General features: G+C 39.4%; 3 protein-coding genes across 3 annotated transcripts; 2 read left to right on the top strand and 1 right to left on the bottom strand.

Moving 5' to 3' along the window:
* Positions 1 to 5,056: 5,056 nt before the first annotated feature.
* vwa10.1 (von Willebrand factor A domain containing 10, tandem duplicate 1) lies at positions 5,057 to 24,113 on the top strand. The gene is given in 15 exon segments (XM_056235279.1): positions 5,057 to 5,293; positions 6,078 to 6,362; positions 6,912 to 7,005; positions 7,191 to 7,319; positions 15,858 to 16,044; positions 16,295 to 16,464; positions 16,938 to 17,047; positions 19,255 to 19,371; positions 19,463 to 19,657; positions 19,852 to 19,984; positions 20,736 to 20,888; positions 21,202 to 21,297; positions 23,045 to 23,310; positions 23,475 to 23,564; positions 23,566 to 24,113. Coding segments are annotated over 15 exon segments (2,505 nt in total). The 5' UTR covers positions 5,057 to 5,095; the 3' UTR covers positions 23,848 to 24,113.
* A 3,233-nt stretch (positions 24,114 to 27,346) lies between these two features.
* Positions 27,347 to 62,597, top strand: vwa10.2 (von Willebrand factor A domain containing 10, tandem duplicate 2). Its single transcript, XM_056235278.1, has 15 exons — positions 27,347 to 27,721; positions 50,989 to 51,282; positions 52,155 to 52,248; positions 52,338 to 52,466; positions 52,594 to 52,780; positions 54,321 to 54,490; positions 55,108 to 55,220; positions 55,523 to 55,639; positions 55,761 to 55,970; positions 56,367 to 56,499; positions 56,613 to 56,768; positions 56,993 to 57,079; positions 61,188 to 61,459; positions 61,592 to 61,885; positions 62,097 to 62,597. Exons 1-15 carry the CDS (start codon positions 27,365 to 27,367, stop codon positions 62,529 to 62,531), a joined length of 3,048 nt encoding a protein of 1,015 aa, XP_056091253.1. The 5' UTR covers positions 27,347 to 27,364; the 3' UTR covers positions 62,532 to 62,597.
* A 15,660-nt stretch (positions 62,598 to 78,257) lies between these two features.
* Positions 78,258 to 101,928, bottom strand: maml3 (mastermind-like transcriptional coactivator 3). Its single transcript, XM_056235290.1, has 4 exons — positions 101,710 to 101,928; positions 81,739 to 81,993; positions 81,463 to 81,538; positions 78,258 to 79,634 (listed from the first exon to the last, which is right to left on the bottom strand). The coding sequence occupies exons 1-4, from the start codon at positions 101,926 to 101,928 to the stop codon at positions 78,655 to 78,657; spliced, it is 1,530 nt and encodes a 509-aa protein (XP_056091265.1). The 3' UTR covers positions 78,258 to 78,654.
* Between the last annotated feature and the right edge of the window lie 18,528 nt (positions 101,929 to 120,456).

Genomic DNA, 120,456 nt, shown 5'->3' with positions numbered 1-120,456 from the left:
TACCAAACGAAAAATGTAGAAAAGAACAATCTTCGGCGTCAATACGCTCTAATTAAACTACACTAACTAAATAACAAAACTTACAAAGTGGGCACTCTCCTAAACTACTGTGTCTAACATAATCCAAAACCTCCTAAGTGCAAAATGTATGTCACGCGACCTACTAACCTGCTCTCTTCCCAGCTTTACACACTCCGTGTAAACTGATCAGGCTGAAGTTGAACAGTATACTCAAAACACTATGCAACAATTAAACAGAACTCGAATGTTAGACACACAGACAAATCATTGACAGCAAGTCAAACAAGCGCAACAAACAAAAGTGAGCAAACAGCTGTCGACATGGAAGTGATCACGGGCATTTGAATGAAGTGGTGAGATATGATTGGATGAGGTGAACCGAAACGTCATCATCCTTCATTAAGATTGACAGGTGGTAGATTGATTCAACGAAGACCTGAAACACACACACCACAACAACACCACCAAACTACACACATCTCCATATTGCAACACTTTGAATAAAAGTGCTACACACCACCACAACAACAACAACAACACCACCAAACTACACACATCTCCATATTGCAACACTTTGAACAAAAGTGCTGCAGGACCGTAACACAGTCCTAACCCTAACTCTAACATTATCCCTCAACTGATTGGTTGTTTGAGATATTGTTCTACAAACAACACGGACCAGATCCTTCTTAAGACCATCAGGGTGTGGGGGAATGAAGTCTGTCTTCATTCCAGCCCAAACCGTTTTCGTTTGCAAAAGGCTTGACCTTTAACAAAGCAGACCTGATTAAGCATGGGTTACTTTCTGTTTTGCTTCCATTCTCATTCATACCTCTTTATTATTTAGGGGTTTCTGTAAAATATAATAAACAGTCCAAGTTTATTATTATTTTAATTTTTTATATGGTACCTATGGGTTATTTCCTTTTTAATTATGGTTAAAATGGAAACAGGTTGTCTTCATTGTGGTTGGTCATTTATACAATCACCTTTCACTTATCTGCCTGGCTTTACAAGATTTCTATTGCAGATTGACGTTGACGTCACATGTAAAAGGATATAAATATACAGACAGAACCTGAAAATACGTTCTTCTCAAGAAAAATCTACTACAAGGTAAAGAAAATATTCTTCTTTTTTTTTTTTTTTTTGTGTAATAATTTTTGAGGACATTGCTGGTTGTGTATACAAGGTATAGTTTGACTAAAAGTCGAGTCCCACTGGTGCGTTAATGCAGTTTCAGTGGCAACGGTTCCGTATGGCATACCACCTACCGCAACACAATATCTGCCCAACCACCCGTCATTCACGCAATATACACAGGAACGTAATGACTGTAAATACTATGCAACCTATACAAATAACCTTCAAGTTTTATAGTTTTATAGTAGCCTATAAAATGCCCTGGGAAGTCAAACTAACTTTACTTAACATTTTCTGTATTGAAATAGTTTATTACTGTCCTACTTCCTACCTTCTTTTTCTGAATTCCTAATTGTTTATTTCCTACAGTTCATCAGACTCTTTATGATTTCCCATCTCTTGGAATATCTGATGGCCAGTTTTTTCCTTGTCATCATTAGAATATATTTTACTCATGGCTCTTGATTCTACCTTGTTGCCCTTATGAAAATGTAGCATTCTTGTAACAATAAAGCAATAATTACAGGTTAAACCATGGCTATTCAGTACCCTGTTTAGGCAAATGTTTACTTTTTTTCTTTCTTTTTTTAAAATTAATCTATAGCATTTGTTATGAAAAATAACAGCCTAGAAACTACAGATTTTGCTAAATAAATATAGTGGAAAATCTATTCCCATAACAGATTATCTATTATAAATTCTACAACAAGTTAATCAAACTTATAAGCTAGTTATTTATAGCTTTGACTCCACCGGTTTCACAGACAAGGCTTAATTAAGATAATCCCAGACTAAAATGCATGTTTGAGCTGTTTTACCTGAAAGCAACTTGCACTGACATATCTTAAAAATATGTCAGCGCCAAGGCCGGACTTACCATTGGGCTTGACTGGGCTGCAGCCCATGGGCCCCGCCCAGTAGGGGGCCCCCTCCCTTACCCGTTTTCGTTCGTTTGTTTTGTTCAGAGCGAGGGCCCAAAGTAGTGAGTGACTTGAGCGCTTGAAAACAAATCCAATATACTATAGTGCGCGCGCACGCGCCAAACGCGTCTTTCCGCACTCACGGAGTAGAAAGGCTAGTTTGAAAGACGGAGGGGAGCACGGAATAAAATACCCGGACCTTAGCTTCGAGGCTATAATCAAACGGCGCAACCTGATATTTATCACAAAGAATAACACGCGTGTTGATCTGCATCTGCTCCATTGCGGTCGGCTACTTTAAACAGCTTCAATTGGGCTTTTAGTCCAAAAGAGCGAGCATTTAGAAAAATCTTGATACATTCTTATATGTTCACGTCTCGTTGCTTTAAAGAGAACGATAATTTCTATTTATTTTTTCCACAAAATGATATTTTGAGCGCTCTCTCCACTGCCATCACAATATAGGAATATGTCATCAAAATGATACAAAAAAAAACATTTAGGCCTAACGAGTTCCCGTTTAATGTATTTAAAACACGAGCCTATATGATATGTGAGTTATCACACCAGCAAGAGCGCTGATTTTCCGAACATCTGCACAATCGCAAATGTGACATCAGTCCAATCAAAGAAAACAGAACAAACAGCAGAACCGCTGCGCCTCCGAGTAACACGTGTTTTGTTCCTCAAAAAATCTTCATTTTTGACAGAATCAGACAAGTAAATGATTCAATTAGGCTACCCATTCATACATACAGTCGTTTGCTAGGTTAAACGAATTAGGATTTTTGAACGAATCGGTTGAATAAAGGATCCAACTCCCTCATTAAGATGGAGACTTGCCGCCACCTACTGGCGGTGTTAGTTTGATAGTTAAAATGGTTTCATAGTTAATTTTTCTCAATCATTTCATATTTCTACATTTTTTTTTTTTTTACATTTAAAACATTAATCTCTTAACATAATTTATGCAATTATAACTTGCTGTGTAAATCCATACATGCCATGTCTAATCAGCCTGTGTCAATCCAAAAATGGATTTTATTGATACCGACTTCCTTTTATTTGGTCATAATAAGCCATACACCGTGTCTTTGCATTCTGATTGAATTTTTTTGACCAAAATTAAGAATCTGACAGATAGCTATGACAATGAATACAAAAAAAATCTCAACCTAGAGACCACATCCTGCATTATATTGTATTATAATGACTATTTAAAATTACCCTACCACTAAACTTTGACTATAGGCATGTTGCATATTAATTGTTCTAGGAACCTCAAAGCATATTTAAATTTTTGTGTAATTTGTGCTACTCCATAATGATGTTTGTAGCGTATAGGGCCCAAACATAAACTCAAGCCCCGGGCCCCCAGCCTCCTAAGTCCTGCCCTGGTCAGCGCCATTGTTTTGTCTCAAGATGCAGACCAGTACAGTTTTCTTTCCTAAGGCATGTTTATAAAAGCTATATTAAATGTCCTAATTGAACTAAGGTCTAATCCTGGCTTAATGTAAGCCCTGTCTGTTAAACCAGGCCTAAATGTCAAAGCTAAAATTTATTTATGCTGCTATTTTGCATTGTGAATAGAATAAAGAGGGCAATGATGTGATGTTACAGTTTTATTCAGAAATGTGTATGCTATATGAAGACATATAATTGGCAAAAGCATGGGGATATTTATAATTAGATATACACTGGCAAAAGCATGGGGATATTTATAATTAGACATACACTGTTGTGATTAATTTCTTAATCGCTTACTCAGTAAGCTGCCTATACGTTTTCGGACGCAGCCTTGAAATGGGTGTGTCATGAGATTCAACTGATGTGGTGTTTTGAAGGGGCCACTTTTACTTTCAATCTTTAATGTCTTCAAGAGGCAATTTTTTGCGTATAGGCAGAAGTGCACAGAATCGAACACCACGAACACCATCCAGAAGCAGTTGCACTGTTGTAGCACAGGTGTTTAATGCTAATTTAGAGGGTGTTGTTATAGAGCGGGTGCATGAAATCAAATTCCTTGGAGTTATTATAGATGATAGAATTACTTGGAACTCTCATATTAAATATGCAATCACTAAAATATCAAGAAGCATTTCTGTAATTGCAAAAGTAAAGCATATTTTAAATATTAAAGCTTTGCACACTTTATATTGTTCCTTGATCTTGCCCTATTTATATTATTGTTCTGTGATATGGGGTAGCACTTATAAATGCACATTAAGACCGATAGTAATGTTGCAAAAAAGAGTTATCCGATTAATCCATAAAGTTGGGTTTTTGGACCACACAAGCTCATTATTTTTAAAATCAAAGACCATGAAGTTTTATGACATTGTTGAGTTCCAATCAGTACAGATGCTATACAAAGCAAGGCACAAATTGTTACCAAGCCAAATACAAAGAAGGTTCCAAGAACGTACTGGTTGTTATGAATTACGTGATGAATTAAACTTTAGGACGCAGAAACATAGTACGACTGAAAAGTTTTAGCCTTACAGTTAATGGGGTACAATTGTGGAATAATTTGGAGATAGTAATGAGACGAAGTCCAAACATCAATCTTTTTAAATACAAATACAAACAAAAGATTTTTGATAGAGAAGAAGAAATGACTTGTCATTAGGGGTACTTCTACCATGATCAGATACTTTGTTGTCTCTTTGTTGTTGTATTGTTGCTTTTGCACTATGTTCCCTTGAAATATTGTGAAATGAAAATTTTTCTTGTATAAAATTTTGAGGGTGGGCGCTTATAAGCTCCTTTGCTTCGGCTCACTCCTTTTGAGCAGAATGGTTACTGCTCAAATAAAAAATAAATAAAAAAATATATATATATCTTGATTGAAGATGACTTATCTGGAGGACTTATTCTACATTATTTCACTCACCAGAGATATTGTTAAAGAGTCAGGAAGTAAAAAAAGTTTGCATAAAAATGTATAATATTTGGAAGAAATTGTTGAATTCCCATCATGAATTTTCCCACAGTTGTGATTGTGAACAGCCATGGTTTCACTGGTTGTAGTGGCTGTATTTCTCCTCCAGGGGGCTCTCTTTCAGCCCCCTCAGGCTGCAGCATTCAAAGTCCTTCCTGCTGATGGATCCCTCACACATCATCAAATCACTGAGGCAGCTTTCCTCCGCAAGATGGCAGAAGTGTGCCGTGACGTAGCCGCTGCCCGGGGGCGGGAATTTACACTACCTGTAAGAAGAAAATATGAGTGGTTAAATATGAAAATATGAGTACCAGTGGTTTTAATCGCTGAAATATTTTATAGAATATCGTAGGTTGTTTTTTAATGTACAACTGGACTTATCTTTGTATGAATATTTAACATTTTTCTGAATTTGTCTATTTGTATTCATTCATGGATATCCATTGTGATCGCATGTTTCTTTACACAAAGTGTGGCACAAGTCTATTTTAAAAAAAAATCTACACCAAATCACAAATGTTATTGAGTCTGGAACATTTCTGTAACCTCATCACACTTTAATGTCATAGAACCAAAGTAAAAATTTAATGCACGCACATCTATTTTTAAAACAGAAAGACAAGATGGTGTTTTAATAAAATGTTAATGAAATAAAATTAAAATTATGAAAAATTAATTAAATAAATAAATCCAAAGAAAACAAACAAACAAACAAAAAAAACGCATTTACAGGTAACTAACAGATAGTCATACAAAGAGAAACAAGTCCAGTTGTAAGCAGTTAACTGATGACCTGATAATCATCATGATATTCAGTGACGATGAAGTTTAACACTTTAATCTTGTAATCCTCTTCTGTGCAAGATCAGATTTATTCATTAAATATTTTTTTCTTATCATAAATATTTACTATACAATATACATAGGCTAATTTTAGTTTAAATTACTTAAACATCCAAGTTGATTGTAGCCTATACTTAAAAATTTAAGGTAGCAACTTTTTTTTTTTTACAGTGTGGGTCTAATCTAATATTTTTCCACCTCACCTCCAGATCAACAACAAATTGACAGCAACTGACGTCCAGAGAGCCTGCTCAAATTCATATTCCTCATTATTAAAAATATCCACTTTCAGTCTGGCAATTTCTCAGACTTCCATTAGCAATATAGCTGTGGATAGAAAGCAGTTCAGCACTGCTCATCATTTTGATAATGAAGATTTCAAAAATGGACGGGACCTCATCACTCAGGGCATTGCTGCAGTGAAAGTCAGCATGAAAAAGGGCAGATATTTGTCTGCCCGCTCCAGTCTGGGGGCTGCATGTCATACTTTACAGGTATGCTAGTCCATAGAAATCCAAAATAGAGTCTTTTCAAATCCAAATCAAGGTTTGACAGATCATAATTTTATCTGTGCTTTTCTAAAAGTGAGGTGGTCAATTAGGGTCCGATTCTCATTATTAACTAGTTGCTTATTAGCATGCATATTACTAGGATATTGCCTGTTTATTAGTACTTGTAAAGCACATATTAATGCCGTATTCTGCAAGACCATATTCTACATCCCTAATCCTACCCAATACCTAAACTTAACAACTACATTGCTAACTATTAATAAGCAGTAATTAAGAGTTTATTGAGGCAATAGTCGTAGTTAATAGTTAATAGTGAGAATTGGACCATAATCTAAAGCGACCAAAAACAAAATATGTACAACAAAACTGCTCACTAGTATTAGTGTGTTTGAGGAATTTGAAGGAAACTTTTGTTTGAAAAAATATTTGGTTAGAACAGTACTTTGTTCTCTGGTTTATATAATAAGCTAAAATAGGATTACATTGAGTATATAAATTTGCAATTTGCAAATGAATGCGTTTTGTGTGCAGGATTTCTATAGCCACAGTAACTGGGTGGAACTGGGAAGCACTGCTCCTTTCAGCCCCCTGATCAGACCTGAACTTCCTCTCATCAATCTAGCAGGTACTGTACTGTATAGTTGTTCCTGAAGTAGTTTCTTGGTATTCAACTCAAAATTAATTCCCCAATCAGTTGTATCATATGACCTTTACATTTGTCCACTCATGTCAAGTAACCAGTTTTTTTTATATGTATATATATATTGGTTCATTCCCCACACACACTTATGTTTCTGGGTGGATGTCTAGGTCCTAATACAAAAACATGCAAAAGCTGTGTTGGAAAAGACTGCAGTGACAACATTCTCCAAGAGGTTTTGCAGCAGAAGATCTTAACTTCAGGATATTTCAGGATTTTACTCTCAACCAAACCTGGAGGTAGGGAAGCTTAACATCTCAAACATTAGCATAGGTTTAAGTGCTTATTAGTCTTTTTAGACCAAAGTCAGACAGTTCCACACCTAGAACATGTATTACTTGAGCTGAATCTTCTGGGATAGGATGAAGCTGTATTGTAACACCGAAGTGATCAAAAGCACTGTTTGTATGATCAGTGTTGGGCAGTAACGCGTTACTAGTAACGCGTTACTGTAACGCAGTTACTTTTGACAGTAACTAATACTGTAACGCATTACTTTTTAAATAAAGTAACTCCGTTATCGTTACCATATGGTGCGTTGTCCGTTACTTTTTTAAATTAATTAGTTGCTGGAGCGGCTGAGAAGTGTGCGCTGTTACACAGTACGAGATCACTGAAGAGACTGCTAGCATTATACAGAGCGAGAGGACACATAAACTCACTGGCTGAGTTGTTTACGTTAACACGTGAGGCCGCGCGAGCACGGAGATTACAAGCTGCACGGAGAGCGCTGAGCACTTCAGATGCGCATTTAAAACACAGACAGCGAAACGGTATGAATACAGAACACTAAAGTACACATTGCCATATCATTATAAAGTAATATTTTGTCTAGATGCTGCATCAACAGAGAAAGAACAGAAGCTTGCCGTCGAGTCTGAGAGGAATAACATTAGTAACGGCTAACTTACCTCAAGCGATTAAAGCAATGTGACCAAAACACACGCAGACCTGACCCAGATGTTTTATGTCGCAATTGTTACCATCTATTTGCATTAGTTTATATCCAGCTGGTCACTGTTATGCATTCATTAGCCGGCGAAGTTGTATTTTTAAAGCTGACGTGATTGCAATGCTTACATTGATATGTTCATGCAGCGACATCAAGTTTCCTAATCAAGTGTTCTAAAATTTAAGCAAATAAAGTGAAAGACTATACATGTAATATATAGGTCTACATTTATGTAATTTTAATGCTCTGGCCTTTGCAGATATTTAAATATGGCCATCTTCTATAAGCTTGAATCATATAAAATGGTAACACTTTACAATGAGATTACAATTTTAGCATTAAATATGGTTAATAAATGTTGTAGAAGTATCATTCATTGTTAGTTTTTTAATTTCAACATTTACTTAATACATTTGAAATTGAGTTTAAATTGTTATTGTATCTGTTATTACCTTAGTTAATTAGCCTACTATGAACTAACAAGAATGATCAAGGTACAATTGTATTGCTCAAATATTCATTCATGCAGTAAAAACGTATTACTGTCAGCTGCATGAACATATCAATGTTGAGAAAGCAAACACATCACTAGCTTTACACATGCTTGTTTTGTTATTTATTTCAGAAATCCTTGTGATATATTCAGTTTGTGCTGGTCTGACTTAAATAAAATAGTGTTTAAAAATTACTTTCTGTTTAAGTCAGTTTTGTGTTTGTATAGACCATAACGTATAAAAGGGCATTAATGGGAACATTAAAGAACTTTCTTTAAAAAAGTAACTAAAAAGTTACTTTTCACAGTAACGCATTACTTTTTGGTGCAAGTAATCAACAAAGTAATTGAGTTACTTTTTGAATGAAGTAACTAGTAACTGTAACTAGTTACTATTTCTTAGTAACTAGCACAACACTGTGTATGATCTACTACATCTCTGTAAGAATTTTTTGTGTGTGGAAATTTTGAAAAGGTACTGGTCATTTTCTGGTCATTATCCGGTCATTATCCATTCAGTTTACAGACATTTCATTTAAACATAAAACACAAAGCAATGCATAATTCAAAATATGGGTAAAACACCTGTGAAAAATCAATACAGTAAATGTATTCATATTAACACATTGTAACATGCACGTTCTGTTTTAGTATGGTTTTCACTGTTTTTCCGGTTCTTGGTTTGCCTGTTCTTTGTGCCCTAATTAGTTCCTGATTTAATTCACCCATTCTTACTTGTTTTAATTACTCTCCCTGTGCATTTAAACCCTAAGTTATGTCTGTTCATTGTCCGGTATCATCATGTCACACACACAGAAGGGAACAGACAGCTGGTAAGTATAAAACAGTCTTTATTAAGCAGAGTGGTGAAGCAGTAGCAGGAACCAGGCAATGGAGAGTGAATGGTGACTGAACGATGCAGATGGTGACTTGGCTGGATGGTGACTGAAGTGGGTTTCCGTGCAGGTGATGAAGGCGAGCGAAGATAGGGGAACTGGATCTTAACAACGGGTTGAAGACAGACGGGAGACAGGATATGGATGACGATCTCAGGTGAGTGTTCAGGTAAGGAATCTGTTTGTCATAGTAACATCGACGAGACCAGACCCAGAGTGAAGGGAGAACGGGGCATATAAGGGTGTGCTGATGAGGGAGTGCAGGTGCAGCGAGTCAGTACTCAGGTAATAGGCTTCATGCCGAGCGTCACGTGACCAAACCGGAAAACGGGTCTCATTGCATCCACTTGTCAGAGAAAGTGTTAACGGCCGTAAGAACTACCTACGATATCTATGGATTTTTAAGGTAATCAGCTAACCTACTAAGTTCACTTTGTTATTGGTGTTTTATGCTATTTAAATATCTAAACGTTAGTGTGAAGAAGAAAAATTCAAAAACTTTTAAATATCAATCTGCACATGCGAGGGACATTGGTTATGCTCATTTTTTCTTGGTCCTTTTAAGTTATCTTGAGTAAAATCGAAAAAAATGTCATGAAGCACATACAAAATGTAACCATTCAATGTAACCTCACCTGTATCATGCCTCCTACCTAATTAATCCTCATTTAATGACTCACACTTTGATGTACATCACCTTCTCTGAGAATGCAATGTGGATTTGTTATATCTATTTGAGCATGAATGAACAGTCTAAGCACGCTGGGGACAAAGACCATAAATCAACTAAGAGCCACTTTCCCTCTCAGACATGTCACCTTTCTTATTGGTCAGTCAACCCTTAGGGGTTGGATCTTTCTCAGGCTTTATTAGAGACAGTCCACAGTGACCTCCCTCTCTTAGTTTTTTCATCCAGCCGCAACACTGTTTCTGGTGATACTGGGGAACCCCCTCCCCCTCTACGGGGGCCCCAGGGCCCAGCAGCTTGATCCAACCAGATATGGGCTCATGCAGGAGAGAGAAGACTCTCTCACAAAGAACCAAGGACAATCTCAGGAGTTTTGGAACAACGACTCCAACCAACAACGACTCCAATCACCCACTCTTCCGACTTCCTCACTTCTTCTGGGTGCTCGACGTGGCCTCAACAGGGCCCCAGGCCTTGACCAAACCAGCCATGTGCTCCTGGAGAAAGAGAACTCTCAACCAACTTCCACTTGACACTGCCGGAACCATCAACGACTTCAATTTTTCAACAACTTCAAGAATTGTTCCCACTACAAATGCAAGTATTCAATTCAATGAAATGTAAAAATGAAATTCTGATGGTTCTTCTCATAGTCCCTCTTCCGGTTTCCAATTTCATCCTATCACTCACCTATTTATGTATATATGTTTGTTTAGTTTATTTATGTTTATGATTTAGTTAATAAAACTTTTGCACAATATGTAGTTGGTTCTGATTTGCTTGCAATACGAAGTCCCTTTACGGTTTTTGATCTTGTTACGTGCTCAAAGCGCTGTACATGCTAAGAAATAATTATTTTTCTGTGGCCATGGAAGGTACCTTTTTCTTAGAATAAATGTGAAATTTAATTAAATCAAAGAGTCCGTTGGACTAACTGATTAATTGATTGTAATATTAATTCAGCCACATCAAGTTAATCCAATTAACTGACCCAAATATTCATAATTAATTATAACAAGTTATTATTGATTATTAATATTCAAAATATTCAAATTTTCAAAATTCATTACAGTCTCAACAATTGACTACCTTCATTACGCCATTTGGGCGCTACTCTTTTAAGAGACTTCCATTTGGGATTTCCAGTGCTCCAGAGCTGTTTCAAATGAGAATGTTTCAGATTTTGGAGGGACTGGATGGAGTAACATGCCACATGGATGACATCCTCATATATGGAAGATCTCCAGAGGAACATGACATCAGACTCGACGCAGCATTAAAGAGGGTGCAGAAAGCTGGCCTGACGCTTAACAGAAAGAAGTGTGAATTTGCAAAGACTGAAGTCAAGTTCCTAGGCCACACAAGCTGTCCTCAGCTGGATTACAGCCCGACCCAGAGAAACTGACTGCGGTTCAAAATATGCGTGAGCCTAACAATGTGTCTGAGGTACGCAGCTTTCTTGGAATGATGAACCATTTGGGGAAGTTCATTCCAGACCTGGCCGAGAAAACAAACCCTTTGCGAGACCTCCTCTCACAAAGAAGTCTGTGGTCCTGGGACACTCCACAGCAGGAGTCATTCGCATTGCTGAAAAAAGAGCTAACCACGATGCCAACTTTAGCACTCTTTGATCCAAGCAAGGAAACTAAAGTCGCAGTAGATGCATCGTCCTTTGGTCTGGGAGGAGTGATTTTTCAAAAGTCCAGTGATGCATGGAAACCCATTGCATACGCGTCTAGAGCATTAACTCCAACTGAGCAGAGATATGCTCAGATAGAGAAGGAGACTCTAGCTCTTGTTTGGGCATGCAAGCGTTTCAGCTGCTATCTCATTGGGAAGCATTTCTTTCTCGAGACAGACCATAAGCCACTTTTGAGCTTACTGAGCACAAAACATCTGGATGACTTACCACCAAGGCTGCAAAGTTCAGAATGAGACTTATGAGATATTCCTACGAGATCAGCCATGTTCCAGGGAAACAGTTCACAACTCCAGACACACTGTCAAGAATGCCCAGTATGAGCACTTACCTGCCTCAAAGAGCCGCCTAGACAACATTCGACAGGAGTTAAAGAAAGACCCTGTATGCAGCCAAGTAATGTGGTTCCATGAGCATGGATGGCTGAGAACTGTGCAGGCTAGTGACAAACTCAGACCTTACTGGCTGGAAAGAGACATGATTTCCATCCTCGAAGGACTGCTTCTACATGGGACAAGGTTGATAATCCCTGCTCACTCCAAAGTTCAGTTCTCCTTCAGATTCATCAGGCACACCAAGGAATAGAAAAATGTCGTCAAAGGGCAAGACAGTCTGTGTGGTGGCCCGGTCTGAGTTCACAATTGCAAACTATGGTGCAACAATGTGATGAGTGTAGAAAGGCTTCCATGACAGTTGTAGAACCGCTACAACCTACAGACTTTCCACCATATCCATGGCAGAGAGCAGCTACAGACCTGTTTGAACTAAAGGGACAAAAGTACCTTTTAACTGTTGATTACTATTCAAGAGATGTCGATGTAATCAAATTGGCATCAACTTCTTCGGCAACCATAATAGAACATCTTAAAGCAGTGTTTGCACGGAAATGGGGTGCCTGAGATGCCAATATCTGACAATGGGCCACAGTATAGCAGCGCTGATTTCCGGGAGTTTTCGAGGGAATATGACTTTAAGCACATAACAAGCAGCCCACGGTATCCACAAGGGAATGGTGAAGCCGAACGAGCGGTGCAAACTGTCAAAAAACTCCTGGGGAAAACATCAGATCCGTTCAAAACCTTGCTTGCATACCGCTCTACACCACTAGCAAACGGCTATAGTCCAGCGGAATTGTCAATGGGCAGAAGACTGAGAACAGGCTTACCAACTCTGCCGTCTCTTCTCACACCTAAACTTCCAGATGTAGACAAACTGAAACAGTTTGAATCCAGCTTACGTGCTCGAACAAGAAATTCGTACAATAAGAGACATACAGCAAGATCTTTGTCACCACTGAAGCCTGGACAGACTGTTTGGATTAAGGACCAAGCCGTCACTGCGAAAGTGATCCGACAGCAGGCCCCAAGGTCGTTTGTTTTGAAAACCTCACATGAAAATATTCGACGCAACAGACGGGTGTTGGTGAGACTCCACCACCCTGAAAAAGAAAAAGAACAAACAGTTGATTTGCCAGACTTTTGTGAGGATGATCATGTACCTGACTGTCAAGCAGCAACAGTTCCTCAACCAGCTCCAAGTCCGCAGCCTGCCATACCTACCCGACTGGGGACATACACAAGGTTGGGATGTTTGTCTGTTCCACCAAGACGAATGAACCTTTAGTTCATGGCCGGTGACCACAGAGGCAGAATAATCCTCTCACTGTGCCAGGAGTGCTCAGGTAGTCCACCCTGACCTCCTTAAAAAAAAGGTTATAAAAAGGGGGGTGACCACAATGTTATTGTAATAAAATTGAGGAAAAGTATTGTAAAGGGAAAGAAAGCAAGACAAAATGTTTTATAATAAATAATTAAATAATTTTCTTTCATGTGATAATAGAAGTATGGCATAGTATTGGTTTAAATGGTTAGAGTATGTTTATTATGCCAGAACAGTAACATTCTTGGATTCGCCAAATTCATTGTTTGGGGAAGGGGAGATGTAGTGATATCAGATGGGTGAGATCGCAACTGAGTTTGCAGGGGGTTTGTACTCTGTGAGTGTTCAATAAAGTTCAGTTATGTACCTGCTAGGCTGTGTGATTGCTGTCTCGGCTGATTAACTAACACAACAAAATGTACCCACCCGCCATCCAACTACTCTACCTGGAGCAGAAAGACCATTCACTGGAGGACCATACAAGGGACTTTTTAGATCTGGCGTGCCTAACTCGCTATCCGGTCCAAGGCACCCCTTCCAGGGAAAGGTCCCAGAGAGGATTTTGCCGCATTTGTGGAGTGGGTGCTGGTTACCAATGGATCAGCATTCACAGTGAGCCCAAGCCTGCCACAATGCATGAACCAGTAAAGAGGACTGAGCCAACCATTCCCCCGGAGCCCGAGCCCCACCGCAGAGTCTGACCAGGTGCGTGAGCTGACAACACCGTGCATCGGTGTGGTACTACTTGTGGAGTTTGAGGGCATGGAGGAAAGCCCCGCCCACACTCCCGCCACTGAGGTTATTTTGAAATGGAAGAGGATGTATTCCTAGTTCTCCCGTCCCTACTGGTTCTTCCTAGTACGAAGTCTGTGTCTATGCTAGTTCCTCCCAGCTTGAAGTTTTCTGTGCCCCCGCTGTTTCCGCTCTGCTCTAAGTCTCCAGCCTCCCTCTCCCGCCTGCTTTTTAAAAGTCTTCCAGTCCCTCAACCCGGCCTCCGCTGGTCCCCGTCAACTCCTCAGTTCCTCCATTGTTAACTCCAAGATCAGTATTCACAGGATCTTCCGGTCATCAGCTCCGCCTTGGAAAGAGGATCCCCTGACTCTGCCTCCAGCCATCGAGTCCATCGCTCCATCATCGGCTTGTCGACCTTTCGGCTCGACCCTTGGTTTCTCCCTCCCTCGGCTCCACCTGGGACCATCATCCTTATGGCTGCACTGGGGTCCCTCAGGCTCAACCTTGGTCCGATGTCACTCTGCATGCGTCACGGACTTACAGGCCTTCAGCTACGCATCGTCCCTCCACCCCTTTGGCTCTGTCGGGCTCCACCGTCCCTCGAGCTCTGCCTTGATCCTCAGTAACACTGGCTCTGCCTCAGTCCTCTGGCACCCTGGCTCCCTCTCAGACATTCGGCGCTGCGGCTCCACCTCGGTCTCCAGAGCCATCTATTTTGCTTGGGCTTATTGTCTCTTCAGCTCCACCTACCTGAATCTCCACCGGCTTCGTCTCTGTCAGTCGCCCCCCCCTGGTGTCGTCAGCCAAGTATTCACGATGGCTCCTCCCTCCCTCGCCTCCGCCGTTGTCGATTGTCCTGACGGTGCTCTAGGGTTCTCGTCTGGCTACTTCTGCTTCTGGCTCCTTCCTCCGTTATCACCACCTTGGTCTCTCCCTCTGTCATCTATTCCGGTGTCCTGCCCTTCTTCAGCCCCTCATCCTCCTCCAAAGCACCCTCCCTCCCTCTTCAGTTGGACTTGTTATGGCTCGGGGACTAATGTAACGTGTATGTCCTGTTTTAGTCTCATTTTCACTGTGTCTGGTTTGCCTGTGTTCTTTGTGCCCTAATGAGTTACTGATTTAATTCACCTGTTGTATTTATTTTAATTACCCTCCCTTTGTATTTAAACCCTGAGTTCTGTCTGTTCATTGTCCGGTATCGTTTATGTTTTGTGTTTATTATTAGCTCCTGGATGCGATCTCCTAAGTGTTCCATTGTTGGTTTAATAAAGAATAAATTTTGTTTTTCTACTTCTTCGTCGTGTGCATCATTACAGCCACCATGACACACTTGACTTTGTGCCCTGTTTTTACAGACTATTTTTCATACTTGTCTGGCTTGAGTAAATGTTTTTACTTTTTACATTTTCACAGGTTTTCATTTTAGTATATGCACTGTCAAGGTACTTCAAGAATGGTAAAGATAAAAAGGGGTAACTGTATGCAGTCACCATTAATGGGGTTTAGGAGACATCAGGTCCCATCAAGTTCCTTAAATGAACTCCATCAATTACTGTCTGAGCTTTATTGCAGAGTTCAAGATGCTTTGAATTTAAAGACCAAAATGCTGTACACTCAGAAACACTGGTTATATAAAAGTGAATTTAACTCTCTCTCAGGCAAGTGTAGCCATGGCGGCCTTTTTGATAGCACCAGTTATAGAGACCCCACCGGAGGTATCAACAAGGATGACATCAGCTCAAGTCACGGCTTCCTTCATAAGCGTGCCGCTGAAATGGCCATCAATGCTACTATTGAACTGCTGGAAGACATCCGAGTAGCAACAGGCAATGTAACCTTTCTTCGGTATGAGACTATTGACTTATGGTACTTTAGTAGCATAAAAGGAAGAAATAGTTTGTGCTACAATAGTACAATAGTTACAATAGTACAAAAGTGGTTCATATTTATGCACTGTAGTCCACATTTTCTGAAGCTATACAATAGTTTTATGAGGAACAGGTGGAAAATTACATCACTGTGAACTGATGATCCACACATTAGGTCAACATTGGGCAAATTCTTGCATTTCATCTGCTCTCTCTCTCTCTCTCAGACTGATGGGCCTGAGTCAGACCTCAGTTCTGGCTTTTGTGTTTGACACCACGGGCAGTATGTCTAATTACATCGCAGAGGCCAAGACAGTGACCTTCAGTATCATAGACAGCAGGAGAGGAACATCAGAGGAACCTTCAGAATATATTCTAGTCCCATTTAATGACCAGGGTAACTACTATACACTTACGTCAAAGAAATCGTTAGGTACAATGTACTTATTGTATTCGTTTTTGGTGCTATTGAGGTGTGATACGGGTAAGGTTAAGAACAGGTTTGGTGGTATGGGTAGGTATAGGGCTGGATAAAGGTGTAAGAGAAGGGTCAACAGTGTAATTATAGATGTAGATATATAAATTAATTACATCTGTAATTGCAATGTAAATACACGTATGTACACAATAAGTGCATTGTTAAAGACACTTAATATAAAGTGTGTAAAGATACCAGCTTCTACTTGCTTAACTTGTTTATCTGATAGTCCTACTGTATATACACATTGGATTCAGAAAGTATTCAGACCCTTCTTTTTTTCACATTTTGTGTTGCAGTCTTATGCTAAAATGCAGTCACAGTTTGTTTAAAATGTCCTGTGCATTTTGTTATTGTGGTGCCCTGTAGTGAGGTGTTTGTGTTTTTCACAGGTTTTGGACCTCTGATGAAAACTGAAAATGCAGATACATTTAAAGAGCGAATCAATTCCCTTTCAGCATCTGATGGTTCAAATCCAGGGATGTGCCTTTCAGGACTGCTGGTGTGTGTGTGTGTGTTCAATGTCTTTTGGACAGTAGTGTAAACCTTCATTCATCCTGAGAAAAGTTCACTATGAAACCAGTACACTCAAACAAGTACAATATTTGTTTGAACATATAAGATGTTATGAAAATTTAGATTTAGAGGAAATAATTGTTTTATGCTTTGAGATCCACAATAAGTTAAGTTATTAACGTAATTTCGGGAGGAAATCTAATCTTCTAATTAATACCAAGGTATAAAAACCAGCCTCTTACCACTTCTCGTCGTTAGTTCTTTCGGCATCCCTCCTCCCCTCCTCCTCCTTTTGTACCTTATTTTACCTGTGTAATAGGGGGCAATTGGAGCTCGAGTAGAATATCCTCTCTGAGACCTCTATAGCAGACAGCAACCCACATCCGTTTACCACTTACGCTAAGATTATATGGGCACTGTGCCGGGGCGCATAGCTATCGTCACGGCAGCGATATGCTGCCTATTCCAGTACACAAAGACTGAGTGCAAATGTGACCTGTATGTGTTTGTCTAGCACATTAATGTCTTCTGTTAATAATTATACTGTTACAAATCTGCTGTTAATCTAGCCTTTCACTACAAAATCTCATATATCCCGTAGCTTTTGTGTGCACACTTTTAACAGCTAATACTGCGGTGATTTATATGCTATAGCTAACGTTACTTCTATCAATACATATCTTGCAGTTTTAAAGAAAATAATGTCATTTACGTTACAGTCATAATCAGTTACAATAATCACGCAACACATGTTTTCAGTATGTATCCGTTTATTTAGTTTAAGAGAAACATAGCTTTGACATACCATCTTTGTCGTACTGACGTCTCCGGTGTGTTTGTGTAAAGGAAAATTTGCCGCGATTGTGGGGTTTAAACATAGACAGTATAAGAAATGGACAGAGCCATCTCATTGGAACTCAGTTGAGACAGTTGAAGCCCATTTTTAGCGATTTTTGAGCACTTCCGTTCCTGACGCGCAGACTCAAACCGACTCAAACTAAGCTTGATGACGTGAGCAACCTGTCTGACAGACGTTAATCTTCTAGTAGCTGTGCGTGAAAATTGCCAGCGTTAATCTTGCAGAGACGGGGAACTTGAGCAAAGAGTTCTTTGGCGTGAGTGAGCAGGAGTAAGTATTCCGTTGCTTTTATGGACTCATTATCTATGGGCTTCTTCCTTGACGGGGCGTCCCCCCGATTGCCTGCGAGCTTCTCCTCCTGTCTGTACGGTAATTTCTGTACAGCGCGACAGAGAGTCGAGTGGTTATGACGCAATCGTTAGCCTATTTTTACTAAAACTGTTTCTACGGGGCCATAATGTAACATAGAAGGTAATGGAGCCCTTTATACATTGTCGTGTTTCTTTAGAAATAAATAATGGACAAATGGAGTCTTTAAACGCCTCAGATGTAAAGTTATTCGCTGTCAAAGTGACGCCAAAATGAATGGGAGTCAATGGAAATGCTAACGCAAGTGAAGTTCTGCTACAACATGGCGGCACCCGGCCGGCTTCAACTTCCGGTCGATGGATTACCCCCTTGGGTTTAAATGACGCTATGACTTCCGGGTCAATAGCAAATGACCCGGAGTTTGAGTTATTTATTTGTAGCTGTAGAATATGACTTGTTGCTTGTCAATTGTTAGCTGAAAATGTAGAAATAATATTCTGTAATTTTCTAGTTTCATAGAAGTAGTATTTTAGCTGTTTTTAAGCATTTATGTCTTTGTCAACTGAGCCACCCCTGCACCATAATTATGTGTTGGTATGTTCCAATTCCAGGGGTGACCTCAGGACTATAAAGTTTAGTGTTGTCATTCTGTCGGAAGGAGCGTGAGTGAGAGGACATAAGTCTGTCTTTGCTTTAACTATGGTGACTTGTGTTAAGGTCAATTTTCAAACAACATTTGATTGTTGTTGTTTTTTACTCTCATGTCAATTTACTTTATTTACTAAATAGTGTTTTTTTTCTTTGTTTTTTTTGTTTGTTAATTTTTTATTGCCTTTCATTGGCCTTAACTGGGAAAAATAAAAAATATCCCACCTGAACCAACTCATCCAACCTCTGAGTGCTTTCATCTGCTCACGACAATTCAGTCACGTCTACCCTTAACAGGCACACAAACTCTTGAAAGCCTTATATTCAGTCATTATAATGCTAAAAGTTCTTGTCTTTTCTGTTTCATGGATCTATAGTTGACACTGACACAAGCTCATCCATCATCAGACATTTTTGTTTTCACTGATGCTTCAGTAAAGGACACAGAATTAAAAAGCGCAGTTGAGGCCATGATACAAATCACCAAGTCAACAGTGAGTGCCTGCAGAACTGCTTGATTTGTTTCTTCAGTTGGGATCAGTTATGTTACAGATGTCTTAATACTTGTTTGTTCCTTTACTTTAGGTCACTTTCCTGCTGACAAACTCCATCTCGTCGCGTAGTCAGCAGAATGTCTCGCTATCAAGATTATTGTCTCAGTCAGACATACAGCTGTACAGAGACCTGGCCCATATTTCTGGTGGACAGACCATAGAGGTCACAAACTCTACACTGTCTCAGGCCACTGCAGTCATTACGGATGTAATCGCCGCTGGCCTGGTATGTTTCAACAACAAGACCACTTTATTAACGATACTTCTATCATTATTATATAGACATGCATTTTATAATGTAAGTGTATTTTGCTTTATACCACCAATCATATCCTAATCTGAATGCTTTTATTTGTGCTGTGCTGTTCTTGGGGGTAACTCTTTAAATCTCAAATGCAGTAAAACATGTTTTTCTTGAAGGTGACTGTTCTTTACATAGAGAGAAGTCCAGCCATTTCAGAAAACTTTTCTTTTGTGTTGGATCCATCTCTGTCCAATGTGACTGTGTATGTCACCGGAGACTCTCCAGTCTTTACCCTCTACAGCCCAACAGGTGAGCCTGTGCATCTATGAACAGAATGCTCATCTACAGAAGCCTATGTGCTTAATCAATCAGTTTCATAATTCTCGTATCATTTACTCACCTTCATGCTGTCCCAGATGTGTGACTTTCCTTCTTCAGATAAACACAAAGAAAGAGTTTTTAAAAAATAGGCCATCTCTATGATTCCATATAATGAAGTTGACGCTTCAAAAACTACACAAAACACAACGATAATTTACAGCCGGATTTGATGAATTAATGTCTGAAGCTAAATGAGGTGTAGGTAGGGAAAAAAAAGTAATATTTTGTGTTTCCGCATCACTTCTCACGTGAGCTTCATGCTGATGGTGAACTTCACGATGCTCTCATAAACCCATGTATAACCATTGGCCGGAATGAATAGTTTAGTTTAAAAAGTTAAAAATATTTGTATTTTTCTTATACACACACCTATCGTTTCGCTTCAGAAGACATTGATTCATCAATTGTGATCGTATGGAATACTGCCATGTTTGCTTTGTGTGGTTTTTGAAGCATCAACTTGAGGGACCCATCCAATTGCTTTTTATGTGATCACAGAGATGGATTATTTTTCTAAAAATCTTTGTTTGTGTTTATCTTAGGGTTTTTATCTTAGGGTGAGTATGATAAGAGAATTTACATTTTTGGGTGGAGTATCCCCATTGCATGGGCTTTGACATTAGGATTATGTGATAATTATTATGCAATTAACATCTGATTTCATGAATACCACTTTCAGGTGTGTCTCAGTCAGGTTCAGTGGCAAATGGTCCTCTGGGTAGCAGCTTGACTATAGGGAATCTAAAGAGATTAAAAATCCGCTCTGACAACCAGACAGGGGAATGGAAGATTAGAATCAGCTCCACAAGTTCCTACACCCTGAAAGTCATCGGTAAAGTTTTCATTTATGCGTATGACTTGCTTTTAAGGTATCAAATGTTGTTTATTTTTTTACTCCTGCAATTCAACTTAAAATAGCTTTAGCAATAAGTAGTTCTAGAAAAGCTTCATTAAAAAGTTGTACTGGACATAGATTATTCACCATAAATTTTCTAGTATTGATTTCCTGCCATGTACATTTAAAATACTAATTAAGCTCATAATATGTCAATTATCACAGAAAACATCCTTATTCTGTCCGTCAAAGCAAAAAATAAAAGCATATGCCTGTGCATAATTCAGAATTCCTTTAATTGTGAATACAGGTCAGAGTTCTGTGGACGTCCTCGTTTACTTTGTGGAGATAATTGAGGGAGGTCATGGAGACTCATGGGCACAGAGTTTCACCCGGCCTTTTATTGGTATAACATCATATATCATCCATCCATAAATCAATTGCCCCCTGTAGGGTCTTGGAAGTATATGCATCATAATGGATTGGAAATTGTCACACAAAATAATTTTGCTTTAAGGTGCGGTCATATTTACCACTGCTCAGGGAAATTTTCCAGGCGAAATACAGTGATTTCAATTGGAATCTGTGCAATCTGGAATTTTGTGTGAGGGCGAAACATGTACTCATGCAGATTTTGCATTGCGTTAAGTTTTCACTTGAATTCACCAAGTTTGGTTTTAAGGTGATTTTTGTGTGAGCTTACATCAGAGATGGGCAACTTCGGTCTGTCCTGCAGTTTAGTTCCTATAATCAAACACACCTGAACCAGCTAATCAATATCTTCAGGATTACTAGAAAACTACAGGCAGGTGAGGTTTTTTTTTTTATATCAGGGTTGGAGCTAAACTCTGTGGGACAGTGGCCCAACAGTGCCGATGTTACGAATTGATTCCACCGGAGGCAAGATGTAGCGAACTCAAATGCAACTTTAATAATTTAAACATAAGATCAAACATAAAACGAAGGCTAGAAACTTGAAACTAAAACGACAGGAAACATTCACTGGTAACATACAATACTAGACAAAAGCCCTATTCGCACGGGATTAGTTTTATCTGGGGACCTCGTGTGATTTAGAAATTACCCCACCACATCTGAATTTCGTGTGGCACATTCGCACGGGATAACCCGAAGCCTGTGATTTTACTCAAATTTACTGACTTATCTCCCGGATATGACGTCAATGAGATGTTCTGATGATTGGAAATTTATTTTCGTTATCTCTAGCTGTATGATATATTATGACATAAACAGAATAAAGTTCCTTACCGCATGCTGCTGTACATGTACATCTCCATCTAATCATTCTTTTTGTTTTTGCTCTTCTGGTGATTTTCAGCTTTCTTTTTCTGCAAATTGTGTAGTTGTGTATAGCGATATGACCCAGCACCCAAAATACTATTAAAACACTCCAACACAGACTCCATTCTTCGCGAAAGGTGGATAAAAAGACGCACATGAAACAAAAACCTTGAAAAAATGATATACGATCCCGCAAAATCACAAAGATGCCGATTCGCACGGGACTAATATTATCACAGGACCTCGGTGTTCAGCGATATATAGTAGGTCATTTGCGGGGGAATTTTTACTTTACAAATTACAGACATGGCCGATTCACACGGGATTAAGATCTCAGACAACCTCCGCAATTATTACAAATGACTAGAGGTCACCAGGTAATACTTATCCCGTGCGAATAGACACAGGGCAAACAAGAGGGCTTAAATACACTGACTAATTACAAGACAAGGAACACCTGTGAACAATGATCAGACAATTAACAAATGACAAGACACATGGCAGGACCACATGACAAACAGGGAATCACATGACAGACAAGAACAAGGAACAAGAGACAAAACCCACACCGTGACAGCCGATGTTGCCCATCTCTGGCTTAAGCTACATCATGACACTATTGACAAGTCAAGTCACCTTTATTTATATAGCGCTTTTTACAATACAGATTGTATCAAAGCAGCTTCACAGTGATAACATGAAAATAATACAACAAAGTTTGTTTCTGCTTTGACAGTGGGCAATCATAAATTTGTGACCACACCTTAAGTTTGAAAATTATTTTTCTTGGTTCTCACAAAACATACATCCATCCTATGTCTTATACTTGTGTTTCTGTAATTGTTGATCAGGTCGGAAAGCTACTTTGTTTGTCTCTGTGACCGGAGGAGATTCAGTCACAGTGACTGACGTGCTTCTAGTTGAAGCTTCAGGATCTGATGTTGTTAATGGAACCATCAAAGCAGTGGGAGCGACAGACTTCCTGGTGAACGTAGACAGAATCCCAGAGGGGGCATTTGTGGTCCAACTTAAAGGGCTGTTGAATAACTCCTTGTCGACTAGTCGATTCCAGAGACAGTCACCCACCCAATATAAAGGATCTAGAATAACCATCACGGTAAGAAATATCTATGAAAAAATGTTGGATACACAAACACAAATTGCTGTAATTTACAACAATTATTAAACAATAATGCACTTAAATTTACATCACAGGTTGGTAAAAAAAAAATCACTGTATGAGACAAAAAACATACATTAACCATATCTGTTCCTCCACAGGCCCAATCGCAGAACATTGCACAGCCTGGAGTCCCATTCAGTCTCAACTTCACAGTGACCTCTAACACTACAGGCGGCAACTACACTATCCAAAGCCCGGTCTGACCTGGGCTTCAGCGTGTCTTTTCCCCGCTATCTGATCCTTGTGGCAGGAGGAAGTGCTCAGGGAAGCGTCACACTGACTGCATTCTCCGATACCGAGTCCGGGACAGATTTCACACTCACTATTGAGGCAGAAGCTCCGGGCTCCACCGACCTCAATTATGCCATTCTGCATCTCACTGTCTCCACAGCAAATGCTATTTTCAGTGGATTTTACTCACTTTCCATGTGTCTTTCTTTCTCCTGTTTTTTTGTATCCCATTTTGTATGATTCTAAATTGTATTTAGCACAGCATGTAACATTGTATGTTGCCGCCTTTACTTGTCTTGAATTGTCAGGTTTAAAAGAGTCTTTGTAAATATTTAATAATTAAGGTTAAGATTTACTATTGAAATTTCACTCTCACTTTCTGTAGTAAGTGAACAGGTGTGTTTGAGACTTGATTTGTGGGTAAGCTGTGGTTTCAACAGTAATGTAGACTCTATTCTTGATCTTTTTTTAGAAGTTTATTAAAGATAAAGTTCATATCAGGGGGAGTAGTATTGTCCAAGCTCATGGCATTGTATTGGTTTTCCTTTTTGCATTTGCGTCCACTCTCATTCAGCTTCTCCTTTGGCTCAGGGACTTCACTGAACTCCTGTCACATGAGTGATTATCAGTTATAACACATTTTGGGAGGAAACTCAGAAGTGAGACCAGGATAGGTTGTATCTTCAGCAAGATTCTTTATTGAGAACACGAGCTGTTGCTGCAGTCATCAAGTCTAACTATGGAAGCTATACACTGTAGTTTTATACACATTTTAAGGGGCAGTCCTTACAAATGAAGACAAAGCACTTGGGTGATGACCTTAAACAAAGCATGTGTGACCAGAGCGGTACTTTCTGTATAAGTAGATCCAGATGACAACGACTACGCCACCCTGGGATTTGTACCCAAGGAAACCCAAGAAAAACAACACAGGTTCGGTGGTAATGAAAAGACAGAGACGTGTTGTCCAATTTTAACAAAGAAATAATTTTATTCAAAAGGAAAAAAAAATAGATGAATCAAACCAGAATAATCATAATCAAATACTCACTAGCCATGCAGTTTATTACAATAATAACATAAAAAACTCACAAGGCTAAAAATAACATTTCTCTAGACATTCGTATTGCGATGGTCAAATCAAGCCAAAAACCAACTTCACAAAACTCAAGAAATGTTGTACCTCCCCCCTCAGAAAAACTCATCTAATTAATATAAAATAATAACTAAATCATAGATACTCAAATCCATGGATCAACGAACAATAACGAGAACAGGACTGGCAGGAAGCTCTTGCTAAATATTTGCTTAACTGAATCATTCATCTGATGTTATCATCTTTACCTGCATTTCATCGCACAGGAATTCATTCTTGACTGAAATGTCAGCATGTTGTGAAGCGTGACAAGACGGAAGCGCGTTGAGAAACTTACATGAAAAATAGTTTTTTTGTGTTTCCGCATCACTTCTCACGTGAGCTTCATGCTGATGTAGAACTTCATGATGCTCTCATAAACCCATGTATAACCATTGGCCGGAATGAATAGTTTAGTTTAAAAAGTTTAAAATATTTGTATTTTTCTTATACACACCTATTGTTTCGCTTCAGAATAGGCCTACATTGATTCATCAGTTGTGATCGTATGGGATACTGCCATGTTTGCTTTGTGTGGTTTTTGTGTTTAAATGTTTTTATTTGGTATTTCAGCAGAAGATCATTTGTAACTACACTTTTTTTTATACGTGGTTTTTGAAGCATCAACTTGAGGGACCCATCCAATTGCTTTTTATGTGATCACAGAAATGCATTTTTTTTTTTCTAAAAATCTTTGTTTGTGTTTATCTTAGGGTGTTTATCTTAGGGTGAGTATGATAAGAGAATTTACATTTTTGGGTGGAGTATCCATTAAAGGCTGCATTGCATGGGCTTAAGGATTATGTGATAATTATTATGCAATTAACATCTGATTTAATGAATACCACTTTCAGACTTGTCTCAGTCACATTCAGTGGCAAATTGTCCTCTGGGTAGCATCTTGACTATAGGGAATCTAAAAGAGATTAAAAATCAGTAATTAGTTCTACAAAAGCTTCAGTAAAAAGTTGTACTGGACATAGATTATTCACCATAGATTTTCTGGTAATTTCCTGCCATGTACATATAAAATACTAATTAAGCTCATATCCTGTTAATTATCACAGAAAATAATCTTTATTCTGTTTGTCAAAGCAAAATAAACACATATACCTGTGCATAATTCAGAATTCCTTTAATTGTGAATACAGGTCAGAGTTCTGTGGACGTCCTCGTTTACTTTGTGGAAATAATTGAGGGAGGTCATGGAGACTCATGGGCACAGAGTTTCACCCGGCCTTTTATTGGTATCACTTTAATTTATTTAACTTTTAATTTTAATGGATTGGAAAATTCCACACAAAATAATTTTGCTTTAAAGGATTAGTTCAATTTAAAAGGAAAATGAACCCATGATTTACTCACCCTCAAGCCAGGTGTATATGACTTTCTTCTCTCAGACGAATACAATCAGAGTTAGCCACATCAAAAAATATCCTGGCTCTTCAAAGTTTTATAATGGCAGTGGATTGCAACCAACAGATTGAAGCTCAAAAATGTGCATCCATCAATCATAAACAAACTTGACACGGCTCCGGGGGATTAATAAAGGCCTTCTGAAGCATAGCGATGAGTTCGTGTAAGAAAAATATTCATATTTAACACGTTACAAAGTAAAATCCTTGCTAAGCGCTAAATTAAAGCGCAACGTATGACGTCGGAAGTAGTGTAGGACATCATGGCGTAGCGTAAACATCAGCAGTACGTTGCAATATAGCATAAATTGAGCTTTACACTTAAGTGGAATCCGTATGTTCGTTTGGCCGGAAGCTAGTTATTCTACTTTATAAAGTTTTAAATATGAATATTTTTCTTACACAAACACATCGTTTTGCCTCACACGTCCTTTATTAACCCCCCGGAGCCGTGTGAAGTTCGTTTATGATTGATGGATGCACTTTTTTGAGCTTCAATCTGTTGGTTGCAATCCACTGCCATTATAAAACTCGGAAGTGCCAGGATATTTGTTAATATAACTCCGATTGTATTCTTCTGAAAGAAGAAAGTCATATACACCTAGGATGGCTTGAGGGGAGTAAATCATGGGCTAATTTTCATTTATAAGTGAACTACTCCTTTAAGGTCTGGTCACATTTACCATTGCTCATGGAAATTAAATTTCACAGGAAACATTTCAATTGGAATCTGTGGAATCTGTTGTGAATCATGATGTTCTTAAATTATGTGTATGATTGTGATCTTTAAAGTTCTGGGAAAGTTTAAAGCATTCCAATCAGAGCAATGAATCAGGCAGATTCATTTAAAACTAAATGTTCACGTTTAATAATTTAAATGATTAAATTTAATAAATAAAATCAGGTTTTATTTTGTAACCTGTCCTTAGCATTGTTATAGGCCATTAATAATTGTCAAGGTAACAGAGGCAAGGTAAGATTGGATTTCAAAAAGGCACAATCAACAATGGTTGTTAACAAGGAAGTAAATCTCATTTGCAATCCCTTACGTGTGTCACATTGTATGTGTGACGCTGACATTATTCACGTAAAGGTGTATAAATACACTGACAGATGCTGTGCATAAGTTACAGTACACACAAAATCTGCGAAAAGGTAATTCTCCATTTTTACTTTTTAATTCACAATTTTTCTCTAATTTAATAATATGTTGTATTTTATGAGGAAATTTCCAAGCTTAGAAATTTCCATATTTAAGCTAATCTATCTTGTAATGTTTAGTGAAATTTCATCAAGATTTTCTTCACTGCATGGTGAGAGAAGACTGAATTGTCCCACAGCACCATTTATTGTGGACAGGACAGCCATGGTTTCACTGGTTGTGGTGGCTGTATTTCTTCTCTGTGGGACCCTGTTTCAACCCCCCCAGGCGGCAGCATTCAAACCTCTTTTTCAGGATGGCTCCATCACGCATCGAGAAATCACTCAGATGGCCATCCTCCGCAAGACAGCAGAAGTGTGCCGTGACATAGCCACTGCCCAGGGACGAGACTTTACACTGGCTGTAAGAAAAGAACACGAGAGTCAGTGAACCAACTGAATTGTTCCTAGAACCAGGAACATATTAGCATTTTATAGTCACACAAACTATTAATGAGTAAAAAAGGCTCTGTGATTATTAACATTCCTTGAAGAGACGTTTTATATTTTGATTTACAACATAATCATACCTCAAATGTGAATTTTGAAACTTTTATAACTTTTTTAAGTTTTTTAAGTTCTCAAGTTATGCTACACTGACTTGAAACCTGAATAGACAACTGAAAAACAGAGGTAATTTGAGTTATGTTTTTAATAATAATAATAAATATAGCTGCGAGCAGCGATTACGGGCCCAAGCCGGTGGCACCGCAACCCCGGTGCCTTTAGTTACCTAAAGGCACCGGGGTGGCGGTACCACCGGCTTTGGCCCTTCATCGCTGCTCGCAGCTATATTTATTTATATATATATATAAAGCCGGTGGCACCGCCACCCTGGTGCCTTTAGGGTTATTGTGCACGACGTGCAAAAACGTAACCCTGCTTTGACTGTCGAAAAGAAGTGTGCTGTAGAGCTTGTATCAGTGTGGGCTCTGCAAAAGTGTGCATTGAGGGCACATGTCAACCACAAAGTATGCGAGAGCAACCTTCTGAAAGGTCAGGTCTACATCCAGGTCTACATCTGCCGTGTGTTTACATCATAGTAGTGAAGTTTGAAGCAATCAGGTGATTTCAAAGCTTTTTGAAAGTGACAGACTTCCTGCTGCCAGTTGGTGGCGCTATAACCAGGGTGGCGGTGCCGCCGGCTTTGGCCCTTTCACGCTGCTCGCAGCTATATTTATATATATATATACACACACACACACACATATATATATATATATATATATATATACATAAATATATATATATTGTTTTTTTAAGAGACAAGACAGAATATTACTTGCCTGATCTGATTAGAAAAATAGTGTTTGTGTGTGTGTGTGTGTGTGTGTGGCGTAATTGAACAATGTAGACATAAAGACATACTCCGTCCTTTTGTTCATACAGGACATTATTCAAACTGCAAAGTGTTTACTTATATTTGTGTACACTCGCAATAAAACACAACATTGTGCTTTTGTCAAACTATAAACTCTTGTCAAACTGTAAACTACAACTGTCACCCAACCAAAATCTCTTACACACACACACACACACACACACACACACACAGTTTAAAAGCAAAAAATATCAAACAATCCTATTTAAAAACAGTCTGTGGGAGCCATCTTTTGGACATTCATCATATCGCATTGGTTTTCATTTCTTGTCATCAAACAGAGCCCTAATCTGTTTATTTTTTCAGTTACACATTCTACATTGATTAAAAAAGAAAAATCAAAGGTGTTTTTATTTTATACAGAAATAAATAATCTATCATTCAGATGAGAATAAAGTTAGTGTTAGTTCAAATTTTAAGGAAAACAAATATATGATCTGAAATATAGCACATTCATGTAAAATTCATTTAGGTTCGATTACCAAACATACAATCTTAATGTAATTTAAAGCAAACAATACATTTAAAATATATGGGTTGTATGACTATTTTTTAATATAAAAAGATATATATCCAAAAAGACAAGGTCTAAAGTTTAACAAGGGTTAAACTCTTATCACTGTAACAGACACAATCACACACACAATCACACACACACACACAAGTCAAATCACTTACATTTTAGATGCAATATTGACTTTTTTTCTGTTTCAGCAGCGAAAATAGTTAAACAAAGATCACAGCAGAACCATCGCGCATCTCACAGCAACGCGTTCTCATTACTGAATGATTCAGCATTTTGAACGAATCGGTTGACTCAAAGATTCAATGACCAATCAATCCATAAACATCTATCTCATAAGTGTTTACTTATATTTGTGAACAATCGCAATAAAACACAACATTGTGCTTTTGTCAAACTGTAAACTACAACTGTCACCCAACCAAAATCTCTTTTTTATTTTATACAGAAATAAATAATCTATCATTCAGATGAGAATAAAGTTAGTGTTAGGTCAAATTTTAAGGAAAACTCTGAAATATAGCACATTCATTTAAAATTCATTCAGGTTCAATTACCAAACATACAAATCTTAATGTAATTTAAAGCAAACAATACATTTAAAATATATGGGTTGTATGCCTATTTTTTTTTATATAAAAAGATATATATCCAAAAAGTAACAGACACAATCATACACACACACACACACACACACACACACACACACACACACAGACACACACACAAGTCAAATCACTTACATTTTATATGCAATATTGACTTTTTTCTGTTTCAGCAGTGAAACTAGTTAAACAAAGATCACAGCAGAACCATCGAGCATCTCACAGCAACGTGTTTTCTCATTACTGAATGATTCAGCATTTTGAACGAATCGGTTGACTCAAAGATTCAATGACCAATCCATAATCTGTCTCATTCATGAATGACTCAGCCGTTCGAACGAATCGTTCGAACAAATGAATCAATGACTCGCTCATTAAGACGGTCGCCTGGCGACACCTAATGACGGCTTAGTGATATGTTTAAAAGTATCATTCTTTCAAACGATTGTTAATTAACTCATATTTGAAACATAAGCTATATATATATATATATACACACATATATACACACAAAAATAAAATAAAAACACATTTGAAGCGTGTTTGCTTACTAAATTGTGAGCAGAACGAAAGTTGCAGCAAATATCAGCAACAGGAGTCAAATTTCATTAATCACGAGAGTGAAGAGCTGACTGAAAAGATGATGACGGAATAGGCTATTTTATGTAAAAGCGCCTATTTAAGCGAATCTATCATTGTACTCTTTTGTTGTTGTGTTTTCCGTGAAAAATAATAGACTATTGAACTCACAATTCAAGCAATTGGCCCCCGATATTGCACTAATTTTAAAGTGACACTAAAAAGTATGCGGCTGCAGTGGCATTCATTACGGTGCGCGTCCATGGCGACGAGCGAGCAAAACAGAGCGAACGTTTTTTCATTTCTACTTCCATAGAAATTCATTCGAGCGCACTGTGAGCGCCACCACTATAAATGTCCTTACTTTACTTTCACTTTTAACTTAGCGATATAAAAGCCCCCGGTGTTACACGTCAAATAACCGGTGAGAAAAAATTCTCGGAGTCACATAGCAGCTACCTATATTTAAATACAACAGGCCTACCTGATTTTGAACACAAGAGGGCAGTATAGCCCTATGTATTTGATATATTTATTTTTTAACTGAATAGTGCATCCTGGCTGTTTTTAAACTTGTACATTATTCTTAAATTGAAAACAAGAATAAAATGGGTTTAGTTCTGATATTTGTATAATTTTATCTAGAAATAAATGGTGTATAATTAAATTTTTAGAAGATATGAGGCTTTTAGTGTTTATTTTTTTTTTACATGACTTTAATCCCTCGCCATAGCAAAACAATTAGAGATATTCAATAGATATTCACAATTATGCTTCTTTAATGTATTTTCATCATGTTGAAAAAGTTTGGTGGGAATAAAATAAACCACTTAAGAGGAGTGGGTAAAAATGTAGAGCCTGGTTTTGCAAAACATCCACATTAAGACCAAAATAGCCCACTTCCTGTTGGGCTGGCTTAAAGTTGTTTGGCCCGATGAGATCTATATGTGTACAGAGTTTCATAATATTACATGCAAGTGTGTTTGATTTATGGACCAAATTTTCTGACCAAGTTAATTTAATTAATAAACTAATTATATAAAACTATTTTCAATGCACTACAATTCAACTGGTTATATGCCTTTACTTATTAATACAACTTATGTAAAAAATACAAGGCGTAAGACATTTTTTTTTCTTTTTTAATGCAGGCCAAACCACACAGCAGTCAAATGGTTAATCTAGCCCCCCTCCCCCTCCCCACACTCACAGACACACACACACACACATAGACGTAGGCTCAGAGAGAGAGAGACATAAAATGACAATTTTCAAACCAAAATATCTGACTTCCTGTTGGTTGGAGCTATTGAGTGTAAATTAGAAAGTTGTCTAGCTGGAGGAGAACAATACACATACCGATTTTTATTACTGTAGATAAAATCAATCCCCCCACTTTTGACAAAAGGTGGCGCTACTGAGCCCCTCACCACGCCCGTTTCTGAAACTCTGCACATGTCTACTGTCTAATAAATGTGATGTGTCTGTCGGGTTTCATGCAATTTCAAGTATGTTAAGAGTCTCAAAAGCATCAACAAAGAATAATAAAGTTTGATGCGTTGCCACGGCAACAGTATCTAAGATATCAATAATCCTTTCTCAGGTCTACATCTGCCGTGTGTCTACATTATACACATAAAGTTTGAAGCAAATTGGGTAAAAATAAGAGGGTGATTTCAAAGCCTTTAGGAAGTGACACACTTCCTGCTGCCAGTTGGTGGCGCTATAACTTTGACTCACAATAGTCACATCCATGTGATCGGACTCTTACAGCGAACACACTGCTGAAGTTTCATCAAGATCAGTTAATGTATGCAGAAGTTATAACACACTTCCTGTTTCCTTTATTCGCCATAAATTCGTTTCCTCGCCACGGCCAAACCGTTCGAGATATCAAAAATCCCCTGGCAACTTTTCATCCTCAATGTCTTGACTTCATGCTGACCGAGTTTCGTGGCGATTGGTTGAATTCTCTAGGAGGAGTATATCGAATTCCAGGGGCATACGCTTCCAAACAAACCATAATAGCCGACTTCCTGTTGGGCTGGGGTAAAAAGTAAAAGTACAAAGGATATATGAATCGATGAGATCTATATGTGTACCGAGTTTCATATTATTACATTCAAGCGTGTTTGATTTATGGACCAAGTTTTCGGACCCCATTCCAGGGGGCGCTGTCGAGCCCCCCTGCCACGCCCAGGTACCAGCTTCAGCCCGGCCCTGATGGCCGCGGGTTCTGACCCGTGTGCAAAGTTTCAAGAGTTTTTGAGCATGTTAAGGGCCCCAAAAGTGCGCTGAGAGTCTCAAAAGTATCCAAAAAGAATATTAAAGTTTGATGCGTTGTCACGGCAACAGCATCTAAGATATCAACAATCCTTTCACAGGTCTACATCTGGCGTGTGTTTACATTATACAGATGAAGTTTGAAGCAAATCGGGTAAAAATAAGAAGGTGATTTCAAAGCATTTTGAAATTGACACACTTCCTGCTGCCAGTTGGTGGCGCTATAACTTTGACTCATAATAGTCACATCCATGTGATCGGGCTCTTACAGCGAACACACTGCTGAAGTTTCATTAAGATCAGTTAATGTATGCTGAAGTTATAACACACTTCCTGTTTCACGTTTCTCGCCATAAATTCGTTTCCTCGCCACGGCCAAACCGTTCGAGATATCAAAAATCCCCTGGCAATTTTTCATCCTCAATGTCTTGACTTCATGCTGACCGAGTTTCGTGGCATTTCTTTGAATTCTCTAGGAGAAGTACTTTAAATTCCATTGCATGCGTTTTACAAACAACCCTAAATAGCCGACTTCCTGTTGGGCTGGGGTAAAAAGTAAGAGCATGAAGTATATATGAACCGATGAGATCTATGTGTACCGAGTTTCATATTATTACATGCAAGCGTGTTTGATTTATGGACCAAGTTTTCGGACCCCGTTCCAGGGGGCGCTGTCGAGCCCCCCTGCCACGCCCGGGTACCATCTTCAGCCCGGCCCTGATGGCCGCGGGTTCTGACCCGTGTGCAAAGTTTCAAGAGTTTTTGAGCATGTTAAGGGCCCCAAAAGTGCGCTAAGAATCTCAAAAGTATCCAAAAAGAATATTAAAGTTTGATGCGTTGTCACGGCAACAGCATCTAAGATATCAACAATCCTTTCACAGGTCTACATCTGGCTTGTGTCTACATTATACACATCAAGTTTGAAGCAAATAGGGTAAAGCGTGTTGGATATATGGACCAAATTGTCTGACCCGTTCAAGGGGGCGCTGTCGAGCCCCCCTGCCACGCCCGGGTACCAGCTTCAGCCTGGCCCTGATGGCCGCGGGTTTTGTCCCGTGTGCAAAGTTTCAAGAGTTTTCGAGCACGTTAAGAACCCCAAAAGTGCCCGAAAGCATAAAAAAGCATGAAAAAGCTTAAAAAAAGGAATATTAATGTTTGATGCATTGCCATGGCAACAGTATCTAAGATATCAATAATCCTTTCACAGGTCTACATCTGGCGTGTGTCTACATTATGCACATGAAGTTTGAAGCAAATCGGGTAAAAATAAGAGGGTGATTTAAAAGCATTTTGAAAGTGACACACTTCCTGCTGCCAGTTGGTGGCGCTATAACTTTGACTCACAATAGTCACATCCATGTGATCGGGCTCTTACAACGAACACACTGCTGAAGTTTCATCAAGATTAGTTAATGTATGCAGTAGTTATAACACACTTCCTGTTTCACGTTTCTCGCCATAATTTCGTTTACTCGCCACGGCCAAACCGTTCGAGATATCAAAAATCCCCTGGCAATTTTTCATCCTCAGTGTCTTGACTTCATGCTGACCGAGTTTCGTGCCGTGTGTTTGAATTCTCTAGGAGGAGTATTTCACATTCCATTGCATGTGTTTTCCAAACAACCCTTAATAGCCGACTTCCTGTTGGGCTGGGGTAAAAAGTAAGAGCATGAAGTATATATGAACCGATGAGATCTACATGTGTACCGAGTTTCATATTATTACATGCAAGCGTGTTTGATTTATGGACCAAGTGTTCAAACCCCGTTCCAGGGGGCGCTGTCGAGCCCCCCTGCCACGCCCGGGTACCAGCTTCAGCCCGGCCCTGATGGCCGCGGGTTCTGAGATGTGTGCAAAGTTTCAAGAGTTTTCGAGCACGTTAAGGCCCCCAAAAGTGCCCAAAAGGTAGTAAAATAATAATAAATATAGCTGCGAGCAGCGATTACGGGCCCAAGCCGGTGGCACCGCAACCCCGGCGCCTTTAGTTACCTAAAGGCACCGGGGTGGCGGCACCACCGGCTTTGGCCCTTCATCGCTGCTCGCAGCTATATTTATTTATATATATATATATATATATATATATATATATATATATATATATATAAAGCCGGTGGCACCGCCACCCTGGTGCCTTTAGGGTTATTGTGCACGACGTGCAAAAACGTAACCCTGCTTTGACTGTCGAAAAGAAGTGTGCTGTAGAGCTTGTATCAGTGTGGGCTCTGCAAAAGTGTGCATTGAGGGCACATGTCAACCACAAAGTATGCGAGAGCAGCCTTCTGAAAGGTCAGGTCTACATCCAGGTCTACATCTGCCGTGTGTTTACATCATAGTAGTGAAGTTTGAAGCAATCAGGTGATTTCAAAGCTTTTTGAAAGTGACAGACTTCCTGCTGCCAGTTGGTGGCGCTATAACCGGGGTGGCGGTGCCGCCGGCTTTGGCCCTTTCACGCTGCTCGCAGCTATATTTATATATATATATACACACACACACACACATATATATATATATATATATATATTAGTGCTGGGCAAGTTAACGCGTTATTATCGCGTTAACGCATTTATTAATTAATGCCGACAATTTTTTTATCGCGCGTTAACGCAGAGGTTTTTTTTTTTTTTTTTTTTTTGAAAGTCCGTTGCTCACTGCCTCTGAATACACATAGGCCTACAGTCAAACCATGATCACAGGAGGGGTGGGATGTTGGTCAGCCAGCAAATAACCTACCCAAACAAGCAGTGGAGAGGCTTTGGCAGGTTCTCTCAGGTGAACAGAAAGGGAGACAGCGCTCCACGAGTGAATGACAGGCGCTCTATGGATAGTAACCATGGCACCGGCTTCTGTGCGCTACGCAGCTGTAGCCTTTTTAACTTAAATTAAAATTATACATAACTTTACCTGATAGGCCTGCGTTTAGTTTAGCGGGGATGCTCTGCCATGTGAATTCCCTCCTGTTGATGTCCTGATAACTATTTAGATTCTGGAAACTCACAAACAGCGAGCCGAGGATCAGTCTCTCTTCCAATGATTTGTGCTGCGCGTCGTGTACAAAAAAGTTAGACAATTCAACTTCGGCAACGCGCGGGCGCGTGCGTGAGGCGAGCATGACTGCAACAGTTTCACAGGAACGCACCCGCTTGTCGCTGCACCTGTGCTCGACCACTTCACCTCACTCTAGGCTGATTTATACTTCTGCGTCGGACTTACGCCGGAGCCTCTACGCTATAGACAACGCGTTGGTTTTCATTTATATATCTGCGTCGTTGTCCGCGTTGACGCGCAATTACACATGAGGGAGAGTGTGAAACCCGGGGAGCGGTTCTAGCAATCACAGCGCTTGCGGTACGTGTAGAATTGACGTTACATTTTTGGAGAGATGCACGTCAGGGTACGCGCGCTACACAGCTACGGCGTGAGTTCGATGCAGAAGTATAAATTGGGCTTTACCTCTGTTTAATGTAATCTTACGTGGGAAACCATGGCATGCCATGACCAAACCTAAGCTGCTATCAGAGAAGTAACGTTGGTCGACTTATATCTAGTGATCATGACCCTTTGACTACATAGACTGTTTCTGCTGCTCCCTGATACAAGATACCTGTTCAGAAAAAAAGAAAAAAAAGAAAACTGGACTCGTTTTAACAAGCTAGATAAAAGGTAATGCCCTGGCAGTGGCAAATAGCTTTGTTTAAATATTTGATTTGATTACATTAATGTTTAAGTTGAGATTTACAAGAAATATTTTATTGATACTGTGTAAAGGGAATACTGCTGGTATAAAAGCACCTTATTTGTTTAAAGTTTTTGCAAACCACATGTTATTGCACTTTTGTAGCAGTACATTTAAATCAAAAGTGCGCAATACACTACTAGAATTCATTATTCAATTTTGCGCGTAACAATGCGATTAATCGCGATTAATCGCAAGAAAATCATGCGATTAATCGCGATTAAATTTTTTAATCGTTGCCCAGCACTAATATATATATATACATAAATATATATATATTGTTTTTTTAAGAGACAAGACAGAATATTACTTGCCTGATCTGATTAGAAAAATAGTGTTTGTGTGTGTGTGTGTGTGTGTGGCGTAATTGAACAATGTAGACATAAAGACATACTCCGTCCTTTTGTTCATACAGGACATTATTCAAACTGCAAAGTGTTTACTTATATTTGTGTACACTCGCAATAAAACACAACATTGTGCTTTTGTCAAACTATAAACTCTTGTCAAACTGTAAACTACAACTGTCACCCAACCAAAATCTCTTACACACACACACACACACACACACACACACAGTTTAAAAGCAAAAAATATCAAACAATCCTATTTAAAAACAGTCTGTGGGAGCCATCTTTTGGACATTCATCATATCGCATTGGTTTTCATTTCTTGTCATCAAACAGAGCCCTAATCTGTTTATTTTTTCAGTTACACATTCTACATTGATTAAAAAAGAAAAATCAAAGGTGTTTTTATTTTATACAGAAATAAATAATCTATCATTCAGATGAGAATAAAGTTAGTGTTAGTTCAAATTTTAAGGAAAACAAATATATGATCTGAAATATAGCACATTCATGTAAAATTCATTTAGGTTCGATTACCAAACATACAATCTTAATGTAATTTAAAGCAAACAATACATTTAAAATATATGGGTTGTATGACTATTTTTTAATATAAAAAGATATATATCCAAAAAGACAAGGTCTAAAGTTTAACAAGGGTTAAACTCTTATCAATGTAACAGACACAATCACAGACACAATCACACACACACACACAAGTCAAATCACTTACATTTTAGATGCAATATTGACTTTTTTTCTGTTTCAGCAGCGAAAATAGTTAAACAAAGATCACAGCAGAACCATCGCGCATCTCACAGCAACGCGTTCTCATTACTGAATGATTCAGCATTTTGAACGAATCGGTTGACTCAAAGATTCAATGACCAATCAATCCATAAACATCTATCTCATAAGTGTTTACTTATATTTGTGAACAATCGCAATAAAACACAACATTGTGCTTTTGTCAAACTGTAAACTACAACTGTCACCCAACCAAAATCTCTTTTTTATTTTATACAGAAATAAATAATCTATCATTCAGATGAGAATAAAGTTAGTGTTAGGTCAAATTTTAAGGAAAACTCTGAAATATAGCACATTCATTTAAAATTCATTCAGGTTCAATTACCAAACATACAAATCTTAATGTAATTTAAAGCAAACAATACATTTAAAATATATGGGTTGTATGCCCATTTTTTTTTTATATAAAAAGATATATATCCAAAAAGTAACAGACACAATCATACACACACACACACACACACACACACACACACACACACACACACACACACACACACACACACACACACACACACACACACACACACACACAGACACACACACAAGTCAAATCACTTACATTTTATATGCAATATTGACTTTTTTCTGTTTCAGCAGTGAAACTAGTTAAACAAAGATCACAGCAGAACCATCGAGCATCTCACAGCAACGTGTTTTCTCATTACTGAATGATTCAGCATTTTGAACGAATCGGTTGACTCAAAGATTCAATGACCAATCCATAATCTGTCTCATTCATGAATGACTCAGCCGTTCGAACGAATCGTTCGAACAAATGAATCAATGACTCGCTCATTAAGACGGTCGCCTGGCGACACCTAATGACGGCTTAGTGATATGTTTAAAAGTATCATTCTTTCAAACGATTGTTAATTAACTCATATTTGAAACATAAGCTATATATATATATATACACACATATATACACACAAAAATAAAATAAAAACACATTTGAAGCGTGTTTGCTTACTAAATTGTGAGCAGAACGAAAGTTGCAGCAAATATCAGCAACAGGAGTCAAATTTCATTAATCACGAGAGTGAAGAGCTGACTGAAAAGATGATGACGGAATAGGCTATTTTATGTAAAAGCGCCTATTTAAGCGAATCTATCATTGTACTCTTTTGTTGTTGTGTTTTCCGTGAAAAATAATAGACTATTGAACTCACAATTCAAGCAATTGGCCCCCGATATTGCACTAATTTTAAAGTGACACTAAAAAGTATGCGGCTGCAGTGGCATTCATTACGGTGCGCGTCCATGGCGACGAGCGAGCAAAACAGAGCGAACGTTTTTTCATTTCTACTTCCATAGAAATTCATTCGAGCGCACTGTGAGCGCCACCACTATAAATGTCCTTACTATACTTTCACTTTTAACTTAGCGATATAAAAGCCCCCGGTGTTACATGTCAAATAACCGGTGAGAAAAAATTCTCAGAGTCACATAGCAGCTACCTATATTTAAATACAACAGGCCTACCTGATTTTGAACACAAGAGGGCAGTATAGCCCTATGTATTATTTGATATATTTATTTTTTAACTGAATAGTGCATCCTGGCTGTTTTTAAACTTGTACATTATTCTTAAATTGAAAACAAGAATAAAATGGGTTTAGTTCTGATATTTGTATAATTTTATCTAGAAATAAATGGTGTATAATTAAATTTTTAGAAGATATGAGGCTTTTAGTGTTTATTTTTTTTTACATGACTTTAATCCCTCGCCATAGCAAAACAATTAGAGATATTCAATAGATATTCACAATTATGCTTCTTTAATGTATTTTCATCATGTTGAAAAAGTTTGGTGGGAATAAAATAAACCACTTAAGAGGAGTGGGTAAAAATGTAGAGCCTGGTTTTGCAAAACATCCACATTAAGACCAAAATAGCCCACTTCCTGTTGGGCTGGCTTAAAGTTGTTTGGCCCGATGAGATCTATATGTGTACAGAGTTTCATAATATTACATGCAAGTGTGTTTGATTTATGGACCAAATTTTCTGACCAAGTTAATTTAATTAATAAACTAATTATATAAAACTATTTTCAATGCACTACAATTCAACTGGTTATATGCCTTTACTTATTAATACAACTTATTTAAAAAATACAAGGCGTAAGACATTTTTTTTTCTTTTTTAATGCAGGCCAAACCACACAGCAGTCAAATGGTTAATCTAGCCCCCCTCCCCCTCCCCACACTCACAGACACACACACACACACACATAGACGTAGGCTCAGAGAGAGAGAGACATAAAATGACAATTTTCAAACCAAAATATCTGACTTCCTGTTGGTTGGAGCTATTGAGTGTAAATTAGAAAGTTGTCTGGCTGGAGGAGAACAATACACATACCGATTTTTATTACTGTAGATAAAATCAATCCCCCCACTTTTGACAAAAGGTGGCGCTACTGAGCCCCTCACCACGCCCGTTTCTGAAACTCTGCACATGTCTACTGTCTAATAAATGTGATGTGTCTGTCGGGTTTCATGCAATTTCAAGTATGTTAAGAGTCTCAAAAGCATCAACAAAGAATAATAAAGTTTGATGCGTTGCCACGGCAACAGTATCTAAGATATCAATAATCCTTTCTCAGGTCTACATCTGCCGTGTGTCTACATTATACACATAAAGTTTGAAGCAAATTGGGTAAAAATAAGAGGGTGATTTCAAAGCCTTTAGGAAGTGACACACTTCCTGCTGCCAGTTGGTGGCGCTATAACTTTGACTCACAATAGTCACATCCATGTGATCGGACTCTTACAGCGAACACACTGCTGAAGTTTCATCAAGATCAGTTAATGTATGCAGAAGTTATAACACACTTCCTGTTTCCTTTATTCGCCATAAATTCGTTTCCTGGCCACGGCCAAACCGTTCGAGATATCAAAAATCCCCTGGCAACTTTTCATCCTCAATGTCTTGACTTCATGCTGACCGAGTTTCGTGGCGATTGGTTGAATTCTCTAGGAGGAGTATATCGAATTCCAGGGGCATACGCTTCCAAACAAACCATAATAGCCGACTTCCTGTTGGGCTGGGGTAAAAAGTAAAAGTACAAAGGATATATGAATCGATGAGATCTATATGTGTACCGAGCTTCATATTATTACATTCAAGCGTGTTTGATTTATGGACCAAGTTTTCGGACCCTGTTCCAGGGGGCGCTGTCGAGCCCCCCTGCCACGCCCGGGTACCAGCTTCAGCCCGGCCCTGATGGCCGCGGGTTCTGACCCGTGTGCAAAGTTTCAAGAGTTTTTGAGCATGTTAAGGGCCCCAAAAGTGCGCTGAGAGTCTCAAAAGTATCCAAAAAGAATATTAAAGTTTGATGCGTTGTCACGGCAACAGCATCTAAGATATCAACAATCCTTTCACAGGTCTACATCTGGCGTGTGTCTACATTATACACATCAAGTTTGAAGCAAATCGGGTAAAGCCTGTTTGATTTATGGACCAAGTTTTCGGACCCCGTTCCAGGGGGCGCTGTCGAGCCCCCCTGCCACGCCCGGGTACCAGCTTCAGCCCGGCCCTGATGGCCGCGGTTTCTGACCCGTGTGCAAAGTTTCAAGAGTTTTTGAGCATGTTAAGGGCCCCAAAAGTGCGCTAAGAATCTCAAAAGTATCCAAAAAGAATATTAAAGTTTGATGCGTTGTCACGGCAACAGCATCTAAGATATCAACAATCCTTTCACAGGTCTACATCTGGCTTGTGTCTACATTATACACATCAAGTTTGAAGCAAATAGGGTAAAGCGTGTTGGATATATGGACCAAATTGTCTGACCCGTTCAAGGGGGCGCTGTCGAGCCCCCCTGCCACGCCCGGGTACCAGCTTCAGCCTGGCCCTGATGTCCGCGGGTTTTGTCCCGTGTGCAAAGTTTCAAGAGTTTTCGAGCACGTTAAGAACCCCAAAAGTGCCCGAAAGCATAAAAAAGCATGAAAAAGCTTAAAAAAAGGAATATTAATGTTTGATGCATTGCCATGGCAACAGTATCTAAGATATCAATAATCCTTTCACAGGTCTACATCTGGCGTGTGTCTACATTATGCACATGAAGTTTGAAGCAAATCGGGTAAAAATAAGAGGGTGATTTAAAAGCATTTTGAAAGTGACACACTTCCTGCTGCCAGTTGGTGGCGCTATAACTTTGACTCACAATAGTCACATCCATGTGATCGGGCTCTTACAACGAACACACTGCTGAAGTTTCATCAAGATTAGTTAATGTATGCAGTAGTTATAACACACTTCCTGTTTCACGTTTCTCGCCATAATTTCGTTTACTCGCCACGGCCAAACCGTTCGAGATATCAAAAATCCCCTGGCAATTTTTCATCCTCAGTGTCTTGACTTCATGCTGACCGAGTTTCGTGCCGTGTGTTTGAATTCTCTAGGAGGAGTATTTCACATTCCATTGCATGTGTTTTCCAAACAACCCTTAATAGCCGACTTCCTGTTGGGCTGGGGTAAAAAGTAAGAGCATGAAGTATATATGAACCGATGAGATCTATATGTGTACTGAGTTTCATATTATTACATGCAAGCGTGTTTGATTTATGGACCAAGTGTTCAAACCACGTTCCAGGGGGCGCTGTCGAGCCCCCCTGCCACGCCCGGGTACCAGCTTCAGCCCGGCCCTGATGGCCGCGGGTTCTGAGATGTGTGCAAAGTTTCAAGAGTTTTCGAGCACGTTAAGGCCCCCAAAAGTGCCCAAAAGGTAGTAAAATAATAATAATAATAATAATAATAATAATAATAAATATAGCTGCGAGCAGCGATTACGGGCCCAAGCCGGTGGCACCGCAACCCCGGTGCCTTTAGTTACCTAAAGGCACCAGGGTGGCGGTGCCGCCGGCTTGGGCCCTTCATCGCTGCTCGCAGCTATATTTATATATTTATATATTTATATATATATATATATATATATAAAGCCGGTGGCACCGCCACCCTGGTGCCTTTAGGGTTATTGTGCACGACGTGACACAAAATATCTGCTTGCTATCTGCCGAACGGCTCTGGTAGTTTCGCTTCAGCACTGATGATGTTGTAGAAATAGTGCGCTCTGGTTGGTCTGGATTATTCGGGATTTTTTATTTTATACAGAAATAAATTCTTTATAATTCAGATGAGAATAAAGTTAGTGTTGATTAAAATGAAGGAAAACAAATATATTGATCTGAAATATAGCACATTAATTTAAAATTTATTTAGGTTCAATTACCAAACATACAATCTTAATTTAATTTAAAGCAAACAATACATTTAAAATATATGGGTTGTATGCACATTTTTTTAAATAAAAAAAATATATATCCAAAAAGACAAGGCCTTAAAGGGTTAAACTCTTGTCACTGTAACAGACACATCTCTCTCTCTCTCACACACACACACACACGTCAAGTCACTTACATTTTTAGATGCAATATTGAATAAGCAGAAAAATCGGATTTTCTGCTCTGAAAATATAAATAAGCAAAAAAATTGAATAAGCACTTTGAATATTCTAAACAGAATAAGCATTAGTCGCTAATGAATAAGTACTAGTACTTAATGGAATAGATACTAGTATCTAAAAAATAAGTACTAGTAGCATGAAAATAGAGACTAGTAGGTTAAAATGATTAAATGTTAAAACGGCTTGCCATATTGGCTCAGAGAGAGAGAAAGAGAAAATGACCTTTTAGATACTAGTACCTATTAATAGATACTAGTATTTATTCAATAAATACTAGTACTAAGTCATTAGATACTAGTACCTATTAAATAGATACCAGTACTTATTCATTAGCTACTAATACGTATTCAAAAGAATATCTAAAGAATAAGCACTAGTATCTAAAGAATAGGCACTAGTACTAAAGAATAAGCACTAGTCGCTAATGAATAAGTACCAGTACTTAATGGAATAGATACTAGTATCTAAAAATAAGTACTAGTAGCATGAAAATAGAGACTAGTAGGTTAAAATGATTAAATGTTAAAGCGGCTTGCCATATTGGCTCAGAGAGAGAGAGAGAGAAAATGACCCTATTCAAACCACAATATCTGACTTTCTGAGGGTCGGAGCTAATTACTTTAAATTAGAAAGTTGTTTGGCTTGAGGAGAAGAATATACACGCTGAGTTTTGTAACTGTAGATAAAACTAACCCCCCCACTTTTGTCAAAAGCATTTAGAAAGTGACACACTTCCTGCTGCCAGTTGGTGGCGCTATAACTTTGACTCACAATAGTCACATCCATGTGATCGGCCTCTTACAGCGAACATACTGTTGAAGTTTCATCAAGATCAGTTAATGTATGCAGAAGTTATAACACACTTCCTGTTTCCATTATTCGCCATAAATTTGTTTCCTCGCCACGGCCAAACCGTTCGAGATATGAAAAATCCCCTGGCAATTTTTCATCCTCAATGTCTTGACATCATGCTGACCGAGTTTCCTTGCGATTGGTTGAATTCTCTAGGAGGAGTATATCGAATTCCAGGGGCATACGCTTCCAAACAAACCATAATAGCCGACTTCCTGTTGGGCTGGGGTAAAAAGTAAAAGTACAAAGGATATATGAACCGATGAGATCTATATGTGTACCGAGTTTCATATTATTACATGGAAGCGTGTTTGATTTATGGACCAAGTTTTCGGACCCCGTTCCAGGGGGCGCTGTCGAGCCCCCCTGCCACGCCCGGGTACCAGCTTCAGCCCGGCCCTGATGGCCGCGGGTTCTGACCAGTGTGCAAAGTTTCAAGAGTTTTCGTGCACGTTAAGAGCCCCAAAAGTGCCCGAATAGTCGATAAAATAATAATAATAATAATAAATATATATATATATATATAAATAAATATAGCTGCGAGCAGCGATTACGGGCCCAAGCCGGTGGCACCGCAACCCCGGTGCCTTTAGTTACCTAAAGGCACCGGGGTGGCGGTACCACCGGCTTTGGCCCTTCATCGCTGCTCGCAGCTATATTTATTTATATATATATATATATATATAATATATATATATATATATATATATATATATATATATAAAGCCGGTGGCACCGCCACCCTGGTGCCTTTAGGGTTATTGTGCACGACGTGCAAAAACGTAACCCTGCTTTGACTGTCGAAAAGAAGTGTGGTGTAGAGCTTGTATCAGTGTGGGCTCTGCAAAAGTGTGCATTGAGGGCACATGTCAACCACAAAGTATGCGAGAGCAACCTTCTGAAAGGTCAGGTCTACATCCAGGTCTACATCTGCCGTGTGTTTACATCATTGTAGTGAAGTTTGAAGCAATCAGGTGATTTCAAAGCTTTTTGAAAGTGACAGACTTCCTGCTGCCAGTTGGTGGCGCTATAACCGGGGTGGCGGTGCCGCCGGCTTTGGCCCTTTCACGCTGCTCGCAGCTATATTTATATATATATATACACACACACACACACACATATATATATATATATATATATATATATATATATATATATATATATATACATAAATATATATATATATTGTTTTTTTAAGAGACAAGACAGAATATTACTTGCCTGATCTGATTAGAAAAATAGTGTTTGTGTGTGTGTGTGTGTGTGTGTGTGTGGCGTAATTGAACAATGTAGACATAAAGACATACTCCGTCCTTTTGTTCATACAGGACATTATTCAAACTGCAAAGTGTTTACTTATATTTGTGTACACTCGCAATAAAACACAACATTGTGCTTTTGTCAAACTATAAACTCTTGTCAAACTGTAAACTACAACTGTCACCCAACCAAAATCTCTTACACACACACACACACACACAGTTTAAAAGCAAAAAATATCAAACAATCCTATTTAAAAACAGTCTGTGGGAGCCATCTTTTGGACATTCATCATATCGCATTGGTTTTCATTTCTTGTCATCAAACAGAGCCCTAATCTGTTTATTTTTTCAGTTACACATTCTACATTGATTAAAAAAGAAAAATCAAAGGTGTTTTTATTTTATACAGAAATAAATAATCTATCATTCAGATGAGAATAAAGTTAGTGTTAGTTCAAATTTTAAGGAAAACAAATATATGATCTGAAATATAGCACATTCATGTAAAATTCATTTAGGTTCGATTACCAAACATACAATCTTAATGTAATTTTTAAGCAAACAATACATTTAAAATATATGGGTTGTATGACTATTTTTTAATATAAAAAGATATATATCCAAAAAGACAAGGTCTAAAGTTTAACAAGGGTTAAACTCTTATCACTGTAACAGACACAATCACACACACAATCACACACACACACACAAGTCAAATCACTTACATTTTAGATGCAATATTGACTTTTTTTCTGTTTCAGCAGCGAAAATAGTTAAACAAAGATCACAGCAGAACCATCGCGCATCTCACAGCAACGCGTTCTCATTACTGAATGATTCAGCATTTTGAACGAATCGGTTGACTCAAAGATTCAATGACCAATCAATCCATAAACATCTATCTCATAAGTGTTTACTTATATTTGTGAACAATCGCAATAAAACACAACATTGTGCTTTTGTCAAACTGTAAACTACAACTGTCACCCAACCAAAATCTCTTTTTTATTTTATACAGAAATAAATAATCTATCATTCAGATGAGAATAAAGTTAGTGTTAGGTCAAATTTTAAGGAAAACTCTGAAATATAGCACATTCATTTAAAATTCATTCAGGTTCAATTACCAAACATACAAATCTTAATGTAATTTAAAGCAAACAATACATTTAAAATATATGGGTTGTATGCCTATTTTTTTTTATATAAAAAGATATATATCCAAAAAGTAACAGACACAATCATACACACACACACACACACACACACACACACACACACACACACACACACACACACACACACACACACACACACACAGAGAGAGACACACACACAAGTCAAATCACTTACATTTTATATGCAATATTGACTTTTTTCTGTTTCAGCAGTGAAACTAGTTAAACAAAGATCACAGCAGAACCATCGAGCATCTCACAGCAACGTGTTTTCTCATTACTGAATGATTCAGCATTTTGAACGAATCGGTTGACTCAAAGATTCAATGACCAATCCATAATCTGTCTCATTCATGAATGACTCAGCCGTTCGAACGAATCGTTCGAACAAATGAATCAATGACTCGCTCATTAAGACGGTCGCCTGGCGACACCTAATGACGGCTTAGTGATATGTTTAAAAGTATCATTCTTTCAAACGATTGTTAATTAACTCATATTTGAAACATAAGCTATATATATATATATACACACATATATACACACAAAAATAAAATAAAAACACATTTGAAGCGTGTTTGCTTACTAAATTGTGAGCAGAACGAAAGTTGCAGCAAATATCAGCAACAGGAGTCAAATTTCATTAATCACGAGAGTGAAGAGCTGACTGAAAAGATGATGACGGAATAGGCTATTTTATGTAAAAGCGCCTATTTAAGCGAATCTATCATTGTACTCTTTTGTTGTTGTGTTTTCCGTGAAAAATAATAGACTATTGAACTCACAATTCAAGCAATTGGCCCCCGATATTGCACTAATTTTAAAGTGACACTAAAAAGTATGCGGCTGCAGTGGCATTCATTACGGTGCGCGTCCATGGCGACGAGCGAGCAAAACAGAGCGAACGTTTTTTCATTTCTACTTCCATAGAAATTCATTCGAGCGCACTGTGAGCGCCACCACTATAAATGTCCTTACTTTACTTTCACTTTTAACTTAGCGATATAAAAGCCCCCGGTGTTACACGTCAAATAACCGGTGAGAACAAATTCTCGGAGTCACATAGCAGCTACCTATATTTAAATACAACAGGCCTACCTGATTTTGAACACAAGAGGGCAGTATAGCCCTATGTATTACTTGATATATTTATTTTTTAACTGAATAGTGCATCCTGGCTGTTTTTAAACGTGTACATTATTCTTAAATTGAAAACAAGAATAAAATGGGTTTAGTTCTGATATTTGTATAATTTTATCTAGAAATAAATGGTGTATAATTAAATTTTTAGAAGATATGAGGCTTTTAGTGTTTATTTTTTTTTACATGACTTTAATCCCTCGCCATAGCAAAACAATTAGAGATATTCAATAGATATTCACAATTATGCTTCTTTAATGTATTTTCATCATGTTGAAAAAGTTTGGTGGGAATAAAATAAACCACTTAAGAGGAGTGGGTAAAAATGTAGAGCCTGGTTTTGCAAAACATCCACATTAAGACCAAAATAGCCCACTTCCTGTTGGGCTGGCTTAAAGTTGTTTGGCCCGATGAGATCTATATGTGTACAGAGTTTCATAATATTACATGCAAGTGTGTTTGATTTATGGACCAAATTTTCTGACCAAGTTAATTTAATTAATAAACTAATTATATAAAACTATTTTCAATGCACTACAATTCAACTGGTTATATGCCTTTACTTATTAATACAACTTATTTAAAAAATACAAGGCGTAAGACATTTTTTTTTCTTTTTTAATGCAGGCCAAACCACACAGCAGTCAAATGGTTAATCTAGCCCCCCTCCCCCTCCCCACACTCACAGACACACACACACACACACACATAGACGTAGGCTCAGAGAGAGAGAGACATAAAATGACAATTTTCAAACCAAAATATCTGACTTCCTGTTGGTTGGAGCTATTGAGTGTAAATTAGAAAGTTGTCTGGCTGGAGGAGAACAATACACATACCGATTTTTATTACTGTAGATAAAATCAATCCCCCCACTTTTGACAAAAGGTGGCGCTACTGAGCCCCTCACCACGCCCGTTTCTGAAACTCTGCACATGTCTACTGTCTAATAAATGTGATGTGTCTGTCGGGTTTCATGCAATTTCAAGTATGTTAAGAGTCTCAAAAGCATCAACAAAGAATAATAAAGTTTGATGCGTTGCCACGGCAACAGTATCTAAGATATCAATAATCCTTTCTCAGGTCTACATCTGCCGTGTGTCTACATTATACACATAAAGTTTGAAGCAAATTGGGTAAAAATAAGAGGGTGATTTCAAAGCCTTTAGGAAGTGACACACTTCCTGCTGCCAGTTGGTGGCGCTATAACTTTGACTCACAATAGTCACATCCATGTGATCGGACTCTTACAGCGAACACACTGCTGAAGTTTCATCAAGATTAGTTAATGTATGCAGAAGTTATAACACACTTCCTGTTTCCTTTATTCGCCATAAATTCGTTTCCTCGCCACGGCCAAACCGTTCGAGATATCAAAAATCCCCTGGCAACTTTTCATCCTCAATGTCTTGACTTCATGCTGACCGAGTTTCGCGGCGATTGGTTGAATTCTCTAGGAGGAGTATATCGAATTCCAGGGGCATACGCTTCCAAACAAACCATAATAGCCGACTTCCTGTTGGGCTGGGGTAAAAAGTAAAAGTACAAAGGATATATGAATCAATGAGATCTATATGTGTACCGAGTTTCATATTATTACATTCAAGCGTGTTTGATTTATGGACCAAGTTTTCGGACCCTGTTCCAGGGGGCGCTGTCGAGCCCCCCTGCCACGCCCGGGTACCAGCTTCAGCCCGGCCCTGATGGCCGCGGGTTCTGACCCGTGTGCAAAGTTTCAAGAGTTTTTGAGCATGTTAAGGGCCCCAAAAGTGCGCTAAGAATCTCAAAAGTATCCAAAAAGAATATTAAAGTTTGATGCGTTGTCATGGCAACAGCATCTAAGATATCAACAATCCTTTCACAGGTCTACATCTGGCGTGTGTCTACATTATACACATCAAGTTTGAAGCAAATCGGGTAAAGCCTGTTTGATTTATGGACCAAGTTTTCGGACCCCGTTCCAGGGGGCGCTGTCGAGCCCCCCTGCCACGCCCGGGTACCAGCTTCAGCCCGGCCCTGATGGCCGCGGTTTCTGACCCGTGTGCAAAGTTTCAAGAGTTTTTGAGCATGTTAAGGGCCCCAAAAGTGCGCTAAGAATCTCAAAAGTATCCAAAAAGAATATTAAAGTTTGATGCGTTGTCACGGCAACAGCATCTAAGATATCAACAATCCTTTCACAGGTCTACATCTGGCTTGTGTCTACATTATACACATCAAGTTTGAAGCAAATAGGGTAAAGCGTGTTGGATATATGGACCAAATTGTCTGACCCGTTCAAGGGGGCGCTGTCGAGCCCCCCTGCCACGCCCGGGTACCAGCTTCAGCGTGGCCCTGATGGCCGCGGGTTTTGTCCCGTGTGCAAAGTTTCAAGAGTTTTCGAGCACGTTAAGAACCCCAAAAGTGCCCGAAAGCATAAAAAAGCATGAAAAAGCTTAAAAAAAGGAATATTAATGTTTGATGCATTGCCATGGCAACAGTATCTAAGATATCAATAATCCTTTCAAAGGTCTACATCTGGCGTGTGTCTACATTATGCACATGAAGTTTGAAGCAAATCGGGTAAAAATAAGAGGGTGATTTAAAAGCATTTTGAAAGTGACACACTTCCTGCTGCCAGTTGGTGGCGCTATAACTTTGACTCACAATAGTCACATCCATGTGATCGGGCTCTTACAACGAACACACTGCTGAAGTTTCATCAAGATTAGTTAATGTATGCAGTAGTTATAACACACTTCCTGTTTCACGTTTCTCGCCATAATTTCGTTTACTCGCCACGGCCAAACCGTTCGAGATATCAAAAATCCCCTGGCAATTTTTCATCCTCAGTGTCTTGACTTCATGCTGACCGAGTTTCGTGCCGTGTGTTTGAATTCTCTAGGAGGAGTATTTCACATTCCATTGCATGTGTTTTCCAAACAACCCTTAATAGCCGACTTCCTGTTGGGCTGGGGTAAAAAGTAAGAGCATGAAGTATATATGAACCGATGAGATCTATATGTGTACTGAGTTTCATATTATTACATGCAAGCGTGTTTGATTTATGGACCAAGTGTTCAAACCCCGTTCCAGGGGGCGCTGTCGAGCCCCCCTGCCACGCCCGGGTACCAGCTTCAGCCCGGCCCTGATGGCCGCGGGTTCTGAGATGTGTGCAAAGTTTCAAGAGTTTTCGAGCACGTTAAGGCCCCCAAAAGTGCCCAAAAGGTAGTAAAATAATAATAATAATAATAATAATAATAAATAATAATCCTTAGGAAAACAATAGGGCCTTCGCCTTTTCAAGGCTTGGGCCCTAATAATAATAATAATAATAATAATAATAATAATCCTAAGGAAAACAATAGGGCCTTCGCCTTTTCAAGGCTTGGGCCCTAATAATAAATAATAATCCTTAGGAAAACAATAGGGGCCTTCGCCTTTTCAAGGCTTGGGCCCTAATAATCTCCTCTTTCTACACCTCACCTCCAGATAAACAACAGACTGACTGTATCTGCTGTCCAACGAGCCTGCGCAACATCTCCTACTTCAACTTCTGCCATCTCTTCACTGGGTTTTTATTCAGTGATAACAGAGATTTATCTAAGCAATGCAGTCATAGATGCAGCGTTTGCTCTGAGTGCGGCGCGTCACATAGATAATGAGGCTTTCGGTGAGGGCCGGGACCTCATCACTAGTGGCCTGGCTGCAGTAAAGGCCAGTGTACAGCAGGGGAGCTATATCTCTGGTCGAATCACACTGGGGGCTGTATGTCATACACTACAGGTATGTTATAAATGGAGATTATAGTAGGTGGTCTGTAATCTTTTTTTTTCATGCTGGCTTTATACCAGATATAAATTTATGTTACATCCAAAAACATATATATCAAAAGTGATTTACATGCATATGTTATCAGTTCATGCATTCCCAGGGAATCAAACCCATGTCGTTGCTAGCACCATATACATCGAGGTGCCGATTCACTCTTCTCTTACTTTATTACCTCTTTAACCTTTGTTTTAGCTCTGGTAGTTACCAGTTGCGTTCCTCCAAGTGGTTGTTTTTTAATGTACCCTAGGTTTTGACAGATCTGGGGAAAACTGCATTTTCCTATTTTGCGCCTTGGTCAAAAGCAAAAAAGCACAAAGATTTTTGAAAGCAAAAAGATTTTTGAGCATACTTGTATCTAATGATGAATTTAAGATAACCATAAAGAATGCAGTAAAGGAGATATGCGATTGTTTCTTGTAAAATACCTCTGTGTTTAAATCAGCGTTTTAAGCTATATGTTGTATAATAGATCTCAAATGGGACTTCCTAGTAAAATTAAGGTAAAATAAAAATAATTAAATTAAGCATTTTAAAATGACTATTCAATATCTTTTCCTTTTTTTACTTAACTAAGAGTATTTGAACAATTTTTGACACTTGTTTGTTTGAATGAAAATATTTGAATTTCATTGCAAAAGTTAAACCAAGTAACATCTGCAAACATGATGACAGAGCTTTTTCAGTCCATACAGGTTTAGTTTAACCACCGCAAATGAACTGTATGCGCATGTTCCACTATGTTTGACAACCACAAAGTGTATACATACTTTTAGAACTTTGGACAGTATTATTTGTAATATTTGATTTGCAATGTTTGAGTGCAGGATTTCTATAGCCACAGTAACTGGGTGGAACTGGGAAGCACTGCTCCTTTCAGCCCCCTGATCAGACGTGAACTTCCTCTCAACAATCTAGCAGGTATGACAAAATACAATTACCCTCATTCTACAATTTCCCGAGTGTTTAGAAATTAGTTTCACATTCTTATCTTTTTTCTGTATGTACAGACCGCAGCACACCAACATGCAAAAGCTGCACTGGGAAAGACTGTAGAGATAACATTCTCCCGGAAATATTGCTGCATAAGAAACTAACCTCAGGATATTTCAGCATGGTCTTCTCTGCAAAACCTGTGGGTAAGGAAGCTGAGCATCCCATGTGTAGTGTTCAATTATAACTGCTCTGTATAGGCCTGTCATCACAGTCCACAGGATGTTTGAAATTGGAACTACAAATCCATATGCTGACATAATTTTCTCTCAGGCAAGTGTAGCCATGGCGGCTTTCTTGATAGGACCAGTTATAGAGACCCCACCGGAGGCATCAACAAGGATGACATCAGCTCAAGTCACGGCTTCCTTCATCAGCGTGCCGCTGAAATGGCCATCAATGCTACTATGGAACTGCTGCAAGACATCCGACTGGCCACAGGCAACAGAGCCTTTCTTCGGTACACATACCTTACTTTTACACCAGTCTTTGAGCTCTTCTTCAGCAAATTAAAAAAAATATTTTAACGTTTAAGTCCTTCTGGAAAGTTCATATTTATGAGGTCAGGTTCATTCAAGTACTTTAGTCGAAGTAACATGGCGATGTACCATTTTTTAACTCAACCCAAGTGAAAAAATTGATACTTTATTGAATTTAAACTATATTTCAAATACAAACGTTTGCCGTTTGCTGTTGCAGTCAAGGCCTGCTCAGCTGCCCTGGGGCCAAGTGTGGCCACGCAGGACAGCTACGCAAACGTAGGAGGCCAAGAGAGGCTTGTGTAATGGCAATTTAAAGACTGAGAAAGGTCCCACCTCTAATAATGGCTCGACTAATAAGAAAGGTGGAATTTCCAACCAGGAAATTCCTCTGTTGGGAGGATTTATGACTGTCTCAAGTGTGGTTAGACATGGGCCTTGCCGTTTGTGTCCATTTATGCTCAGATAGATATAACAAACACACACTGCATTCTATGAGAAGGTGATGTTCACTAAAGTGTGAGACATTAAATGAGGATTAAATAAAAAGGAGACACGATATAGGTGGGGTTAATTAACTAGTAGTTCTCTCATAAAGCATGCATACAATAAATATAAATGCAAGAGACAGTATACAAGAAATAAAATTATCACATACAATGTTGGGGATGCATGTTCATTTATATATCAGTTCGTCTATAAATTAATGCAGGAAAGTCTGTTTTAAGGGCTGTAAGTCTTTCCTATGGCCTCAATCTTGACCACATTTTTAACAGCAATAAAACCATCTTATCTGATGGATGGTCGCCCTGGCGACTGAGGCCTTTATCTGCTCTCTTGCTTCTTCTGGGGGGATATTTCATTCCTAAGAGTGGGCTTTAAAACGTATGTGTTAAATGTAACAAATAGTTATTTGTCTTCCAGAATCCACGCCTTCAGTATCTGCTTAGAACCTGACGGGGTGCTAAAAACTTTTCCACGTCAAAGACCGTTTTTATAAATATGAAAGTTGGCATGGATTTTAGAGTATACACTCACTCCAAGTTCAAATCTGTGTGACTAAATGGAATGGTTATATAGGCCTATTCCATAGTTCCAAATGTACAATATTATGGTACTTTGTACATGCAACTTTACAAATTTACATAACCTTAGGCTACATTAAATAAAAAATGTAAACAACTAAAAAATGTATTTATTTATTTTCAACAAATTTTACGACAAAACAGATGCTGCGTTCATTGCATCCAACATGTTTTCTCACAGACATGCTCCAACTCTGAAAATCCCCCCCACTCGCAATTACAACATTCAATTCATAAATACGATCTTTCCGACATGACTTGAACTCAGCATAACAACTGAATTATAGGTTGTGAATTTATTTGGGGACAGTTAGGAAAAATGGGGGGTAAATGCCATTTCTACTGATGCTGTGGATACACAAAGTTCTTTAGTTATAGAGCCCATAGAGTCACAAATTTATACTGGCAGTCTTATTTGTTTCTCTCTCTCTCTCAGATTGATGGGCCTGAGTCAGACCTCAGTTCTGGCTTTTGTGATTGACACCACAGGCAGTATGTCTGATGACATTGAAGAAGCCAAGAGAGTGTCCTTCAGTATCATAGACAGCAGGAGAGGAACACCAGAGGAACCTTCAGAATACATTCTAGTCCCATTTAATGATCCAGGTAATCATATTGTGCATTTAGATCATGTCTATCCATTTTTTCCCCAACAAAGGGCAAAAAAGCAAAGGAGGCAGTGCGGTATGAGATTTAATATTCTATAGACTACTAATTTTTATGTCAGCTTATATGCACTCACTGTGACACAGTGATGACACACTGTGGCATGGTAATGCTGTGATTGCCTGATCACGTGGTCAACATGAATGCCTGCCCATTATGTATGTGCGCAAGTGAGCCTGAATGCATCAAACATTCATTGAGGCATTTGCATCAAGTAAAATGGATGGAAAAATTAGTAAACTATTCACCTATTCGGACAATCACTTTTGTTCATGTTCAAATCTAACTTGAACTTGCAATGACTTGAACATGAAATGATCTGTGAATGATTTGCTTTTTATGGAATATATTAAAAGTACAATGTCTGCCATCATCAATAATACAAGTGTGATGTTTACAGAGGATCTAAATGATAGCTGAACAATAGTTAGTGAAAGTAATTTATGTAAAGATATATAAATATTTCTGTTAGATTATTACATTTATACATTATATAATTTAAATTATGTAAACATTATCGTTGCTGTAGTGATCTGTGATGTGTTTCTGTCATACAGATTTTGGACCTCTGACAAGGACTAAGGATGCAGATATTTTCAAATCGATAATCAATTCCCTCACAGCATATGGTGGAGGAGACCTTCCAGAGATGTGCCTGTCAGGACTGCTGGTGCGTGTGTTTTTTTGTGTGTGTGTGTGTGTGTGTGTGTGTGTGTGTGTGTGTGTGTGTGTGTTTGTGTTACGTCTTTTGGAGAGTTTTGTAAACATTGATTTAAACTAAGAAAAACACTTCTATTCACACTGAAACAGTATATAATAAGATTATATTACTGATACAATTATTGTGAATATCACAGCTGGGTTGAGCTTTTGCTGATATAAAGCCAGAGCGAGAAATTATAATAATCTTGAGGTCCTCTTATCTTGTTCCCACCACCACCACCACCCCCACACCTCTCTCTCGAACTCCAGTTGGCACTGGCAGGGGCTTCTCCGTCTTCAGACATTTTTGTTTTCACAGATGCTTCAGCAAAGGACATTCACTTAAAAAGCACCGTTCAGGTCATGATAGAACGCACCAAGTCAACAGTGAGTGCCTGCAGATGAGATCACTTTAACGTCATTGCTGCTAATTTAATGTCTTGTTGAATTGTAACTGACATTTTTCTGCATTTCAATCTGCTCTCTGCAATATCTCTCTGCCCTCCAGGTCACTTTCATGTTGACTGACCCCTTCTCATTACGTAGAAGACGGGATGTCTCACAATCTCAACAGTTTAATTCAAGATCAATTCCTCTGTCAGACATACAGCTGTACAGAGACCTGGCTCAAATTTCTGGTGGACAGACCATAGAGGTCTCAAGGGCTAAACTTTCTCAGGCCACGGCAGTCATTACGGATGCATCAACCTCAGCCCTGGTATGTTCTGACAATGACTAATATATATATATATATTAGGGATGCACTGATACCGATACCAGTATCGGTACCAGTATTGGAATAGAGAATTGTGATATTTTACTGGTATCTAAACATTTGAACCACTGACTCAAGCCTTAGCACTGAGCTTTGCTGGAACAGCTCTAAATTTGAGCAGCTCTGATTCATATTCTTTTGGTTTCTCTAGCCAATATATTAAAACAATTTAAAAATGCAGTGAAAATACAGTTATCGGCAAGTACCAAAAATTAAAGTATCGGTATCCAAATCAGACTCTGTATCGGAAAAAGTGTGATTTTTATTTCTTTCAGTTTGGTGGTTGGAATTTTGCTGTGAAACACTGCAACATTGAAAACATCTCTGTGTTTCTTGAAGGTAACTGTTCTTCAGGTTGTGAGAAGTCCAGCCATTGCAGAAAACTTTTCTTTTGTGTTGGATCCATCTCTGTCCAATGTGACTGTGTATGTCACCGGAGACTCTCCAGTCTTTACCCTCTACAGCCCAGCAGGTGAGCCAACGCACCTCGGACATTGTGTGTTGATGAGGGTTATTTTCTCCAATACAAAAATCCAGATGCCATAATCATTGTTTAAAATAAGTTATGCTTCTCCTGCCTTTCAGGTGTGTCTCAGTCAGATTCAGTGGCAGATGGTCCTCTGGGTAGCATCCTGACTGTTGGGAATTTAAGGAGAGTTACACTAAACTCTGACAACCAGACAGGGATGGAATGGAAGATCAGCATTAACTCTGCAAGCTTCTACAGCCTTAAAGTCACTGGTAAGTGGTTTTAATCTGCCAGATATGTAAACCATTGAGATTCAAAATTTTCTTCAAATGTATTATTATTATTATAATTACATTTATGTTTAATCTTGAATTTAGTTAAAATGGTTTTGAAAAGAAAATCAGTCAAATGTTTTCATTTGGAAGATGCAATAATGCTGCATCTTGCAATAGTGCTATTGCAGTGCTAATTCACTATATTTTAATTGTGACTACAGGCCAGAGCTCTGTGAACTTTCTCTTTAACTTTGTGGAGCAGTCAGAGGGAGGTGACATCACACCGAAAGCCAATCGTCCATTCATCGGTATGATATCATCTTTTTTATAACCAAATGCCAATATTCCCCAACACAAACTGACAGCGAAAATCTGGATGCCTTTTTTAAAATATATATAAATGCTGATAGAATGGTTACCGTATGCATCCCTGATGTTAGTGCCATATGTTAAACACTATAGATCAAATCTAATGGGGGAAGCATCACACCAGCTTGATCAAGCAAGGACACATTGCAACAAGCGTGTTGCTGTAGCCAATTTAAAGTAACACTATGTAATTTTTCAACCTTCATAATATATTTCCAAGACCCTTGTGATGGTACATCGACTTACAATAGGTTAAATGACGCGTCTGCCATAGCCTAGTCTCGCGTAGCCAGACCTTCAGACTGACGGCTGAAGGTCTGGAACTCATAGCAGCTTTCTTTGGCCAAGGCCCGCCCATAAGGCCGTTTGACCGACATGTCAAACAACCAATTACAGTTCGTTTTGTTCAGCGTCACGTGGAAATGTCCCCACAACAACAGACCGGCGTGCAACAAGTCAGTCAGCATAGAAAATCAAAGGAGGAGAAGAAAACCGAACACAATACTGAATCGGCCAGCTGCGATGTCAGCGTCTGTTGTTTCATGTGTGCCCGCAAACGCGGCTGATATCCCCTTCACAGTTAGGTATTTCACTTGATCTTCCATAATAGATAGGAGGGGACACACAACTAGTAAAGTTGGATCTGCTGGGAATCCTTATAAATGCTGACAAAGGGTCAGCCAGGCTTGGAAAATAATACTCTTCCCAAATCCCGTCGGCAAACAGGCTAAAATATCTCTTTTTGTCTCCACTAAGTGCCTCAAACAAAACTCCTGGACATCTCTTAAAGAGTCTACGCCGTGAACCTCGCATACTTTTGAGAATCCTACGTTTAGCTGATCTTGATAAATGCTCATTGTCACTCATGTAAACACAACAGTTTTTCTTCCGCAATCACACGTCTGCGCTTTGTTTCCCGGCAGACCGAAAATAAACGCGACACTCGCGCCCCCCGGAAATCCGATAAAATTCAACCAATCAGATGACGACTTCGACATTCCTGAAGTGTTTCCAGTTAAGTGTACCATATGCATCAGACGTTTAGCCAACGTTCCGTGGGCGTGACGTCTGAGGCTGAGACTAGCCATAGCCTGACGTGGCCTGTATCGCTTTTACTTGCACTATGTAACTTCGGGTTTCGGGTAGTAACCGGAGCACAAAAAGAACTACAAAATTCGACTGCTTTACGGCATACGTCACTTCACCCACCACTTCCTCCAATTGTCTGTGGCCATTGTTGATTCCAAAGCCGGTGCTGGATAAACAGCGAGCGTGCGCGTGACAGTAGGCTGCTGTAGGCTAAATTATTTACGACAGCGGTAATGGACAATTCCGCTTCCAACCTGTAGGGCGACCGCAGAGGAAAAGTTCCTTGGTGTTGCTTTAACAGTGTATGGGATTGTGGCGAGCAGGACGAGACAGCCTTTAGAACAAGCAGTGTTTTTAGAGCAAGCATATTTCCAATACACTAGCTTTAAGAACGCCGTGTTTCCAAGAACTAGATAGACCAAGCGTGTCTGATACCTGACAGAATAAACACTGAACTGACTCAACTGAATCGTGACTGTTTACTATGTATTTTTAGAGCTGTGTCACAGCAGAAATGATTCCGACTTTGCACCATGAATTGTTATTTCCCAATCCCAACTATCACTGCAAGCTGCTTGAATCTGTGCTGCATAGTGCTAAAAGCACAGCATGCGCAACGCGAGCAGTTGCCAATGACAACAGATATAGGCTAAGTAACGCACATAGATATGATCGCATAAGCCTAGCAAGACCATTTTAACAAAGAGTACAGAAGAACAAGAGGCGAAACTCTGATGCTTTTTTGGTAACAGCCACTAGGTGGCGCTTCGGTAGCGCGACCGCCATTTTGGGGTGAAGATTCCAACTGGAGTTACTGGACAAACTCACTGTTGCGCACCCAAAATCAGAGAATCTCCCAGCCAAATCAGAAGCGCAATAGAACATTTCTTAAATTAAGCCATCAGTAAATTTTGTTCACTTGGTACACAGTAAATGCTGTATTGTCTTGTATATGTTTTTTTTTTTTATCAGTTCCAATCAGGAATCCAATCATTAAATACACATTTGAGGTAGTTTTTTCTTGCTTTATTGAGTATTTCCATTTTATGCAACTTTACACATTTACTACTATTATTAGTTACCAACTCCACTTGGCCTGAAATATATTTTGTACGTTTTAATCCCCTGGATCATGCTACAAACATCATGATCTTATAGAACATGATGCATTGCTGTGTCTGTTATCCTATAATTGCCTTTTATCCTATTCACCCTTTTGGACAGTGGCTGTTTTTTGTTTGTTTGTTTACAAAGTCTTGCTTTAACGCTCATTAATATAAGATAGTACTGCAAAAAAAAAAAAAAAGTTTACTGTAAAGCTATTCTATTGCTGTTATATAGGCTATTTATTGTCCAACATTCCCAATTATCTGATATATGCATGTCCTTTACTTAATTTTATATGATGGCATTAATTCAGTGTTTGTAATGCTAATAGGCTACTAAAGGTTTTGTGGGGAAAAAGTAGAAGACTTGTCTAAGTCTGTGAAATAAACTGTTAAAAGGGATTTAATGAGCACTAGTGATTGTACGTAGATTTGATCTTTAATGTACTTTTCTTTTTTCTTTTTTTTCTTTTCTTTTTCTACCAAGCAGCTGATATTGCCACTAAGCTAGTGGATAGTGATGGGAAGTCCGGATTCTTTTCAAAGAATCGCTGAACTCGTTCGCAAACGACACTTCACTAGTGGACTGCCGAGTCGCTTTCACCCCAAAATGGTGGAAGCGTAGGGCTGCTGCTGGGCGCTGGTGTTGCAATGGAACGTTCTATTGGCTTTCACTTCTTGTCAATATATGTTGTTTGATTTTAATGAAAACGACTAGATAAGCCCAAGCAACGCGGATAGCATTAGCAACAAGCATGTTGCCAATACCCTGATAGCTTTTAGCAATGAGCATTAAAAAGGAACTTAGCTTAGCTTCGTGAAGACTTTCAGAGATGAAGGGAGAGTGAATCACATCGAGTCCTGTGTAAATAATGCAGCGATGCGAGCAGCAATGCAGACTGAAGTCACTTCCAAATCAGGCAGCCAATCTTTTATGATCAATGCAGCCAATCTCGTGTTTGAGTTCATGAACTTCAATTAATCTGAGGTGAAATCCTTGTGGGGAACGAATTCCTCTCGCTAAATTCCCGATTGCACTATTCCTTGTGAGATGATGCGGTTTGCCTGCTGAATTTCGCCATTTAATAGGCTACAGGGAAACACGATAGTTGTTGATAATACCGAGCTTATACAGTGATAAGCGTTGTCGTATTCATATAGGTAGACATGGATCAGCTGAGATTCAGCTGATGCGAGCTTGACTAACGTGACCTGCCAGAACTGACGCTATAGCCTACGCTTGATTTGTAATGCTTAAAGCTCAAGTCTGTAACTTTTTGGGGTTAAAAATTATCCAAATTAAATTTTTGAGCAAGTACATAACCAGCCAGTGTTCAAAACTATCTGCTTGCCTTAGCTTGATTCAAAGTGGTAAGCTTGTAATAATGTTTTTAATTCCAGTGGTACTGGTGGATTTCCGCGGGAAATTCGAGCATGTCTTTGCGTCATAACGTCACATCTGTTCACATAAAGAAGGAGTCTCGGCTAGTATAAGCTATCTTGCGAGTGAGGATGTTGGAGGTAGAGATTTAGCCTTTTCTCACAGCACTTGATATAATTAAACTTATTAATTTGATGGTGGATCCAGAAAGGTTCAAACGACAATCACCAGTGACAACTGGAGATTTACCCGTTGTAAAATGCAAAAGACTTTGGACTGAGAGTTTGGTTTGAGAGATCATTTTAAATGTTTTTACGCTGTCCTTGCTGAATAAAAGTATTCATTTTTTTTTATTTTTTTTTCTTTCTGACCCCAAACTTTTGAAGAGGAGTGTATAAACATGAAGAACTATTTTTATTTTTTAGTGTCGTCAATGTGAATTAAAAAAAAATTTATTTGATTGCTGATCAGGTCGGAATGCTACTTTGTTTGTCTCTGTGACCGGAGGAGATTCAGTCACAGTGACAGACGTGCTTCTAGTTGAAGCTTCAGGATCTGATGTTGTTAATGGAACCATCAAAGCAGTGGGAGCGACAGACTTCCTGGTGAACGTAGACAGAATCCCAGAGGGGGCATTTGTGGTCCAACTTAAAGGGCTGTTGGATGATTCAACTCGATCTTTGCCTAGTCAATTCCAGAGACAGTCACCAACACAGCAAAAAGGCTCTAGAGTTACCATCACGGTGAGCTTAAGGGGATAGAACCATTGACAGATTACTTCTATACAAGTTTAATATGACCAGCACAGAATATTCAATGAAATATATGCAAAATACATTGACAATATTCTAACCATTAACCATTTCACTTCTCAGGCCCAACCAAGTAGCACCATAGAGCCTGGAATTCCTTTAAATCTCAACTTTACATTGGTCAATAATACTACAGGGAGCAACTACACTATCCGAGCTCGGACTGACCGCGGCTTCAGCGTGTCTTTCCCCAGCTCTCTGAATGTGGGGACAGACGGAAGCGCTCAAGGAACTGTAACACTGACCGCACCCTCCAACACAGAGTCAGGGACGGATGTCACACTCACTATTGAAGCAGAAGATCCAGAGTCCAGTGACTCGAATTACGTGGCACTGCGGTTCAGTGTCATGACTAAGGTAGCTGTTATGAAAGCGGCTAGAGTAGACATTATTAATAATTTCCATCAGTTTGACTTTTGTTACATTATCATTGTACTGTATCTGATATCCATTGAATAGAATAGCTTTCTTCGTGACTCATTGTTTTGGGTGCAAACAGTATTAACATTTGATCCCCATTGACTCTGATTAACCTCAATTATTTTTATTTTTATTTTTATTTTGGCAGGTGACTGATATTTCTAGCCCTGTCTGTCAGGTAGTGAGCATCAAAGCTGACTGTCCTGTGGAATGCAGCACGGCATCATGGGAACTCTCCGCCAACTTGACGGACGGGAATGGTACAGGCATATCCGATGTGTCTTTCAACAGTGGGAACGGCTCTCTCAGCTTAAGAAATGTGATTAGTGAGGATGGCACAAATGTGACTGTGGCGTCCTACAATGCTTCCTGTTGTTCTCAGGAAGTAGAGCTGGTAGTTGTAGACATGGTGGGAAATGTGGGCACATGTTTCACTTCTATAAAGAGTCCCTCTGTAACTGCAACCACAGTTGAGCCTTCAACAATCACCACGGTCAAAACCACACCCAATAGAGGCTACTTTGTGTCTTTCTCAATGTGTGTTTTGCTCTGCAACTTAATTGTTTTTTTTTTATGTGAATAGGAGAAACTTTAGTTGAGTTGAAACTTCAGTTATATAATGAGATAAGAATAACATGCCTCTGAAGTACATTTAATCAATTAATCAATGTTAATCATTGTCTAAAATCAATGTCTAATCAATGTCTAAATCATGTGAAAATGCTTAGGTGTAGGATAAAATCGTTTGTTTTGTTTGTTATTCCTTTTTTTTAATGTGCAATAATCATTGAAAATTATTACAAAAAACAAATAGTTGCCTCTCTTTTTACTTAAAAAATGTATTGTCTTCACTTTCTTTTTTTTTTATAGTAAAGTATGAATTTATTAAGAAATTATTAATATAACAAATAGGGAGAGATCAACTGTAACATGTACTTATTAGGTTTGAAGCAGTGTTTGACTGAGTTCAGTTACATCCTGTCTGATACTCCTAAATAAATGCTTGAAAGAGAATTCAAATGTTTATAGACTGATGCCACATACTTAACATTTTACCATTTTAACTCCACAAAGTTCTTTAAAAACGATGTAGTTGTTGTTAAAAAAGAGTGCAAAAACCAATATGCTGGTCTGATAAACCTTTAACTCTTAAATGCATGAATGTTTCAGCAATCATTATTACATAATTCAGGTCTTTAGCGACCCGGAACTATATCTAACACGGATGAATCTCTACCTGTCGCGATGACATAAAACTAAGACACAAGTGAGATCACATTTTGTATCTTATATACGCACATTTTTAAAAAATTGGCCGCCGACCATACTTGAGAGGCCCATATCTTTGCTTCTGTTATAGCTATAATGACAAATTTGGTATGAACGGGTACATTTTTGTGGTCAATGAGTCCAATAAAATAGGTTCCAAGCGTAAAAACAATAATGTTGTCCTTTACATGACAGTTGGAGGTGAAGTATGCAATTTTTTATTAAAAAACGCATGCCAAACACACAGTCCATTCACAACTTAATAATTTCTTCGTTTAGGTCTGCTTCGCATGCGCCCTTTACAGCACTGGCTGAAGACGTGGGTCCTGCGTCGAGCATGGGCATCCGGTCGTTTACGTCTCAAGGTAACCCAGAACTGTGTCACAGCTCTGGAGCCCTGGAAGGCGGTCGACTGGTATCAGACAGGTGTAAACCTGGGAGTAATCTCTAAACTGGTAGTGGTTTCGACAGACGCCTCCAATTCGGGCTGCTGCGCCCTCTATGAGGGCAGACCGACTTTTGGCCTGTGGTCAAGCCAAGAAAAGAGCTTGCACATAAACTGTCTAGAGATGAAGGCGGTCGAGAACGCCTTGCGGTTCTTCCTTCCCCTTCTAAAGGGCCACCATGTCCTTGTTCGCACGAACAACATGTCGGTGGTTTCCTACATAAATCGCCAGGGCAGTCTGAGATCACGGAACCTTCATGCACTGGCCGAACGCATCCTTATATGGGTTCAGCGCAACCTTCTCTCGCTGAGAGCGGCGCATGTGCCAGGCCATCTTAATGTGGGTCCAGACAGGCTGTCCAGGGACAACGTTCCCCCACGGGAATGGTCCCTCCACCCTCAGACTATTCAGCTGTTGTGGGACACATTTGGCACAGAAGAAGTCGACCTCTTTGCGTCTCAAGACAACGCTCAGTGTCCAATATGCTTCACAAAGAACAAGGACGCGCTGGCCCATCACTGGCCCAGCCGCCCTCTCTATGCTTTCCCTCCGATCATGCTGTTACCACAGGTAATCAAGCGTATAAGGGAGAACGGTTCCTGTGTACTTCTAGTAGCTCCGTTCTGGCCGAACCAAGTTTGGTTTCCGGAGCTGATGCAGCTTCAGAGCTTGCCTCCGTGGCCTGTCCCGTTGAGGAGAGATCTCCTCTCACAGGCCGGGGGTACGATTTGGCACCCACGACCCGAGCTTTGGGCTCTGCATGTGTGGGCCATCAACGGGTACCCGTCAGTCTCCCCGACGGAGTGTTACTCTACTAGACGGCTTTATGCTTCCAAGTGGCCAGTGTTCTCGGGTTGGTGCTCAGCTCGCAACCTGGATCCACAAGATCGTGGGGTGTCCGAGGTTCTCTCCTTCCTACAGGAGCTCTTGGATAAGGGTAGATCCCCATCCATGCTCAAGGTATATGTGGCGGCTATTGCTGCGTTTGTCGAACATTCGCATGGCCAGTCACTGGGTAGGAACGACCTTGTAGTCCGCTTCCTCAAGGGAGCTAGAAGGATGAACCCTCCTCGCCCCCCCCTCGGACCTTTCCTTGGTCCTGGAGGCCATGAAGGGTGCCCCTTTCGAACCTCTACAGTCTGTGGACCTTAAGTATCTCTCATTGAAAACCGCCTTTTTGGTGGCTTTCGCCTCAGTCAAGCAGGTGGGTGACTTACACGCACTTTCTGTTAGTGCGTCGTGCCTTGAGTTTGGGCCTAATGACTCCAAGGTCATCCTCAAACCAAGACATGAGTCGTGCCACTCCTTTCAGAGCACAAGTCTCTGTGGATCTGACAGCGAGTCTGACATTCTCTCGTCACAGGTGATTTTTGAGATTCGCCTTCGAGGGCCAGGCATATCAATACACAGTCCTACCGTTCGGCCTGTCCCTGGCATCCTGTATATTATGATGTGCATGGACGGCTCTCACGCCCCTGAAACCTCAGGGCATGCGAGCTTTGAACTATTTGGACGATTGGCTGATTCTAGCTCAATCTCATTCAGAGCTCATAGAACACAGGACCATATTACTCGAACACCTCGAGAATCTTGGTCTCATAGTCAATTGGCGACTATCACCAGTTATCACGCGACTATCACCAGAGCGCATACTGAACATTGCGGCACTATAGTCCCGCTCAAGAGATTTCAGAAAATGCTGGGCCTCATCATCATCAGTACTCCAGCTGGGTCTGCTTCGCATGCGCCCACTGCAGTGGTGGCTGAAAGCACGAGTGCCGTCTCGAGCTTGAGCCTCCGATCTGTTTCGCCTCAGGGTCAATCAGAAATGCGTCGCAGCTCTGAAACCTTGGAAGGCGACCGACTGGTACTGGTACCACCGCCTCTTCAATCTGACATTCTCTCTTCGGATCTGACAGCGAGTCTGACGTGAATCTCCTTTGCCTGGTTAGGGCCCTTAGAATTTACGTGGAACGTTCGGCTGCTTTCAGACGGTCAGGACAGCTATTTGTTTCGTTTGGTGTCCGATCTAAAGGTCTAGCTGCCTCGAAACATAGCCTTTCCAGGTGGATAGTGGACGCTATCTCACTGGCTTCTACATCTGAGAGCCTTCGTTGCCCTCTGGGCATCAGAGCTCATTCCACTAGAGGCATGCCTCTTTGTGGGCCTGGTCCAGTGGGATTTCCCTTCACGATATCTGTATGGCGGCAGGATGGGCCTCTCTGTCTACATTTATAGGGTTCTATAACCTGGAAGTTCCCGCGCTCCAAGCTAGACTGTTGTCAGTTTAGTTTATCCGCTCAGTTTTGCCGGACTCGGTTCCGCAGACTGCAAAGTTTTCAGTTCAGGCAGGCTATTGCCTCCCCTGACTGTTATACCATGTTAAGCACCCTCTATGCATTTAAGGTAACCACGTTTACCTTATATCATTCTTATTAAGCCCATTCCCAATGTCGGCTTTTTATATCCCCATATCATATGAACTCAGGGCGCTCGCCCTTGGGTCAGTGTTGTGGTAGATTTAGCACGAACTGAGTTTTGAATTGGATACTCTCGTAAGAGAACGTCACGGTTACTAACGTAACCTCGGTTCTCTCTAGAAGAGGGAATGAGTGTTGCGTAACCCTGCCGTGATTGTGCTACCATCTGGTTTCGCTGCAGTGGATGGAAACCAAGGAGCATCTTATCGAGCTCTGGCTTATAAGCCACGCCCATTCGCCCACACGCCCACTCATTGGTGCTTACGTCACGAGCAGTGCCTCGATAGGTTGCAGCAGTTGCGGCATAGCATCCAATAGGCGGACGAGCTGCCTCGCCTAGGTCTGCTAGCTGCAGCAAGTGTGTTTTAAATTAATAAAAATTATAAGGATAATTTTTGGCTTCAGTATTCTCGAGAAAAGAGGTTTTCCCTCTAAGGTTTTTTTTCATAGTCAACTAGCTAGCTATTTATTAGTTATCTAACATTAAAAACATTTTTCTATTTAATGAGAAAGTCAAACGAACCTCAAAGTGTTAACCTGTCACCTCTGACCTTCAACAGCTGTCACAGCTCCTGGTGCAGATGGGATGTGTTTTTGCAGGAACTGATATGCTATAGGCTACTCCTGTCCTGACTGGTCGAAATCTCATGCTACTTAGGACAAATGTAATGTACAGAAGTAGCTGCACTGCTTAAATACAATATTAAAGTTTTTGAACAAAAAGATAAGTAAAGTCACTCCGATGACAATTTTTATGTGAAATGTGCATATTTACCCCCAATTGTCATGGTATGGGGAAAATTATTATTTTTTTAAACTTGAAACCAATTTTATTGGATTCCTTGACCCCAAAAAAGTACACTTTGACACCAAATTTGTCAATATAGCGATAACAGAAGCAAAGATATGGGCTCTAGAGTATTTTCGGCTCATTGGCGGCCATTTTTGGAGAAAAAAAACATGTTTATTTCTGATACAAAGTGTGATCTCACTTGTGTCTTAGGATAAATTTATTTGTAAATTTATTTGTATCATGACTTGAGGTCAAAGGCCTATTTTTTGGGCTTAACCTCCCTACTAATAGAGCTAATCCCGAGGTTCCCTACATATCACTTCATCATTGTGTATCAGACACTGCCAACTCGTGCAGCAAAAATATACTTAACACTGTTACACACCTTGGGTCAGCGACCCTATATAATTTTTACAAAAAATGGGCATTCTTTTATAATTTTATAATTTTTTTCTTGTTATATTGTGTATAATGAATTGATTGAGGGATACTAAGTAGGTTGATGTCTAACTTTAAAAAATGAATGAGGAGGAGGGTAGTGAATGACGTCCCAGGTCACTAAAGACACGAGGTATGAATTTAAGGGTTTATGTAACATCAGTATTTAAACTACAATATTACACACATTTGGTTTAAAAATAAACATTGTATATGAAATTATTATCCGGTTTCTTCACAAAATAAAAAGACATCCATATAGACACCCATTTCCTTGTAGTATTATATCAATATTTTCAGTAAAAAACACTGTTGTTACTCTTCAAACTTTTTGTTCTTTTGGGATGTGTGGATCCCTTAAGAACTGTTTTGAGACAGTTAGACATAATGATCCTAAAGGAGCCTCAAACAAAGCCTACTTTTGTCTTTGTCAATCCTGGATACTACATTACATAATCTAAACAGTGTACCCCACAACTAATTTTCATTATTTCATCTTGTTTGGTTTCAGGCGTATCTAGTTCTCAATCAAGGGGCTCTGTTGGCATTTTGGAGTTTTAGTAAAATACCTTGCTGCCATCTAGTGGTCATTACAGGAACTAGTATATAAGAGACAACAGTATATCGCCAGATCTAGGATTATGTACAGTCCAGTTAAACAGTTAAGCATATTTTAGGATATTTAATTACAGATATATTTTGACAACTAAGTTCAATAATGAAGTGAACTGAAATTACTGGCATGTTTTAGCAAACTTGCAATCGGCGTAACACACATCATGTTTTTTAGTGAATAACGACTTGAAAATGTTAGTTCCAGGCTCTGAATAACTCTGTTGCACCTTCTGTCTCTAGGACCATTAAAGCCCCATGGAGAATTGTACATCAATTATAAGATTAAGAAGAGACTCCAGGAGTGCAGAAAGGCAATGGAAGCGCACAAAGCTTACAGTTCACCATGATACCTATAAGACTCATCTGGAAATGTTAAATAATGCAATGAGGTCTGCCAGAAAAGCTTATTTTTCAAGTTTAATTGACAGCAACAAAAACAATACTAGATTCTAATTCTATTCACCCTGGCCAAATTTGCCCATTGGCCTCTGTCCATCATGGCCTCCTAATCATCCCCATACACATAGATTGGCTTTATTACTCTTCTTTATTGTCTCCTCTCCACCAATAAGCTGATGTGTGATGGGCGTTCTGCCAAAATATGTCTGCCGTTGCATCATCCAGGTTTATGTTGCACATTGGTATTGGTTTAGGAGATTCCCCCCTTCCAAATGTGAAGCGCTTTGAGTACTCAGAAAAGTGTTATACTGTATAAATGTAACGTATGATTAGTTATTATTGTTATTCTCCACTATCGATATACTTGACCTCAGCTCAAATATCATCAAAACTTCTCACAAGTGTAAATTGCAATGAGATTGCAGATTTTTTTATTGACAAATTTACTTCCATATGACAAAACATTGCCAGCACTTGTGCTACTTGTAAAGTCTCCAACTCCTGCAGCTAGTCCTTTGCAATGTAACCTGTCCTCCATCTCAGCTGTCAGCCCCAGTACACTTACACAGGTCATATCACATGAATTCCTCTAGCTGCTCTCTCGACCCATTACCCACTAAATTTCTCGAAAGAGTTATGATCGGCTTATTACCAGACATCCTGAATATTGTTAATCAGTCCCTACAGCAAGGAGTTTTTCCAAATTTATTTTTAAATTGCAATTGTTGATTTTGATTATTATGTGCTCAGTAACTACAGACCAATCTCTAATCTTCTCTTCTTCTTTTTTAAATAGTATGCTTACAGCCTGTTAACTATACACTTATGAAACATTTCATCTGGCTCCCGGGAAAACCACAGAACTCAGACTCAGGGAACTTTGCAATCCTTGTTCTTTTAGATCTAAGTGCTACTTTTGACACCGTTGATCATGAGATTCTACTCGACCGATTTCAGAACTGGGTCGGTCTATCAGGTCCTGTCTTATACTGGTTTAAGCAGCAGGGAATACTATGTTACACTAGGTATACTACACCTCCAGGCGTTATGTCATTTCTTGTGGTGTTCCCCAAGTCTCAATTTTAGGTCCTCTATTATTTAACTTTTACATGGTTTCTTTAGTTGGTGTTTTTATCTACTTGTTGGCTACTGGTTGGCTACTTTCACCATATATGCAGATGACATGCAACTCTATTTTTTTCACTTGCACCAGATGCCCACAATTTAATTTCCACCCTACCTGGACTGCATAGAGAGCATAACATCATGGATGTCATATAACTTTTTACAGATAAACAAAGATAAGACAAAGGTACTTGTTATTATCGGTAATAGTGCACGGAGAACATCTATTGCCCCATATCTTGACTCTCTACCACTAAAAGCCATAATCAGGGCTGTGTTTGCCAAAAGTATCGTAAGCTTAAGTTGATCGTAGAACAATTGCCACCAATGGTCTCTACAATCAACTTAGGCTTACGATGCTTTTGGGAAACGCAGCCAGGTCAAGAACTTAGGAATCATGTTTGACAGTTACCTCAGTTTAAAAAAAATCATATTAGCATTGTTACTAAAACAGCAAATTATTGCCTCAGAAACATCCCCTTCTGACAATGAGAAACGTGTTAAACAAGGATAAAATTGTCGAGTCAGCATTTCGGTCCCAAGCTATGGAACTCTCTTTCTGACAACCTACGAGCAATCAACTCACTAAACACTTATGAAAAGTATCTCAAAACACATCTGTTCTCTAGGACCTTTCCTTGATTTATTTTATTGTGGTATTTTGTTTTCTTTATTTTATTCCCATTATGTGTGTATGTATGTATGTTTTTTCTTCCATGTGAATATTTCTCTTCTTTAAAGCACTTTGTAAACTGTTTTTAAAAGGTGCTTTATAAATAAAGCTTTACTTACTTACAATATCTATTCTTCCCCACACAGATCTCTCATATATGACTTCAGGAAACTTGAATATAGCTTACAAATAATATGGCTAAACTTAAAAAAAAAAAATTAATAGGCCTGGCTTTTTTGGACATTGACTCCCCTGGAAACTGTTTGCTTAGTATATTTTGTACATTTTATTTTTGCTTCGTTTACAATCCAGTGTACACGTAGGCTACATTTAGAAGAAAAAAATGGGGGGGATAAAACACTTACACAGGCACCTTTGCTTGTGATTTGTTCTAGTCTTCCAGATGGTTACTAGATGATTCACAGCACTGGCTGTTTTATTAGATCAGATTAAAGGACGATTTTATTTAACTAATGGACGAAGTGCTGAGGGACTAGATGACCCCATTTAGAAGGAAACCCCATGGGACAGGGCAGTCTGTGTGTTTATGTTCCATCTCTACTCTGCAGCCAACAGCCCAAACAAACCTACGTCCTCCACCCCCATTCTTTCTCCCTCAAATTTCTCACTGCGAGGTTGTCTCAACCCTGAAGATGAGTAATGGCAGTGTCATAGTGACACCTCTCCATTCATCATAATCAGAAGATAGCGCGGGAAAGCAGCACAGCGCAAAAGAGAAAGATACAAAGAGAAGGAGAGTGATTCATTGCGGTAAGATATTAAACAGCGTTCTTTAGCATATGTGGCTTTAATTAGGATAGTGAGACACCCGCCCCCTGTCTCTCCCTGTAATTTACATCTTTAGCTACCAATTCTCCTGGATTTTATTCAAACAAGCAACATGGTATGTATTATATGTCTTCCATTTAGTTTATCTTTATTTACTTTCAGACTTTAATCGGGGTAGGCAACAATTAAAATTTATCACGAATGGAGACGAGACATTGAGAGATATGCACAGTGTGTTCAATTTGTTGTATTGTTTCAAGGTCATATATCGTGTGTATATTTCACAGCATGTTTTACTTCGTTTTTTTCAGACAATTTTAATGTTGGAAAATAATAATAACACTATATATTTATATATTTTATATATAACTATATATATATTCTGCCCTACAAAGGCAAAAGACCTTAACTCACCAGAGTGTGAAACTGAGAAAAATGACTTTAAAGTTTTTTTGTTGTCCAGCCAATTGTATGATAGGTAGGACAATGAAAATTTGCCAAGTAGTTGTCATAATGAATATATTTATCTACATTAAAAATTTTTTAGCTCAAACTTGACCTTTGACCCTTATTCGGAAGTTACTGTATTCTGCCTTTGCATTATCTGCAAAACAATAATGGGTCATACAAAGGCAAAATACCTTAACTTCTAATTTATTGACCATTTTGGCTTTTATCACTCTATACAAACATTTCTATGATAACAACGATAGCCTTAAAATAACATTTAGTAAGTTCTGTCTAGTAAGGGTTAATATTACATCAATAGTTACAAAATATTACAAAATAAAAAAATAATGAGAAAGACCTTAACTCAGAGTGTGGAACTGAGAAAAATGACTTTAAAGATTTTCAGTTGTCCCTCCAAATTAATTATAGGTAGGACACTGTAAATCTGGCAATTAGATGTTTTAGTAATGAAAATTATCTACATAAAAAAATCTTGAGCTCAAACTTGACTTTTGACCACTATTTTAAAGTTACTGTACACTCTGCCTTTGCATTGTCAGCAAAAAGTGAGAAGTCATGCCAAGGCAAAAGGCAGTAACTTCCACATTATCAATATTTGGTTGCTGATCACCATTAACAAAATCATTATAGTAACACCTGTATAAAATCTAGTGATCATGGCATTTATTTTGTATGATTTACACTACATCTACTTATTGCTACCCTGTGCTTTGGTTGCATTCTGGTGGCATTATTAATACATGAGACATGGCAAAATACCTCCATAGCGGTAAGATCTTCAATTGGTACCGAGTGGCATAAGACTTGATAAACGCGCGTTCAAAATGATCACGATAAAACAGGTCCTCGCGCACATTCGACCCGGGGACTCGTTTATAGTAGCTATATTCGTGTTCGAAGGTGTCATGCTCCTCGTAAGTTCACAAAAAGTACGAAGTACGAACGCAGTGCTTTCCATCTCGAGACTCGGTGGGGAGCGCGCTCTGGACTAGACGACTAATGCATTTATTGCAGAACCTTCTGTGTTCTGCGTCTTTTCAGTAGCGGTGGTTTCAGCTGTCTGCCCTATTATTGTGCAGTGCACTTCGCTCGTCCCGCGGATTTATTCCGGACAGTGTGATTGTAGGTACAACCCGCTTGTAACAGCTTGTCTGATGTTGTATGCACCAGCAATTCTTGCTTCATTATGTTGTATGCACCAATATACCGTTGTTGCTTCATTATTATCACTCCCTGTGACATATTAGTCCCGCGTCGGCCCGACTGTGTTCAGGGCGGAGCTGAAGGCGCCGGTGAAGTTTTGGCTCTCTGCCAGCTATATGCATGATTGTTTCAACCAGGTCCGATCTGGGTGAGGCGGGGCTTTAGTTCTTTGTTGTATTCACCTGCTACGGCGTGTGTAACATTTTTTCTGTCAACTCTGCATATATCATTCGCGATGGATAGACTATCGCACGTTTGTCGATGGAGCGGGTTCAGACCATACTAAATGTTCTGACCGCATTTGTGCTGGACAAAGCTCTGAGGACATCAGAAGTTACAGGGACTGATGGCAGCTGTACAAAGTACACCGGCTACATCGTAATTTCAATTTTAATGGAGAGCAAAACAAAGGCAGAACACCGTACAATCTGAAAGGTAGCATTATTTGATAGAACACCAGCACCGTAACTTCATATTGACGCGCGGCTAAACAAAGGCAGAGTACCGTAACTCAAAATGAGCGTTCCAAAACAAAGCCAAAGAGCGGTAACTGGTGTTACGGTGTTCTGCCTTGGTTTCTCACGGGCTTTTGGAAGTTACTGTTAAGACAACCCATTATTTTCTCGAAAAAACGACGGAATTGACTCAAGATACTTATCCACATGATAAAGGGGGTCTTGAATGTGCCAAAAATATAAAAAACTAATTTTCGACCAAACACGAAGTTACGGTCTTTTGCCTTTGCACGGCAGTATACAGTATCTCACAAAAGTGAGTACACATACCCTTCACATTTCAGCAAACATTTTATTATATCTTCTCAAGGGATAATAGGCTAGGCTACTATAGAAATGAAACTTAGATATATTTTAGAGAGGTCATTGTGCTGCTTGTATAGCAGTATATGCCCTCTGAAAATAACTCAACATACAGCCATTATTGTCAAAATAGATGGCAACAAAAGTGAGTATGTACACCCTAAGTGAACATGTCAAAACTGTGTCCAAAGTGTCAATATTTTGTGTGAGCACCATTGTTATCTAGCATTGCCTTAATCCTCCTAGGCATGGAGTTCACCAGAGCTGCACAGGTTGTTGCTGGGATCCTCTTTCACTCCTCCATAATGACATCACAGAGCTGCTGGATGTTAGACACATGGCGCTTCTCCACCTTCCGCTTGAGGACGCCCCACAGGTGCTCAATAGGGTTCAGGTCTGGAGACATACTTGGCCACTTCATCACCTTCAGCTTCCTCAGCAAGGTAGTTGTCATCTTGGCGGTGTGTTTGGGGTCGTTATCATGCAGTTCAGCCCAGTTTCTGAAGGGAGGGCATCATGTTCTGCTTCAGAATGTCACAGTACATGTTGGAATCCATGTTTCCCTCAATGAAGCGCAGCTCCCCAGTACCAGCAGCACTCATGCAGCCCCTGACCATGATGATACCACCACCATGCTTGACTGTAGGCAAGACACAATGTTCTTGGTACTCCTCCCCAGGGCGTCGCCACACATTCTGGACACCATCTGAGCCAAACAAGTTTATCTTAGTCTCATCAGACCACAGGACATGGTTCCAGTAATTCATGCTTTTGTTCACAGGCTTTCGTGAGCCAGCTTCAGAAGAGGCTTCCTCCTGGGACGACGGCCATGCAAACCGACTTGTTGCAGTGTGCGGCGTATGGTCTGAGGACTGCAACCTCTAAAGCAATGCTGGCAGCACTCGTGCGTTTGTTTTTTTAAGCCAGCTTCTGCACCTGACGCACAGCGCGAGGACCTAACCTCTTTGATTGACCTCTGCGAGGCCTGTTCCGAGAGGAACCCGTCTTGGAAAACCTCTGTATGATCCTGGCCACTGTACTGTAACTCAGTTTCAGGGTGTTACCAATCTTCTTATAGCCCAGCCCATATTTGTGGAGAGCAACAATTCTATTTCTCAAATCCTTAGAAAGTTCTTTGCCATGAGGTGCCATGTTGAACATCCAGTGGTCAGTATGAGAATTGTACTCAAAGCACAAATTTTTATTCATTTGCTCGAATACAAGATACAACAATTTATGTATGGTCCTGTCAAGCAGAAAAAAACATGAACATCATGAATAGGACATGTGGCTTTGCATAGTTTAACGACGTACAGCTATTATCACTTAGGGTGTACTTACTTTTGTTGCCAGCTATTTTGACAATAATGTCTGTATGTTGAGTTATTTTCAGAGGACAGTAAATATATACTTCTTCTATACAAGCAGCACATTGACTACTCTAAAATATATCATTTTTTATAGTATTGTCCCTTGAGAAGATATACTAAAATGTTTGCTGAAATGTGAAGGGTGTACTCACTGTTTTGTGAGATACTATATATATATATATATATATATATACATACATACTACACACACACATATAAAGTCATGCGCAAAAGTTTACATAGGCCTACACCATGCAGAATCTGCAAAATGTTAATTATTTTAACAAAATTGAAATGCAAACCTGATGCTCCAGAAGGAAACATTATGCATTAAGAGTCAGGGGGTGAAAATCTTTTGAGTTTGAAGATCATTGAATTTGAATTGTACTTAATTTATCTTCCGGGTAACATGCAAGTATCTTCTGTTGCTTCCGAAGGACAGTATACTTAATAATTTTATTTATTTATATTTAAACAAAATAAAAAAACATTTGGACATCATCATCCTGTTCAAAAGTTTTCACCCCCAGCTCTTAATGCAGTTTCTCCTTCTGGTGCTTCAGTGAATGTTTGAACCTTTTTTAATAGTCGTGTTTGAGTCCCTCAAATGTCCTCAGTGTGAAAAGATGGATCTCAAACTCATACAGTCACTGCTGGAAAGGGTTCAAATATGCAAAAGATGCTGGAAAACTGAAGCATTTGCAGGACCTGAATGATTTTTCTGAAGAAAATTGGGGAGTTTAACTGCTCAGGCAGACAAGGAACTCAAGAACAACCACAACAAAACAGAAACAAGAAAAGTAGTCGTGGATCATCCAGGTAACGACACAGTATTAAGAATGAAGGGTAAACTTTTGAACGGGGACAGGAATTTACTGTATATGTAAACATCTTTTATGTAAAACATCTTATTAATACAATAAAAACATGCATTTTGTATGATCCCTCTTATTTTATTTAACTTAACAAAAGGTTCGAAAGGCACCATCAAAATAAATTGTTACAGTTGACTAGAAGTAACTTTGCAACTACGCGTCAACTAATTCTCATTAGAGTATTAATAGACTGTCTGCTTATTATCTGCCAACTCTTTATATGGTCCTCCAACAGACATTATACTGACAATAACTTTGCAAGTACGTGTCAACTTATTCTAACCCTACCAGTCTACTAATACTCTACTAACACTCTAGTGCGAGTTAGTAGACATGTAGGTGCAATGTTACTTAATCAACAGAATTTGTTAAAGTGACCATCAAAATAATCAAATTAACATTTTGCAGATTCTGCAAGGTATATGTATACACATACGTCATCAACCCTAATGACAGATCATGCATGACGACAGTTCAACACCTGGTTTTCTGTCTTTTCTTGAAATGTTCCATTTTTTTGTCTTATTTTGTTTTCTTTTTCTGCAGTTTCTTTGACTATAATTTAAACATATACATGTCAAATGTGTTATACCCTTGTTTTTGTATCAAAAAAGTTGCAGAGACTTATTTGAATGAGAACATTTTTAATGATCAATCTCTTTAATGTATTTTTTTCTGAAAAACAAATTCTTTGTAACTCTCTGGCATTACCATTTACATAATTCTGTACATGAAAAAGAAAAAAAGCACTGCTTTAGATACAGATTAAAATTTGAAAACTAGAAAAAACCTTCAAAATAAAAATTAGAGGAGGTTTACATTACAAATTAGTAGTAAGACATTGTCTGAAGTGCAATGGTATAGCTCAGATGAGTTTAAAAGTGGAAAAAAAGATGAAATAAAAATACTTCTCTATTTTAAACAAACAGCAATATTTTTACAGTTAGTAGAGACATATCCTCTGATGTATTTAAAATTGTAAAAACATATTTACATATAACTGTATCTGATATATATCTTTTTCCATCACATATATGTCAGCACCAGTACAAAATAAAAAGGAGAAAAAAGATAAGCTCGATGACTTCAACAGAAATCAAAAACATATTAATCTTGGTCCCAGATTGTTGATATTTGGTGAGACGGCAGGAGAATGTGGGCTTTACCCTCTCCAACTGCGATCCTCTTGACACAGCAACAATATAACACTGCAAAAACACTGATGATGTGAATGCGTTCAATCTCCCATTAAGACAGAAATTTAAAAAAAGGGCAATTCAGTCACAATTCAAGTCAGTTACATTCCTCATAGAGCTGAAACAATCAAACTAGAGCTCGATCACAGAAAGAGACAGCATGACTATAATACCATAAAGTAACACACAACCAGGAGAAAAGACTGATATTCTTTGTGTGGCATTTCATGGTAAACAACAGACAACTAAAGTAAAGAAAGGGTTACCATTTTGAGACTTCATTTGAAATTAGTTGACAGACCAGGTTAAACTCATACAAGTAACAACAAATTCTTTATGTGAACAATACATTTTTCGAATAATGAAGTTGGTGGGAATGGATCGTAAATAAATTGAAATTCCCAATACAGAGCAGAGGCTTACATGTACAAATTAAGTCAATTTTTTATTTTTGTTGAAATTGTCACAGTTGAAAGAGAAAAAGAAAGTTGACTGGATTACAAACGGCTTGCCGGAGTCTTGATGTGCTTGTTTTTCCTCTGTCAGGCATTGTGTAACGGGTAAAGGAGTGTCAGTGTGTGCAAGAGCTTGAAGTGATTATAATATGTCATTTGACTGGTAAAATAAAAGAAGAAAAGTGGCATGACCCATCAGCGTCAATACAGTATGAACTGTGTATTTAATTTTTTTTCTTTTTTTTAATTAAAATATCTTTAACCAGTGTTCACAAGCAATTACGTTCAGAAAAGAAACAAAACTAGAATGTTGTGAAGCGTTTTAAATTATAGAATCAAAACACTGCATTTGCCTCAGATTACTTTCACAAACTACTGGGGTGTTATATTAAAATCGCATAAATATTACTTTATGAACTGTTTCTTGTAATCCAGATGAGTTCGCATATTCTTTCTAGCTGCCATTGTGACTAAAGAAAACATCTTTCTCACAGTTTTAGAGAGGGGAGGGAGAAGTTTGTAGCTGCCAAATCTCTTCAAGCAATATTAACAAACACCTAGTTGACAAACACACACACACACACGGCTTCACTCTTCTACTGACACCGGTCGCCTAGCGACAGCAGAGCATCCATCTTGCATGCACTGAGAGCACACGGAGTCTGATGTGTTTTGTTGTGATGCTCTTAGTGCAAATAAACGCGCACACGCACGCTCATGCGCGCGCACACACACATACACACACACACACACGCACGCACAAGCACAAAGCAGAGCAAATCAACACACATCAAGAGCAGCGAGAGAGAGAATATGTGTAAGAGAAGAAAGAGGAGGTGGTGTGTTGAATTGTTTGGTTTGGGAAAAGGGATCCATTGGTGACAAAGGCCCACCTCAAATTTCCACACACTCTTTAATACATGAACAGGATGTCAGAACAAGGGAGAACTAAATACATAAAAACATCCATAAAATCTTTCCCAATGTCATTTTGCAGGTTTTCAGTGCCTCTTGCCCTTAGTCCAGCACAAAGGACATAAGAGAGAAAAAAGACAAGGACATAAATGGATCAAATCCAAAAGGGTTATTTCTATAAAATAAAAACTGAACACCGGAACCTTACTGGAGAAGCAACCCAAACAGAGAGGAATTGGTTTAAATATTGTGACAGCACACACATGTATTACACAACATGTAATATATTTCTTAGATTTGTTGACCATGTTAAAAAAAAAAAAAAAAAAAAAATCACATTTTCCATAAAATTGTTCTGTTAAAAAAATCCCTTAGGCTATTGGTTGGGGAAAAACTCTTCCATCCAACCTTCCGTTGAATCCAAATCTGTCCCATCCGACAGGCCGAACGAAACCCCGGCCCCAGCCCCTGATTGGCTGCCGTAACCGTATGCCAGGTCCTGATTGGACGTCCTCTGGTAGCCCTGAGGCTGACCCCCTGGCATGTAAGACCCACCCCCTCCCGATGCTCCCGGTATGCCCTGAGCAGGGCCCTGTCCAAAAGCGCCCATGTTGGGCACTCCCTGGTTCATGCCTGGCATTACCATCCCCCGCGGCTGGTTGGTCCTTGGTTGCCCCGCCATGTGCGGCATCATCGGCCCACCCATTGCAGCTGGGTTTATTGAACGTGGGTCCACCATAGTCTGTCCGCCCATCGCTTGTGCGAAATGCTGCTTGGCTATCCTAGGAGGCTGGCCACCTTGCATGGCGTACGCAGGGTTACTGTTAAACGCCACCATGTCGTTTGAAGTCCTTCCGCCCATGGCCTGAATATTTTGCTGCTGCGGCCACGTCGGGCCTCCGCCTCCCATCATGCTCTGCAGTCTCTGAACTTGGGCTTTGGCCATCGCCTGCCCACCAGGGGCGACACTGGCTGATTTTATCTGCTGCTGCGGGATGGCCTGGTTCATTAGCATCGCCTGTCCATACCCGCCTCCCGGGCCTCCGCCGACCATTCCTTGCCCGCCGGCGCCCGCTTGTCTTTGTGCCATCGCCATACCGGGCTGGTTGGGATGGTGCTGCTGTTGCTGCTGGAGCATTTGGCCCATGTTTGGGTTCATACCCTGGTACATGGCAGTCTGTGAACTGGCCTGGCCTCCGTATGCCATGCTCATGTCACCCTGCGAGGGCATGGCGGCGGAGTTCTGGACGGGCGCCATCTGCAGTATCCCCGGGTTCTGTTGCTGCTGCTGCAGAAGTCGAGCGTTCCGCATGTTCTGCAGCGTCTGGTTCCTTGCTGCCATCTCCTGGGACGTGCCTAAAATCATTTCAAATTAAATAATATTAACTGACATCTGTTGTTCTCATTACATTTCCAGTACATCAAAGGCTTGCTTCAATTAAAGTCAAACAGCATAAGTACACACTCACAAAAGCATAGCAAATCACTGTCAATTGTATATCTTGACATAAACTGCACACTGAAATCTCCAGATGACTGTGTGTGCCTGAAATGACTGATTCCATGTTCCCAATCCTGCTCCAGGAGATCTACTTTCCTAAGTTCAGCTCCAACACAAATCAAACACACCTGAACCAGCTAATTAAGATCTTCATTCAGGAGTGTTTGATCAGGGTTGGCTCTAAACTCTGCAGGTAGGTAGATCTCCAGGAACAGGCCCTGTCCACACGAACACGGGTATTTCCAAAACTTCAGATTGTTCTATGCGGTTTGGCCGTTCGTCCACACGCTAAAGCAGTATCCAGTCAATGAAACCAAACTTTTTTTGAAAACTCCTGCTAGGGTGAAGATTTTTAGAAACTCCGATTGCAGTGTTGTCGTGTGTAGACGGTGAAACCGGAGATTTTGGCTTGTGACGTCGGAGTGCTTGCTGTTATCTCCTTTGTTTGACGTCAGATTGTGCGGCACTATCTCCTTTGTTTACATGAGGCGAGTCTGTGCAATGGCGGACGTAGCCAAAATATTGCTGCTAATAACTGTGCTAACAGGGCTTATATGTATACATGCACAGTTCTCCCATTATATTGCGGAACAGAAGCGTCAGAATTCTATTCTATTCTATTCTATAACATGTTGTTAGCCTACCAGAACCGGTAATAACCTTTTTTTCAGGCTTCTGATTAGCCAACATGGCTTTACGGTTAGGGTTATATCGACACCTGTTGGTTTGGCATGCTCTTGACAGCGCTTCATAGTGTGTTTTTGCTTTTTCATGTGGACAGAGATTTTGTTTAAACCGTGCTTGTGTGGACGCGATTTTATTTTTAAACGAAGGAGGAAAAACTCAGTTTATAAAAATACGTGTGGACTAGGCCTTAGACCTTGAATAAACCTACATGAATTTCATGTTAGAATTATGTTGACAGGCATCAAGACAAAAATTTAGATATAAAGCAGGGGTAGTGTAGGGGCAGAACGAATGTGTGTGTGTGTGTGTGTGTGTATATATAGAAACAGATACCCCGCGTTAATACACAAGCCTGAAAAATAGCTTAAGGAGCTAGATTTGTCAGATATTGTTCTCAGATTTCACTGCAGATATGAAATATGTTATTACAATGTAATCTTGGCAAACTGTTTCAGACATTTTAGTCTCGATTCTAGTAGCTGTACCTACATTGAAAATAGCTGCCTGGCAATGTGACCAAAATGACCGCTGAGCAAACTGATTTGCCTTAAAGTCAAATTAATAATAATGTTTACATGTTTAAATGTTAAATTGTAAATTTAATATTCAAAACAACAACAACAACAAAAATAATCAATAGACGTGTTTCCTGTCAAAGCAACAGACAAACGTTCGGGTGAATGTATGTGTCTTATACTGCTTCATGCGAAAGGCTGGCACAGGGTGTGTAAGTGGCCAGGCAGTCATTTGAGGTGCCAACGAGAACATTTTTTCTTTTCGGTTTTAAATAGAGGAACTGCACTTAGAGGCTTAAAGGAGGAGTTCAGATTTTTCACATCAGAAGTCTACTATCCACTTCAGGTCCTTACAGTGCTTGTATAACACTATAAGCCCTTTAGCCACACAAAGTAATTTGGTCGTTACAACTAGTGGCAAAGCGTTTAGATTATGGGAATGGATATTATCCTCTTTTCTTTGTATATGTGCGTGTCTTGCCTTGAAACTGCTGGAGTGGATATGGATTCCTCTGTGCCTGACTCATCTGTCTGGGGAGATGCTGCTGCTGTTGTAACTGGAAAAAGAGGGAAAGCGAAGCAGAAAACTAGATGAATATCAGAAATTGCTGATCAATAAATCACAAACAACTGAACAGAAAGCAGACCTCTTAAGCCACAAAAGGTCAACAGATGCTTGCACACTCACAAGGATGACTATTTGATATGAGCATAAAGAAATGCCAAGCACTGTGTCTATGGTGTCAATGGCACTCACCTGTTCTGCCAGCATGTGCTGCTGCTGCTGTCTCTGTTCTCTAATAAGCTGTGCTTTCTGCTGCTCCATCATATGGAGCTGGACCCTCTTTTCCTGCTCCATAGCAATCATCTGCTTCATCATGGCCGCCTGCTGTGGATTGGCCAGATACCCGGCAGGCCCCGCCCCGTTAGGCCCTGATGAGGCCACACCCCCCGGTCCTCCGTGAGGTGGCTGGACTCCACCAGCCTGCCGTGGCAATCCAACCACACTTTCCTACAAACGCAAGAAAGGAGAGATGATCAGACAGGGTATAACAGATGATTCACTGATTCACTTCATTTATTCAGTCATTGAATTACTGACACCTAATACACATAAAACAGTTCGAATTGCTTCTTGCATGTAATTACAGATTATTTTCAGGGTGAACTGTCATGTAATCTCCAGCCACTGGGGAATGGCTTCATTGGTACTAAATGAATATAATATATTACATACAGTACACTACTGTTCAAAAGTTTGGGGTCGGTATGATTTAAGAAACTTTAAGAGACTTTTATTCAGAAAGGATGCATTAGGTTGATCAAAGTTACAGTAAAGCCATTTATGATGTTAGAAAACATTTCCATTTCAAATAAATGCTGCTCTTTTTAAACTTTTATTAAATAAATTCTAAAAAAAATGCATCATGGTATCAGTCCCAAATCAGCATATTAGGTGCTGTCCACACAGAACATGTTTTTCCATTCCAAATGCGCTACTTTCCCATTGTTTTTTTTTTTTAATGTAAACATAAATCCAGCCTTGGTTAGCCTAAAATACTTTCTTTAAAAAACATCACTGACCACAAACTTTTGAATGGTAGTGTATCATACAAATGTATGTTCCCATGTAAATACCTTTAAATGTAATACAGCAGAAAAAAACAACGTAAATGCATGTGTCCTTTCCATACTCAGACTTTTTACAGTGTCATAAATTAAACTGAGTAAACTTTGAATCAAAATTTGTTTACAAATGAACAGAAAAATAAAACCTCAGAAGAACAAATTTCTCAAACATGGTATACCACAGAATACAGGAGCTGTGGAGACCTCTTTTGTGTGTGTCGGGTCAGGAAAAGATACCCCTCTCTCTGAGTAGTGGTTGAGGTAATATAAAATTACCTTTAATACACTTGAAATAGACTGTGGTCTAGGACAATAAAAATTCAGGATTCAAGACAAAGAGTCATGAGACCCAGACTCTAGATGTATATGGACTTCTTATAAGATTTGAAGACCAGGACAAACAGACTGAGACAAGACAAAGGAATGGTATGCAGAATGGGAGTGGGGGGTTCAAACTGTTGCAAACTGGATTTAAACCTGCATCATCCACACAAGCACCACATAGCTCAATGTGCCCGAGCACATTCACTGACCGCAAGCCCACGACTCCAAACATTTTATTTGAACCATCCCTCCATGAGGCTCTTAGAACAGTATAAATAATGAGGCACAAACATGCACACGCCACAGGAGACTGTTCAGATAAATCTAGACCAGACCGGTCAATGAGCACAAATCTGTGTGTAGACAGCTGGATCTCTTCTGTTAACCAGTCATGCTGTCCAAACGAGCGCTGAGCCGCACGTACGTATCCTTGTTGAGGCCAGAAAGGCCAGAGGGGGGCAGTGTTGATCTTTTTTCCCCCTTCTCCTACCATCTCTCAACTCCCTCTTTTGAGTCATCATCTATCTCTATTTCTTCCACCTCTGTGCCCATGTCTCCATTCCGTTCACAGTCTTTCCCTCCTTCCTCCACATTTCCCTTTACCTCCTCTCTTTTTCTTCGTTCGCCCTCACCACCTTACACACTCTTTTTCATTATGATCCCTTCATTCCCCCTCTCCCTTCAGCTCTCTCTGCAGATGGCTTAATCATGAGTGGTGTAAAAGATGTGTCTCCTTCTTCCTGCCGGGTAATGTGTGTGAGCCAACGACTCCTCAGCAGAGCATGGAAAGAGAGAGAGAGAGAGAGAGATGAGGGGTGAGAGAAAAAGACTCAAATGACAGAAAAAAAAACATTAAAGAGAGGGAGGGAGAAAAAAAAGACAGAAAGATAGAGAGAGAGAGAGAGAGAGAGAGAGAGAGAGAGAGAGAGAGCAGGTAGCCAGGCAACAGTGGCTGTAATGTTGAGCAGATGGTGCTCATAGGAGCCATGATGGACGACAGCGGGCAGCAGCCGAGAGAGAGAGAGAGAGAGAGAGAGAGAGAGAGAGAGAGAGAGAGAGAGAGAGAGAGAGAGAGAGAGAGAGAGAGAGAGACCGAGAGCAGCGTAAATGAAGTCTCTCTCTTTTATCCTCTCTTCCTCCTCTTTCTGTCTCTATCACCGATTCCATCTCCATCTTTTTTCCTTAGTTCACACATGTGTGAACCACTCTTGATTCTACGGTTCTTGCGTGGTCATCTATCTCTCTAACTAAACCGTCAATCATAAAGATTGCTGAAAGAGACTGTACAGGAGGATCAATGCAAATACTAAGGTGTGTAGTTTGTGTACCACTAGAATCACCAAATGGAAACGCTAAAGTATTGACTTCAAACAGGTTTCCTGAACACTCCCCACATCTGCCATTGGTCAGGACAAACATAGTCCCGAGTCTCCCGACCCAAACACACATCAATGGTCGAGCAAATGTTGCTGTTGTCAGGCTGGTCAGGACTCAAACAGACAGAACAATGTTTTGATAGTGCCACATTTACACTTTTTGGGGAAATCAACCTACAAATGACTGACTTACAATTGTCTAATACATTAATCTGGGACAGAAGAAGGTATTTTAAAATCCAACACACTCTGAGCTTTGTGTAAGTGTGAGGGTTTACCAAAGGCACCAAGCAAACATAAACAGGCAAGACTATCTGATGATTGTGAACTCTAAAGCTTAAGCTCATCTTCAATTGTTAAAAGTGTTGGATGATGCACAAAAGGCTCACTGCAGTTTGCACAGAGCAATACATAGTGCGATACAGATAGCCGGAGTGATTGCTTTCATTGATCTCATGCATACACACACAAACACACATTGATTACCCAGTAGTGAGCCTTGGCCCAGATCAGGCACTAATCTGAAGGGCTTGCTCACAACATCCCCTCTAATAATACACTACGCACCAACACACGGTCCTCATGAGGGCGTTCGTGTGTGTGGGTGGTGATAGTAGTGACTGGCCAATTCAAACAAATTCAAGCTATGACATCTTAAACATGTTAAAGAATTTTGGCAATGGCAAAGACGATGCATAAATGTAGCTTCGGCTGATCATTTGCAAGTTCAGTCTCAATATGGCATAAAAGACTCAAGAGAGGAAGTTTGAGCTGCTCTCTACTTGTTGAATTATTTTTTTTTAATGGCCAATGGCTGATATCTAGAGAGCAGGGTGGCAAGGATATACACACACATATATACACGCATATAAACAGAGAAAGAAAGAGATAATAGTTGTTATCCATCCATCCATCCATCCATCCAAATCAAGAGCCATGCTCTAATGTTACTCTCATCATTTTATTGTTAAGGATGCTTTTTAATGTCTCAGATCATGACAATGAGCATACTGTAGCCTAACTACTCCTTCAAAGTAGGCTTGATTAAACAGACTGATGAATTGAAATAACGCTATGACAAAGGTGTGGAGGGGGCGTAGTCTATCGAATTCTCCAGGTGCTGCTGCTTCCTTTCTCAGATTATTTGTTTTGAATATCAATCACATCAAACCTACTGAGAGCAAACAAATGAGAGACTGGCAGGCAGAGGATCACCGACAGAAGGCCAAAACCAGGAAATCTACATCACAAATCGACCAGAAACAAAAGCATATTTCAAAATATCCTTACATCTATTGGTGCAATGACAAAGAACAAAGAAATGCCAAAGTAGTCGTTCTTTTGTTCTCAAAATCTAGATAACACACCTGTTACAAGATAGGACTGGCCATGCTGTATAGCCCACCCCCTCATTTCCCACTCTTCCATCCCTTTTTCCACAAACTCCACCTCTCTCTACCTCCAACCTTTTGCCCTCCCTTCCCTCGCCATGTTGTGTTATCTCTTCCAGTTTCTATATTCCCTTTCTCCATCCATCTATTCCACTGCACAGAAGCCATTAGTGGTGGCCGTAAAGCCATATTTCTGTCTACAGCTCAATTACAAGCACACACACTCACGCGTGCACAGGTTCAGCACCAGTTCATTGAGCATTATGGATAGAAATCCATCTGCAGCTATGCACACGGATTTCTCCATATGAATCCCTAATAAACAATTGCTGTAAACGGATTGAAACGTTAAATGATGATGTTAACCCTCAGATTTCAGTTTATGTCCATTTCATCAGCCAGGCTGGGTGGGCATGTCTACTAAATTGGATCAGTCACTTAAAATAGCGTGAAACGAAATTAAATGATCGCTCTTGGAATGAGACGGGCGTTAAAATGCAACAGATACAGTGTCTGAATAAGGCTACTTGTTTTCATTGTTTAGACAAGTCTGCGACGTGAAATTGTCCATTGTTCTTTGGCTGCGCCTCAAAGTTTCAGAAATAAATACTGAGCACCCACGGCTCAATTAAACACAGACGGACTCTCTCTGTGTGGATCTGCAGGTAGAGGAGAAAATGATGAAATCTGATGTAAGGACGAGAAAGGAAAGATAACAAAAGCACAGTGAAATAAACGTCTCCCTCATGCTTCCTCTCTCTGTTACGCTCACTCTTCCTGTCTACCACTTTCCCTTTCTCCTTATGGAGGATAAAATGCAGTATTTGGAGCATTAAGCTCTGAGATTCTGTTCGGCTTTCATAAAGGAAAAGTTATAGAACCCATAAACAGGCCCACACAAAGCTCTACAGATTCAGAACACCCATAATTCACCAAGATCTGCCCATCTCCGGCACCTTGCACAATCATTTATTAGCCTAAATATTTTATTTAGCTTGACTTGATAACATTTTCAGATACCAACAACAGTGCAACACGGCGACAGAATTCAACAGGTTTTTCCCAAAAATAGCCTATATATAGAAAATGCCGGAAAAGGTCTACAGATTTGCATGACTGTGCAACCTGCATGTGTCATACGATATGCAGATTTACCCTTAAACACAACCGAACTCAGTTGAATGTCACAACAGGTGCTTGTGTGTCTGTTTCAAAATATTCTCTCTTTCTTTCTCCTCTTATCTCTCCTTTGTTTCTCGCAGCTGCGCCTTGTTGAAAGCGATCATGACTAATTATTCAAGGCTCAACAGAAGCAGAAATTATGATGAACTTTATTATCCGAGTGAGAGAAAGAGAGAGCGAGAGAAAGAGAGAGAGGGGAGCGGAGGGAAATGTTTTAAGCTGTTGAAACGGTGTTTGATTGGTGAAGGGTTTTTGAGTGCGTCTGTAGCAGATTAATTGTCATCTTTTACTGTCTCACTTTCCTGGGATGAGTGAACCAATCATGGCTCTTCTCTCAAGAGGGGAGATAAAACGACCAATCACAGCCTCAGATCTCCTTTCTTTACTGTCCAACATTCCCACACAGGGAGGCGAGCTCAGGCTCTGATAGAATGTGTGGAATGAGGGAAGCAGAGTGTGTCAATGCTACATATGAGCTTGGTTTCAAAACCTAGTGAGCTGCCTACCTAGACAATATTTGAAGGCATCATGCGTTAAACCTGTAACAAAAATCACATAAAAAAAGTCAATTTTGTGATGTCTATTAAAGGGATGGTTCACAATCATTTACTCACCCCCATGCTGTTCCAAATCTGTATTATTTACTTTCTTCAGTGGAACACAAAAGAAGATATTTTGATATTTATTTTGTTTTGTACATACAATAGCAACCAAAATGGCTTGGTTACCAACTTCTAAATATCTTCTTTTGTGTTTTGCAGAAGAAATAAATGCATACAGGTTTGGAATGACATGAAGGTGAGTAAATAACAGAATTGACATTTTTGGGTGAACTATCCCTTTTTAAGATACCATGTTTTGGCTAAAATCCAAGGCAGCATTGATCCATTGCAGAAAAGGCAATCCCAACATGTTCATTGAAAGCAATAGAAATTAACTATGTACCGATAATTAAAAATTGACTATTTTACCCCACATTTGCATTTTTATGCTTGCACTCAAATATGTCAAATATGGACAAACCCAACTGTTGGGTTCAAAATTTTATTTAAAATGTTTAACCAAAGGTTGTTTGTCCATATTTGACCCAAACATGGTTGAAACATCCCAGCGTTTTTTAAAAGTGTATGGGAGTGTCTTTTAGCTTAGAAACATGATAACGTCAAATTCCATTGGAATCAACTGTGAGTTGTGTCTCCATACACTTCAAGCACTGTATGTCTGGCGCAAAGAAGTGCTGCCTAAGTAAAGTGTTTCAAATCACTCGCTCTTGATGTTACGGATGCCTTAAAAGGTAGCTGACTATGTAGGCATAACCTATGCTCACTAGGTTTCGGAAAGGACCCATATTGTTTATAATTTCATTCGGAATATGACGCCATTGTGTTTGTGATGCGTGCGAGTGTGTGCTAGTGCGGCTTTAGTGTTCGGTTTCACAACCACCCTCTCCCAGGCACTTTTTCTCCTGAGCAGCAATTACCCGGGCCTTGATTTATGTGTCCAGTCAAAGAAGCCTCCTCCCCCTCTCTTTTCCTCCTCCTCTCGCAGGCCTTTTATCAGCAAGTCACTCTCTAACAGCACCGCAGCCACCCCTGAGACAGACCTCATCAGATAACACGCACACACCCAATGAAATCTTTAAGAAAGAGCCTCATCCTCACGGGACAGAGAGCAATCGTTTAAGTATCTGTGAGCGTAGAATCCACGCGCACACGTATACATATGCGTCTTGTTGTATGTTAATGCGGAGGGCATCACACACATGCTCTCTCTCTCTCTCTCTTGCATGTTCTGTCTATAGTGAGAGATGGGTGGGGGAGGGACTGAAGAATGCACGGCCTCGGGGGACTTCCGATCTTAGAGAGAGGGAGAGAGATAGAGCGGTGGAGAGGGGAAAGGGAGGGAGAGAAAAAGGGAGGTAAACAATCCGGCACACTTACAGAGCGCAGAGGGGAAATGGAGAGGATGGGTAAACGTGTTTAAGAACACACACACACACACACACAAAACGCCGCCTCAAAAGAGCTGTTCGTGGGCGAGACTCTGACACACACTCGTTCGACAAGGAGAGGGGAAGGCAGCGAGGAAGAAACTAGGTGTCTTTTTTTTCTTTCTACAGCGTGACAGTGTTGACTGTTGACGGCTGGGAGTGTCATTGTGGGCAACGAGAGGGAATTACCAGACATGAAGCAAACTAATTACTGGCTGATTCACTAATTACCTCCAGAGAACGAGACGGAGAGAGAGCTGCTAAGTGAGCATCTCCCCTCCTGTCATGAAATAATGGGAGAGAAAAAGAACAGCAGCCTGACACAATGTGCTTCGTGACATCATAATGAGAAATGAACAAAGGCCCATTTGCCGTGCTTTTTTCTTAAACGAATGTTGCTGCATAAACCTGTTGGTTTAAAAGTAGAACTAGTGTAAACAGACATAAAAATAACTTCTTAATCACATTTCACAATGTGCTTCGTGACATCATAAAGAGAAATGATCAAAGGCCCATTTGCCGTGCTTTTTTCTTAAACGAATGTTGCCATAAAAACCTGTTGGTTTCAAACTAGAACTAGTGTAAACACAAAACGACTTCTTACGCACATTTTGTAATGTCTGTTTGCAATGTGCTTTGTCATGAGACATGAACAAAAGTCCATTTGTTGCGTTTTTCTTAAACGAATGTTGCCATATAAACCTGTTGGTTTAAAACTAGAGCTGGTGCAAACATACAAACACACACATAAAAAATAAAAAAAACTTCTTACACACATTTCACAATGCCTGTACTGCTTATACACTCACTGTTGATGTTAGTTGGTCATAAATATGGTCACTTGTCAGCCAACACAGAATCTGTGCATGTAGAATTCCACAGAATCTGAACTTGCCTATCATTGATAAAGTGGCTTTTTGATCAATTTAATGCACTTAGCTCCAAATTTGACCATGTTTACAATCTACTCCAAATAATTCCAACAAATGTTTTCTGATTTTTCCCCAAATCAATAAAAAAAAAAGAAAAGAAAAAAAGGTTACTGGCCCTAGGTTACTACTAGCAACCACCAGGTTGCGTTGTCACTAAATTGTTACAATGCAAATGACTGGTTCCGCAGAAAAGGATTATCAAGGGTCCTTACAGAACGTTTGCTGTCCCGACAACCACCACGCCCAAAGGTGATATTGTGGCTCCTGAGAGAGTAATGTCTATATTGATTTCCTCTCTAACTGCTAAGGAGGGAGAAACACCGTGAGAGAGGGAGAGAGAGACAGAAAGAAAGATACAAGAATATGACAGAGGCAGAGATGTCGGAGGGGAGTGGTAATTACTTAGATAAAGAGACAGAGAGAGGGAGTGAATGAGAGAGCGACGGTGTGACAGAGAGTGAGAAAAGAGCAAGGAGGAGGGAATGCTGACACTAGCGGTGAGACAAAGATCTAGATAGAGGAGAGAAAGAGAGGCTCATTTGCAGTCTGTCTTTGTGGAGAGGGTCATGAGCTTTTGCACACGCTCAGAGCGTGCCTGTCTACATTAGCTAGCAGAGCGCGTAGCAACGGGGGCTAACGCTAGATCTCACACACGCTCCGCAACGGAGGGATGAAAGACACAGGTTAAGACCCTTAAATATCACTGGGATTTAGGTCTGAGAGAGAGAAACAGAGACAGAGAGATAGAGAGTGAGAGAGAGAAACAGAGACCCACAGAGAGATAGAGAGAAATAGAGAGAGAGGGTACAAAGAAAGGTAGTGTGAGTTTAGTAGCAAAAACAAATGTTATGTTCATGGCAAAGTGCACTATTTTATACAGTCAATATTGCAAAACATACAGTCAGGATCTCAAAATGAACTTTCAGATCTGCTACACTGTCCATTTCTTACATTCAGCCCTGATACTCAATGTATTTCTTCTTGTTTATGAAATATATTTTGCCGTTTTGTTTCCTTGCATATTTGTGACAAAGTACAAGTCAAGGTCACTCACAACATATTATACAAGATAAGACAGTATCCATTTCTCTATGAAATTCCACTCAGAAAAAGTCATGATGTGTTCCTTATATTATCATCTGGTGACTTATTACGTAAAGCGTAGAGGTTGCCAGATTGATCAGTTTTGCCAAATTGATCAGTTTTGCCAATTATTCGGCACTGATCAATAATATGTGATAATTGCTGGAACAATCCGTACCGATAGTTTTCTGGGTTGCGTCTGTTGCTTGAGCGGCTGAGAAGGGTGCGTTACACAGTACGAGAGCGGCCTCTAGAGGCGAAATAAAAACTATCACTGTTGCCTCGTGGAGTTTGTTTTGACGCATGAGACTGCGCGCAGAGCGGGACACTTCAGATACGGATTTAAAACAGACAATGAAACGGTATGTTATACAGTACACTACCATATGTGTTTTCATATAATTATAAAGTAATTAATTGTTGACTAGATGCTGCATTAGTGGAGAATAGCAGTATGTTTGCCGTCGAGGCTGAGATGATGCTAACATTAGTAGTACCTCAAGCGGTTAAAACAATGTGACAAATACACACAAGCCTGACATGTTTAATGTCAAGATTGTTTCCATCTATTTGCATTAGTTTATATCCAGCTGGTCGCTTTAATGCATTCATCATGCAGCGAAGATGCATATATAAAGCAAGTGTCATGAGAAAGCAAACCGTATCATAGTTTGTATCAACAGAAACATATAAACAAATCAGAAACGCATTCAATTTCAGTTCTTTTTTCATTGTCAATGTAATACATATTGTATTGTTTTGATTAGATAATCAAGTGTTCTAGACTAAAACAGAAGCAAATAAAGTGTGAGTATATACATACACTCACCTAAAGGATTGTTAGGAACACCTGTTCAATTTCTCATTAATGCAATTATCTAATCAACCTGGCAGTTGCTTCAATGCATTTAGGGGTGTGGTCCTGGTCAAGACAATCTCCTGAACTCCAAACTGAATGTCAGAATGGGAAAGAAAGGTGATCTAAGCAATTTTGAGCGTGGCATGGTTGTTGGTGCCAGACGGGCCGGTCTGAGTATTTCACAAAGAATGGTGTGAAAAGGGAAAAACATCCAGTATGCGGCAGTCCTGTGGGCGAAAATGCCTTGTTGATGCAAGAGGTCAGAGGATGGGCCGACTGATTCAAGCTGAAAGAAGAGCAACTTTGACTGAAATAACCACTCGTTACAACCGAGGTATGCAGCAAAGCATTTGTGAAGCCACTACAACAGCAGAAGACCCCACCGGGTACCACTCATCTCCACTACAAATAGGAAAAAGAGGCTACAATTTGCAAGAGCTCACCAAAATTGGACAATTGAAGACTGGAAAAATGTTGCCTGGTCTGATGAGTCTCGATTTCTGTTGAGACATTCAGATGGTAGAGTCAGAATTTGGCATAAACAGAATGAGAACATGGATCCATCATGCCTTGTTACCACTGTGCAGGCTGGTGGTGGTGGTGGTGTAATGGTGTGGGGATGTTTTCTTCGCACACTTTAGGCCCCTTAGTGCCAATTGGGCATCGTTTAAATGTCACGGCCTACCTGAGCATTGTTTCTGACCATGTCCATCCCTTTATGGGCGCCATGTACCCATCCTCTGATGGCTACTTCCAGAAGGATAATGCACCATGTCACAAAGCTCGAATCATTTCAAATTGGTTTCTTGAACATGACAATGAGTTCACTGTAATAAAATGGCCCCCACAGTCACCAGATCTCAACCCAATAGAGCATCTTTGGGATGTGGTGGAACGGGAGCTTCGTGCGCTGGATGTGCATCCCACAAATCTCCATCAACTGCAAGATGCTATCCTATCAATATGGGCCAACATTTCTAAAGAATGCTTTCAGCACCGTGTTGAATCAATGCCACGTAGAATTAAGGCAGTTCTGAAGGCGAAAGGGGGTCAAACACAGTATTAGTATGGTGTTCCTATAATAATCCTTTAGGTGAGTGTACGTGTCTAATTTCAATGCGATGGGCTTTCTGTAGATATTTAAGCATGACTGTTTGGATTTATATGAAATAGTAACACTTTACGATAAGATTCCAGTTGCAAAATTAACTAAGGTTAATAAAAGTATGGTTCATTGTTAATTTCAACATTTACGAATACATTTGTACATTTTAAAGTTGTTTCTCTTAACATTAGTTAATGCACTGAACTAATATGAATGATGAAGGTATAATTAATATATTCATATTTTTATATTTAAAAAGTACAGTACATTTTCATGGTTCAGTACTGTTTTTTAATTTGTGTAATACAGTTCAGCACTATTTTACATTTTATGTTTGTTTTCATTCAGTATCCATTTTAAAAACTATCGGTTGATTAATCGGTTATCGGCCAGTGCGGTCCAATCTAGTTATCGTTATCAGTAAAATCCACTATAGGTCGACCTCGAAAGCAGTTTTCACAAACTATAATTCGTTAGTAGAAGAAAATCTAATAAATTAATTCAAATTAAAATAATTCATTTTACAATTTAAAAACAATACAATTAAAACGCTTATTAAAAAATAGATTAATATTTTGTGTGTTTACCCGCATGTCATATTTTGTCATATCAACATGAATATGTTTTTAAATTATTGAAATATTAAATTTAAAATCTCAGGGGATACTTAAAGTAAATATTTTAAGTTAAAGGGGTTCATCTGACAAAAAAAGTTTGGGAATCCCTGATGTAAAGTATCTAACAAACTTGTGCCTTTGATTTGAGATCTGCACATCAGCAGGAGTTACAATAGTACCTAGATGTTGACCATGCTGCACAGTTTCTAGTAAAGTTAACAGCCATCTAGTAACTCATTAGCAAGTTTTATTTACTCACCTAAGCCAATTTTACTCACATTTGGCACTTGGCGAGTGTTCAATTTGGATACTGCATGAAGCAGCGAAAACCCTCTCACACACAAGAATACTAAAGGCATGCAAGCAACCATACACACGTGAAATACCACCTGCAGTGAAATGAAGCTTTTAGTGTCAGTAGTAAAACTGACTCAGGGTTTTTCAGTAGCTAATGGTCATGAAAAAGACCAACTGCTTTCCTCTATTTCAATAAACACCTGAAGACGTATCCTGTGTATTGGCCAATTTGCAGCAACACTGCACCCACTTGAAGAGTCGAAACTGCTTCAATTTGAATCGTCACTCTCTCCCAATGATGCACGCTAAGCTGTGAGTTTAGAGAGCATTCACAATGTTAGGAACTATTCCTTCCCAGGATGTGCTAAACTACTTCCAAAATAAACACTGGGGTTGTCTGAATTAGTCGAATAGTGAGTCGTAAGGAAGCCTTGTGTCATTCAAAAGTTTATGGTTGGTAAGTTTAAAGTTGGTTAGGTTAAAGTTTTTGAAAGAAGTGTGCTCCGGAGGTTCATTTATTTGATCAGAAAGTAAAAAAACAGTAACATTGTGCAATTTTCTATGAGATATTTTCAACTGTAATTTATTCCTGTGGTGTCATTCAGCAGTCATTACTCCAATCATTTGTTACATGATCCTTCAGAAATCATTTAATATGCTAATTTACTGCTCAAGAAACATATATGATAATCAAAGTTGAAAAGAGTTGTGCTGCTAAAGATTTTTGTGGAAGCCTTGACTTTTTTTTTTGTCAGGATTTGATGAACAGAAAGTTCAAAAGAACTGCATTTATTCGAAACATAAATCTTTGTAACACTGTAAATGTATTACTGTCACTTTTGATCAACTTGATCAACAATGCATGCTTGCTAAATTAAAGAATTAACTTACTGACCCCAAACTGTTAAACAGTAGTGTAAGGTTGAGATGAATTTCAGCATTCTAGCAGTCTATCAGTTACTGTTAGCATGCAAAAGCTCATTGTTAGAACATTCCAACTCTCATTGAGAAGTTGTGTCTTTAAATTCATCCTGTTAAATAATATTAAGCATTATACAAATAGTATAGGTTGTTGGATGACCACTCATCAAGTCTGTCATCCTGACCAATCCCAATATCCCTCCTCTAAAACATCTAAGCAGCTCTTTTCAAGTTCACAGTTAAACAGTTTTAACTACATAAAGTGTTACATAAGGCCTGTTTTAGTTGTCTAGCTTAACACAATCAGCAATGAGACGATATGTAACATGAGAATAAGATGGCCACAAGCTTTTTCCTCTCTTGAAAAGCTAAAAGCTGTTAAAGGAACACAGATTTGATTGGTTCAAACTTAGGATAATGCATGTTCAAGCCTGAACTTGTCGAGTCAAACAAGCAGAAAACATCCTGTGTGATTGTGGATGTTTGATGGGACGCTCAACTACATCTAAAGAAATGAGTAACGCATTTACAATCACAGAACGAAATGCTGTACCACACACACACGCAAACAGTTGTGCATGAATTCCCAGGTGAGTCTGAAGACACGACCAGGCTATTTTTGTCTCATCTATAAAAAAAATGAAAAGGAAAGAAACGGAAAGGAGGAACGGAAATGACTCTAAATATAGTACAATGCGACATTCAGAAGAGAATAATACTCTTTCCTGCCGTTTGACCAAAGATTGAAAGAGCAAAAGAAAGAAGAAATATATAAGTGCTAACACTCAAGTAATGACCTTAAGAATCACACAAAAACATGATATTAATTATTTCAAAGGGCTGACTAGCAACAACATTATCTATTTTGAGTAAATGCAGCATACTTCCACCTTGTCACCTCAACAACTTGCTAAAGAAAGGAAAATATTTGACAAAGAATTATGACAATTTCAAAGAATGGCACTAATCATACTCTTCACAAACCTGACACAAACCCTCTTCCAGAAGTGAGAGAGAGAGAGAGAGAGAGAGAGAGAGAGAGAGAGAGAGAGAGAGAGAGAGAGAGAGAGAGAGAGAGAGAGAGAGAGAGAGAGAGAGAGAGAGAGAGAGAGAGAGAGAGAGAGAGAGAGAGAGAGAGAGAGAGAGAGAGAATAATTTACACAATATTATTTCTGAGAGCTACTCAAAACCAAGTTGGTCACAAACAACAGATTCCTCAAAACAAATGAGTAACAAAGTAAAGTAAAAAAAAAAAAAAAAAAAAAAAACCTCTGATATATTTCATATTGAAGAAGGACACTCATATTTAAGAGAACCAGTTTTTATCCACTGAAAATGAATTGGATCCTGAAAAGTGTGTATTACATACTAGAAAAGATTAGGTGGTAGGAGGGGAGCCAAAAAGTTTCAGGGGTAAAGCATGCCATTACATTATTTCATTTGGGATATACTGTGCACTAAGTCGCTTTGGATGAAAGTGTACGCTAAATGCATAATGAAACATGAGTAAAAAGGTCCATTTTGATTTCATTTTGAATAAATATAAATTATCTTACAAAATGTCCTGCATTAGTACTTCTGTGCAACTCAGATTTTTCTTTAGGTGATTACTTATGCATTAGTATACGGCTGCAAGTTGTGAGATGTAGAGATTTGAGTTATAATCGGGCCCAACATATTTTACCAAATCCATTCTGCAGATGTTCCCCTAAAATCTGTGCAGAACATGCGACGAATGTCCACAGGCCATCACCAAGTAATTTTGGTTTACTTGCAGCTAGTGTACAGTAAGCAGCTCGACCTTTTACTAGCAAGAGACGGAAGAGGGAGAGACAAGATAAGGTAAGAGCTTTTTTCTGCAGTTCAGCAGGAACTGTTTGTGCTATTCCCAATCCAAGGGTGACATGTGGGAAGGGAGGGCAGACATAATCAAACGCTCGAGAGCAGAGAAGCACAGAGAGATGAGATGAAGATGGACTATTCAGACCAATCCACACCCCGAGACTGACGAGCAAATCCATCTAGCTTAATAGCAGCCATCAGAAAGAAAGACAGGAAGTGGCGTGGAGAACACATGAGAGAGAGAGAGAGAGAGAGAGAGAGAGAGAGAGAGAGAGAGAGAGGAGAGAGATGAGAGAGGAGAGAGAGATGAGAGAGGAGAGAGAGAGAGAGAGAGAGAGAGAGAGAGAAAGATAGGAGCACAGGTCAGCAGGAAAAGAGAAGGTTTGCTGACTTGACAGATTCCCTCCCCCCACGCTTCATTAGGACAACTATACCGCACTTTCACAACAGAGAAGGCAGGACAACTCATATTATGTCCCGTTCAAAGCAAGATATTTGTAATCTAATATTAAAATGGGGCTGCAACAATATAAAATTTCTGGTTGTTACAGATCAGCTAATATTTTTTTTCATGTCTGGTTGATAGCCGATAAGTGGTTGATATTAAAACTATCGACAAAATGTTTGAATAAATAAACTACAAGTAAAATTGCTACAAGTACATTTAAATTGACACTGATTTTGAGATTTGCTAAAAAGTATAATTTATAAAAGATTACAGTTAAGTGCTAGATAATAGCAAAGGATATCTAGTACACTACTGTTCAAAAGTTTGGGGTCAGCAGTTTTTTTTTTTCAGGGTTCCTACACGTTCCATTTCAAAATTCCATACTTTTCCAGACTTCAATTTCCAAACCTCTCTGTAGATTTTTCAGACCATATTTAACATAAATGATTATATTTGGAGTACAATCATCTGTAAATATTTTTATTTTTATAAATGTGTAAGATTTTTCTCCCATTTATTTTCACGAAGTGATAACATGCACACGCGCTAACATGCTGAGAAAAAGCCTAAAACGCTTTATAACCTGCATATATTCATCTCTGAAACATCGGTTTGATGCACGGCCACCAAAATCAAAGTACAGTCTGAATTAGGTGATCGTTTGCTCTTTCATCTGTCCTGGTTTGAGCAGAAGTTCATTAGCCTGGTTAAAACCAGACCATTCTCAGTTGTAACTGAGGGTGTATTCACACCTGCCTTGTTTGGTTCGATTGAATCGAACTCTAGTTCGTTTCCCCCCTTGGTGCGGACCTTTTGGGCAGGTGTGAATACAGCAATCGAACTCGGGTGCGGACTCAAACAACCGAACCGAGACCAGCTGAAGAGGTGGTCTCGGTACAGTTCCAACGAACTCTGGTACGGTTTGTTTACGGTGTGAACATGAACCGACCCAATTGCAAGAAAGCACTGCGCCTTTTAGTTAACAGGCTTCCCTAGTCGGAGATTTTGGCATAATGGTTTGTGTTGTTGTTGTTCAAGTGCGAAAGAGAATTCCATTCGGCGCGCTGTCTGGCCACACGATACTGTTGCGCGTCGTGTGTGCATCATTGGAATGGAATGAATGAATGAGTGTGTGCATTCACAGGACATTCACATACAGAGCGTTCTCTTTAGTCTAATCGCGCATAGATGCAAATAAAGCTTTTGCAGTTCATATAATGTAACGATAGTTACAATACAAGGATGATGCTGCCTTAAACTGGACAAACTTAATAGCAAGCGTTAACATTGACAGCACTTGTTAGCAGTAATAAGAATCTCATTATTTGAATGTATACATAGCCCCTCACTATGAATGAAAACTTTATACCTTATCCGTCTTCTGTGCAGTTTCTTCATATTGCGTTTGTACAGAATAACACAAAATTAGTAAAATAACAATATTGCAGTACGAAATATCTCCATGCTGAGCCTTTTTTGCACTTCCTGATTTCCCTACTTGAGAATCCTTGTCCCATGAATAGACGACCTTAGCACACGTGTGGGTTTTGTTTACAAATTTTGGTTCACTTGCAAAAAGAGCAGTGTGAAAGCGAACCGTACCAAAAAAATAATAAAAAAATATTTTGGTCCGGACCAAAGCAAGTGAACTATCGGACTTTCCTGGTGTGAATACACCCTGAGTTATGGTCTGGCAAAGCGTCATAGACAAATCATTTCCAGAGGGGCGTCACCAACGGACGTCGCAGATAGACCTAAAAACCAATCAGAGCGATGAAGGAGATGACGTATGCAGAGCTGCAGAAACATCTCCGAGTGTTGTTCTTTGCTCGTTTTTAACAAAAGTGAAACGTTCAAATCGCTTAAAACAGACGCGATAGCTGATTCGAACGAGTGATGTTTGACGGCAGCATCCATCTTTGTAATGTAGGCTACAAAATCTGCTTCAAAATCCCAGCGCTGTCCGTCATCGTGTAAAGCCCGCCCCAACGTTTCTGATTGGTGCCTCAATTTCGGCGGATTGGAAATGAGCTTGAATGAGCTCTTTGCCAGACTAACTTTCAGAGCAAATCTAAATTTGCCGGGTTTTCATAAGAGTCAGAAGTTCATAAGAGTCTTGCTTAAAGGCAATTAACAGTTTTGCAACGATCACTAACTTTTGCCATAAATTCCCTCTGCTTATATATATATATATATATATATATATATATATATATATATATATATATATATATATATATATATATATATATATATTTTTTTTTTTTTTTTTTTTTTTTTATTATTATTATATATTTAGAAACCTGCATAGGGGAAATAATCCAGAAACACATTTTTTCCATACACCGTTTTCTTTTTCCATACTTTTCCATTCTGCGAAATTAATACTTTTATACCGCAAGGATGCATTAAATTGATCAAAAGTGATAGAGTTTTACATTATTACAACCAAATCTATTTCAAATAATGCTGTTATTTTGCAATTTCTATTCATCAAAGAAACCTGATATATCATGGTTTCCACAAAAATATTAAGCAGCACAAGGGTTTTCACATTGATGAAAAAAGAAATGTAATAATGTAGAAATGTTTCTTGAGCTTCAAATCAGCATATTAGAATGATTTCTGAAGGACATGTGATATTGAAACCTGGAGTAACTGTCACAGAAAATGTTAAAAATAATCAGGAAAAAAACCCAGCAGCAATTTTGCCCACTGTGGTACCTATATATTGTGCATTCTTAAACAAAAACACTGTAAAATGCGTTGTTTCACTAGTCTAGAGCACCCTCATCTATCTGACTTCCACACCAAGGTCAGATGTCTCAAATAGCATTAAGGAACCAACGTGTCAACAAACATACAAATCAACCAATGTCCAAATCTGTTTACTGTACACAGAAGGAAATACACCTCTTTAAGAGTAAGGACTGTGTATTTCCAAATGACTTTTATAGCTTATAGCCTGTGTGTGTTCTTGAACCTCCAGAGAGGAGAGATCTGTGTGAGTTTCAGTGATGTTATGCAACATTTGAAAATCTCTGACGGGTGAGTCAATCCACCCAAATGTGTTATTCCAGATTCACCACAACAATTCACAATGATCCAGATCAGTAAATGAGGACTGCAAGGTCAGAAATCACCCACAAACACTCAAATACAGAAAAAACAGAACTGAATGAAGTGGAAGAGAAGGAAATGGTGGGAAATAAAACCATACAACAAGCTGAAAACAACAGAGATAAGGCATAGAAAAAATGCAGAGGGCATAAGGAAGGAAGAGGCTGATGATAAACAGAAAGAAAGAGAGAGACAGAGAGAGAGAGAGAGAGAGAGAGAGAGAGAGAAAGAAAGTGTGTATCTACTGCCAGATTAGTGTCTGACGTAACATTATCACACTGCTGATAGGAGCAAGAGCTGGAAAGAGCAACCATTAGGGAGGAAGAAAAAGAGTGAAGGAGGGAAAAGAGAGGAAGGAGGGAGAGAAGGATGGAAGACTGTATGGCTGGAACAAGACAGACCTTTTATACCACTCACTGAAAAAAAAAGAACGAGAGAAAGAAAAAGAAAGAACTGGCTAAAAAGGAAGGGCAATGAACAAGGGATGGAATAATGTGGGCAAGAAAAAAAAAGAGTGAACAAGCTAAAAAAAGTGGGAGGAAGATAAACAAGACTGAGAGGAGCCTACTAACCAGAGTAGAGAGGGAAAATACAATGAAACAGAGAAACAAGAGATAAAAAGGAGAGATTATGGCCATTTTGGCCATAAAAAACAGACTTATATTCAGACTATTACTTCTCTAATTTCATCAAACAGGGTGGAAAGTGGATGAGACCAAACTAATAACACAAAACATAACAGATATTATAATGTCCATTGCTAAAACTAGCTGTTCTGTTTTTTTTCCACCAAAATGATGTCACCTCCTGGAGGATAATGTAATTAAGGAACTACCTTGCATTAATTAAGAAATTAAGAGATGTTACAAAGGAATAACAGGGTAGAGCAAAGGAATAGCTCACCCAAAAATTAAAATTATGTCATCATATATTCACCCTCATGGTGTTCCAAACCTGTATGACTTACTTTCTTTTGCAGATCACAATTGTTTTCAAGAATGTTGGTAACCAACTTTGTATGGACAAAAACACATTTCTCAAAATATCATATCAAGTCGGTCACACTTTAGATTAGGGTCCAGTTCTCACTATTAACTTGTTCCTCAAAAATCTCCTAATTACAGTTTAGTAATAGTTAGTAAGGTAGTTGTTAAAGTTTAGATATTGAGTAGGATTAAGGGATGTAGAATATGGTCATGCAGAATAAGGCATTAATATGTGCTTTATAAGTACTAATAAACAGCCAATATTTTAGTACTATGCATGCTAATAAGCAACTAGTTAATAGTGAGAATTGGATCCTAAACTAAAGTGTTACCAGAAAGTCATACAGTTTTGGAACAACATGAGGTCGATTGATTGACACAATTTACATTTTTGGGTGAACTATCCCTTTAATAATAGGGACAAAGAAAAATCCTATAAACTGATTACGCAAAGCAACATTCCCAACAAAACACAGATTGAATTCATACCAACTGTAAACCATCCCGAAGTTTATATGAACCCCAGACCACCTCTTTTATTTCTTTTACATTTCCACTGCAAACATCCACTCGGCCTTAACAAGGAATCCTGCTCGAGTCATAAACCTGAAAGCATCTTCCCTCACTGATGTTCTCTCCTTGGCACACACACCAGACATCAGAGGGGCTGCGAGGATGCCAGGCATTCCTGAGGCAGAGGCAGAGCCAGCGCGAGGGCCGAGCTTTGAGGGAGGATCATCTTCGCCTCTCACCTCCTCACTGCTGGAATGCAAATCCATAGCCTCTTCCGATGGAGAAACAGGAAGACTGCAGAGTGCGTGATTATCCACTGAGTCGTGGTACATGAAGCACAGCACTCAGCTTGGTCTGATTTACTCTATAATCTGATAAACTCAGGTGGTGTGAGGCAATAGAAACTAAGACTTTCATAATAAAGAGGCCTTCCAATCAAATATGGTGGAGGAAGGGAAGATATGGTTAAAGGTCATGGGACACTGAAAATCTTAAACATAGGCATTTCCTCCGAGGCGGCAAGGGAGGCAGTGTCTCCTCAAAAAAACTGGATGAGAAAATAATCGATATTATGAAAATGAAACAACGCATATATTACAAAATGTGACATTAAAAAGTGTAAAAGTCACTCGATTTTATAAAGTAACACTGTCCAACAGAGACACCCGCAGGTAAAGTTACAGAGGGAGGCTTGCCTCCCCTGAGCCCATTGACATTTAACAGATCCTCTAAATCGTGCGCTGGGGTTGGTGGGGGGTAATTGAGAGTGAATGGGGGAAAGTCGCGTGAGAAGATCCTCCATCGCGCTATGATTGGATGTGATTGGTTTGTACGATAGATTCCATCTCTTGATTTCGTGCACACTCTCGAATCGGACCTGAATGAAGACAATGATGGCGTTAATGGGAAGACTAATTAAATAGTAAGTAAACAACTGAGCCACTTAAATATCACTGCTTTACGGCACAAACTGTGCACTCCCATCAAGTCATGTTTATTTTTATACCATATTATACAATAGATTACTTTAAAGCAAGCAGCTTTACAATTTTCAACATGAAAAAACAGTGTCCCTTTCAATTAGAATTACAATTTAAAGCAGCACTCTAGTGTGTTCATGTTCGCGTCTGACCTTGTCGGACAGAAGAAGATTTCTAGATATTAGAGAAGGGTTTTTTTGTCAAAAAAGGCAGAGCCTCAGAGCTACACCTACATATTACTTAACTGTCATGGACCTATGGTAGTACGAAGCTGTTTACTAGCTTGAGAAAACTTCAAGAAAGTTTGCTTTGGCAAGCTGTTTTGAACTCCCAAAACAAACTTCGTTTAGTTCTGATTTTGTTTGAAATGACGTAAGACCAGTTCATTCTTAATTTTTTACTGGCAGTGTATTTGGGCTTGGACTTTTTCATACTTTCATTTTTTGAAGTGTTTTCACTTCAGCAATAATCTGCTGAGTGTTTCCTTTAAAACAAGACCAAACTTAGGTCTATATTCCAAAGCATTCTTGAATTACAACCATTTAAGTTTGAATAGTGCATTTTAACCCCCATTCTCAAAAAGAGGGGTGACAGCTAAGGGGTTAAAGGTCTCCTATGATGCACATATTTGCTGGAGATGGTTTGTTTGTGAACTAAAAGAGCTTTTTAGGATGGCTACTGATCAAGGTCTCCACTTCAGTTTATGACAAAGTGTATGTAATAGATGCTAAATGCGTCTGTGTCTGAGTCAAGATCACAAAATATGATTGGTAAGAGGATGCAACTTTACTGCTGCTTCTTATGTGAATGCTTTAATTTTGCAAAGCTAAAATGGGAGGGAGTAGTCCATTAAAATATGTTATTGCGATATACAGCCAAAAATATAGCCTTTTCAACTAGTTTAGGACAAACCATCTTGTCTTGGCAAATCTGTTTCCATTTGCCACTCACTGTCGTGTTTGAAGCAGTTTGGTGTCTCCATATCCAACCTTAGCTCTAATGGTGTCGATGAAGCAATAGAGTCTCCTTCCCTTTCATCCACTCTGATTTATGACCAGAGCTACCAAGATTGCCTTTAACAGCCCCGACAACGCAAGGTCTCGCCTCACAAAGACCCGTGCAAACACACACCATCATGCACTTCTTCTAGTCAAGGTTAAAGCGGACAAAAACAAATAAATGATCACATCACGACCGATGTCTCAACTGAGTGCGGACTATAAAATAACGGGTAAGGGCTAGGGACGCTAATGAGGCTGTGGAGGTGAAGGTGTTTATGGCTGAAACAAATGAAACCGTAGCAGAAGGCGGTTGGGGCCTCAATCATGCGCCACAGACGCTGCCAGCGGCAGGTAGGTTCACTAAGAGAGGCAGCAAATTCCCTCCCCCTGACAGTGAAACCGAAGCTGTTCGCACCGGTGATAAATGGCCCTCTTCGCAGCAGGGTCGTCCTCGCGGGAACGCCAGGTTTTTGTCTTTTGACTCCTCCCGGGGTCCGCAGGCCATGACGTTCCCAAATGAGATCCGGTTTAGAATTCCTGCATGCCCTCTGTGCCTCCTATTTTAGAATCCTTACAGCCGCAGCGGGCACAAAGATGGCGTTCTTCATGGCAAGCAGCAAATCCCAAGTGAGTGATTGAGGGGAAAAAAAATGGGGGTTTAAAATGGTCTCTTGTTAAAATGGTGAGGAAAGAAAGATCATGGTTGACTGAACATGGCAGATGACATATGAGCAGCAACAAATAAATAAAAAGAACCCCTTGAGAACAGGCTAAAATCGGGATTCAATGTTCTTTCAATAAATCTGACTTTGGATACGTCAGCAAATATAGCGTAGGTCTTACGTCACACTGAGGGCAAACGTCATTTAGGGTCCAAATAAAAATCTGCCAATGAAGCTGGTGCTTGCAAATATTCCTTAACATGCTAAACTTAGATAAACAACTAAAATCTTAAAAGAGAAAAATAAATAAATAAAATGAAAATAAAATCTAAAAGGCAGAGACCACAATCTCTAGACTCACTATGAGAAGCTGTATCGTTTCTCTCTATTGATTTGGACCAACGTCTCTAGGAAGTGTGGCTTCTCTTCCATGTACGCAGTACCCATCGCCTGACTCTCCTGATTTAGCCCTCCCACCAGTTTACAGGGATACACAAACACACACACACGTACATCCCAGTTCATAGCCAGGGCTTAGCAGCGTGGAGGGACAATTTCAAGCCTAGTCACTCTGCAGTGACCCCAAACCGGAGACTGCCACTGGATTAGACATTCACTCGCTCTCTCACACACACCCCTCAAACGTCACTTTACAATCTGTAGCATTGTTCATCGCTCTTTAATTCTTTCTAAATATCTTTTTCTTCTTCAAATGGGTCTTCAAAACTCAAAACTGTGCTCTTCAAAACTCTGCTTCAATATACTGAACACAGCTGACTGAAAGATGTTTTTTTATTACTGCCTTCAAACTATTCTTTTTTGTGTTTACATTACACTTACGTTTACATTACATTAAAGTTTTGTTACTACAAAGTGTCTGGTCTGAAAAACTTCAACTTAATCCATTTTTTGATTGTCTTTTATCAAATCTTCAGGCATGACCAGTCTAATTCACATATGCTTTTACTCAATGATTAGAAACATGCTGAATGAGTGAATTGAGGTACTAATCAAATGTGGTCACTTAAATATTCTGATTTATATCTCATATAAAGCATATAAAGAATATCTGATTAATTTCAGTGAATTGGTTTGCTCAGACCATTATTAAAAATACATCCGTTCAATAAAACGATTCACATATAAGTTCTGTCACGCCATTGTACGTCATTTCTATAATATCATTGTAGCGGTACTCATGCAAATATTTATCAGAACAATTTAACAAATTAATGTTATATTTAGTTAAATGCTTCCACTGTTTCCACTGTGACCATTTTTATGATGCTTTTTCCAGTCTCATTGCTGGTATTCGGTGTAAATTTCAGTATGTGCATTTGTACTGTCAGCATAAAAGAGATAATAAATTAATGTTTGCTATTGTGTAGTTATCTGTGACAAAAAATATAAGTGTAGCCTGACTGTAACTGAAGCTTGGTAAGCCACAAGGTACTCATAATTTTAAAGTAACACTGCCTCTGTACAAGCTTGCAAAACTTACCATTTTTCTTGGGAATATATCACATTACTCAAAGCTATTCAAGGATCAGTGAACGCTGCTGAAATGTAAAGGAGGGCGGACTCCGGACCTGGAATTGGTATTCAGTTTCTCAATTCACCTTTTTCCCCTCCCTCCCTTTCAATGTGGCGTAACAAACCCATACGGACCATGTCCAGCATCTTGACATTCCCACAGCGTGCAACTCACTCATCGCATAACACCACTGTCCCATCTCTTCCTTTCACTCTCCCTTCCTTTACTTTCTTCACCTCTCTGTGTTATCGCTCCCCTTTGGAGAGCTATCTCACTCCCCTTTGCCTTCCTTATCGGTCCGCTCCAGCCCACCACACACACAGGCAAACAAAGAGCTCCATCAGCCCTGGAAAGAGGTGTCGAAGGGGGGCAGCGCAGCAGGGGCTGGGCTGGGCTGGAAGGGGGGAGTGGGGTAAAACGGGGTTATTTTATTACAGGTTAAAGAGACTGATATGCTGGTTATGGTTGTTGCCGATGGAGGGAAAGAGACAGAGGAAGAGAGGGGAAACAGACACGGGGTTATGCTCTTTGTGTGTCTGTCCATGTTTGTGAGTGCTGTTGAAATGACACCATCAGTGCAGTGGGCGGCAGTGGTTTCTGATAGATGGCTAGACAAGAGGACGGGGGTTAAAAATATCACTGTTCTTTCCTCTCTTATCTGGTGACGCAAAACACAGTGACGAGCAAAATAATTTGGCTAATTCATAACAGTGACAGTTTCTGAATTTGTCATGGCATATTTTTCACACTGGGATAATAAGTTTAATGCATGGATGGATTACATCTGTTTACACAAAGACACCCGTGTTGCTACACACCTGATAATTTGTGATAATGCCATGTACTGCATTGCTAAATGCAAATTAAAGTTAACTGCTAGCTGCTAATTAAAGAACAAATAAATAGATACAATATATTAGCACACATTAGGAGTGATACAATATTAATAAGAGACAAATATTAGCATATACATCAGGATTGTCACTGCCTGTGACACTACAAAACGGTATTTTGTCAGGCAACCTAAAAAGAGCTTTATGTAGTAACATCCATGAACCAGAATGCGTTCAAGTCAAAACATTTTTTTTTAAAGTTCACCACCAATAATAATAATAATAATAATTCATTATTATATCTAACCTGGTCCTTAGCATTTACTTTTGTTAGTATATATGATTATTGCTGTTATTATTATTAATAATAATAAAAAAGATACACTGTTAACTTAATAAAAAGTAAAATAAATTCCAGATTTTAATCATTTGTTTTGGCTTCAGTACAACTAAAAAAGTTCATATACACAACAACAGCATTTTGGGGGGCTGACAATGCAAACATTTGAAAACAGGTTTCAAAGTGCAAGTTTTTGAAAACTATGGTGAAGTGTTCAGTCTATACATAGTTCCCACAGGCCAATTAATGTCACGTGACCTCCCCGGAGACACCATCTTTGAGGGCATAAGCTGCTCTGTTTACAAAGTTTTACAAGCAAATTTCGAATATTTCTTTCTGTTTATAATGTTACGAAAATCATGAAGAGACAAAGTGACAGAGATTATAATGAGACTATTAACACAAGACAGAGAGAGGTACAATGCGAAAATTTCAGTCATAAATGGTGTGGATCCGTATGCGCTAACGAAAGAAAGCACTGAGCACTGATTATGCAGCTTTGCCTCATACAGTATTATCATGTGTAACGTTACCATTATCTGGTATTTTTTACACATGTGAGCAATTCCGAGCCTGGAAATCACTGGAGACGTACAATCAGTTTGTCGAGGGTTGGGTTGGTGACGTTTCCTCAAGTGCAATCAATGGAAAAGTAGTCATCATAGCGAATGTATGTAGCATGATGCTAGACTATCTGTTTATTAAAAAGCCATAGCCTGCACAACTTAATTCCTGTTCCCCTTAAAACAGTCATCGGTGCTTTCTGTAATATGCATGTACTTATTTGTACAGTGTAGAATAGGGTTGGAACGGTACATGTATTCGTTTTGAACCGAAACTGTGCGGGCGTCACGGTTCAGTGGATGAATATACACGGTATAAAAATAAATAAAACTCGCGTGCAAATTAATTAATGTAATGCGGAACTACTTTATACGCGGGTTCTTTAGGGACATAATCTGAGATTGCAATGCTGGAATGTGTGTGTGTGTGTGTGTGTGTGTGTGTGTGTGTGTGTGTGTGTGAGTGTGAGTGTGAGTGTGAGTGAGAGAGGCACGGGCGCGTCCAAATCCAAACTGAACCTCCGGCACGATTTGAACATCAATTGACCCAGCAGGAGATGACCATTTTCACTTTTTATCACGAAATTAACTCGTTTCAGCTTCTTCTTCTAATATTCTGCCCACAACATGCCCACAGAAATGGCGCCGGGTCGGCAAATGCCCGTATGTTGTGACGTCATGTAGGAACTATGTATAGATCATAGACAGTAAAAGAAATGGACACAGCGACCCCATAGACTTCAACGGAGAAAAGTGAAGTCAAATAGAAGCACTCACTTCCTGATTGCCAAGCCCACTGCGCATGCTCAAACTGAGCTTGAAGACGTAGTTGTGACGTGAGCAACCTGACTGACAGTTGTACGTCTTCTAGTAGCGGTGCCAAGAGGAATCTGAATCATTCCCTTCTGAATCTTGCAGAGCCGGAGATCGTGAGTATTAGCTGTCCATGAGCTCGCAGCAGGATCAACTTTATGACTCTCTATGGGCTTCTCCCTTGACTTTATGCCTCCACGTCCCCCGATTGCGCGCGAGCTTCTACTTCTGTCTTTACGGTAATTTCTCTTCTATGCGACAGAGAGTCGCGTGTTATGACGCAATCGTTAGCCTATTTTTACAAAAACTGCTCTACGGGGCCACAACGTAAGATACAAGGTAATGGAGCATTTTATACATTGTCGTGTTTCTTTAAAAATAAATAATGGACAAATGGAGTCTTTAAACGTCTCAGATGTAAAGCTATTCGCTGTCAAAGTGACGCAAAAATGAATGGGAGTCAATGGGATGCTAACAGCAGGTGAAGGCTTGTTAGCCAATGGCGGCGCCCGGGGAGACTTCAGTTTCCGGCTGGTGGATTACCCCCTTGGTATAGATGCGTAGCGTTTATTTACAAAGTGACATCGCCAACTAGTGGCCTGGCAGCATAATACAGCGTTTTGACAACGTTTTAGCAAAGGATTTTTTTTCCCGTTTTTAGTACATCATTGTCGTGTAAAAGTACCATCAGTTATTTAATTCTGAAAACAATGTGTCATTTTTATAATATTTACACTCACCATTTTCCCAGACACACAATAAAGAGGATTGTGTAGATCAGGGGTGCCCAATCCTGTTCCTGGAGATCTAACTGCAAAGTTCAGCTTTAACCCTGATCAAACACACCTGAACCAGCTAATTAAGATCTTCAGGAGCACTTGATAATTACAGACAGGTGTGTTTGATCAGGGTTGGATCTGAACTCTCTCTAGGTAAGTAGATCTCCAGGAACAGAATTGGCCCTGGTGTAGGCTAGATAAAACTGTTTAGAATTGATGTTTGCATAAAGTGGTCCATTTAAAAGAAGATCATCATATTTGGGGATCCTTGGTTCATGAAAAGCTTTGACATAAATTTTGATATAGAAAGAAAGCAAGAAAGAAAGCAAGAAAGAAAGAAAGATAGAAAGAAAGAGGAGGAAATATTAACACAGTGAGAAAATAGAGTCCTTGTTTTCCCCAGTATTGATATGTTCTATTCTTTGTCGGCACACACCCAAGACAGAAGAAAAAGAAACAGTCATAGATCTTCCATCTCAACCCTCCATCTCTCACACACAGACTTTACCTGCAGTATTCTCTTCTCTCACTCCCTCCGTTTCAATGGATATGGGCAGAAACGATCCATTACCACTAATGAATTGATTCAATTGGGCATAATAGAGTCATTTATCTATCAGAGAAAAGCCAATTCATGTTGAGAGAAAGAAAAGTGAACGAGGGGGGAAGAGGAAGAGAAATAGTGGTAAGGAGGGGGGAAATGGGGTGCGCTTGAGGATCGCTCTCATCTTTGGTAACTAGGCCAGGGTGCTGAAGCTTTGCCATAACATGCCACAATGTTGAGTAGTGCATACACACACATACACACAGTAAGTGAATGATTCAATTCCACCTTGAAGCAGCGGGGTCTGTGATAGGCAGAGCAGCGCGTTTCGCAGGAGGGAGATGGAGGGAGCAGGAACCAAATTGAAAGTTAGTGTGCAAAGTGAATTATCTCTGGCTTCGTTGAGCTCCACTGGCTAGGAGGTGAGAGCGTGTGTGGTGTGTGTGTGTGTGCAGGTGAAATTCAGGCAGCTTGGGAAATAATGATATTATATGACTGCACAGCCAGGCAGAAAAAGCCCCATACAGACACACACAAGCAAATCACACAACAGTGAACGCTTACTTTTTGTAGCGGCCATAGTTCTGCAAAAAAAAGTGTCTCATTCATTTTCTCAATGAAAAAAAAAAAACATTAATAAAGACCTCTAAGAAATTAACAAAAAGATTGAGCCTCGAGATGAATCAGAAGATAACAATATGTAAATCGTAAAAATTAAACTGGAAAAGACGAAAAGTAACAGACTATGTGCAAAATTCTTTTATGAGGAAATGAACTACAATCCCATGAAGCACTGCAAATAAACTGTTGACTTTTAGCCATTGATCCACATTTTCAAAATCTGACGTTGACTCGGTAATACCAATAACATAATTAATATTAACTGTGTTTACATTGCTTTAGATGCCTTGGAAGCTGAAACTCACGATTATGTGAAGGGGCGTTACATTTCCAACACATACTACAGCGCACTAGGTCAGCTGGCCAATCAGAGCACTCTGGGCTTTTCTCTTAGTAGAAATCGGCACGTTTCAGACAGACTGGGAATAGATGGACTGCAATAATGTACAGTATGCGATATATAATGTGTTTTTGAGCATTAAAGCATGTTAACCTATTCTATTACACTCAATAAACAAAATAATTAACTTTTAAAATCATGAGACTCCTTATGCCAGGGACACACTTAACGACTAGCTGAAACATTCTAAGACTGTACTGAACACACTTACACACTGTTTCCAACGACTGCACTGCAGCAGATTTTAAACACCGACTGAACGCAACTGTCTCTGACTCCGCGCGTTTGGGCATGATCAGTCGTAAGTATCACATTACATTCATAATCGGCCTTACAGTCGTTAAGTGTGTCCCCGGCTTTAGACACAGACTCGACTACATCAGTGTAATTCTTCATTGGAAATTCAGTTATTACACCCTTTTTTTCCCCAAGTGAATCTGATATCACACTGACTTTTCTCTTCTATAGAAGCATATACTATTTCTTAAAGGGTTAGTTCACCCAAAAATGAAAATTCTGTCAGTATTTACTCACCCTCATGTTGTTCCAACCCCGTAAGACCTTCGTTCATCTTCGGAACACGAATTAAGATATTTTTTGATGAAATCTGAGAGCTGGATCACTCCTCCATAGGCTTCTTCAGGGATTGAACTTGCCGGCCTCGAAAAGTTATTAAAGACATCGTTAAAATAGTCCAAGTGACTACAGTGGCTCAATCTTAAGTTTATCAAGCGACGAGAATACTTTTTGTGCGCAATAACAAACAAAAATAACGACTTTATTTCAACTATTCATGTCCTTCTCTTTGGGCCTCTAGTCAGTTAACGTAGTGTGATTCCGTAGAGCTACGTCACACGTAGGCTCACTATTGGCCGACGCTGGTCATGTGCTTGATGCGTGTGACGTACAACAACAGAAGCTTACGCTATTACACTAGTGAACTGACTCGAGGCCCACAGAGAAGGAAATGAATAGTTGAAATAAAGTCGTTATTTTTGTTTTTTTTTGCGCACAAAAAGTATTCTCGTCGCTTGATAAACTTAAGATTGAGCCACTGTAGTCACTTGGACTATTTTAACGATGTCTTTAATAACTTTTCGAGGCCGGCAAGTTCAATCCCTGAAGAAGCCTATGGACTAGTATGGAGGAGTGATCCAGCTCTCAGATTTCATCAAAAATATCTTAATTCGTGTTCCGAAGATGAACGAAGGTCTTACGGGGTTGGAACAACATGAGGGTGAGTAAATACTGACAGAATTTTCATTTTTGGGTGAACTAACCCTTTAATATCGACGCTCAAGTAGGACTGTCTTTAAATGTTTATGTTATTGTTAAAGGAACACTCCGACTTTTTGGGACTTTAGCCTATTCACCGTATCCCCCAGAGTTAGATAAGTCCATACATACCTTTTTCATCTCCGTGCGTGCTATAAGTCTGTTTGACGCACCCACCGCTAGCCTAGCTTAGCACAAAGACTGGATGTAAATGGTTGCAGCTAGCATACTAATCCAAATAAGTGACAAAATAGCGCAAACATTTTCCTATTTACATGTTGTGATTTGTATAGTCACAGAGTGTACAAAAAACAAAGTCACATGAGACACAGACATATTTTAACCGTATAAATACTGGGAACTATATTCTCTGAAGGCGAAGCACTGCTACTTGGGCGGAGTGATAACCGCAGCACCTGAGACGTACCGTACCCAAACTCTGAACGAACTCTCTGCTCCTCACCACGGCGCGTCTCAGGTGCTGCGGTTATCACTCCGCCCAAGTAGCAGTGCTTCGCCTTCAGAGAATATAGTTCCCAGTATTTATACGGTTAAAATATGTCTGTGTCTCATGTGACTTTGTTTTTTGTACACTCAGTGACTATACAAATCACAACATGTAAATAGGAAAATGTTTGCGCTATTTTGTCACTTATTTGGATTAGTATGCTAGCTGCAACCATTTACATCCAGTCTTTGTGCTAAGCTAGGCTAGTGGTGGGTGCGTCAAACAGACTTATAGCACGCACGGAGATGAAAAAGGTATGTATGGACTTATCTAACTCTGGGGGATACGGTGAATAGGCTAAAGTCCCAAAAAGTCGGAGTGTTCCTTTAAAGATGCATTTCTCTATGGTGAAAATTAATGGGATTTTTACTTCCAGAACCCAAATGACTCTTCTCATGTGATCTTATTCGTTACTTCTGGTTCTTCATCAGGGTCTGTAAGTCAATTTCAGGCCAGATATAGACAGTGGCTTAGACAACTCCCAACCCTTAAATCAAACACCAAAACCCGTCCCAAAACATGTCAGCCAGCCTGATGTCTGCAAATCGAATATGCACAATGACTGACAGGCAGAGAGTGTTTATGATTTTTTTTTGTGCCATTTATCTGTCAGGAAGAGACATTTTATGTGTGGTATTCCAAAATAATTGCTTGCAGCACTGCAATACCTAAATATTTTAGGCGGAAGCTACTTCGACACTTGTACACTGAACACTAGCTGTGATTAAACTGCACAGAAGGAAGTATGCATCTAGAAAAGAAGAACAAGACCACTGCATGACTTGTTTCAAACTCTTCAGTACAACTGCCTGCTTGGCTTTCATAGTAAGTGCAAGTTGCAGACAAACTTAAGATATTTTTTACAAATTAAGTGACAAGTAAAATGTCCTGTGGTAATCGCTAGCATGCCACAGATAATGTCAACAGATCTTATGTTATATTTAACCTAAAATACTTTTTTAATGCACCTGTAGGAATTCATCATTTCAATTGACCCCTATGGGTCTGTGAAGATACTGCAAGGGCTCTGTGGAGAAGAAATAAGAATTTACTTCAAAAAAACATTTTGAATTATTGGAATTAACATTATCTGTTGAGCTTAATATAAAGTGATAATGTCAGTTAATGAAGCTATAACCGGTAAATCAAGGGTTTATGAGGTGCCTAAGATTTCGGTGGTGGTTTCTAGGTCAGTAAAGGTTGAGAACCCCTGATTTAGGTTACATTTAGTTGGCAAATTCCCAATTTGTAAAGACAAGTACCTAATATCCCTTATATAATGCAGTTATTTTGAGCTTTTCAGGCCAAATATAACTGTCACCACCAAATTAAAACCATGAAACATGACTCTTCAACATGTAACAAAGCAGACAGATACTCTGTAATGCAGGTCTACATAAACAATAAGATCCAAACGCCCACACCTGCTGAAGCAGAAAGCTCACGTGGAGTATACACTTTCACAGTGTCAGTCCAACCCTTCCCTCCATTACGTCTCATTCGTTTAGACAAACATAGTGTGGCCAACAGATAAACCCCAAACTCCACATCGTCAGCCTGAAGAATCCTTATCACCGCCAGGGGGACAATGGGTCCTCTCTGATAGGTGACTGCTGCAGTGCCTGATAGGAAAGCTGTCTTCAATCAAACTGTCCATAAATGTGATAAAATGCCCTAACAATAGCGATGCCAGCACTATTAGTATCGAGTAACCCATGGTAACGGGATGGAAAAGGTGGCAGGAAAAAAACTAATGTGGGTCAGGGGAACTAGCTGGCTTCACATAACGCGTTTGCCATCAATTGCATCAATAGAGAAACACATCAAGGGCCTGGACTGTAACATAGGTTTCTAGAGGTGAAAAGGCAGGATACAGAATGTACTCCTGAAGAGTGTTCAAACACTCGTGTAGGAGTATAAAGGTATTTGTTTTATGTCCAAATAGTGAGTGAAAGGGCTGCTGGAGTTTGGTCACTGCAGCATTCCCAGTGTCCTGTAATGAGAGAGCTAAAGCAGCCACTCCTACCAAATACTCAACTCAACTCAACTCAACTTTATTTATATAGCACTTTCAACACCACAAGTGGAACCAAAGTGCTGTACAGAAGGTATAAAAAATTAAATAAAAACAAAGACATAAAAACAATGCAAACATGACATACACAACTTACAAAGCATTATCAAATGCTAAAGAGAACAGATAAGTTTTAAGCGCACTCTGAAAAACACCCAATGAAGGACAAGTTTTTACAGACAGAGGAAGCTCATTCCAGAGCCTAGGAGCTGCAACAGAGAAAGCCCGATCACCTTTACATTTTAAACGGGATCGCGGAACCATGAGAAGCAATTGATCATTTGAGCGCAGAGATCTACTGGATTGACAGCGGCTGATTAAATCAGTAACATACTCAGGTGCTAGGCCATGCAGAGACTTAAAAACATACAACAACGCTTTGTATTGAACTCTGTATCGTATGGGTAACCAATGTAGTTTAATTAACACCGGAGTAATGTGCTCTCTCTTCTTAGTACCCGTTAAAAGCCTGGCCGCTGAGTTCTGAACGAGCTGCAAACGGGAGAGAGAGGCCTGACTCACACCCAGATACAACACATTACAATAATCCAAACGAGATGACACAAAGGCATGAACAACCTTCTCCATATCGTCAAAATAAAGGATAGATTTCAATTTAGAGATTGATCTAAGATGGAAGAAACTATTCTTAACGACAGCATTGATTTGACGATCGAATTTAAGCTCAGAGTCAAAAATGACACCAAGGTTCCTCACGCTAGACAGTTTTTTCCCGGGAAACAACCCCAGGCAGTCATCATCCACACACCCCTTATTTCCAAATAAAATCATCTCTGTCTTATCCTCGTTTAATTGGAGAAAGTTATTCGCAAGCCAACACTTAACTTCAGCCAAACATGCATGAAGAGACTGAATGGCACAATTATGGCCATATTTCAGTGGTAAATAAATTTGAGAATCATCTGCATACAGATGATACTGAATCCCAAATTTCTCAAAAATAGAACCTAGAGGGAGCATATAAAGGGAAAATAAAATTGGCCCCAGTATAGAGCCCTGTGGAACCCCACACACAAGAGGGGCAACGGAAGAAAAATAATTCCCTAAACTGACTGAAAAAGTCCTATCCTTCAAATAGGAAGAGAACCATTTCAGGGCTAAGCCCTGAATACCAACCTGATCCCTAAGACGATCAATGAGAATGTTATGATCAACTGTATCAAATGCCGCTGTAAGATCTAACAAAAGCAAAACAACACGATTTCCAGAATCAACACCTCGTAGGATATCATTAGAGACCCTCAGAAGAGCAGATTCTGTACTATGACCAGCTCTAAACCTCTAAAACCAGCTCTAAAACCTCAAATAACACAGAGGCCTCTCTCTCTCTCTCTCTCTGAGTCCACAGGCAGTGGAGAGTGGGTGGCAAACACAGTGTGCAGTGCTCCTCAGGTTGCAAACAGAAAGAAAGAATGAGAGCAACAAAGAGGTAAAAGTCAGAAAATAAAACGACAGAAAAACAAGGATACAGTAAAGGATGCAGAGAGATTTCCTGATATTTGGAGTGCAGGGTGCATATAAAAGCAGTGTGGAAATTAAAATATTAAGCCTGTTGTCAGAAAAGCACTGTTTTACATTTATCTAACAGATATTTAACCAGTGTCAAACTGTCAGAAATCATTCAATCATGTCAATCCATACCTTGCCATGCAATAATTCTATACATCCTTTCATAAAAACAATGATACTCATCTATCCATCCATCCATATCTATATATCTATACATCTATCTATATATCTATATATATGTATAAAGAAAGAAAGAAAGTTATCTTTTAGTAATACAAAAAAGATAAATATAAACTCCTCATAACTTATAGTAAGTTAAAACATACAAATAATATAGTATACACTATATATTACATTTTTAATAAATAGAAATAAATAGATAGATATGTACACTAGTGTTAAAATTTGGGGGTCAGTAAGATTTTAAAATATTTCTTTAAACAAGTCTCTTATGCTCACCAGGACTTTTAATTGATGAAAATTAAAACCGTAAAGTGTATAAACGTAATTGTGAAATATTATTACAATTTAAAATAACCATTATCTTTTAAATTCATTTTAAAATGTAAATGTATTGCTTTATTTCAGTAACCATTATTCCAGTCTTCAATGTCACATGATCGTTCAGAAATCAATCGTTCAGAAATCATTCTAATATGCCGATTTGGTGCTCAAGAAACACTTGTGTAGCTTTTTTTTGTGTGAAAACCATGATAGTTTTGTAGAAAATGTTTGTAACATTATACATGTCTTAACTTTCACTTTTGTTTAATTTAATCCTGGCTAAGTAAATACTTTTGAATACTAGTTCATTATTCAATAAACTTGAATATTTGAATAGAGTATTATTAAATACTGTGATAAGAACAGTAGTATACTTTAAAAAATAATAATGGCAACCAGTGCCTGTCCAAACACACAGACATATGTACACATGATAGTTCATACATAAACACACTCTAAGCATTAGTTAACTCTTGGTGTTGACAGATTTTATCTGTCAGCGCTCTCGCTGTGTGTTTTAAATCACAGACACATATCAATGTCACACACACGCTTTACGTTCAACCCGGAAATACACTAGATCTGAGTGTCAACAAGAGTGACCTAGACTGTATCCAAAACCAAGAGCAGCTGCCCAGTCAGTCAATGATTCACAGACAGCGCTGCCATATGACTGCCAATATAACATGATGTTTGACTATTTTTAACTTTCCAGACTCCCAGAAGCTAAGACATTTTAACAAAACTCGATTAAAAATGCCCATTTTTATTTCCAAGATGTTCTGATAACGCAACATACTGTTTTACTTACTTTTTTTTTTTTTTTTTTTTGCAGTAAACAGTGTATACTGTGTAAGCTTAGTGAATATGATGCTGATTTCAGGCAACTGTGCTGTAGTTTGTTTCTAGCTTAACTTAAGCATTTTTTATACTTCTGGAGATTGTATTTAGGTTTCAAAATTCATAAAAGTTATGTTCACTTGTGAAGATGATCTTGTTGAACAAACACACTGCTAATAATCATAAAAACCAATGGAAAAATCCATTTGGGTTTTTGTTGAGGGAACCAGGGTGATGCTAACTCTCAGGTTGGCCTACAAAAATATGTCATCTCTGCAGCACTCTATAGGTAAAACGTGTGAGTGTTTAAGGGTTGCACAGTACTGGTCGGGGAAAGAAGGTATAAGAGAGGTATAGTGTAGAGGTATAGTCTCCTTGGCATACATTCTCTCAGCAGCAGGTCTAACACACCCAAAACTCTGTAAGGACATTCTGTGTTGGAGGTTCGAGTTTGTAAACAAGTGTTCAAGTTCACAGTGAAGTGTGTAGGGCTTCCACCGGCGTGTTTTCCGAGCGAGTGTGTGTTGGTTCAGGTAGAGTGAAGCGCCACAGCTCTCAGTCTCTCTGCAGTGTGGATCAGGTAGCAGGGTTGTTGGATTATGCTCTTTTAAGAAGGGATTAACCATGTTTCAGCGTTCAAGGCAAATTGCTCTGAGAAGGCATCTTTGGCTACAAAAAAGTTAAATTCTGCACCTAATCCTTTTCAAAGCTCCTTAACTCGCTCTCTCTCCTTCCTTCTCACTCTCTCAAGTTGTCAGTGAGCGTTTTGAGAGCTGCCTTCTTTTTTAAAAACAATTCATCCACCCTCCCTCTTTCTTTCGGGATATGACAGTTTGGAGGCTCCTTGGAAAAGATAAGACAGCCTGCGTCGGCAGGATGAGGTGCCACTATTACACTAAATATAAAATAATGACACGACTGTTCGACTGGCATATGTATAATGCCACAATACATATATCTACATGGAAGCAGAGGAAGCTGACACAACGATGACAAAAGTTCTCCTTTAAAGCTCTACTATTAAAATGAACTCAATGTGTCTCCGCTAAACTGAGTGCAAGTCTGCTGTAGTGCAGTTCACTTCAGTTTAAAGCGTGAAATAGTGAAGGTCTTTCGGAAGAGAGCGAAACAGCTTGTGTTGATACTGTGTGTGTGTGTGTGTGTGTGCCTGCGCAATTCGGGTGTCATATCCATGACTTTGCCATATGGAAAGAGGCAGCTGTCTTTCTTTTTTTGTGTACGTGGGGGTGTGCGACCCAGGTGTTCCTCACTCTTTATCTTCCTGTTTCTCTCCTTCAGTTGTGCTGGGAAAGCAAAAGATAAAGCCTGAGGAATGAGGATAGTCGCTAAGATCTTGTTCTTTGGTATAGCTTGCTAGTGTGAGTGTGTTTTTTGGCCAAGATTATGGAGACCAGTCCTGAAAAACAGTTAATAAAAAATAAAGGAAATGTATAAGTGAAGGACATGCCAAAACGAGTGTTCAGTTTAGGTTTAGGTGATCGAAAACATCATTGGCTCAGTATAAAATAACCAAAGTCAGAGGAGAGTGATGAAGGAATGAGTCCTTAAACACAGAAAAAAGTTAGCAATTTAGTATTTCCAGTTCCATTGCCATAAAGTCAGTGGATTTTTTTAATGGGTTTTTGGTTAAACACCTGAAATAAGGTCTGTAGTAAACACAAGCTCAAGATATGTTCTTTTTTTTCTATGACATAAAATGCATCAGTGATGATCCACTCAAGATCTTCCTTGTCTTGAGAAAGGTGGTTGCCAACATGTGGCTAAAATGGGACTACATGTCGAACAGATCATCAACTCATCACTAGTTCACTTTCATTGTCTCGTTGTGCTTATACTTGTGCTCTTGCAATCTATTCTAACTCAAACTTTACAAATGATAGATTTTAAATAAATAAAGATTGAAAGAGCCATCGGAAGCTTAGTGAATGTGATGCTGAAGTCATCCGAGCGTGGTGTAGTTAATTTATAGCTTAACTTCAGCTTTTTACTTTTGACAGTTGTTTTTAGGCTTCAAAATTCATAAAAGTTGTCTTAATTTGTGAAGATTAACTTGGATAAAATCTGCACTCATCCAAAACCCAATAAAAAAATCCTATTGGCTTTTTGTCAAGGGAACCAGGGTGATGCATAGCCAGACCTTCAGACTCCATTGCGGCTTCCATTACGACCCAGACAGAGGCCGTCTGACTGACATGTAAAGCAACAAAACACAGTTGGTTTTGTTCTGAGTCACGATGGCACTACAATAACGGACCGGTGTGTAAAACTCTTAGACGTATTTTAAAGAGTCTATGCGATGAACTTAAAGTCAAACATTAAAGGGGTCAGGGGAACTAGCTGGCTTCACATAACGCGTTTGCCATCAATTGCATCAATATAGAAACACATCAAGGGCCTGGACTGTAACATAGGTTTCTAGAGGTGAAAAGGCAGGATACAGAATGTACTCCTGAAGAGTGTTCAAACACTCGTGTAGGAGTATAAAGGTATTTGTTTTATGTCCAAATAGTGAGTGAAAGGGCTGCTGGAGTTTGGTCACTGCAGCATTCCCAGTGTCCTGTAATGAGAGAGCTAAAGCAGCCACTCCTACCAAATAACATGACTACCGTGACTACCAAACAAAACTTAAAGTTTTTTAATACTTTTGAAAATCCAGCATTTACTTGATCCTGATTAGCATTCATTGTCACAATTGTAAACAAAACGGCTTGCTTCTTCCATAAGGGGGTTTGGCCCCACTGTATTCTACAAATCCTGTAAAATGCAACCAATCAGATGACGACTTCAAAACTCTTGAAGTTTTTTCAATTTTTGTACAATATGCATCAGACGTTCAGCCAACGGTCCGTAGGCGTGACGTCTGAGGCTGAGACTTTCGTGTTGGGCAACCAAAATATGTCGTCTCTGCAGCACATATAGAACAAATGTGTGTGTTTAGAGGTAGCACAGTACTAAGAGAAAAAAAGGTACAAAAGAGGTATAGCATGCCAAAAACTACCTGATGACAATGTTCTGCTATTCAGCACAGTTTGGCAGTT

Source organism: Rhinichthys klamathensis, unplaced genomic scaffold, assembly GCF_029890125.1.
Source record: "Rhinichthys klamathensis goyatoka isolate OS25496 unplaced genomic scaffold, OSU_Roscu_1.1 h1tg000418l_1, whole genome shotgun sequence".
In the NCBI taxonomy this organism is placed as follows: domain Eukaryota; kingdom Metazoa; phylum Chordata; class Actinopteri; order Cypriniformes; family Leuciscidae; genus Rhinichthys; species Rhinichthys klamathensis.
The sequence above is the reverse complement of the archived record's forward strand: the minus strand, read 5'-3'. Positions and strand labels throughout refer to the sequence as shown.

Bases quoted from the DNA above. Each gene is read 5' to 3' on its own strand.
- maml3 (XM_056235290.1), bottom strand. From the start codon at position 101,928: ATGTACCACGACTCAGTGGATAATCACGCACTCTGCAGTCTTCCTGTT. The intron at 81,994-101,709 runs GTGAGGGAAGAT...TTGCGTTTGTAG, and splicing joins GTGCCAAGGAGAGAACATCA to GAAAGTGTGGTTGGATTGCC. The intron at 79,635-81,462 runs GCAAGACACGCA...AAATGATTTTAG, and splicing joins TCCACTCCAGCAGTTTCAAG to GCACGTCCCAGGAGATGGCA.
- vwa10.2 (XM_056235278.1), top strand. From the start codon at position 27,365: ATGTTGTATTTTATGAGGAAATTTCCAAGCTTAGAAATTTCCATATTT. The intron at 27,722-50,988 runs GTAAGAAAAGAA...CCTCACCTCCAG, and splicing joins GACGAGACTTTACACTGGCT to ATAAACAACAGACTGACTGT. The intron at 61,460-61,591 runs GTGAGCTTAAGG...TTCACTTCTCAG, and splicing joins GCTCTAGAGTTACCATCACG to GCCCAACCAAGTAGCACCAT.